Raw genomic sequence first — 144,179 nt, forward strand, 5'->3', positions numbered from 1 at the left:
ACCAACCTCCTAAAAGTGGTGCGATCAATACCGCTTACCACCTCCACTAAACAACAAAGTGTCCCATCGGTTAGTTGACACCAACTATCGTTTTCCCATTCACCCACCAAAAGTCATTGACTTTGTGCATAAAACAAAAGTATTCATTTTTTTCCCTTTTTTACCGAGAAAATAAACATCTACCTTGCATGCACGCACAAAGTACGTCTAGACCAGCAACTTACTCCCAACCGCCAACCACCATCAGTCGTTGAACTCCAGGCTACTACAAACTACTGTGCACACCCAACAAAGCATTCACCACAGCCATTTGTCCCTTCAGTCAACCATAACTAGGTATTTACTGTATTTCCCTCTCAGAAACCTTGTTTTTGTACTGAAACCTCCACCAAATTACTCTAAACTCAAGTAATCCAGTACAATTAAGCTGTTTCTTAGCTCCGAGGTTTTCCCAAGCACCTTTTTATCTAAAAATCCTTGAAAACCCCAACTTTCTTCCTTGAATAGACAAGAACCAAGGATGGAAGCTCTAGTCACCCTAAATGTCACACCAATCACTACTCCCCGCAGGGATTTGGACCACCTACCCTTGGCCAATAAATATTTTCAAATCAAGGACCTTACTTTTGATGAAACCCCCTTGAAGCTACACTGTAAGTATTGAGACAATTATCTGAACAATGTTGATAAAATAGGTCTTTTTGAGTCAAACCTACATAAATATCAGTTCCCCACTATCCATATTTTCCCAGACATTGTTCACCAATGCCATGCAAACTACAACCCCAATATGAGAGTTGTAATGTCCCCTGACTAGAAAATCCTTTTCACCATTACAACTGAGTCTATAAATGAAATGTTACAATTACAGCTTGGCCAAGACCTTACTCCCCTTTCCATTGTCGATTTACTTGAGAAATATTCAAGGCTGTCCAGTTCCGAAATCAACCAAGTATATCAGACTTTCATGGAAGAAAAGTACAGGCCAAAAGAACCCCCTCCTTATATGTCAAGCTTCTTTACAAGTCTGGGCAAAGATATCATCATCATGATTGCTTGCATTTTGGGTTTTACTACTAGTGAGTATGTAGATGAGATGACCTGAGCCTACATGTCTATTTTCACCCCTGGTCAACCTCCTGCATCCAAAGTTGACTATGCTACATTCATTACTGATAAAATGCATGACCAATTCATGAGATTAGAGAATGAGAGAGTATTTAAATATTCTTCAGTCTTGTATCATCTTTTCCTATACTACCAAACTAATAGATTCCCTTTCTCTGTGAAAAAGCTTGACACTAGAGGGAAACCCAGGTCAGTCATCTTCTGGACTTCCATTTTTACGATTCGCCTTCTTCTTCCTATCCTTATACAGATTTTATTGATAAATTTTTGCATCCAGTAACTACCATGTTGATAGGATGTCCCCCTCCTAGAATCAGTGATGATATTAAGAGAATTCTTCAGTTATGAAAACAATACAAGGTTTGGAACTGGTACTTGTACTATAACCATACCAAGATAAGAATTTATGGATGTGAACTGCCTCCCTTTAGATTGCCCAAATACCTTCCCATGCGATTATTTGCCCTGGAGTACTATAGGCAAATGATCAATTTTGATGAAATACACTTTATGAAGGCTAAGAAGAAATCTCAACTAAGGATAAAGGATCACCTAGGCCCATTTATTTGCAACAACAGAAAAGCAGGGAAAGAGGCAGAGGAAATTCTTGAGAGATTTAGATTGAAAAAGAGTTTCATTTGGCCTTATGATCCTCATAGCTTCACCTGTGACAGAAGGCGAAATCATAAGCTATCCCCCTACATCCATAATAGAATTCCAGAGATAGAATAGTATGAAAATCAAAATGAATGGGTGGAGGGAACAATTATAGAACAAGATAGTACACAAGTTGAAGTAGAAAATGTTTTGAAAGATTTGGAAAGAAGACTTGATCTGGATCCCTTTGTACATGTGCCTGAAGAATCTTCACAGAGACCAACATAGGAGCATAGTGCATAAACAACAGGACAACCAGAGACTTCAGGATAGGAAAAAGATTCAGGGTCACAAAGTATTTCTGAGGAGTTGACCCAGACTGATACAAACATGGGAAACCCTCCAGTATTGCAGACCCCTCTTAGTGAGAAGCAAATTCAAATAAGAAGTTGGAATGAGGCTAACCCTATACAGTGCCATTGGACGAAGTATATGTAAAGAGGCAGGGATTAAATCCTCTGTCCGAATAGGAATATGAAGAGACAAGAAGTGACACAATGCAGACAACACTAGCAGGGGAGAGACCATCTACCTCTCAAACACAGGCACTAAGCAGGAAGCAAAGTGTATAAGTGTCATCACTAAGGACAGCTTCAGTGCAGAGCTAGGATTTGAAAGAAAAGTACAAAGAGATTAAATCTAGGAATGAGAAGCTCAAAGCTCAAACTTATGCCCAATATCTAAAAATGGATCCTACAAATCAGACAAGGTTGATGTAAGCCTTTGACATCAAAGAGGGAAAGATGCAGATGAGATTTTTTAAGCCAACATTATAACAACCAAAGTCCATGGCTAATTATTTAAAAACAAATTTTGGAGTTCTTACTAGAGACATCCACCCAATTGATTAGATTGAGTTCCATAAACAAACAGGTGAGATGGTCTATTCCACATTAACCAATAAAGCCCTCACTACACATTAGTTGCAGAATTTTCTGAGTAATACTACAACACAGTTACAGTTGGAAAAAACCTCTTCTTAGGCTAAGGACACAAAGATAAAAACATTAGAAGACCTAGTAATTGAGTTGGGACATGATCCCAAAGATGTTAAAGTAGCTGAAAGATTGATAAAGAAAAAGAATGATGACATTGTTGCACTTAGGAAACAACTCAAACTCCCTCCCCTCCTACATCCACAAACTACAGAACTAATTGAGAAACAAAACGAGAAAGAACTTATGGACTTTATCCTTAAGTTGAATGAGCAGTTGAAAGAAATAGAGCAAGAACTAGAAAAAGCTTTGCAGTCCAAACAAGGTGAGCCGACCATTGTTCCTCAGACTGTAATACCCATAGTTTCTACAGCAGTGCCATCTACTATTGCAACATCTTTGGCACCCAACATTCCCCTAGCAACAACTCTGCCAGTAACAACAACAACAGGTACATCAGAAGTAGCAATAACTTCAACAAAGCAAACAAAGGACTTAATAAAGTCCATGGAGGGAATGAAAATCCAAGGAACTAAAATAAAGAAACTAAAAGAGATGGTTACCAGCTTGGAAAAAAATTATGAGCTATCATAGATTAATTACACTAAAGAAGAGAGAAAAATAGAAGGATGACTGAAAGAATCAGAGCATTAGAAAATGACTTAACATTGGAAAAGCCTTTAAGAGATATTAGAGAGATTTTATGGACCAATATCATTGATTCTATCAATGATATTTGGTCTTATATCTAGATCATTTTTTAACAGACTGGGTTAGTTAAATTAGCTACAGAGGCTATACAAGAGACTAGGGAAGAATTGGGAGAGAAACCTGAAGAGGTAACCCAACTGATCAACTTCTTGAATAGAAAAGCAAGAACCAACTTGAATAATGGGATATCGAGGATAGAACTGCCACCATCCTGGAAATTAAGAAAGTTCTTACTAAAAAAAACTTGATGCTTAATTTTGAAAAAAGATATCAAAGTATTCAGGAGGACATAGATGCTTTTATGTTAAAATATGGCATTCTAAGAGACAAAGGCCTACCAAGCCCAATGGTCATATATGATAGGTTGATGACTCGGGATGATTACATTGAGAAACTGTACAAACAAGCTAGAAGTCAAGCCAGCTCTGCTACAGCAAAAGCACTACCTACAGGAAAGGTGCTTTATGATGGTTTAGAAAGTATTTTTTATATTGAACATGAAGTGAAACACCTATTCATGGTCCAGCCCAACTTTGCAAAGTACACTGAAGCTGACGAAGTGTACAGAAAATTGATCAGAATGAAAATATCGAATGATGAATGGTGGACTGATATAACACAGATACTATAAGTTGCTGTAGGAAATTTGTAAAGTATAAAATATTTACTACAGTAAGGTCTGGTAACACAGGTAAAGAGTATCAAAAAACAGGTAAAGAGTATCAGAATGCAGGTAAAGAGTGTCATCAGATGAAATTAAAAGGAAGATCTAGCACACAATTACTAAAGTAACAGCAAGAGGCAAATCTGAGTTTCAACCTCCAGCTCATTCATAAATAAAGGGACAGTAGCAATCAATTTTCCATTTGTCTCTATCTTTTTGTAAAAGATATTTTGTATTCCCTATAATAAATCTCATGTGGTTATGAGATATTTTCATGTAATTTTTGTATAAATACTTCTCCATTCGAAGTATTGTGGGTGGATTCTATAACATCTCTGTAAATCTATGCTATCAAGCTAAGAAAGCTTTTGTACTCAAATTTGGATTTTTGCTGGAAAAGGAATGAAAGTTGAGGACATTTCATTAGATTCCCGTGCAGTATAATTACAAATAAGTATTATATCCTTGTGATTTTATCTTCTTTTTATATGTTTCAATGTTTCATGCATCTTAAATGTAAATGGTAAAATAGTCAAAGTATATTAGAATTAGCTTTATTGCTCTCAGCTATCAATAGTATACCATTTCTATGTTTTCTTCTAAACTATCTCAATAAAGGAAATCTTAACTGCTCCTCTATCCCTGTAGTTTTTCTCTAATAATTCCCTGGTATAGGATTCTTAATTTCCCTCTGCTAGTTGACCTATATTCCTTTCCTCTTTCTAATCCTAACTTGAGGATTCTTGATTGCCCTCTAGTTTTGAGCAGAACTATCATCTATTCAAGCTCCAAAGTTTGTTTTTATTCTGCTATCCTTCCTGTTGAACTCATACCTCAACAATTTGACTTAATCCAGTGAATTATCCCTGATTGACTCCATAGCCCAATGGCCTAAAAGCCTAGTTTGCCCATTTGTTTCAGAACTCCACCACTCTCAAACAAAACAACCTCACTGAACATTAATATCAGCCTAAAATCCTTTCAAACATAGCTAAATCATAAAGAGAGAACCCTCTCTGGACTTAGGTGGACTAGAATCCGAGTCTAAAAGTTTGTTTGTAGTTACCTTGGATCCTTTCCTTCTTTTAATAACTTCTAAGGAAAATCTGAGTGATAACATACCTTTCTAGTTGCCTTCTTTCTCAAACTGATCTTCTCACACCCAGAGTTTGTGACTCTTCATCTTCTGATTCCTCCTCTGCTGTAGAGTCTGATTCTTCCTCCTTTAGCTCAAACTCTATCTTCTCAAGTTCCTTTGGTTGGACTTCATGTTTAATAACATCTTTCACCTATGTGAACACCACATATCAACTGTACACAACCTTGTTACTGGTTTCCAAAGCTTATAACCCTTTAAACCATCTTATACCCAATAAAGATGCACTTTTCAGATTTACTATCCAACTTGGTTCGTTTCTCCTTTGGAACATGTACATATGCATGACATCCAAATACACTCAGATGTGAAAGAGAGGGTTTCTTACCAGTCCATACCTCTTGTGGAGTCTTATCCTCCAACGCTGATGAAGGTGATTTTTTAACCAGGTAACATGCTGTCTCCACCACCTCTGCCCAGAATTCTTGTCCTAACCTGGCACCACTGAGCATAATTCCTACCCTTTCCATCAACGTCTTGTTCATTCTTTCTGCAACTCCATTTTGCTGAGGTGTATATGGAGTAGTCTTCTGCCGTGCTATACCACACTTCTTATAGAATTCTTCAAATTCCTTACTGCAAAACTCTCCACTGTTATCTGTCCTCAGCACCTTTATCTTCTTCTTTGTCTGATTTTCCACCAGAGCCTTAAATTCTTTAAACCTGTCAAAGACTTCAGATTTCTTCTTAAGGAAATATATCCATGTATTCCTTGAGAAGTCATCTATAAATGATACATAGTACATAGACTTACCCAGTGATGGAACCTTCACAGGTCCAAACACATCACTGTGCACAAGCTCTAATATCTGTTTCGCCCTCTTACCACCAAAGGGGAAACTCACCTGATTCTGCTCCCCATATACATAGTTTTCACAAAAATCAAAATCCAGAGAACTATTACTCATACCTTCTACCATACCTTTACCATGAAGTATTCAAAGGCCCTTCTCTCCAATATGTCCAAGCCTTTGATGCCACAACATGGTCTTCTCTCCAGAGACCACTAGACTTTCTACTCCATTTTCAGGAACCATAAAACTGTTGCACCCATCAACAATTGTGCTACCTTGCATCTTGTATAGAGTTCCAATCTGAACTCCCCACATCAATACCAGTGCTACCCGAACCATCTTGCAGGTATCCTTATCGAACACTGTTTTTACACCTGCATCATCAAACTTGCTTACATAATTCATATTTCTGGCCAATGTGGGAATATGTAGAACACTCGGAAGTGTTCTAACCCTTCCACCTTGCAACTTCAACTTTACTTTTCCACGACCAACGATTCTAGCCTTCCTATCATCCCCTAAGAAGACATCACCACCATCGTATTTCTCATACTCGCAAAACCACTCTCTATGGGGAGTGAAGTGAAAGGATGTACCTGAGTCAATCAACCATGCCTCATGATCTACATGTGTACTTGAAGAAGCCAAGTACACATCCCCACCATCATCTGAGCTGGCTTTTGCCTCTGCAGAAGGAGCATCATCAGATCCCTTTCCTTTGTCAGGAGATTTAGATTTACAGTCCCTTTTGTAGTGCCCTTCCTTTCTACATTTCCAACACACCACCTTTACAGGTTTTCCTGGAGATTTAGATCTCCCACTCAATGACTTATTTTTGTTTCTGTTCTGGGACCATCCTCGTATAGACAAGGCATCACCATTCTGACTCTCCATATTTTTCTGTCTCATCTCCTTTGTCAGCAAGGATGAGACTATTTCATCAAACTGCAAGGCAGTTGCATTGCTACCTATTGCAATAACTAGACTATACTATGAATCTGGTAGAGAACACAACAAACAAATGCACTTATCTTCATCTAAAATTTTGATATCAACAGATGATAACTGACTTAACACAGTATTAAATGCATTTAGATGTCTATCACCAAGTCTCCATCTTTCATCCTTAGGTTATACATCTTTTTCCGTAGGAACAGTTTATTCACTAGAGACTTAGATTGGTACAAAGTCCTTAACTTTTCCCACAAAGCCTTCACTATAGCTTCCCCTGATACATTCAACAATATTGAATCTGAGACACAAAATCATATGTGCTCTTTGCCTTCTGATCCAACTTCTTCCATTCTTCATCGGACACTCTCGTTGGTTTAGTACCCAGATCTACTGCAACCCACTGATCTTTATCCAAAAATAGATCCTCCATCTTGAGTTTCCACAACTCAAAACTCTGACCATTAAATTTCTCAATCTCTATATTTCCACCGCTTTCCGTCTTCTTTCACCATCAAAATCGATCTCGCAGATCTCCCACTGAACAGGGTCTACCACAGGCCCGAGTGAAACCCCTCAACAACAAAGGCATCCCCTTGAAGCCAAAATAGTTCTGATACCAAATGTAGTTTTTGACCCCATACAGAAATTACTTGCATACGAATTCTAAAACATAGAAAATAAACAATGCGAGAGCATAACACATAAAACACATATGCACAAAGATTTTCCCCTGGATCCCAAAACCGGGACTACCAGCTTAATTTTTCATTATGTTCCTTCCAATGTTACAATACATATTTATACATGCCGAAGCATCCAATACCATGGACTGAAAACCATCGCATCCAAAACCATGGACCGAAAACCATCGCATCCAAAACCATGTGCAAAAATCATGCACAAAACCATAGGTGGGTCTGCCCAATCTAACCAAAATTTTCTGAGGCGCTGCCCCAGACCCCATAGAGTGGGGTTACCTGCACCCCTCAAACCCCCTGTGACCCCCCCACTAGACAATCAGCACAACGAGGGGGGGGGGCTTCGCCCCCCTTCTAACCCCCCGGTTAACTACGTGGACTAGTCGTGGAAAGAGTATAACACAACCCAACATCCGGTTGTCATGCTAGAAACCCAATGCACCGAAGGAGTTCAGTTCAATTAGGTAGACTATCTCCACGGTGAGTTCCTTGCAAACTGCCACAAAGCACAGGAGCTCAGCAAGACATTCCAATACATGTGGCTCTTGCTATTGATTGTGCTGGTAGCATGGGAGCTACCAGAGGACAATCAATTCCATTCGATCGCACCAGACCTACCAAAAGTAGTGAAGTATGCTTCACTATGGGCAACCAAGGATGCACATCGCATCAAGGACAACAATATCTTCTGGATCTTCATGGAGATGAACATCTGCATGGCCATCAATTGCAAACCATGGTTGTCACCTATGGTGTTTGCTAACCTACAGGGCTACGCAAAGTTTAAAGTAGATTTTCACCATGTGTCCATCAAGGTGTGGAAGGACCCTACGTAGAAAAGGTATGACTTGCCTTACCTGGCAACAGATGATTCCATTGATGCAGTACTTGATCGATGGCCGGCAGAATGGCGCCCCACAACAGACTTGGTGGTGGGAGGAAGCAAGTCCACCGCACAGAAGAAGAAGGAGGAGGCCAAGCTCAAGATGACGTAGTTGGCCGAAAAGAGAAAGAAGGAGGTCATTGACAAGGCACAGGTGGAGCATGATGCCACTCAGTAGGCAGAGAAGCAAACCAGTGGAATAGAGCGAGGCTCTGATAAAGGTGTGAGGTCACCTTCACCTGAGATAGAGGAAGAGACGGATGAGCAGACAGAATAGCAGGGGGTGGACCCACGGGCAACATCCACCTACATCAAATGTCTAAGGGAGAAAGAGAAAGGAGGGTCCAGAGGAAATCGAAGGCTAATAAGACATCACTGGACCTAATCACCCTCACAGAGGGTGATTTTCATGACATCGGTGACACGGTGCGGGATGTTGCTACGGAGGCCCTACAACATTTTGAGCAGCAGCAACAAATAATCTTGGGGGCTATCTAGATAGATTTACAAGAGCTACAGACCCACGCATCACAGCCTAGCACATTGTCCACCAACCTTGCTATCGACATGTCAGAAGCTACCGAGATGCTGCGTGCGAAGGCCTCCAGTGCGATAGTGCTACCTAATGGAGCAATGAACACGGACAATGAAGCTGACAAGCCCACTGTCAGTTCCCTCAAGGGGGTAGGGTTGAATATGGTAGCACTCCCTGGTGAGGTGATCCACCTATTGTAGGATGGAGTGATTGCGGAGTTGGGGGTTCGAGAGCACCGCACCCTATAGGTGATTAGTGAGCTGCAGATTAACAATGAGTAGATGGCACTATAGTGAAACTCTTCCATCGCCGCTGTGACTGAGGCAACCAACCAAAAAAAGTGTATAATGCAGGTCATCAAGGAGGCATGCCAAATGATCCTAGAGTTGGCCCTTCCTGGGGAAGAACTAGTCAAGGTCTGCGTCTGCAAACTAGCTACAGGGATGCGCGATGTTCATACAGAAATGGCAAGGGTTCAGTTGGATTTGAACCTACAGATCACCAAGTTACAGTTGAAGGTTGAACCTTCAACTTCTCTAGAAGTAAGGGAACAACATGCAAACGCTTTCACAGAGGCAATAGCAGTGGTTGACAGTGCAGTAGCAAACTGCACACAACTTTTCGAGCAGTCGTTCGAGGTCCTAACAAGCTTGCAGGAGACCCTAATGTATAATGGTTGGAGACAGAAGCACACAAGCTACAAAAGCGCTATGATGAGGTCAAAGGCATAGCATGAACCATCGTGCTCACACAGAGGTTGGCGAAGCTGTAGGAGGCTAAGCAGTTGAAGGAACAGGTGGATGTAGCACTGCACAAGGAAGCAGTGCTAAAGACACGACTGAAGCCTTGGCTCAATGAGGCTTATATGGTCACAACTTCTATTGAAGGAAAGCTTTCAACTCTGCAAGCAACTCAACAAAAGCTTCAGGCTGATAGTTCAGGAGTAGTGATCGAGAAAATGGTGGAAGACGTGAAGCAAGCGGCCACACAGTGCATTGTTGAGGTTGCGGTCATAAGGGTCGAGCTGGGAGGTATTCATGCTAAGATCTCTGTGCCTGCCGAGTGACTCAAGGGTGAGTCACGATGTTTGTGTTGGGGGCCTGTTGGGAACAAGATCTCCCAAGGACAGTTTTGGGGCTAAAAGCCCATGTTTTGGGTCGAATTTTGCAATAAAGTTGTAAAGTCTCTGCATTTTATGATCATAGAGCGCGAAGGTGTCTTGAGTCATAAAAGCTCGTCTACCCTTATTTTGTAAAGTAAAGTCGGCCATAAAGATCTACCCATGGTTCGCGGACCATGGGATTGTATAAAAAGAACTAAGTAAGTAAGCTCTAAGTAATAATAAGAAGTTTGGTAGAAGTAAGAAGCCTTGAGTGATAAGGAGAGAAGTCTAAGTTTCAGGTCTTAGCGTAGGTAGATGCTTTGTAGCTGAGTGCGCAGAGGCCTAGGGTAGGAGTCTGCAACTAAGTGTGCAGACCCCTGTAGCTATGTGCACAGGGCGGATAGAGTCTGTAATCATCTGAAGATATCAATAAAGAGAAGTATTTTACAAATTCTATGTCTTTGTTTCCTGTTAATGCATCTTTTCATATTGTGTATGAATTTCATTTATAGTGCTTAGATGATGCGCGAATGTATGTAATTACATTGGATAATTGAACGCAAGTAAGGATATCTATTTATGCGGTGCTAACTGTGACTATTTAATAAGATAAATAAGATACTTAAGCTAGTTTAGGAATCTGCGTGATACGCGCCCTAGTAGTGCGAAAGCACATGAACCATAGGTCAGGGCTACGCAAAGGCCGATTGTACCCCTTCACGGAGGTACTGAAGGGCGGAGTAAGGGGTTAGATAAAAAAAGCCCTAGAACTTAACGACCTGCATGAAAGCTGGAATAGAAGGAATAAAATGACATCACGACCATCTCAGGGAGTGGAAACTTGGTTCCGGCATCCCCCCATACTGTTTCAGGTGAGACTTTCGTTCGTGGCATGTCCCCACCAGGGTCAGAGATAGTCCTGTAAGGTCGTTCTCGGGCAATGAAAACCAGAAGGTAGGATCGGGCAGCGCTCCTTGGGATGATGCCAAAAAGGCTAGTAGTGTAGAGATTTGTTTGGCTAACTAACGTTGAACCTAGGTCATGCCCCTCCAAGCCAACATAACTTCCTCTTCAAATATTAGAAGTTATTCATCATCATAGTCCATAGGGAGGTGCTTTGATTTCTTGAATGCAATATTTTCGTCAAATATAAAATTTCAGCTAACTTCTATTAAATGTCCTTATTTTATGTAGATCATATAAGCCTTAGAAGAATTACTATAACCAACAAATATTCCCTTCATGCCTGATGGATCCAACTTCTTTCTCTTGACCTTTGGTATATGAATATAGACAGGACAATAAAAAATTCGCAGATGATCCACACTTGGTTTCTTCCCAGTGAATTCTTCTTTAGGAGTCATGTTATCTAGTGACTTATGGGGACTTTGATTTTGTATGTATACAATTGTCGTCATAGCTTCACCCCACAAAAAATTCAAAAAATACTGATCATGTAGCATATATTTACACTTTCTTCAATGGACCTATTCTTTCGTTCTACAACTCCATTTTTCTCAGGATTATATGGGAATATTAGCTCCCTCTTAATCCCAGACTCCTTACAAAAGGCCATAATTTCCTTAGATGTATATTCTCCTCCATTATCAAACCTTAATATCTTGATTTTGCTTTCTATAAGGTTCTCTACTTAAACTTTGTATTCTTGAAATTCAATAAATAATTCATCCTTGGATTTCATTAAGTAAACCCAAGTTTTCCTTGAATGGTCATCTACGAATGTGACAAAATATAGATGACCTCCAAGTGACTTTGGATTCATAGAACCACATACATCACAATGAATAAGATCCAATATTTCTTTTGACCTTGAAGTAATTCTTCCAAATGGTCTCTTGGTGTTCTTACCAAATGCACATCCTTTTCATACTCCTTCATGATATTCTTTTAGTTTGGGGATGACATTCACTATTCAATTTAGGGTTGGTAAGGTTTTTTAGTGAAGATGAACAAATATTCTATGCCAAAGTTCACATGGGATAACATCAATGTGAACCAAATATTGAGCGAGGGGGGATAAAAATATGTAAATTATTCCTTCACAGATCCCAACATTCTTGCATTTTCTATGCTTTAGTTTTTACCCCATATTACAACCTTTCCATCAATGAAAGCAACTTTATCACCCTTGTCTTCTAGACATGAAATGGAAAGTAAATTATTGTGAAAACCTGGAACAAATAAGATATTGTTGAGATGAATGTTTCCTCCATTTTCTAGCTCAAGTGAAGCTGATCCAATTCCTCTCACAAGATAGCTTTTATTGTCACCAAGATCTAAGAAGTAAGAGGACTTTCCTTTTGATAATGTCTTTAATTTCTTACGTTGACTAGTCATATGTCCTGATGCTCCATTGTCGATCACCCAAATATTCTCATCTTGAAATGTGCTAGTGAGTACTAAGAATAGTCCTTCATCCTTTGTAGATGTCTTGGTCACTTCCTTCTTAGAAAAAAATAAGAGATACCATACTTCTTTGATGTCCTTCTTGAGTTGACTTGCCACCTTCATACACTTTTTTAGGAACTTCTTTAGTGTAGTAGAGACCTTCATTATGCCATTAGCCAACCTTAGGTCTAATACCATGTTGAGAAATCTATAGGGAAATAGTTAGGATGATTTCTCTTTGTATATTAACTACTTGTGATATATTTTTACTTTTTCTTACTTATTAACTTCTTCTCTTATTATTATGGTTGTTTATCATCAAAAAACTACCAATAATAAGAAGAACAATAGTAGACAAGTACACAAGATATAGGTTCAAATCCAAGGCCAAAACCTCTCCACTTGAGAGAAAAACTTGTAAATATCTTCTCTTCTTATATATTCTTCAATTGATGAATTCCAAGACCTCTAAACCAAGATACCCTTCAAAGACCAAGTCCAACCTATCCTAATGATGTGTTTCCTTTGTCCATGTATGATCTAGACTTATGCAGGAACAAAACAAAATACAAATATACACATGAACACAGAGATGCAGTAGAAATAAAACTTCATTTCATTAACATGAAAGAACTGAAATATGTTTACATATAGAAATGCAAATAAACTAGCTTGGGCGATGGTAGCTTATCTCTGAGAAGAGATGTGGCGGCTACATGCCTCTAAATATGTTAAATGAGGCTCAAGGGTCTTTTTATTATTGAATAACAAGGGAAAACCCTAAACAACCAAAACCCTAACCTGCGGAGACGGAACGCCAAGAGTTTGTGGGCCTTGTTGGGGTTAGTTGCACAGGAAACTTCTCGGGGTCGTAACTTGGTCATATTATCTCTGTTTGATGCGTATGATTCCTTGTTGTAAATATCTCTTCGAGTAATACATTATTTTCCACAGGCAACTTCCTACATGTAAGATCTTGCTATGGACCTCAAAAAATGTTGTTTAGGGAAACTGCTCTAGAAGTTCAGGACCCGAAAAACTGTTAAAAATAGTAAATGCTGCTATAAACAAGGAAACCAATTAAATCAATTGGAAGTATAGGTGGAATAGGTGGGTGGCCACCAATATCCACTTGGATCAGTCCTCCCTCCTTAGGAAGAAATGGTCCCCATTACATGAAGAGCCTCCATGAGGTGAGGAAATTTCTTTTGAACCTGGTCCCTGGAGAACCACATTCCCTGGTGAAGGAATTGACCTGCTTTGACAACTCGATATAGATGGATCCTCTGTTGGTGAGTGTTATTTATATATGTGTCCATGATCCGATAAGTTGTGTTCTATTCCATGCAGTCTGGGTTTAACTCCATTGATGTGAGTTGTTCTACAATGTTAGATGTGTCCAACAATGGTGGAGAGTATGGGTGAAGGTGGTCCACATTGAATACTGGGTACAGACCAAGGAATGGTAGAAATCTATGCTTGAGGGAATTTTCCCCTACAACCTTGGTTATGGTGTATGACCCATATCGTAGTGAGTGAAGCTTGTGGTGGGGTCAAGCGAAGCATTCCTTCTCCAGATGTAGTCATCCTTTGTGTCCCACCTTGAAATTGTGTGGCACTCAATGTTGATCATGTCGCTAATTGTAGTTAGAATTGGCTTTATCAAATATGTCATGGAACTTCTGATGGATGTGCTAAATGTGCTCAATGAAGTTGTTAGCCCTGTCATCTTTGGACTAGACATGAGCTAAATATTCTTGAGTGGATGCAAATGGTATGGCCACATCAATGGGACATAGTGGTTGGAATCCTAATCCCACTTGAAAGGGGTTGTGGCCAGTTGAGATATGGATAGCTCTCTTGTATTTGTGTTGGACATAAGCAAGTCTTTCATCTAATGTGCATGGATGTTTCAAGTTATACATGCATAAAATGTGTACGATCATCGATACAACCATTCTATAGGTCTCGTCCTTCTTTTTTCCCAACACGATCGGGTTCCCACAGGGTGATGAACTTGGCCTGATGTTCCCTTTCTGTAACAGCTACTTGACATGTGGGGCATATTTGAGGAGTGAAAAAGCAACCTTTTCATAATTGGAAAAGTCATGAAATGGAAAAATCCTTCCAACATAGTTAACCATCTATCTACGGTGTCTAAAACTATCTAGCCTTCAAATATGAGAATGTAAAAGATAACTTGTGCTTTAAAAGGAGTTGTGCCTCCAGAGTGGCTGCTGGATGAAGATGGGTCACCTGGGTAGTTGCCGAAGGATCTAGGAAATGTTATCCATCATCATGTTCCTTTATCACTTGAGGGATTCCTCGAACAATATTTTAAAAGGATCTCCTGCCCCCTCATCTTTCTTTTCTTCCTCCATGGGAGGTCATCGAAGTTTGTGAGGTTGGCCTTGCAAAGGTTCAACAAATTTGAGCCCTAACTCATTATACCCTGACCTCGATGGGGACATGAAAAGAAAAATAGAGAAAGAGAATACCGCTCAGATACCATTCATATGGACTTATGCATGAACACAAAAAAATATAGATATACACATAAACATAGAGATACAGTAGAAATAAAACTTCATTTCATTAATATCAAAAAACTAAAATATGTTTACATACATAAATAGAAATAAACTAGCTTGGACGATGGTAGCTTATATCTGAGAAGAGATGTGGAAGTTACACGTCTATGAACTATGTTACAATGAGGCTCAAGGGCAATTTTATTATTGAATAAAAATGGAAAACCCTAAACAACCAAAAACCTAACCCCAGAAGATGGAACGCCAAGAGTTTGTGAGCCCCATTGGGGTTAGTTGGGCAACCAACTTCCTGGGGTCGTAACTTGGTCATATTATCTTCGTTTGGCATGGAAAATATCTCGTTGGAAATATCTCTCTGAGTACTACAAGATCTACAATAGGCCCCTGCCTATGAAAGTAGGCATGTTGCGGACCTCAAAAAAACATCGTTTAGAGGGTCAAAACTTCTCCGAAACTTCAGGGCCTAAAAAAATGCTAGCAATAGTAAATGTTGCTATAAACAAGGAAATTGATGAAACATACTGGAGGTCCAACTGGAATAGTTAGTTTGCCACCAATATCCACCTGGATCAAAGTCAAACCCATTCAAATCTATTCCATCTGCATAACTTCGAACCCCAACTTCAAATTTTTGGCCTCTACTGTAGGTTTGAAATTTCTGGCCCCCAGCAACTACAACTGCATCAATATGTATGAACACAATTTATCATTTTAAGGCCTCCCAAAAACTTCACTTTCTTTGCTTCCTTGTCTAGGGATATAAGATGACCTAGTAGGCCCTTCTTCAACAACTTTGATCCTCTTTTAGCAAATAGATAATTTTGACCTTGAAGCAGCAAATCCTAGCCTTCCTTCTTTGTGTGTGTGACATAGAATTAGCCCATAAAATTCTTCTTTCATCCTCTTCCTTCCTCACTAGATTTTTTCTACTCCTCCTTCGCTTCAATGTGATGTGAAGTGAGTGTGTCTCAAGGAGGTCAAGTTCCCTCCTTTATATAGGCTTCTTAAGGTGTACATGGATCCTCAAAATAGGCCAACTTCTCAACTTCCAGGTCGAATTTTTCTTGAAGGGAATTTTAACACTTTTAATTACAAAAATAATTTTCTTTACAAGTTATAATGTGCCCTATGGTTCTTCAATGTATGACAATGAATCTTTTGACTTTTTCACCTTGGAAAAACCCTAGAAGCACTCAATGGATTCTTGATCTCTAAAATAAAATACCTTAAGCATGAAACCCATGATCCAAAAATAACAATAATAATTTTTATTTCATTTTACAAAATAAAAGAATCAAAAGTACATTTCATATTTACGAAGACTGAACCTAGTTACACATTTTTCAATGCGCATATAATTATATATCAGTAATATGTTCACACATTTTCATTCGATTCATATAGAGTTTCCTTTCCATACTTACAACATAGCTTAGGACTCTCAAAACCATCAACATACTCATGTTGATAAATATATGGCTTACATAAAATAAATAGCTTTCATACATTATAATAAAATATAATTAGGTTTCAATGCTTGAATTTAATTAAGGCCATTGGGGCCATTTTTCTATGTGCATAGTCAATATTGAAAACACATTGTTAGTATGAAAATTCTTAGTATGTGTATCGAAAATGCTTTACTTAAGTCACTGGTCACAAGTTACCCTAACAACAAGATATGGTTATTTAAGCTTTAGATCTACAATGATAAAATAAGAAAACCATGCAGTAAAAAGATCATATGCAATCCAAAACATAGAACAACAAGAAATAACCAATGTAATAACCCAATAGAAGCTTTGAATTAATAATATTTAATTATAAAAGACCTAGTGAAGAGGATTTACAGCATGGGTCCACAAAATCCACCTGCGTGGGATGGGTCCTTTGATTTCCTTGTGATTCAACGATCTGTTCCTCTCTCTCAATATGCACAAATACCCAAAAGCAAGATGGAACTCAAGTGGGAGCTCAAATGTGGGAAGACGATAGTGGTGCTAATGATAATGATCATGGTGAAGAATGAATGGAAAACCCTCTTATTTATAACAAAGTATTGAGCTAAATTAGGAATCGGAAAATAATAAAATATTATTGACCAAATCAAAATCTAACTGTTAGGAATACTTTATTATATTTTTTGGAGAGGGAAAATATATTCCAAATGGTCAAATATATTTATTTAGAAAATGGTTGAAGTAATTAACAAATAAAATAATTTATTAATCACTTTGTGAGGATTAAGAAAAGTGTGAATTTGAACTAATTATTAAATAATGGTTTAACAATTATTCCAAAAATAAGAATAAGGAATATTAAACAAAAATGATTTATTTAATTATTCAAAGGTGATTTAGTCAAATGTGTTGAGAAGTAATTATCAAATAATTATTTCTAGAGAAAATTAAATAAACAATTATTTATTCAATTATTCTCATGGGTTTTTTTTTTAATTTTAATCAATAATAATTTAATAAAAATGGTTTACTAAATTATTTCCTATGGTGAAAGTGATTTTACTATGGTAAAATTAATCAATTTTTTTAATTAATAATAATTTAATAAAAATGGTTTACTAAATTATTTCCTATAGTGAAAGTGATTTTACTATGGTAAAATTAATCATACATGGTGTATTTTGATCCACTTACTTAGAAATGACCAGGTGATCTATTTTTAGGTGATAACAGATTTCCCTCCAACATACAAACATCAAGAGTAAATCGTATGACCGAAATACATTGTAGGTTACACTTCCATGAGACACTGAAGGGGATTCAGAGAGAGAGAAAGAAAGTCAGCTGAAGTAATGCAAGGAAGGACGAAGGAATGGAGGGGGAAAGACCTACTAAGCTTATATAAGTCTCCTTTTATTTTGAAGTACATGATCTCAAATGAGGCGGGGGAGGAATATCCATACCCGCCAAGATAAATGAGTACAAATAATAATGGTGTGCCCATCAATGTGGGACTGAGCTACAAAGTACATGATATATGGTACATGATATGTTGTCATCAATGGGCTAAAATGTGATACAATAATACAATAACTCCCATATACATAATGTGTCTAGAAAACAAAGGCCAAGACTAAATAGAATCACATCTGAGTACATTATATAGCATGCCCTTCAAGTTGACTTGGTGAGGGAGGATCACGACCAAAGAAGCCCCGCTTCATAAGAAAGGGCTTTGATGATCTAAATGGATCATCTAAATAAGACATGCATGTTGTGGGCACTACAAGCAGTGGGAACCGAGCTATCCAAATCTACGAAATCACATATGAGGTTGGATCATAATCAGCTGACATCTAGGCATGTGGAGGGCTACCTAAAGGGCCACCCCCTAATGAGGTCCAGAACATCTCACACACACATGCGAAATACTGGTACAATATTTTGGATCACCGAACCATCAAGTTTACGATTCTCGATTATGCGATAATGAGTTGGATTCGATCATGCGAGAAGTAATCAAGTTAAAGGGAAATGATGATTCCCTTTTCTTGATTCGAGGCACTGAGAAATGATGAAGGATGGAACTAAGGTACACTGCCCTCTATACCACTCTCTTGGAATAAATGTGTTGAAGTCGACAGAAGAGGGCCCGCTAGAGGTGAGGCAATGAGGATTCCTAAACAAAGGTATGAGGGTTATAGCAATATTACTAATGAACTGAGACCAGGGGTTATGATGGAAGGAGACAAGATGAGAGGTGAACTGATGACTTCCCTTGTCAGATCATGATAGGCATGGTTGACCTGGAAACAACTGACTCGATTCCAGAGGGGATGGTCAATGACTCAGATGGTGGCATTTAAAATATAGAGTAGTATAGATGGAGGTAAAATATGAGCATAATGGGATGAATGCGACATAAATATGGATGAAAATATGTAACTGGACTCAAGGGGAATCAAAACAAACTCCATAGATGAAAGGGGCACTCACCTCTGATGCTCTAAATAAGGGTGACTTGATGACAATGCCATAATGGGGGGAGGCCCTTAGGGGACCATAAAAACATGAGTAAAAAATGACTACTCATGGAAAAGATCGACACGTGAGTTAACCAGTGCAAAGGTAAAGTGGTACCAAATTACAGGTGGCTCATATGAAGAAATTTGATTCTCATAGGCAGAAAGTGATACCTTGTGGAAAAAGTGGCTTCCTAGTGAAGTGTCAAATTACCAAAAACAAAGAGAGACCCATTATAGAACTCAGTGAGATATTTCTAATGGTGCTAATGGTTTGTCAAACTAAGTTATGGTTTGGTCACAATGGGTGACAAAAAAACTAGGGTTTTTCCTATAAAAGGGATTATTCCCCAAAATCAAATTCATTTTCATAGTGAGTTGTTGGAAATTTTCAATAGGGGGAGAAGGCCCTAGAACTTGAGGAGATTGTAGCGGAAAAACTGACCATCAAAATTCAGATCTACGACTTTCAGGTAAGTGACCTTACTTTTCTAAGGATGCCCTTAATGCTTCTTGGAAGGATGGTTCTTTGTGAAGAATCAAGGTAATAAAGGAATACAAGAATGAACTACTAGAGATGGTCTAAGATCATCCCTGCCCACCAAGTCAAACATGGGGAATGGGTGGTAAGTGTTGTATCACATAGAGTAGAATGCTTTAATATATGGTATGAAACATCTACAATATGAAATGTGTATATGGCTCGCTAGAGAGGCTGGTAGGACAAACATTCCAAGGAATGAAAGGATAATTGACCATATCTAGATTGTTAGGGTCTAGGCTGAGACTTATGGTGATCAAGTGAGAAGGTAACCAAGAGCCATCATGCCCCTAAGCATGAGATACTACCCATCAGCATATGTGGTGGAGGGAAACTGATTGGGTGTGAAAAAGGTGGGAATGATGCCCTCGACTTGAGGAGTTTGTGGAGTGCAATTGTGTTCCAAGTGCTTAAATGAGGGCTTCGAGCATCTGGTCCAACAGGCATGAGATACTCAATAGGACGGTGAGGAGATGTAGAGGCATAGAGTTTTGTATATATGGTTATAGCATGCTATGGACATGCAAAATATATTTAGAATGGTGGAATCTACTCACATTTTGATGATGTGGTTCTGTTGGGCAGCGGATCCCCCCATAGCATGTTTTTGGGGCTTGAAGCCCGAATTTTGGTCAAGTGTAATGTAAAGACCCCACAAAATGTAGGTGCGGAGTGCAAGAGTATAGGGTTTTCCACCCTAAGATAATGTATTTTAATGTAAAGTGTGTCGGCCTACACATGGTCCACCGACCATGGGATTGTATAAATAAAGCGAGGCCCTAAGTGTAAAAGGAGTCTTAGTTTTTGAGAAGTAATAGAGAGATGTGAAGGGATGATTAGAATCTAGAAATAGATCTGAAAGTATTGGGTCGTAGTGATAGGTAGAGGCTCTGTAGCTGAGTGCACGGAGGCCTAGTAAAGTTTGCAACTGAGTGTGTAGACCCTTATAGCTGAGTGCGTAGGGCAGAGTTGGGATTGTACTTGGACAGAGAATTAATAAAAGATAAGTTGATTATGAATTATTGTGTGTCCGTGATTCTGTTACATTTATGCATCTCTTTACAGTTTTATGATTGCACGCACTTGTTATGAATGTTGAATGATTAATGAGAATATTGGGCCCACACAATTAAGTTAAGATCTATAATAATAACACATTAAGGATAAAGGATGTAGACAGCACCTCTTAGCGCTCTTTACAGAGTTGTGCGGAAGAAATTGCATAGTTTGTGAAGGACAAACGGCTGTGCGGAGCAGCGCAGGCATGCAGGTTTAGTTCACGAACATCATAGATTTCATCAAGAAATCCCTAGTGTGTGGAAACCTAGTTCTAGCACCCTCCCATACTACCTTGGGTGAGACCTCAGTCCGCGCACTGTGAGCTATTGCCGAAAGGGCTGGTAGTTTCAAGATTTGTTTGGCTAAATCACTTCTAAACCTGGGTTAGGCCCCAACAAGCCAACAAATGGTTTCGTTGCCAGGACCAGGATCTGCCAAAGGGATGTCTGATGTCGTGCCACTGGAACCCAACAAAGAAGGAAATTGAAGAGTGGTTAGACAAGAAGATTCATGAGTTCACGACATAGGAAAATGGAACCCCGCAGGTATTCGAGAAAAGGTGGCTGGATCGCTACATGTATACAGAAATCCATGAGATCTTCTTTGCATCCTTTCCTTCTGAACTGTATGAGTGGATTGCGAGGCTAGCCGATAGCCAAGGAAGGTGTAAACTCAACTGAATGATAATTTGGGCTCCGGAATTAGTTCGCAGACTAGAGGCATTAGAAGATAAGATCACGCGAGTTGTGGACCATTGGCTTGACCAGATAATAGGGGGATTTATCACTGATTTTGTGGTAGACATGACCATAAGCTATAATGAAGTAGAATGAAGTTTTCTCAAGGGACCGTGAGGTAAGTAAATCAAATCTATGAATACCTGGATTAAGAGGTTGTTATGTGAAAAGCGGGTTATGCAAATACATTAATTTTTGGAACGTCGCGGAGCGGAAAGATCTACAAAAGTAGCGGGGAATTAGGAAACCGTCCCTTAATTTCACCATCGCGAGAGAGTGAGGAGGAGTTTGCTCGGGGCTCTCCAAGAAGTGCAGTCAGTTTGATAAGACAACACATTCCATAGTTACCACCTCCACCCATGCCACCACCCGCTTCACCTCCTTCACCTTCATCTCCATCCACTCCACCTCTACCAAACCCGCAGTTCAACATGGCAAGCGCGATCAAGCTACCCATATTCAGAGGAGTAGGGAGTGAGGATCTGGACCAATTCTAGTTCATGGTAAGAGCAGTGTGGGAAGTGCAAGGGGTCACAGACGACAACATTAAGAAGGATACATTGGTGAGCGCGGTGCAGGATCACGCGTTGACATGATATATCAAGCACTCTAATGACCACACAAATGCAGGGATAACAGAGATCCAGAATGCATTGAACAAAGAATTTAGCCGGCCAAAATTAGAGACATAGCCAATCATTGGGTTTAAAGAGATCACAACGCTTCCAGGCGAGACTCCTTGGGATCTGGATCAGCGACTGAATAGTACGATCCGCGAGGCTAGTATGATGCTCACAGATGCACAACATCGCACATGGTTTGTGGCATCTCTGACACCGCACCTGAGGATGACGCTATCACAACAAAAACTTTCTACCCAGGCTGAAGCATTGGAAATGGCGATGAGGTTGCATGAGACACCGATACAGGATCCAAGGCTGGGAGTTCAACAAATCCACACATAACTACAAAATCTCTACCTGGAAATGCAAAGCTTGAAGTAGGATAGGGCACCGCAGCCAGAGGCACGCGAGGAAGTGTGGTGCATAAAATGCAAAGGCCAGGGCCATGACAAGGACCACTGTCCAGTATTCGTGAACTACTTGGTAGGAGGGGGGCCAATGCCATTAAGACTAGAAGCATAGGCAGGGTCGAGTGCAACACCCACATTATGGTGCACAATCTGTCAGATAGGAGGAAAACACACGATGGATAATTGTCATTTGTTGTAGAAGTATACACAGACTCCCCAATAGTTGTTTTGTAATTTTTGTAGATCAGTAGGCCATGACGAGTGTACTTGTCGTAGCTACGAGTTAATGATGGATCAGACCCAGCCTATAGAATGCAGACAAAAACATGAGGTCTCAACCCAGCTGTGGGGATAGCACGCGCTGGATTTCAGGGGCGAGGTCGAGGACGAGGAATGGGACCAGGAAGGGGCTGCAGATATTTAATTTGTTACAATTGCAGAGGACCAGGGCACTACACCCATGATTGTACCAACCTGATGAGAATATCCTGTTCATACTATGCTCAGTTTGATCATGAAGCAGTAGATTTTCCTATGTTGATCGCACAGATGCACGAGAAAGGGGTACTCCAGCCTCCTCCGACTCAGAATATCCAAATGATGAGGTCTGAACCGCATGAAGAAGACCCAAATGTGAACATGATGCTTAGAAGCGGTGCAATCACAGGGGAGGATAAGGGGAAGCAACCCTAGGAAGATACATTGGTTCACAAGGCTCCTACAAAGGAACCTGAGTTTGACATAGAATGCACAAAGGAGACATTCATGGAAGCTAAGAAGAGCTTCGCGGAGGCCTCTACTTCAGGTAGTAAGGATCAACTAGAGTTAGGGATGGATCCTTCTATGCTTACTACCTTTCTGGAGACATGCATGAAGCTATTGTGCAACAATAAGGCAGTTAAGGGACTACAAGAATTGATCACCAGGTGCGCAGGGTCAGGAGAACTGAACGTAGTCTGGAAATTGGGGAAGCATACATTGCACACTGGAAGGGAGATGAGGTTGACTACATAGATTGGTGAGTATGAAATGGATTAGGTCATCCTAGATCTAGGATCAGACATGAATGTGTTACCTAAGAAAACATGGGAATGCATGGGCAGGCCCGCATTGCAGTGGTCCCCTATTTAATTACGAATGGCGAACCAACATAAGATTTTACCCATGGGGAGGTTGCAAGGGGTAGCAGTTTATATCGAAGGCGCAAGCACACAGACGAACTTTGAAGTAATAGAAATTGTCGATGACAACAATCCTTATCCCACGTTGCTAGGAATAGACTGGGCCACTGATCTGAATGGAGTCATCAACCTGAAAAAGCAGAATACGATATCCGAGAAAAATTCCTTACGTGTAGTAGTCCCACTAGACCTGGCCGAAGGAGCGTGCTACACCAAACCATTACGTGACGATGAGCTGGATTGTATTTACTAGATAACCGCATGAGACTAAGAGTAGGTGAACCTGACTGCACATGGGAGAATATTGTGGCAGCACAATAGCTCTTGCACTTCAGATTCAGACGAAGAAGTAAAATGCTCACAAAACCAGTTGCACAAAGTGACAACGCTAAATTGCAACATGATGATTAGATCACTGTGGTACGTGAAAACAGAGGCAAGGGAGCTACCAAACTATGAGGGGGTGATGGCGGTGGATGAATTCCTAGACAAATTTGAAAGCGCAGTACCGAAATAGCAGCGGTACGGTGCGTTGGAATGGGCATTGCGTGCAACACCCTCACGATGGTGGAGTACACATTAGAAGACCATTATAAACTAGCATGAATGTAGAAGATGGATGCGCTTACAATTTGGAAGCCCCCAGTGTCGAACGGGAGCTAGGCAGCCAAGATGAAGCAGCTTGCATGCCCACCTCTGTTGATGGGTGCATACATATGCTGTGCAAGCACATCCCAGACTAAGGATTGAAAATTAGAACCAGATGTGGCAATAGGAAAAGTGACGCACACCAAAAATATTCCACATCGAAGCATTCAAAAAGCTATGCAGAATCATGAACAAAGTTCACCAGGCGAGACAAACTGATTAGGACCTACGCGTACCAACGGTGCGATGGGCCTATAGGGCCATAAGCGAAAATCGGAGTGCGGAAGTGATCCCAACATGGACGAGAAGAGACGAAACCATAAGAACAGAGACAAATCCCCCTAAAATAGCTCCCACAGTTGGGACAGTATGCGAGGACCCAAGTAAAGGAATTATGTAGTTGCCAGAAGCCATTCAGCAAGGGAACTTGAAACTTCGTAAACTCGAAGATGATTGGGTACGGCTGAGAAAGAAAAGCGTGATATTGGATGAAGGAATCAACAAACTGAAAACCAAAGTCACGCAAGTTTTTTGTACCAAGAGACTGAGCATGATGGAACAAGGTATAGCCAGCCATACTACTGTGTTACAAGAAATTGTGGCCCTACTACCATGGCTACAATCGCACATTACTAGACAAAGTAAACAGGGGAGCACACCACAAAAGGATGGACGTGAGGCATTGGCTGGCACGAGGGTAACTAAGGAAGGCGAATTGAAGCCTCACACCAGTGGTGCGACCACCTGACTAGCTGAAGGGAGCATAGTCTCAGCGGTCCATGCAGTTGAAAGAGAGTGCGGGACTATAAAATGGTCTGTGTGGGAGCTACATGACAAGGAGGTTGCACGTAGGATCAATACGACACATGGGTCATGTCCACGCATAGGGGGCTGCACTGCCACTTGAGTAGCTTGGGAAGTGACTGTTGGTGTCATTGTTCCTGAAGAGAGATCCAATTTAAGGCAAAAAGGAGTGGGCAGTGGGCAATCAAGACACAAATTAAGAACGATATTTTGGACAATATGCTGCCAAGAAGGCATTAATGATGCAAAAGTGGGGGGAAGGGTCGAATTCAAATTCAAATGACACTATAAAACCCCCAGGGCCAGCTCCAAGGCAACACTTGGTTGTTTGAGAATTGAGCAAGTACAGAGCATTGAGCATTGCATATGTTGAGAATGCAACAAGATGATGGAGCTTAGTGGAAAGGAGTCGCCTTCACTAAGTGGGCCTGCATGCAAATTATGGCGCAAAGTCTATTTTTAGACTATGTCTATTTTTAGACATATGGATCATGGTCTATGAGTTGCAGGATGCTGTTTGTGGATGATTGGTCATGTTGGGAAAAATAGATGGACTTCTATTTTTGGTTCACAGCGGAGTGATCAGAGTCTATTTTTAGACTGCCAGGCTAAAAATAGAAAAGTCAAATATTATCGTCTCATAATAATATTTAGACTATAAACTTTATCTTATTCTCTTGGAGCACTTCAGTTTGAGCTACAGATGTGGCACATGCAGCTGTCAGAAGGAAATACGCTTTTCTTATGAGTCATTTGAGCTATTGCATGCATGACATCAGTTAGAACTCATGCATGTGAGTTCTATGGAGTTGGATGTGGAGTTGATGGAGTTGTGTTTAGTTTGACTTTGTTAAAGTAGTTGTAATTAGTCTAACTACAAATATACTAGTGATGAGTGATGTGAATTAATTGATTAAATCAATTCACTAATTATTAACTCATAAAGCAACTGAAGAATACATCAGTTAACTTAGTGCATGTACAGTTCAGTGGAGACAGGTGTTAAAGGTTGAGATTGCTATCAGTTGTGACTATAGTTGTGCATGAGATCTTTCACAATCAAAGGATTGAGTTTGCCCATGACAATTGCACAGTATATGCCCAGTGAAATAGCCTGTGCTCATGTGATTTCTAGTGTGAGTGATTTTCACATTGTATTGTGTACAATAGAGGCAGGCAAAGTAGTGGAGAAGATTTGAACCTGTGACTTGTTCGGATCTGAGCTAGTTTTGGGTGTAACAGGTGGAGATAGTGCTGGATACTTGAGAGGAGTATTGTACTATGTAATGTTACATGTTCTCAATCATTAATATACAGATAGTGTGGGGTTTTTAGCTGTAAGCTTTCCCCGAGTTACACACTGTGTTAATGTGTGCAGGCTATTGATGTTTCATTGTTTTTAATGCTGCTAAATTGATGATCAACGTAGAGGAGATTATGTATTGTGCATGTATTCCGCAATAGTGTATAATCGAGATAATCTCTGTTGAATAAGTGTCATATTATTCAAAATTTCTACATGGTATCAGAGCTGTTGATCATCAGATCTACTATTCAGGAAGTGTTTACATTCTATTTCTTCAGGCAGAGTCTGTAATCGGGCCAGGTAGCCTCTGGATTCATCCTTCCTTTGGAAGGTGAGATATCCAGTAAAATCCCATACAGTCAATCTCTGTACGAGAAATACTTTGTTCTCACGAATTCTAGATCGGAGGCGATTGAGTTTGGAGCTGGTGGAACTCGAATTTGCAGCAGTGTTTTCTTGGTATCAACGTGGCAATGTCTTTCAACAGATTGCAATTGGAGTATGCTCTTGAGGGCAGCTTGAACTATATTGCATGGAAGGACAGGATGGAGGTAGTGTTGGATGATAATGGGCTGAAGGATTTCATAAAGGCTGATGTCCCAAAGCCTACTGATGCTGCGTAGGTTGATGCTTGGCAAAAGAAGACAACAAAGTATCGAAGGATTCTGCTGGAGGGCGTGAAGGATCACATTGTGTCCAGCCTGGATGGAAAGGTTTCTCCATACTTGATGTGGAAAGTGTTAACAAATCTATTCCAAAGCAAGAGTGATCAGAAGAAGCTGGCGCTCAAGGATAAACTCAGAAACATCAAATGTGAGAAGGGAGATAGTATGCCCAAGTATCTCACGAAGTTCACTCAGTGCAGAGATGAATTGGGAAGTGTGGGGGTGACTGTCGATGATGATGACTTGGTGAGCTTGGCTCTCCTTGGTATTCTAAAGAGTTGGAATTCCTATCAGGACTCTATCAATGGTCAGGAGAAACTACCAGGATGGGAGAGACTTTGGTCAGATCTTGTGCAGGAGGAGATCAGGCGGAATACCAAGGACAGGTCTTCATCAAAGGGAACTGATGAAGAAAATTGCGCTTTGGCTGCCAAAGCAAAGAAGGGGAAGAGCAAGAAAGCTTCTCGGTCTGGTGCGAAAGGAAAGAAGTAGGACATATCCAAGGGGAAGTGCTTTCACTGTCACCAGCACGGACACTATGCCACTAATTGTCCGCGGAAGAAGAAGAACAAGCAAGTTGCTGGATCTGCAGCAGCAGAGGCTCTAGCCTCGCAGTTTGAGCTTGATTTTTCATTGATCGCATGCTTGGTTTCAAGTGTGATGGGATCGATGTGGTTCTTGGACAGTGGTGCGTCTTTTCACATGACAGGATATCGAGATTTGTTTTCTGATCTGGAGGATAAAGATCTTGGAGTGCACATCGAGATGGGTGATAATGGTAGATATAGTGTGACCGGTATCAGTACCATTTACTTTGAGAGGGAGTCTGGTAAACCCTTCGTATTGAAGGAAGTGATGCATGTTCCAGGATTGAAGAAGAATCTTATCTCTGTGGCGATCTTAGAAGACAAGGGATATGATGTTTTTTTCAGTGAGGGAAAGGCTTTCCTGTGTAGCAAGACAACTGGAGAAACCCGGAAGATAGGGGTTCGAGTGAGGAACCTTTATCAGTTACATGTAGATGGATGCGCAGCAATGGCATGCAAGGCAGAAGGATTGGTGAGCTGGGATGATGGCGAGCTGTGGCACAGGAGATTGGGTCACCTTCACCATGGAGCCTTGAAGATACTACAGCAGATCACTATAGGGCTTCCTAAAGGCACTCTTGCACAGTCAAATCAGTGCAAGGGGTGTACTTTCAGAAAGTTTGTGAAAGCCAACTTTCACAAGAAGGATAGTTGTGCCACGACGATCCTTGAGAGAATTCACACAGACGTGTGTGGACCTTTCTCAGTAGCTTCGACATCAAAACACAGGTATTATGTGATCTTTGTTGATGATTTCTCTCGTAAGTGATGGATCTTCTTCATGCAGAAGAAGAGCGAGACATACTCAAAGTTATGTGAGTTCAAAGAACTGGTCGAGAAGGAGTTGGGGAAGAAGGTGAAGGCTCTTAGGAGTGATAATGGTGGTGAATACATCTCTGGCAAGTTCAAGGATTTCTGCAAGGCATAAGGGATTCGAAGAGAGCTCATAGCTCCCCATAACCCACAGCAGAACGGGGTTGCCGAGCAGAAGAACAGAACGATCGTGGGTGCTGCACAGGCGATGTTACATGATCAGGGCCTACCCCTTCACTTGTTGGTGGAAGCATGCAATACAACAGTTTATGTGTAGAACCATTGTCCTCACAGGATACTTGGCATGAGAACACCCGAGGAGGCTTATTCTGGTAAGAAGCCTGATCTTTCTCATTTGTGGATTTTTGGTGCTAACATTTACATGCATGTGACGAAGGATGCCAGGAAGAAGTTGGAGCCGACCACAGAGGTTGGGACATTTGTGGGCTACACTGATACGCCCCACAACTATCGTGTGTATTTTCCAGACAGTGGTAAGATTGTTGTGTGATGGGATATAAAATTTCAGGAGGAGAAAGCCATGAAGTGTTCGCTTGAGAGGGAGCTACACTTACATGCAGATGAGGAGCTATTAGTTCCTAAGGATGAGCTTCAGGACATGGATCAGCCACAGGATGAAGTTCATGGAGTGGAAGAGACCACTCATGCAGTGCCAACCATCAGAGGGAAAAAGCGCTTAACAGAAGCTGAGCGACTGGCTCAAGATGCAGAGAAAGTTGTAGGACCACCTACAGCGCAACGCAGGTAGAGACATTCACCTGATCGGTACACTGGATACATGGCTCTTATGAGAAAATGTGTTGTGACTAAGCCATCCTCTTTCAAGGAAGCTGTAGAGGATCCCGCATGGGTAGATGCCATGATGGAAGAGTATGATTCGATTGTCAGAAACAGTGCATGGGAGATTGTCCCAAGGTTGGAAGGGAAATTAGTGGTGGGCTTGAGATGGATCTACAAAGTTAAGCAGGCAGCTAACAGGAGTGTGGAGAAGTACAAGGCAAGATTTGTTGTCCGAGGCTTTTCACAAATAAAGGGGATCGATTATGAGGAGACCTTTGCACCTGTCACAAGGTATTCTTCCATACGGACGATTCTTGCTCTCTCAGCGCAGATGGGATGGCACATTCATCAGATGGATGTGAAGACTACATTCCTCGATGGATTCATTGAGGAGGAGGTGTACATTGAGCAGCCCGAAGGTTTTGAGATCTTCAGCAGCGAGTCGCATGTGTGCAAGCTCAAGAGAGCACTGTATGGGTTGAAACAAGCACCACATGCTTGGTACACATGGATAGACAGTTATTTCACTGGACTTGGATTCTCCAAGAGTGAGGCGGATCCTAACCTATACCAAATTGTGGTGGAGGATAAGTTGCTTATCATTGTGCTTTATGTAGATGATTTGATTCTAACGGGTGATGAGTTGTTGATACTTTCATGCAAGGATGATCTTGCTAAGGAGTTTGAGATGAAGGACTTCGGCCTCATTCATTATTTCCCGGGATTGGAAATTTGGCAGCGCAGTGATGGACTATTTGTTTTTCAGGGTAAGTATGCTTGGGAGATACTGGAGAATTTCAACATGCATGGTTGCAAGCCTGTTGATACTCCCCTTCCTGGAGGTTGGAGGAAGGAGGATGCCACTTCGGTAGAATAAGTGGATGCCATTGTTTATCGACAGTTGGTGGGGTCGCTTATGTATCTGGTCAATACACGACCCGATATATGCTATGCTATTAACCAGATTTCACAAGCTATGGTTAAGCCAACCAAGCTCTTCTGGAAGGCGGAAAATCATGTATTGCGTTATTTGAGAGGCACGTCGGGATATGGATTGTGGTACAAACAGGAGGATGAGGTGAAGCTATGTGGCTTCACGGATGTAGATTGGGTAGGGAGCGCAACAGACAGAAAGAGAACATCAGGAGGGGTCTTCAGTATCGGGTCGACAGCAGTTTCTTGGTACAGCAGGAAGCAGAGATCCGTGGCACTCAGTTCAGCAGAGGCCGAGTATATGGCAGCAAGTTTGGCTGCATGCGAGGCTATATGGATGAGGAAGATTCTCATTGGTTTGTTCAGTTCTCACTTGGAGCCTACTATGATTTACTATGATAACCAGAGTTACATTAAACTCTCGGCTAATCCTATATTTCATGATAGATCTAAGCACATTGACATCAGGTACCATCATATCAGAGATTGTGTGCAGCGGAGAATCATGTTACTTTCATACGTTCCAATGGAGGATCAGGATGCTGATATCTTGACGAAGGTGCTCACCAGGAGCAAATTCGAATACCACCGAGGCAGGATAAGCGTTGCTGATAATCCATATCTTGTTGAGAGGGAGTGTTGAGAATGCAACAAGATGATGGAGCTTAGTGGAAAGGAGTCGCCTTCACTAAGTGGGCCTGCAGGCAAATTATGGCGCAAAGTCTATTTTTAGACATATGGATCATGGTCTATGAGTTGCAGGATGATGTTTGTGGATGATTGGTCATGTTGGGAAAAATAGATGGACTTCTATTTTTGGTTCACAGCAGAGTGATCAGAGTCTATTTTTAGATTTCCAGGCTAAAAATAGAAAAGTCAAATATTATTGTCTCATAATAATATTTAGACTATAAACTTTATCTTATTCTCTTGGAGCACTTCAGTTTAAGCTACAGATGTGGCACATGCAGTTGTCAGAAGGAAATACGTTGTTCTTATGAGTCAGTTGAGCTATTGCATGCATGACATCAGTTAGAACTCATGCATGTGAGTTCTGTGGAGTTGGATGTGGAGTTGATGGAGTTGTGTTCAGTTTGACTTTGTTAAAGTAGTTGTAATTAGTCTAACTGCAAATAGACTAGTGATGAGTGATGTGAATTAATTGATTAAATTAATTCACTAATTATTAACTCATAAAGCAACTGAAGAATACATCAGTTAACTCAGTGCATGTATAGTTCAGTGGAGACAGGTGTTAAAGGTTGAGATTGCTATCAGTTGTGACTATAGTTGTGCATGAGATCTTGCACAATCAAAGGATTGAGTATGCCCATGGGAATTTCATAGTATATGCCCATTGAAATAGCCTGTGCTCACGTGATTTCCAGTGTGAGTTATTTTCACATCGTATTGTGTGCAATAGAGGCAGGCAAAGCAGTGGAGAAGATTTGAACCTGTGACTTGTTCAGATCTGAGCTAGTTTTGTGTGTAACAGGTGGAGATAGTGCTGGATACTTGAGAGGAGTATTGTACTATGTAATGTTACATGTTCTTAATCATTAATATACAGATAGTGTGGGGTTTTCAGCTATAATCTTTCCCCGGGTTACATACTGTGTTAATGTGTGCATGCTATTGATGTTTCACTATTTTTAATGCTGCGAAATTGATGATCAACATAGAGGAGATTATGTATTGTGCATGTATTCCGTAATAGTGTATAATTGGGATAATATCTGTTGAATAAGTGTCATATTATTCAAAATTTCTACAGCGTACTCTTACCATCCTCAAGGGTAGACACAATGATAACTGCTAGAACAAGAGTGCAATCCGCCGAAGTTACCATGGAGCTCAGTATGGCCCATGAGGAGCCTGGAGAGGCGGAAACTACGCCCTAAGTTTCAAAATCATCATGAATGCTATGGCCATAGAAAAATAAGAAAACGATGGGGCTAGTCCGTGTATCCCAAAGAAACCCATGGTTTGGGAAATTTTCAATAGCAGAGAAGGGAAAAGTCATCAACATTGAAATAGAGGAGGAGGAGGAAGACTTGCAAGTCTTCATTACCCAAATTGAGGTGCAAGATTATGAGGCAGAGGATTCCTCCCAAAAGCATTCCGCGACAAAGTTACCTCCTTACATCTCCCCATGGAAGGGGAAAGCCAAGGTACGAAAGGACCTGGAGGCCACGAAGAGTGTGCTCCAGACCCCGCTCCTCCCCGATGATATAAGGTTTGAAGGTCCACCATTGGGATGAGTACCTACTATGAAGTTCAAAGATTGCTGTGCATGGTGCAAGATGGGTATCTCTAGATGGAGGAGTAGATTCCCATCAGAGGTTATCTGATTCACTGAATTTCTCGACTGCCAGTCAAAGGAAATGACCCCGCAGCCATAGCAAGAAAAAGAAGCGACTTGGCCCTCGCAGAAGATATGAAGGCCAAGCGGGGGTACACAATAGCAAGTACTAAATACCAAGGGGTGCGTGTAGCCACCCAGCTTCTGGCTAACAAGCTAATGAGGAAATGTCGTGCCAATGAAGTACTAGCATCTGTGATTTCATTGGCAAAGAAATGCACAAAGGGGGTCCAATTCAATTGGGCGCAGTTCCTCTATGATGAGTTCTTGACAAACTACAAGGAGGCCCAGGGCAGGCTAAGACCTTCCACTATGCGTGGTTTCTCTTATCCATCCTATTGGTTGCAAGGGAGCTACCGGCGGACAGCCAATTTCCCACTATTGAGGGTGACTTGCCCGAAGCTACGAGGTACACCTCGCTCTGGGCTACGAAAGACGTGTATAGGATTCACAAGATAAAGGTGTTCTAGGTGTTTGTAGAGGCAAGCATTTGAACATGGATTAACCGTAGGCCACGCTTGTCCCTTACCATTCATAACAGCTTGCAAAGCGCGGTGGAATTCAAGGCAGATATGCATAACCTATATATCAGGGCGCACAAGGATCTAGTACGAAAATGGGTGAAGCTTCCATTCATTGCCACGAATGATGCAATCTTTGTAGTGATGGAGTCATGGCCTCCGCAGTGGCATGCCCCAAACTTGGCAGAAATGGAGAAGGTCGCCGCTCAACAACGAAGGAAGGACACCAAGCTGCACCTCGTGTAGTTAGTTGATAGGAAGTTCCAGGAACAAGAAGTAGCCACACAGTAGAAGGTGGCTGATGTAGCAGTAGCAACACAGATGACAGAGACCACAACCATGACAACTAGAGAGGTTGAGGAAGGCCAGGAGATGTCCTCAGGGTAGCAGACCAGGGAATTGGATAGGGAGGAGGACTGCACAGACCCCAGTACGACATCAACACAACTGAAGTGACTGCGTGACCCAGAGAAAACCATCCCCAGGAAGAAAGGGAAAGCCACAAAGATGCCCGACGACCCAATCACGCTCATAGAAGGTGATGTATTGAGTATCAGTAAAATGATTTGAGAAGTCATGGAGGGTGGACTCCAAGGATTGCGAATGGAGAAGAACACTGTGTTGGGGGTGCTCAGTGCGCAGCTACAAGGTTTATAGGTACAACACCCCCAAATAAGCACGATGTCCTAGTATGTTGCAGCAAGAACTCCTGAGGCTGAATTGTTGTTGTGTGCCCGTATGGGTAACACCTTCATCTTGCCCGAAGGTGTGTTATCAATAGCAAACGAGGATGACCATGCTGCGATGAGTAGCATGAAAGGCATCAACTTGAACTTGGCCGCCCTACCACGTGAAATATTGTATCAGCTGTAGGATGGGGTCATCACCGAATTCTGCCCCTAGGAAGGCCAAGCGATCCAGGTCCTGCATGAGCAGAAAATCAACATGGACCAGCTCAGCATCCAGAGGGATACGTTGGTTGTGTAGGCTAGTGAGTTGGAGTAGGCCATAGAGGATGCATGCAGGAGCATTCCAGAGTTGGTCGTGCTAACAAAGCTACCAGCAGTAGAGCGGTTCCATAGATTGGCTACTAGAATTCGCCAGGCCAAAGAGGAAATGAAAAAGGTTCAGTTGGAGTTGAACCTGCAAATCACCGAGCTACGATTGAATGCGCAGCCTTCCACACCCATAGAAGTCATAGAGAAACATGCTCGAACTATTCAGATGGGGTTGGAACAAATTGGCCCGGTGACATAGGGGTGCACTGGGATGTTGGAGCAATCACTAACCATACTTACGCACCTGTAAGAAGACCTGAACCTACAGCGCCTAGAGATAGAGGTGCGCGAGCTACAGTAGGAGTATGACAGTATCTGGGGCACCGTATAGATGGTTGTCGTTACTCAACAAATCGCCAGTCTACAATAGGCAAGGGAACTGAAGGATCGATTAGATGCCACACACCAGAAGGAAGCCCTACTTAAAGCACGCATCCAGCCATGGATCGATGAAGCATTCACAATCATAGCTACCATTGAAGGGAAGCTGGCACAGATGTAGGAATTGTATACGGTTGGACATGAATGTTACCCTACTCATGAAATTAGAGATACGCGTGCAACAAGTACAATATGCAGCAGAACAGTGTGCTGCGGACACCCAAGTTGTGCACGACCTGCTGCATGGACTTCGCACAAAGATCGTTGCACCAGCAGAGTGACTCAGGATGAGTCACGATGATTGTATTGGGGGCCTGTTGGGCAGCGGATCCCCCCATAGCATTTTTTTGGGGCTTGAAGCCCGAATTTTGGTCAAGTGTAATGTAAAGACCCCGCGAAATGCAAGCACAGAGTGCAAGAGTCTAGGGTTGTCTGCCCTAAGATAATGTAATTTAATGTAAAATGTGTCGGCCTACCCATGGTCTATGGACCATGGGATTGTATAAATAGAGTGAGGCCCTAAGTGTAAAAGGAGTCTTAGTTTTTGAGAAGTAATAGAGAGATGCGAAGGCATGATTAGAAGCTAGAAGTATATTTGAAGATATTGGGTTGTAGTGATAGGTAGAGCCTCCATAGATGAGTGTGCAGAGGCCTATTAGAGTCCAGCTGAGTTTGCAGACCCTTGCAGCTAAGTGCGCAAGGCAGAATTGGGATTTTACTTGGACAAAGAATTAATAAAAGATAAGTTGATTCTGAAATGTTGTGTATCTATGCTTCTATTACATTTATGCATCTCTTTACAGTTTTATGATTGTGCGCACTTGTTATGAATGTTGAATGATTAATGAGAATATTGGGCCCACACAATTAAGTTAAGATCTATAATAATAGCACAGTAAGGATAAAGGATCTAGACAACACCTCTTAGTGCTCTTTACATAGCTGCGCGGAAGCAGTTGCACAAGTTGTGAAGGATAGACGGCTACACAGAGCAGCGCAAGCGTGCAAGTTCGGTTCGCAAACTTTGTAAATTTCATCAAGACATCCTTAGGGTGTGGAAACCTGGTTCCAGCACCCTCCCATACTACCTCGGGTGAGACCTTAGTCTGTGCACTATGGACTGTTGCCGAAAGGGCCGATAGTTTCGAGATTTGTTTGGCTAAATCACTTATGAACCTGGGTCAGGCCCCAATAAGCCAACAAGTTCACCACTTGTTTGTTTTATGGATGTCTTCTTATGGGAATAACTATTGGATGTAGTAGGAGAAATGAAATGGTGGATTACCAGTTGTTGGGTAGTGAAGGCCCTGCATAACGGTTTTGGGGCTTAAAGCCTAGAAGTTTGGGAAATAACACTGTAAATCTCTGAAATGTGCAGAGCACGAAATGTAATAGGTCAAGTCATGGGATTGTCTGTCCAAAAATAATATAGAACAATAGGAAGTAGGTCGGTCTACTCATGGTCCGCGGACTAGGGGAATGTATAAATGGAGCGAGGCTCTAAGGGTAGAAGTCAGTTTTTGGCTGGAGAACAGTGTTATGGGTTTTTGAAAGTAAATATGCTCTGATTCTGTACGTCCGGGTCGTAAAGTGTTAGTAGGTGGATAGAGGCTCCGCAGCTGTGTGCGTGGAGGCCTGAAAGAGTCGACTATTGTGTGCGTGGAACCCTGCAGCTATGTGCGTAGGGCAGGAAGTGAATTGTACTAAATCCATAATATTAATAAAGATAAGTTGGTTCTGAAATACTGTGTGAACTCTGAAACGTTGTGGTTTTGGTTAATTTCTAGTTTATATATCTGTGTCAATCTGTGTGCTATGCTTATGTTCTGAATTTATGAAAATCCATAACATTTCCGGGCATGCGTAGTGGTTATCTCTATTAAACAGTTGCTTGAAGACTGAAAGGAGTAGATTTGATCTATAACCAACTCATAAATAATAACTATTAAGGAAGTGCCTTGTTCTAGACCTACATGGAAGCATAGTAGCGCGAGGCCACAAAACAATTTGCAACCCCTCCAGACCACATCAAGACATCCCAAGGGTGTGGAAACCTAGTTCTAGCACCCTCCCCTGCTACCTCGAGTGAGACCTCAGTCCGTGCTCTGTGGGCTGTTGCCGAAAGGGCCGGTAGCTGCGGGATTTGTTTGGCTAATAACTCTTCCGAACCTGGGTCAAGACCCAATAAGCCAACACCAATCTCGCTTGTGTTATAGACATATTTGGGCACTTCAACCCCAATCCTATATGTCGATAAACTAGGGCTCTTTAACCCCTAAAAGTGTTGTTTCATACCCTAAAAGATCATGGTCAACTAATTACATCATTCCCCAAAAGTTCCACCTGAAAAACCATCCAAAACTGGCCTAAACTGGACCATACTGACTGCTCCACTGTTAGGGTGTGATGCATATTGAATTCTACACTAGCTAGGTGTGATGCATATTGATGAGGCCTTCTGTAGGGTGCGATGAGCAAGGATGGAAAAAGTTTTGAGATAATTTGCTAAGTGGATGCTCATGGAATTTTCTAGAAACTTCTCCTATGACACTTGCCTCTCTGAATTCACCGAGGGATGAGTAAGAGATCCAAGAAATCTCCAAGTGAAACCAAATGTAACAAGTGGAATGACACTAATCAAAACCCAAAGATGACTCACTCCCTTGCACACATCTATAAATGGATCCATCGTCTAAGAGATCCAAGAGGCTATAATTTTGTAATTTGTAAGGAAGCGTTGATAGTTTGTGTCTAAGAAAGAGTATTGTATTGTTGGGTGATCTTGCTTTTCATGAGGTGAAGAGGGCTTTGATGCTGGGAGGATGATGCTGGATCAGACAACTGGGTTGTAATTCTCCCTTTTATTTAATAAAGTTCTTTGAGTTTTCCTCCATACAATTGTGTATTTGTGAATGTTGTTATTTGTGAATGCCATTGTATGTTCATTGTATTTCTGATTCTGCAATGCTTATGATATAATAGATCAAGATGCTTTGATGGTGTTTTGTTACTTTGTTTCTACAGGTATTCTCTAAGTGGGATAAGTAGGAGAGAAGGTGCAAGCTCTATCAAGGGGGAGAGAGATCAAGCAAGGAGTTAAGCGGAAGATCCAGGTTGGTTCCTTTGCCTCTCTCTTATCTATCATACATATAGGAAATAGCAAATTGCTTTAAACTGTTTGTTTCTAGGGTAGCTTCCAATCCTAGAGGGCTAGTCGATCAAAAAGACACTAGTTTTCCCAAAAACACTTGGGACTGCATATATGACTCAAATGGGATGAATTTATTGTTTTGCATACATGGTGTCACTATACCAAAGAGTGGCTTCGGATATAATGAACTGATGCTCACCAAGACGAAATGATGGTTGAACAATAACAATGTCTAAGGGATTGGGTTGTTGAAGGAAGAAGGAGGAATGATTAAGTGGATCACCCATAGAGTGATATAAAGTGATATGAGGCTCCATAGGTTCTTCTAAATGGGGAAGAGTAATGGTACTAGAGTTGACACTACCAGATGCACTATGAGGGTTAGGGATAATTTCTTTTCTTGGACTCTCGAGAATGGATGCCCCCTTACCCAAAAATTGTGTTGCATTGTAATGGACACAAGGTGGATGTGGTTCGAATTCATGGGTTTGAAGTAAGGGGTTACTAAATAAACCAACCTCACCATAGATGAAGTCTTTAGACTCCACAACATATTGATCATGGGTTTGCTACGGAAGGAAGTATTTACTATGGTGCATATCATCCCAAAGATAATTAGTGGTGGTCATGGCTTCCATGACGTCTTCATCAGAATTAAATATGGGAGGAGGGTAGGAAGAGAGACCACATGATGAATAACGGCTACCTGAGGCATATTCATGAGAGACAAGGTTCACATTCGCATCATCAAAAAGACAAAATAGATGACTAGTAGATGTAACATCTATCGATGTTGAGACCGAAGTGTTCTCTGAACAAGGTTCAAGAAAATCACAATAGGAAACATCAAGAGAGTACCAATAGATTAATCCCATGGATGAGGAAAGGTATAGAATAGGGTCAGAACTATCATTCATCTCGATATCAGGAGGGGGAATCACCATGGTGGGATGGGAAACCTCTTGTTCTCACACAATAGTGGGACCAGGACTCATTGGTAGAGGGGAAGTGGAAACACTATGAGAAACATATAACTCGCGAAGTACTTGAAGTGTATAACAAAAGTATTCGAGATGGGGATAGTGATGGGAATAATGGCCATATTTGTCACACAAAGCACAAGGGTGATTCATGCATAAGGATATGTTATTTTTAGTTGACTCGGGTAAGGTAACATGGACCTTAGGAATGTTAGAGTTAAGAAAGGTATCAGAGACCACATTCTTGATATGAGGGAGCTCAGGAAAATTATTAGTGGCATGCCCAACAACATCACACAAAGTGCATGGAGGATTGAGCTTTAGTGGTTTGGGAGGAGCTAGAGTTTCTTGGGGTGTCTTGTCTTTGGGTCCCTTTTTTTAGGTTTTTCCCCCCTTACCAGATGCTTTCAAAATAGGATTGGCTTCTTATTGAGGTTTTTGAAGAATTGAAGCAAAGGAAGGGGTAGGAACAACAGGTTGAGCTGCGGTCAAACCCTAGTTTCTTGCTACAATTTGACAATTTTCAAGGCTAAGCCCGTGTTATTCCCTTTTGGACCCCTTCCCCTGACTCAATGTTTGAAATTCCACTTTTCCCTATTTCCTAACATCCCTCCCTACTTCCAAAAATTTTCTTAAGAATTTAGAAGCCCCTTATCCCCTTCATTTCACTTCATTTCGACAAATCCCTTGTTCCACACATCGGGATAGGTTTTACTCAAATGATGTTTCTGAGCAAGGAAAAATGAATTTGGAAAACGTGAGAGAGGTTTTTGTCCAAAATAGGCCAAGGAAGAAAACCCTCCTTCATGTTTTACACAAGTGTCATTATTTTAGAGAAATGTCAAAAATAAAGTTGCCTCAGGAGGGTTGCTGCACCTTTGGAGTGACCTTGGTAAAATCAAGATTTCTCCTAGCCTGGTTAGCCAAATGATTTTCTTGATGAGTGAAATGATAACTAGATACAAAGAGATTTCCCATGAGCTATCATGAACTCAATTTGGAGTTGAGTAAGACCTTAAAAATTTGACTGCAACAACACTCTGCATTTAGGCAACCTCATTTTGCACATTTTGACCAGTCTTCGGAGATTTGACTTTTGACAGGGCAAATGACCTCCAAATTGGAAAATTCAAGATGTTCTGGAAAGTAGACTCGATAATATTTCTAACGAGCTATCACACGCCCAACTTGGACATCGGGAAGGCCTCCAAAGCTGGTTTGCAAAATGCACTGCACATAGAAAAGGAACTGCACACCTGTGACAGGTTTCCACTGTAAAATTACACTGGCGATGCGCATAGAAAAGGCACTACTCACCTGTGTGAGGGTGCTGCGCACCTATTAGACACACTCAAATTTCTCCAAATCACTTAAATCTCCTCCAATTTTCAATATTTCTCTCGTACATGTAAGTATTGTTGTTGCTCATTGCCATAAGACTTTTGTACTTAGAGTTAATGTTTGAAATGGCTAAGCCGTAGTAGCCAATTTTTTCCATAAAGTCATTGTTTACATGGCTATACCCATTCATACATTCCCATTCCCATTCCCTCACATGAAACTTCTCTAGAAACCTACTTCCCATTCCCATTCCCTCATATACACTTCCCTAAAACACTACCTACATACATAACCCTATACCCTAAACCTATACCCTTAATTCTCAAAACCCTGATCATCCCCTTCATACCCTATTCTCTAAAAGCCCTACATTACATCAAATATCACTCATATCCCTGTCTCATCCCATTCATTCCCTTTCTTTTGAAAATCTCTTCATACTCATCATTCACCCACACTACCTTTCTTTCCTCACTGGCATTTACAGTCAATCAAGCCAATGGAAAGTGATTATGGAGATTTTGTCTTTGTGGACCATGAGGTGGAAAAATAGGTGAGCATCATGGACTTGGATGCTCAAAAGCAAAGGAGTGTCAAAGATTTGATCATTAAGGAAGAATATTTGTAATGCAAGGACAAAGAGGTTAAAGGCCAAGCTAAGATGAGTTTTGAGGAACAAGGAAGAGTAAGACAAACTCAAGAACTTGGCTAAAGCATCATTGGCCTAGAAAAGCACCTAACAAGGATCACTCATGCCAAATTTCAAGGAATTTGGAGCATTTTTTGTCATTTTTGAAATTTTTAATGCAAAAAACAGGTTTTTTCAGCAGGTGTGTAGTGCCACTGGCGCTACGCTTTTGTTGGGGGCATCCATTTGCAAAAAGGTTTGCATTTTTGGAATCAGCATGAAAAAATATGCATGCTTAGGAATGGCTGAGATTTTTGGACAAGTTCTGGGTCTCCAAAAGGGCAAAAAACACTCAAAAAGTGCCCTCTCTGCCACTTTTTTGCCACACAGGAAGCAGTCTTGGGAGATTCAATTTTTGGAGGGGCAAATGAACTCCAAATCCAAAAGTTCAAGTTGTTACAGAAAATAAACTCACCAAGCTTTCCAACGAGCTATCCAACACCTGATTTGGACTTCAGGAAGCCTTCCAAAAGTGGCCTGGAAAAATCGTTATGCATAGGATCAGTGGTGTTGCGCATAGGAGAAATTTTGCCAGTTTTGCCTGTTTGTTAAAAATTTCGCCCAGTTTAGCTGTTAGTTGACTTTTTCTTCTCTCTTTGGTAAATTAATGATGTAATATGATGTGATATGATGTAATATGATGTAAAATATGATGAAAACTGACTTGAGGGGGTAGATACATCAGTTAGAATTGGTTAGAGGGTGAATGAATCAGTGTCCATAATTTTAGAGGCAAGTTGTTCCACTGCCTATTTTGTAGTTCCTAGTTTAGATGTTGTTGAAACAACTCCTTGACTCGTGGATTCGACCACTGATGGCTAGCATAGGTGATTTGATGCCTATATCTTGTACTTTCTTAGTCATTTGTCAAGGTTGGACTCTTGTGGATGCCTTGAGCACTATTGTAAATCACTTCTGCAATTTGGCAAGGAAATGAACTAGGGTTTTGCAGCATTTTGTGGGATTCTTGTGGTAATGTGTCTTGGCATTGTTTTTTCTTCTGTAATTTAGTTGTATGTGTTCCAGAATCTATTTCTTTCTTCATAACTAAATGAATCAAGAGAATTAGGTAGAATCTATTGATATTAAGTGCTCTGCCTAGAGAATACATTTAGTTTTTAATGTTTTCTGCTGGTTGAAGAGGACTCATGAACCTTGCATGCCCTCTCCAACTCCTCACCAATGTTTAGACTCACCATCACATTCATTTCAAAGTGATAAAACACTTGCCTACCTCGCCCCATAGAAACCTCTGCAAATCTGAGTTGATTTCCTGGACCCAAAGTTGCCTTCCTCATTTGATCCAGAAACCAACCATTAAAATCAATCAAAATCCTCTGAGCAAATATACCTAGCCTAAAATCAGCATTTACTTTCAGTCATGTCAAGCCTTATTTTCCATATTCTAATTGAGTTTGACAATAAGAGAGCCCTCTCCCGACCTGGTAGGGCTACCTACTAGGTTAAGCATGGTTTGATGTTACCCTAGACCCGCCTTTCTTCAACCTGAGGTAGATCCAGGCATTAACATAGTGGTGACCATACTAGGGAACATAGTTTTATGTTCCTCAGCAAAATGTAATCAAGTTCAGATCTGATTATTGATGGTGAACAACAATCAGAAATAGCAAGGTTGAAATCATTCACCTGACGACTCCAAATCAGTTTCGAGATTAGATCCAAGAACTCCACCGGTGGATGAACCTAACCAGCAGAAAAATAAAAGGACAATATGGAAAGATCAGGTATTCAAGTTGGAATTTCATCCAAGACATTATGTTCTTTGTTATAAATTATTTCTTCTCTTTTCCCGAGAATGTCAAGAAGGCTTTGCAAAGTATATTGTATTTGAGAAAAGATCCTCGGCTTGCATTTGATTCTTTCCCTTTGAAGATTGTGAATACCAAAGATTTGCATGCCTTTAAGCTTGATCAAGACCCTTTTTCTAAAGCTTGTGATGACCATCTTCAAATTGATGAGCCTCAAGAGACCAAGACTGATTCTACACCTTTTGTACATACCCCTATACCTTGTAAAATTCCAGATCGATACAAGCCTCTGATTTTACCTCCTATATCCCATGCTTTCCCTAAAAATCATGACCTATATCTACCAAGATTTGATGGTGAATGTGACAACATCACTGCTGAGAGACATGTACTAAATTTTGAGTCTTTTCTTGACCTTTTTGAAGTTGATGAAGAGGATGTCAGTATTAGGCCTTTTGCTCTTTCTTTGCAAGGCAAAGTCAAGAGTTGGTTCAAAACCCTACCTAATGCAAGCATCTCAGATTTCCAGTAGTTCGTCAAAGCTTTCCTCGACAGGTGGGTGGTCAGGCATAACCCTTTCTGGATTATAGAAGAGTATAACCAGCTGAAAAGACAACCAGGGGAGACAGTACAACAATTTTCAGCCAGATTTAACCAAGTCTATTTTTCAATGCCGGTTAATATAAGACCTCCTCCTAGATCCACTCTCTTGCACTACTCGGAAGCCTTTGATCCTGAAATGGAGTTTTAGCTGAGAGAAAGGAACCTTGCAATACTTGAAGAGATGAAGAATAGTGCAGTAGATGTAGAGGCTAATTTGCTAATCATAAGGACAAAGTTGAAGGAAGAAGAGGTGAAGAACATAGACCCAGAGGAATCGACATCTTTAGAGGTAAAGCTCAACATTTTGGTAAGTGCAGTGGAAGAGATGATGCAAAAGATCACTACAAGGAACGAGTATTATGTTCAAGACCATGGCTCGCTGATTGAAGAAGAACAAATGGCTACTCCAAAACATTTTCTTTCTTATCCCAGTTGTCGTAGATCAGATAATGATAGTTTTATAGATCATCTTGGAGAAGAGAGATATGTTGATATGACATGTGTGCTTGATGATGTGTTTTATATTGATGATTTGCCTCAGTTTGATCAGTACGATGATGATTATGTTCTCCAAACAGAAGCTAGTCTTGCAGACAAATCAGTAGCTGGTTTGTGGAAGGAGGAAGTTCATTTTCAGCAACTTGTATACAGTGATAAACCGTTGCATATTAGCCATGGAAGTGAGGAGGAAAGTGCAACAAATGTTGAAGTAAGTGAAGGATCTTTGTCTTTTTGTTTGTCTTCATTTCAGTTCATCAGAGACAACTTTCACGCAATCAGAAATCAACTGTCGACAAGTCTTGATCTAAACCATTTTGAGGGCAATGAAATCCTTATTCAAGACTTCTCATATCCAGATTTGTAGCCCCCGAATGCCATTGATTTTCAAGTTGCAGATGAAGACTTGGAAGCTGGCACATATGATCAAATGATGCAAGATGATTCTATAACATTCTGTTTTGAATCATTTCAGTTTATGAAGGAAAATTTGCATAGTATATCTTCAAATGAGAAACTTGTATAAAATCATGAAATCTCATTAGAACCAATAGAAATTAGGTTGCAACATTCTTTTCAAGTTTTTCATGATCCAATAGATGATGTGTTGGGTGATGTCTGTAGTCGAAGTCCTTCTCCATTAGCTAACTATGAGCTTGAAAAAAGTATTGATACAAACTTGATCCAACAACCGATTTTTTTGTCATTTTCAGTAGGAGTCTCGTCACAAAGCTCAGATGAAAGTTTTCATTCATGGTATGAGGAGAAGAAAAGTAATCCATTGGAGAAGCTAAGTCCCAGTGTGCATGAATTTCAAGATCCTTATGCAGTGTTTTTGGAGGTGGATAGAGAATCCATATTATTCAATAGATCTGTTTACAAGTTTTCATGAGAGTTTTCTTTCAGTAGTTCTCTCTTGTTGTTCACAAGCAATCACTTGTGGAGAATGCAAACAACAGCCAGAAAATTTACTTGGTTGCATTGGTTATTTCACTTCACTTGATCAGGTGATGAATGGAAAAGTTAGATTAGGCTTTATTGAATAAGCTCCATTTCGATCATATTTTCCAGTTTTTCAGTTGTATTTTAGTATTGAGTCAGTTTCAAGTCAGTTTGTGTCATCAAGTTGTCAGTTTTCAATCATGCATTTCAGTTTGAGTTTTTGACCCCATGCCCAATGGATAAGGCACTAGTCTGCTCTCCCAAAGATATGCAGTTCTTGGCACCTCAAAGGAGCTATCATCCCCATTGGAGCCAATTTTAGTGTCAGTCTTTGAAGCCTCCCTCTAGTGATCAAACATGCTCTTACAAAATGATTTTAAGGTGTCAAAGTCAAATTTTATCATCTCAGAGAATCTTTAAGTAAAATTTGGTCACTAGGTATTAGGTCTAGGATTTGTTTCACTCCTTTCAAAGTTGTCCAAATGTCGGTCCATGTCACCATTCATATGAATGTATCATCATTTAGAGAGTTTTCATTGTCATTTTCGGTTCCAATGGGTCATTTTACACCTTGTTCGTGTTTCAGTTGTGCTTGGGTAAGACTCATTTCCCTCTCCTAGGGTTTTGAAGATAATTACTCTTGTATGGTCAAATAATCAACAAAACTTTCATCCTGATGCTCATACACCTTCCCCTATCCTTGATGTACCTATTTAAACATTTCCCATCACTGATACCCCTCAAATTCCTGATTTTCCCACAAACCCTAGTTTCTTGCTGCAATTTGACAATTTTCTAGGCCAAGCCTGTGTTTTTCCCTTTTGGACCCCTTCCCCTGACTCAATATTTGAAATTACACTTTTCCCTATTTCCTAACATCCCTCCCTACTTCCAAAAATTTTCTTAAGAATTTATAAGCCCCTTATCCCCTTCATTTCACTTCATTTTGACAAATCCCTTGTTCCACACATCGGGATAGGTTTTACTCAAATGATGTTTCCAAGCAAGGAAAAATGAATTTGGAAAATGTGAGAGAGTTTTTTGTCCAAAATAGGCCAAGGAAGAAAAACCTCCTTCATTTTTTACACAGGTATCATGTTTTTAGAGAAATGTCAAAAATAAAGTTGCCTCAAGAGTGTTGCTAAACCTCTGGAGTGACCTTGGTAAAATCAAGATTTCTCCTAGCCTGGTTGGCCAAATGACTTTATTGATGAGTCAAATGATAACTAGACACAAATATATTTCCCATTATCTATCATGAGCTCAATTTGGAGTTGAGGAAGACCTTAAAACGTTGATTGCAACAACACTCTTCATTTAGGCAACCTCATTTTGCACCTTTTGACCAGTCTTGGTAGATTTGACTTTTGATAGAACAAATAACCTCCAAATTGGAAAATTCAATATTTTCTGGAAATATACTTGATAATATTTCCAACGAGCTATCACACACCCAATTTGGACACCAAGAAGGCCTCCAAAGGTGGTATGCAAAAAAGCGCTACGCACCTGGCAATCAGCGTTGTGCACCTGTGGTAGGGTTCTAGTGTAAAATTACACTGGCGCTGCGCACCCGTGTGAGGGTGCTGCACACCTATTAGACACACTCAAATTGCTCTAAATCACTTAAATCTCCTCCAATTTGCAATATTTCTCTCGTACATGTAAGTATTGTTGCTGCTCATTGCCATAAGACTTTTGTGCTTAGAGTTAATGTTTGAAAAGGCTAAACCCTAGTAGCCAAGTTTTTCCATAAAGTCATTGTTTACATGGTTATACCCCTTCACACATTCCCATTCCCATTCCCATTCCCTCACATGAAACTTCTCTAAAAACCTACTTCCGATTCTGATTCCCTCATATACACTTCCCTAAAACTCTACCTACATACATAACCCTATACCCTAAACCTATACCCTCAATTCTCAAAACCCTAATCATCCCCTTCATACCCTATTCTCTAAAAACCATACATTACATCAAATCTCACTCATATCCCTGTCTCATCCAATTCATTCCCTTTCTTTTGAAAATCTCTTCATACTCATCATTCACCCGCACTACCTTTCTTTCCTCACTAGCATTTACAGTCAATCAAGCCAATGGACAATGATTATGGAGATTTTGTCTTTGTGGACCATGAGGTGGCACAAGAGGTGAGTGTCATGGACTTGGATGCTCAAAATCCAAGGAGTGTCAAAGATTTGATCATCAAGGAAAAAAATTTGTAATGCAAGGACAAAGAGGCTAAAGGCCAAGCTAAGACGAGTTTTGAGGAACAAGGAAGAGAAATACAAACTCAAGATATTGGTTGAAGCATCATTGGCCCAGCAAAGCACCCAACAAGGATCACTCATGCCAAATTTCAAGGTATTTGGAGCATTTTTTGTCATTTTTGAAAATTTTAATGCAAAAAACAGGTTTTTTCAGCAGGTGCGTAGCACCACCGGTGCTATGCTTTTGTTGGGGCCATCATTTTTCAAAAAGGTTTGCATTTTTGGAATCAGCATGAAAAAATATGCATGCTCAAGAATGTATGAGATTTTTGGACAAGTTCTAGGTCTCCAAAAGGGCAAGAAACACTCAAAAAGTGCCTTCTCTGCCACTTTTTTTCCATACAGGAAGAAGTCTTGGGAGATTCCATTTTTGGAGGGGAAAATGAACTCCAAATCCCAAAATTCAAGCTTTTGTAGAAAGTTGACTCATCAAGCTTTCCAATAAGTTATCTTGCACCTGATTTGGACTTTGTAAATCCTTCCAAAAGTGGCCTGGAAAAAGAGCTACGCATAGGATCAGTGGCACTGCGCAAGGAGAAATTTTCCCAGTTTTGCCTATTTGTTCAGAATTTCACCCAGTTTAGCTGCGAGATGACTTTTTCTTCTCTCTTTGGTAAATTAATGATGTAATATGATGTGATATGATGTACTATGATGTAAATATGATGAAAAAATTACTTGAGGGGGTAGATACATTAGTTAGAATTGGTTAGAGGATGAATGAATCAGTTTCCATAATTTTAGAGGCAAGTTGTTCCACTGCCTATTTTGTAGTTCCTAGTTTAGATGTTGTTGAAACAGCTCCTTGACTCATGGATTCGACCTCTGATGGCTAGCATAGGTGGTTTGATTCCTATATCTTGTAAATCACTTCTGCGGTTTGGCAAGGAAATGAACTAGGGTTTTGCAGTATTTTGTGGGATTCTTGTGGTAATGTGTCTTGGCATTGTTTTCTCTTCTGTAATTTAGTTTATCTTATGTGTATGTGTTCCAGAATCTATTTATTTCTTCATAACTAAATGAATCAAGAGAATTAGGTAGAATCCATTGATATTCAGTGCTCTGCCTAGAGGATACATTTAGTTTTTAATGTTTTTTACTGATTGAAGAGGACTCATTGTAGTGTCCTATCTAGGGTGCTAGATTAAGCTATATTTATTATCGACCAGGATGCATAGACTTAGAGGCATGCGTCTACAATATATAGACATAAAGGATTATTAGCTAAGTGGTTATGATGGTAGGTTACAGGACTTCTTTACAGAAGATTGAGGTGTGTTACCTATCACCCAAACACTTAGGTCACTCAGTTCATCTACCTAATTAAAACACTGTCATTCAATTCATCTACCAAATTAAAACACTGTGTATCACTTTAAACCAAGATTTCAATCTCCTTACGGAGACACTGTGCATAAAACCCCTGTTCAACAAATACTCAGCATTCAACTAATATTCATGAAAGATAAAGACATACTGAAATCATAAGCATACTTTAAAATGATAACAGAGTTCATGACATTGCTTTAAAAGACAACAAAGGATCGAATCCCTTACAGGATACGATTCACGATCTCAGTGATGAACTGTTCAAGCACTATCATAAACATCACTCATACGCATTCTAGTGAAATCAAAAAAACCAATTCTAATTGCTGTGCATATCATTTAATACCCTAAGTTGCGAATAAAAAGAAATGACAGTATACCAGTTCAACGCAGGGCCCGTCCGCGTTTTCAAAGGTATACTGGACTGTGATCAACCAATTATAGAATCAATATGAAATCGTGACTGCAACTGAGTTTTTCGTATTACGTTTCAACCAAAGCTCTGTTTCGATAACGATACAATGATAATCACTAACTGACCACACAGAACTGTGTTTACATATGTCTTGCTAAAAACTAACACCGCATACATTTGGAATGTACATTCATTAAGCGGCTGTTGCCGCTTTTATCATGTCATGACTTTTTAAAATGTTTCTATTCTGAACTGATTTCAAAAAGGAACAAAACTAAATCAGTTTAGAATGCTATGCTGTTGCTGCCTTTGTCGCCAACATGTTGTGCTTTGACCATCGTTGACCGCGCATGCAGGAGGGTCGGTTCTGCTGTAGGATAGGTATTCGTCCATGCTTGGACATTCTACTTTTCATCCCTACCCTTCGCTCTAGCCTAGCTATCATTCCATATGTCAAACAATAAACCAATTACAGGATGTTGTAACTTCCTGTAGTCATTTTATCAAAAATTCCTAATTCTTTAACATAAAACTCCTAAATCAATTTTAATGCATTTTAATAACTATAGTACTATTAACTAATCAATTTCAAGGGATCTAAGAGATGTATGATGGAAATAGGTAAGCAAATGATATGTTTTAGGAGGAAAAAGGAGGTCATGGGATGGTACCAACATCTCTCCCCGACTTAATGAATTAGCATGACCTCATGCTAACCCCGAAGTGCCTCCCTTGAACTCTGTCCCTGCCTGTACCTCTACTGCCTTCAGCAATGTATCCACATTCTTTTTCACCTGGGCATCTTTCTGACCATGGAGCTCCTGCTTTAATCTTTTGTATTTTTCTTTGAGGGTCTTCTTATGGTTGTACCACTTAGTGGCCCATTTACAAATATATGTTTGCTCAGCCTCAAGTTCATTGATTCGCTCCCTTAACTTTTCATTCTTCTGTTGAGTCTCTTTACTCTGTGCTCGGAGCATTTCATTTTCTTTCTTGATAACTTTTTCCAGCATATTGGCCTCCATGAGTTCTTCCTTTAATTTCTCAATTTGTTTCTCCAGTTTCTTCTGTTTCTTAATGGGAGGTGGTGAACCTTTTTCTTGCCTGTTATTGCTTTCAACCTCTATATCAGCTCCTGGTCCTAGTTGTGAGTGGGCTCTACTCTCAATCTCCATCGGTATAGGTGCATTGGATTCAAGCTGGTCTTCTTGTAATTGGGCTTTTGATTCTCTCCTCGTTCTTCTTGAATAGGTGGTGAAGATTTTATCTTGCTCTGCTTTCTGAGCATCCTCTTTTCTCATTTTCCTAGTCCTTATGCTGCTCACAGGTGGAGGTACCTTGCTTGCTTTGGATACTGGGATCTCTTCATCGATATCCTTCATGAATCCTGAGTTCTCCTACAGTTATTCTTTGTCTTCTTCATCTTTAATTTGGTTGGCGGCCAAGAATTTCTTCCACGTTTTCCCTCTTCTCTGTAACTCATGCTCAACAAGAATTTTAACTAGCCCAAAGTGATATAAGCTCTTGTCTTCATTTCCCTTCTGCTTTTGGATGGTCTTCGACATCTTGGTTAGGCTTTGCAATAGGAAGTATGGTAGACTGATAACACACTGCCTTTTCAAGTGTAGCAGTAGTTTAATATGGTACAGATAAACAATACTGTAACGGCCTTCACAAGTTACGAATTTTTGGAGGATATAGACCATCTCGTCCCAGGGATGCACCAGCCAACTCCTTGGGACGCCTTTCTTCCAATTAACTGATGAGACTCTGGATCTGGACATAAATTGAGTCCATGACTTCTCTTTAAATTGCTTTGTCTTGAAGTACTTCTCCCCTTCTGGGCTGACCCCTATTGACTGGGCTATGGTGTCTTTCGAAACCCTGAATGAAAAATTACCTATCAGGGCTTTCTCTCCATTGAATGTAAAAGCGAATTGTTTGGTAACCTCTTCATTACTTCCACGAAATTTCTCTAAAAAGGGCAGCCACTATATCTCTTTGAGAATTGAAATGCAATCTTCGTGATACTGGGAACTGTCGAACATGCTCGGCTCGACCCTATTGGTCATTTTGGCAGAGAGTTGTGCTCTAACTCTTCTCTATTTATGTTTTGCAATTTAAACAAAGAAGTTTCAATTTGTTACCTTTTTGTCTTCCGCCCCAACACTGATGACCTGGTGGTGTCGCTCCCTTAGTAACCCATATGATGCTCGGTTGACTGTCTTGTGATTATGGTGGAAGTCGAACCCGAATGGCTATATTTCCCTTTTGTGGCGCTCACTGCTTTCAATCCTTACTGTGGAAGTCACTGGAGTCGAATGCCAACGTGAAATAACTGAGAATGATTGTGAAATAACCAACTACACTTACTTCATAGCGTATTCATCTTTTGGAATAGAGGAATGGCTGTACTGCTTGTATGGATGCCATCATAGAAGCGCTGGAAGCGTATATGCAGTACTGGGTATGATTTCAGGGAGTCCTCTGTATCATTTGGCTACGTCGGGTGGTGGAATCATAATTCGGTCGTGTGGGATACAATGAATAAGCCCGTTTAACGTATGTTTCTTTCTTTTTTAAAGAACAATTCACCACGTGTCCTGCTTCTATTGGTACTCGGCCAAATGGAAGATGTTGGTATGGCTGTAAGATCCGATTGACATAACAAAGTTGATATGAAAAGGGGGTAACGAATTTAGAGGTATGAAATAGGTTGGAGTATGAAAGATGATAAGAATTAACAGTAAGATAAGGGATGATGGAAAATGTAGTGTCTTTGAAATTGATCATAACAGTCACAGTTATTAAATTCAACATTAAAAATTAATCTAAGAAATTAAATGTTAAGAATAAGGAATACATTACACTTTTGTTGGTTGTTCAAGCGTTGCATTGGCATGCTGAGTAGGACTAGTCTCTTTTGACTATTCTTTGCTGTTCATAACAGGTTCCCTGAGATAGATTCGAATGCAACAGGTCTCTCTGAGATCTTGAAGATGTTCATGCAGCTCCTTTGAAATCCGGAGAAAGAATTATATGTATACAGGTTCCTTGATCTTTGGTATTTGATGAAGTCTTGGTGCCCAGCAACCTGTGGATCCTTGTAGAAACTTGATGAAGCTTTGTTGAAGTAATCCTGAAGTAACAGTCTCTTAATAGGTCCCTTTTATGTGTCTTAAACAGGTCCCATTACTGCTGGTGTTGGTAACATGGTCTTCTGGACAGAACAAGTCCCCCTGCATAATGTTTATAACCAGGTCCCTCTGAGATAAAACAATGACAAAACAACTTCTTTATTGAAATCTGGAATGCTGAAACAAACTGCTTTGGAAATTTACAGTGAGGAGATGAGATAAGAAATCTTTAAGAATTTACAATGGAGAGATAAAAGAACAAAATGCTGATGCTTCTCTCCCCCACTAAAGTTTTGACTTGTCCTCAAGTCATTATTCAATTGATAAATCAAACAGGGAACAAAAGAAAAGGAATTCTTACCCGCCAACGAATTGGTTTTCAAGTAAGAATTCGGGGTTAGAGTGTGCCAGAGTCTGGTTTTCACATCTAACCCATTGTTATTATTATTTTTTATTTTTTTTTTGTGTTTGTTTTTTAGATTTTGTTTTGTTTTTGTTTTGTTTTTTTTTTTTTTAATTTCTTTTTGAATTTCTAAATTGAAATGAAATGAACTAAGGCAGGGATACTGCAGCTGAAGGCTGCAGTATCTCAACCTCTCTTTGTTGAGATACTGTTTGGAGAAAATTTTTCTTGCTGATGGGCTTAGTGTATAGTTTCAGGCGATGACCGTTGACAGTAAAGGAATGACCTTCTCCATCAATAGTTTTGAGCTTGACTGAACCATTGTCGTAAGCCTGAATAATTTGGTATGGGCCCATCCAATGGGTGGTAAACTTGGCTTTATGATCTCTGAATTTAGAGTCAAAAGGTAAAGCCCAGTCACCTTCCTTGAACTGCTTCTTCTTGATATGTGCATCATGCCACTGCTTCCTTTATTTTTTCATGAGGATTTTGGTTTCCTCTGCCTGCTGCCTCATTTCATCCAGCTGGTTCAACTGCTGAATTCTTTCTTGTTGTGCTTGGTCCAGGTCAATTTGCAAATCTGCAGCCAGTTTAAAAGTATGTATTTGAAACTCAATAGGAAGCATTACCTCTTTGCCATACACCAATTGATATGGTGTAAATCCTCTAGTATTCTTCCACGTAATTCTGTAAGCCCAGAGTGCATCTTTGAGCTTCTCTTCCCAATTCTTCCTGTTCATTGCCACAGTTTTAGTAATGATCCCTTCCAAAGTTTTGTTTATGGATTCCACCTACCCATTGGTCTATGGATGGTAAGGTGTACTTCTTCTGTGCTTAATTTGGTATTTGTCTGTGATTTCCTTCACTAACTTTGAAGTGAATTGAGTACCTTGATCAGTCACTATCTCCCTTGGTACTCCATACCTTACAAAAATCTCTTCAAAAAGGAAATTTACCACTGTTTGTTCGGTGGCTCTAACCAGTGCTTTTGCTTCAGCCCATTTTGTTACGTAATCAGTACATACTAAGATGTACTTCTTACCATTGGAGGTTGGGTTAATGGTTCATATAAAGTCTAGAGCCCATTTTTCAAATGGCTCTAGGTGAACTTGGGGCTGAAGTGGCATCTCGTCTGTAGCTGTTGGCCTGCCCATTCTTTGGCAGCTGTCACAACTCTTGACATACTTCTTGGAATCCTTAAAAATGGATGGCCAGTAGTATCCAAGACTAAGAACTTTGAATGTTGTTCTCTTAGCTGCAAAATGCCCACCACACGGTTCATCATGGCAAGATTTTAGAATATCAATTATCTCATCATTTCTTACACATCTTCTAATAATCATATCATAACCAGTGTAAAATAAATCGCCATTAAGCCATGAATATCTAGCACTTTGTTTGACTAGTCTCTTCTTTTCCTTTGCAGTAAAGTGTGGAGGTGTCCTTCCTGTAGACAAATAATTGGCCAAATCAGCATACCAAGGATTCACTATGGAAATTGCAAATAAATTTTCATCTGGAAAAGAATCGTCAACCGGAACAACATCACCTGGATTTTGCAGTCTAGAAAGAAAATCTGCCACTTGATTCTCTTTACCTGGTCTATCTAACACTGTGATGTTAAATTCCTGTAACAATAATAACCATCTGGTAACTCTGTCACTAGTTATTGGTTTATTCATTAAATGTCTAATGGCAGAATGATCAGTATGTACAAAGACTTCATAACCAGTTATATAATGTTGGAATTTATTCACAGCATATATGATGGCAAGTGTTTCCTTTTTTGTGACTGTGTAGTTTGACTCTGCAGGTGTTAGATTTTTGCTAATGAAATAAATGGCATAATTACAAGATTCCTCTTTTTGGCCTAATGAGGCACCCACTGCAGTGTCAGATGCATCTGTAAAGATATGAAATGGTAGGCTCCAATTAGGCCCGCTTAAGACTGGTGCGGTTGATAACTTCTTTTTGAGTGCTTCAAATGCTTGCTGCTAGTTCTCATTCCAGTTGAAAAGTACATCTTTTGTTAGAAGTTTAAACAAAGGTAAAGCTATTTTACTAAAATGTTCAATAAATATTTTGTAATAGCTTGCATACCCAAGGAAACTTCTTACCTCTCTTTGATTCTTTGGAATTGGCAAATCAACAATGATCTGGATTTTTGCTGGGTCAACTTTGATGCCTTGAAAAGAAATATAGTGGCCTAATACTATCCCTTCGTTTAACATCATAAAGCACTTTTCATTTCTCAGGGATAGATTAGCTTCAATACATCTTTTCAAAACTTTTTCAAGGTTCTCTAATGCATGTTCAAATGAATTGCCGTATACTGAAAAATCATCCATGTAAACTTCAACACAATCATGAACTAAATCAGCGAAAATAGCTAATACAGCTCTCTGAAATGTAGCTGGAGCATTGCAAAGTCCCAATGGCAAAACATTATAAGCATAAGTGCCCCAAGGACAGGTGAAAGTGGTTTTGTCCTGGTCTTCTGAGGCTATCCTGATCTGGTTGTAGCCACTGAAACCATCAAGGAAAGAAAATGATGATTTCCCAGCTAATGTTTCTAACACTTGGTCAATAAATGGTAGTGGGAAATAATATTTGAGCGTTGCTTTGTTCAACTGTCTGTAATCAACACAAATGCGCCACTTACCATTTTTCTTGGGCACTATAACCAATGGGGATACCCACTGACTGTCAGAAATAGGATATATAAAATTAACTCTCAACAATTTTTGCAATTCTTCTCTGACAATATCCTGGAGCATGGGGTTCATTCTTCTCTGCGGTTGCCTCACTGGTTTGATAGTACTATCTGTATAAATATGGTCAGTGCATGTGTCGGGGTGAATCCCATGCATATCGGTGTAGTCCCAAGCAAATGGTTTCTGGTATTTTCTCAATAGTCGAATCAATTTCTCTTGCTGAGATGAGTCTAGGTGATTGCCTATGTTCAGAGTTTTCCCTGGACTAATCTCTATGATCTGACTTTGTGTGTTTGTGATGGATTGAACTGGAAAAATATCGTGAAATGTGGTTTGCAAAGATTGAATGGTGCATGTTTCCTGAAAATTTTGGGCTAAAAGTACATCTGCAGCATGATATTGGTCGTTTCTCAAATTTTCGGAAATATCAAGTTGAGAAAGGAACAATTCTACCAAATCATTATTATTTTGTTCTTGGAAATCATAGATTTGATGAATGCTAAAAACAGATTGTACTTATTCTTTATCATTGTATTTATCATCAAGCCACAAATTGTGTGTTACTGCTGGTGATTGTGCCGATGGATAAAGAGTGAGTTGTTTTCTTTCGGTCCCTCTTGAAATGATCATGTTGCCCGATCGACATCCTATGAATGCATCAGCAGTCGCTAACCATGGTCTACCAAGGATGATAGGGTGCCCTCCTAAATTGGATTTGGGTTGAAGAACTAAGAAGTCCACTGGGTACTCCCAAGAGTCTAGTGAAACAATTATGTCCTCCAAAATCCCTTCAGGAATCACTTTAGACCTATCAGCTAGTTCTAGAACAATCGTTGTGTGTTGTAAATTTATGAGCTGGAGTGTTCTCATGGTTTCAAGAGTCATGAAATTTATTGCAGCCCCAAGATCTATTAAAGTGTTTGGAATCTGTATGTTGTTAATGATTGTAGTAACTCTGGGGATACCAGGATCAACATACTTTTCCATCGAGATGGTATTTGTCATAAGGCCAGCTAAATGTCCTATAACATGAATGGTTTGAGGATCAATCCTTTTCCTAGTAGGCTTCTTGAGGCACATGTCTTTGATGGCTTTAGTATATATGGGAATGTCTTTTATAGCTTGCAGCAGCGGAATTTTTATATAGACATTCTTGAGTTCATCTAAAACATCAAACTGTGGTATAGACATTGGTAGTTTCATCTGGACCAATCTGTCTGGAAAAGGTGGATGCAATGGTTGCATTTGCTTATCTTTGGTACCATTGTCTAGTTTTCTTTGATTTTTCATTTCATTTTCATTTTCTGTGTTTTCTTCTTGTTTATCTGTTATTGGAGAATCTTTGTGGAGTACCCTACCAGACCTCAAGTTGATATTTTGCAAGGGTAGTGTGGGATATGAGGTTCCCTCTTCTACATTGTAGGTTGGCCTCTCTGCTCTGTTATTTGGATTTGGGACAGTTTGAGCAGGAATTTGAGTAGGTCTGGAAGGTTGTGAGTTAGATGGAAATTGTAGTTGTGGTGGATTTATTGGTGGAGGAGCAGGCAGTGCTTGTTGAGTAGGTTGAGGTTGGTAAACAACTTGCTGTTGAGGATACTACTGATATGGTTGAGGATGTGATGAGTATGGCTGATGATATTGTTGATATGGCTGTGAATATGGTTGGTATGATTGAGGATATGTATGATAGGATTGAGAGTATTGTTGAGATGGTCTCCATTGTTGCTGTGGGTGATTTTGGTGCTGCCATGGCATGGGTACATTCCATGAATTCTGAGCATACATTTGATCATTTACAGGAAATTGCAAATTTTGATTTGGAAACATACCTTGAGGTGCTGGCCTTGGCTGCCATGGTCTCTTTGTGCCCATGTAATACACATTTTCCATCTCTGCATTAGCTGCCATATTACAGTTTTGCAAAACCTTAACTTTAGGACAATTAAATATATCATGATGTTCAGTACAGAAAGCACAAACTTGGATGTTTTCTAATGGGCAGTCTTTTAAGGCATGTTTCTTCCGGCATTTTGGGCAGAAGATAGCCATTATCTGATCTTCATCTTCTTGTTTCTTCTTAGCTTTTAGAGTGTCAATTTGGTTCCCTAGGGTGCTTAACAGATCTGTTTTAAATTCTTCTAACAGATTCCCTATTTCAGCCCTTGTGACACTTGCTGAAGCAGATTTTGTGACTTTGGATGACAGGGTTCTTTTTCCAATTTTAGCTTTGCTCCTTGAATACTTTTCGCATAACTCAGCGATTTCTTCAAAGGGTAAGGCAGAAATGTCACCTTTGCCCATCAAGTTAAGATCATCCATGTATTCCTCTCGGATGCCTTTCAAGAATATTGTGCGGATAAAATCAAGAGGCATAGTTCGGTGTTTGGATTTTTGTAAATTGTAGACAAACCGTTCTAAGTATTCCTCCAAGGTTTCATCCTCTTGTTGGCTCATTCTAAAGATATCGTCTTTGGAATCTTTGGATCTACAATAAGGTTGATATTTCCTTAGGAATATTCTTCTCATGCCATCCCAATCAACTATCGCATGCTCACCAAGCCTCATGAACCATCTTAAGGCTGATGCCTTTAATGTCGCTGGGAAAAGTCTAAGCCTATGGGCATCATCTGTGTAACCATATGTTCAACATACAATGTCAAAATCGAACAAGAATGAGTCTGGATCTTCCGAAGCCATACCATAAAAGTTTGGTAGCACGGATGGAGGTATGTTTTTCATTTTGATCTCATCATCTTCTTGTGGTTCATGTATAGGAAACTTAAAAGTTGACTCTTCTTCATCTCTCTGTCCTTGATTTGGTACTGATCCATCTCCTTCCTCAGCCATTCTAATAGGTTTCTCTATGTCAGTGTCACTTGTCTTAAAGAGGAGATTAAAGAAATATTGTTCGGTCACTGTGCTACTTTCTCCTTGTGTGGAGGATCTAGGAAAGTGTTTCTTTTGCGATTTATGTGCTAATAAAGTTTGCCTTTCGATGAGAGTAAGTCTTTGTCCTGACTTTTGTTTATCCTCTAATGCTTGTATGGTGACTTCCTCAGCTGGTGTTGTATTTCCTAAAGAGTCTGCTCCTGATGATGGGTTAGTTTTTGGATGGGGGGTTCTTATGAATCTACCTTGATTGTCTCTAAATCTAGGCATAAATTAACATGATTTCTAAATCTATGTTTTTGCTCGTTTTTGTTTATTGAATTTTTTTTTTTTTTTTTTTTTAATCCTTTAAGTATGCCTCCCTGGCAACGGCGCCAAAATGTAAATGTAGTGTCCTATCTAGGGTGCTAGATTAAGCTATATTTATTATCGACCAGGATGCGTAGACTTAGAGGCATGCGTCTACAATATATAGACATAAAGGATTATTAGCTAAGTGGTTATGATGGTAGGTTACAGGACTTCTTTACAGAAGATTGAGGTGTGTTACCTATCACCCAAACACTTAGGTCACTCAGTTCATATACCTAATTAAAACACTGTCATTCAATTCATCTACCAAATTAAAACAATGTGTATCACTTTAAACCAAGATTTCAATCTCCTTACGGAGACACTGTGCATAAAACCCCTGTTCAGCAAATACTCAGCATTCAACTAATATTCATGAAAGATAAAGACATACTGAAATCATAAGCATACTTTAAAACGATAACAGAGTTCATGACATTGCTTTAAAAGACAAAAAAGGATCGAATCCCTTACAGGATATGATTCACGATCTCAGTGATGAACTGTTTAAGCACTATCATAAACATCACTCATACGCATTCTAGTGAAATCAAAAAAACCAATTCTAATTGCTGTGCATATCATTTAATACCCTAAGTTGCGAATAAAAAGAAATGACAGTATACCAGTTCAACGCAGGGCCCGTCCGCGTTTTCAAAGGTATACTGGAGTGTGATCAACCAATTATAGAATCAATATGAAATCGTGACTGCAACTGAGTTTTTCGTATTACGTTTCAACCAAAGCTCTGTTTCGATAATGATACAATGATAATCCCCTAACTGACCACACAGAACTGTGTTTACATATGTCTTGCTAAAAACTAACACCGCATACATTTGGAATGTACATTCATTAAGCGGCTGTTGCCGCTTTTATCATGTCATGACTTTTTAAAATGTTTCTATTCTGAACTGATTTCAAAAAGGAACAAAACTAAATCAGTTTAGAATGCTGTGCTGTTGCTACCTTTGTCGCCAACATGTTGTGCTTTGACCATCGTTGACCGTGCATGCAGGAGGGTCAGTTCTGCTGTAGGATAGGTATTCGTCCATGCTTGGACATTCTACTTTTCATCCCTACCCTTCGCTCTAGCCTAACTGTCATGCCATATGTCAAACAATAAACCAATTACAGGATGTTGTAACTTCCTGTAGTCATTTTATCAAAAATTCCTAATTCTTTAACATAAAACTCCTAAATCAATTTTAATGCATTTTAATAACTATAGTACTATCAACTAATCAATTTCAAGGGATCTAAGAGATGTATGACGGAAAGAGGTAAGCAAATGATATGTTTTAGGAGGAAAAAGGAGGTCATGGGATGGTACCAACACTCATGAACCTTGCATGCCCTCTCCAACTCCTCACCAGTCTTTAGACTCACCATCACATTCATTTCAAAGTGCTAAAACACTTGCTTTCCTCGCCCCACAGAAACCTCTGCAAATCTGAGTTGATTTCCCAGACCCAAAGATACCTTCCTCATCTAATCCAGCAACCAACCATTAAAATCAATCAAAATCCTCTTAGAAAATATACCTAGTCTAAAATCAGCATTTACTTTCAGTCATCTTAAGCCTCAGTTGCCATATTCTAATTGAGATTGACAAGGAGAGAGCTCTCTCTTGACCTGGTAGGGCTAGCTACCAGGTTAAGCATGGTTTGATGTTATTGTAGACCTACCTTTCTTCAGCCTGAGGTAGATCCAAGCACTAACACAACACATGCTCCTCCTTCTATGACATTCTTGAACATGGTTAGGTAAGCGGGTGGTAGAATTTTGATAGAGAGAGGTCAAGAGTTTGGTATCAGTGTCGTATCAGAGGGGTAACTAGAAGTATGACATAAAATATATTGCCAGAGTTGCAAAGGTGGAATGGGAGGCATGTGGTTGGTTCACATACCCCTTGGCAACAACTCCAGTAAGGGTAAGTTGGAACAAACAAAGGCAAAAGTAGTCTCCAATGATGGAATTACATGGACACCACATATGAAATGAGCAAACTTGATTTGTGGAACCTTCTCTAGGATTACCTTCAAACTTGGGAATGTTAGAAGGAAGCTTGGTAGGCATAACAGGCCCACTAGGGTCATGGAGAAGGGGATCGTTGATGAGCTGGCTAAAATTAGGGAGGTTCAAACCAGCCATATAGGGAAGTAATGGACGTTAATGACCATACTGGTAGAGGTTCTGCTTGTGGGGTTACCTTAGTTACCACCTTGGTTTCTCGCACTATTGGCTTGAGGGGATCAAACCCAAGTTTAGAGTTAGCTACGCTAACCAACAAAACCATATATTACCGGCCCTTTTGGCAATGACCCACGTAGCACAAACTATAGTCTCACCCGAGGCAATATTGGGGGATGCTAGAACTAGGTTTTTTCATCCAAACAAACTATGTAGTGTGGCTATAGGGTTTTTCTTAGTTTAGGGCTTAATCCGGCCTTCACGAACCATTAACCTTACTATTACAGTCGTAGAGAATTTTCCTTCTTAACAGACTTCCGAGCTGCACCTAACTAGTCTAACATGCATTATTCATCATATAAAACAATATTTGAACCTTCAAGATGCGGTTGCAGAAGACATATACAAAAGAGAATTCTAATTATGCAGAAATACAGATGCTACGTGAACATATAAAAATACACGGATCTATTCCAAATTCTTCTTTATTATCTCAAATTTTCACACATACAATATTTTTACCCTGTGCATCTAGCTGTAGGGGCTTGTGCACACAACTGCATACTTACCAAGGTCTCCATGTACACAGTTGTAGGAGTCTTTCCCTTCACTCGAATGTAGAAAGATGTCACAATTATAGACTCAAATCATATCATAACATCATGAATTAAGTGATTGATTCTTTTGACTCACTAAGACATCCCTTTATATATCTTACCCTTACAATACCATGGGTAGAGCTCAAAATAGATGAATTTATCCCATCCCTTTACAAAATAAGGGGTTTTGACCCACCATAAATCCCCTTTGACTCCTGTAACTCTGTGTGAATCATGCTCTGCTCCTTAAAATGCATAGACCTAACATGACATAGACAAAACTTGGACCTAGGGGACCCCTACCCAACAAGCCCCTAACATAAAGCCGTGACTTGTCTTTGAGTCACTTAGCCAATATGTCCTAAACCTTTCCTTTGAGGCCACTGTATGCAAACTTCAATGGATGAATTGTCTTTGTACATTGAATTACGACCTGTCAAACTTCCTCTATGATCTTCTATGTCATCATCCCATCTATCACTAGACCGATTGTTCTCTATGTATGTTGCATTCTCTTTAAATTTCACTACACTGTCTATGAGAGCTGACTGGCCTCCTCTGCCCAAGATTGCATCTGTGCTAAGATTATTTGTGCCTTCTCTTGCACCTCATCAATTTTTCCCTACAGAGGTGTTCCTTGCTGAAGACGAGAAAACTATTGCACCAGTGCTAAGGTCCACATCATTGCTTTGAGCTCATCGAATTGTAGTTGTTTATCTCAAATTTCTCTAATCTTTTGCACATGTGGACCCTCCTCCAGTGAAGCCCATATCTCCATTGTATCCTCAAAAATCTGACCACAGTCCTTGATTATAGTGGATATTGTTTCCATGATGGCTTTTATTGCAAATTTGCACTGCTCTCGAACTTTAGGTGGTGTGGTAGGCTGCAACTTCATTTGGAGTTCTGTAATATGAATCTGTAGCTCAAATTTGACTTTTTCCACCTCTACCTTTTATTATTTGACTATTGTTGAAAGCTTCTAAAGCTTCTCCTCTAAGACTACCTTTGCATGGATTTGGAGCTCTAGAAGCTCACTGCAAGCTTTAGTAATAGCCTTTTCCATCTATTTTTTGCGCGCATCTGCGTCATCATGATCCTACTTTTCTTTAGTCTTCTCGTTGAACATATGTTAGTTTTTTATTTTCATTTGTGATGCCCTGATGTAATTCATGCAATGTCTGAAGGGCAAATGCTGAAATATTGAGACTTAGATTCTTTAAGTTCTGTGCATTCTCCCACTCTTCTACACTCTCGAAATGTAGGGATTCTACTATATCTCATACTTCATCAGATATTCAAGACTTTCTGAGTCCTTTGCTTACTGAAATTCTCCTCCTTTTATAGTCTTAGGCCTTACTCAATACCATGGTCCAAAACCACTTAGAACCAATACCTTGGACTAAATACCTGGGGTCAATTCGTCGGACATGATACCTTGGACCAATACCATGGATCACAATACCATGGTCCAAATACCATGGACCAAAACCCATTGTATGCGCTTTCCCTTGCATCTCTATTGTGATTAATGTTTGTGCACTGACTAAAATTGAAGATAATACACTCGCTTGACTCATGCTTACTTGAACCACACTTGCTTGGGACACACTCGCTTGAACCTGTAAATTTTTGAGGCCCAGTTGGACCTCTATCAATACTCCCTTATATTGATCTTCAATGTTTCCCCAAATATCCATTGCCATAGCTCTGACGGTGTCTTTGATTTCATCAAAGTCCCCCTTGTTGAAATTTTGTGACCTTGGATCTAGGTTAGAGTCTTAATTCACTAACGCTACCAAACCAAGAGTCTCAACCATAAACTACTTTGCACAGCGGAAAATCTAAAATGGTAAATCATACGATGCACAATAAACATAGTTTAAAAAAACTTGTACAATGATGTACAATCACCAATCTTTGTTATATTAATCCAAACTGATAAACAAAATAGTCTATGGTTACAACATACAATGACAAACTTGGCTGCAACAATTCTTGTCATATCTTGTCCTGTCGGTCTGTCGCACCCATTCTGCTCAACTTTAGGAGGGATGCCCTCTAACACTGTTGCACATTCTTATGCACTGTTATCTTGGGCTAATCCAATTTGCTCCTCTGGGTTGGCCAATACCTGAGCCCGAATTTTCCAGGCTAGAAGCAACTTTCATCCATCAAAGTGTTGCACTCTGGCACCATCCTTTAGCCAACCTTCAACTTCTCTTTGTCCTTCAAGGTAGCTTGTCAAGGGATCCTTTGGGTGGTCAATCACGCTACCCTCCACCAGCTCTATGAATCCAAATCTACCACTTTTGGACTTGGACCTGAGAGAATAATTGTACCCCACAATATGTCTTCTACTTGGCTCCAATATTCACCAAAAAATCTGATCCAATTCTGGTCAATACTTTGACCCAATACCTCTCCATAAAATATTTTTGTCCTCCACTATTTACTTGTTACCTCTGCAAATATAGTTAGGGCACAATGTGCAACCCTTAACCCTCCACACTGACAAAAAATAAACCCTTTTGGGGCTGTGAAGTACCTAGGTTAGCTCCTTCACTTGCCACACTGTCTTTATATGGATCTGTCCACCCTTGACAACCTTCAATGCAAGCTTGACTGTGTGTTATGGACTGTGGCCTAGCACAAACCTTTTCCAGAGTGAGCTACTTCCAAATGTCACCAAAAAACCCTTCAAACAGTCCCTAAGAGCCAGCGTTTTGTCCCTCTACACTTTGGCCTTTATTCCCTGCAACAGCACCCAAGAACAACACCAAACAACAACCCAAGTAGCCTAGATTCCCACACTGTCACCTACAGCTATCCTAAAATTCTCACATTGTTCCTTGGGCTTCTCCACATTGTTCTTTAGGCAACTACACATGCACCTATTCTTGCTGCTATGGGGTAAAATGCACGAGATGAAAACTACCCTCAAAGGCCTTCCCGGGACCTTCGACAGACCGTAAGATTATCTGCAAAAGCTACCAAGTTACACACATGTTCATCTATCAAACATAAATTCACAGGGTATGGAAAGAGGATCACCTTCATTAGCTTGACTCATTGAACTTCTCTTAGGTTCATTAACGCTCCCCCTGGTCTAACAACTTGAGTTAGCAGGGTGACTAGCGCTCCTCTATGCTTGGTGACAAGCCTTATAAAGTAGGTTAGCAGTGTAAAGCCAGCGTTAGTGTGGATTCAAGGCCTGCAATTGTGGTCTTTGCTTCATTCATGTTGTCTTTCACCTCTGAGTTGATAAGGAGGTCATTTTTTCCTATAACAGATGCCCCCTAAAGTATGAGATCAGTGGCAGAGATGATGGTTGAAATACTTTAGAAAAAACTGTAATTTTCTGTCAAAATTTGTGTAGAGAGAGAGAGAGAAGTTTCAGGCAGCAAGGAAAGCCTGATACAACACATACATATATAGAAACTGCTAAAATCATGTCCTGAGTCAGGCATTCCCATGCTCAGTAGCTATGTCAGAGTAATTTTCTCTTCTGAGATATAATAATGCTGACCGCCAATAAGCACAGAACAGATCTAGTGTCATAATAGATCATCCTGAAATAGATGCTCCAAAGAATAATATCCACATCTTGGGAGAGGAAAGAAGGCTAAATGATGTAAGCCTCTACCCATGGTCTTGATTTCCGCTTCAGCGAATAGCATAGATCGGTACATGTGATAAGATGTGTTGACGTCAAACATGCACAAAATCATCTGATTACCAGTCAATAATGGAGACCATTAATAGATGCGAGGAAGGCCACCGATAATGGTGATGGTCTCCAAGATGCACAGTGCAAACTAGCGAGTGTGAAAAATTTCTTTGTCGTCAAACACTCGTAGAATCGCTTAACCAGGAGCCAATAATGAAAACCCATGATCAAACACAAGGTAACCTGCCACTAATGTCTGCAAGTACCAAGGCACTGAATGTGTTTCTGGGTTATCTTCCTAGATAGAGTGTTGAAGTCGATAGGAAGAAACTTGTCGAAAGGTAGGCAATGACGTGTCCTACATCAGTCGACATGAAACCAGACAAGAATGATTTTGTTTTTTGAGGAATCTTTTGAGCATTTGAGTCTAAACAACGGAGGGCATGATGAAAGGATACATATGATCGATTGATAGAGGAAACAAATGGGGACCCTTGAACAATAGAAGGCACGACAATAGTTTTAACCAAACAGCACTAGACTCATGAACACTACAGAGTGTTTAAGATAAGAAGATGAAATTACATCAGGGTATATAGGGTAAAACTCATAGGTTGGTAGGGTTCATACTGAGAGGCCATCAAAATGAAGGTTTATCTGAGGGAGTGCCATGTTCAAGGGAACGATTGCTGCCAAACCATGCTTTCAAATACAGAATACATTTGTATTGTCCACTTTCCCCGTCTGATTTTTTAATGAGTCTAGACGGGTAAACTCGTCGATCTTTTCATGTTTAAAGAGTCTGAAAACGATCGCAAAAGAGAACGACTCTTTGCCCTATCTGATTAGTTTAATGAGTCCAGAGAGGCAAACTCGTCGATTTTTTCATGTTTTAAGAGTCTGAAAAGTATCATAAAAGGAATGACTCTATATCTTGTCTGTGTATTTTAAAGAGTCCAGACTAGACAAATCAGTGGTGTTTTCATGTTTAGAGAGTCTGAAAAGATCGTAAAGAGAGACTCCATGGTGGTCCCTTTGCCATAGTTGTTAACCAGGTGTGACAAAAGGTTAATAGTATACCTAGATCGGTTACTTTTCCGTATTTTAAACTATTGAACCTGGATAAAGAGAAACATTTTTCCAATAGATGTCGACCTCATTTTGTTATGAGTACGAGGCGATGGACTAAACTCGTGTTTTTTCATGAATTTTTAATGAGACTAGTAACAAAAACTCATGATTTTTTAGTTTTAACGAGCGAGAAAAGTACCTAAAAGAATGCTTGGGTCATCTTTAGCAAGTTTAACGAGCAGCAAGACATAGCTTGGGATTTTTTCAATTCAAAGAGCGAGAAAAAAGCACCTAAAAAGAATGCTCCTTTGGTCTTTTTTAGTTTATGAGCTGGAAAAAGATCAAAAAATAGTTGCTCAGAGCATCATTACATGTATTTAACAAGCGTAATGATGAAAACTCAGAGATGTTTATTATTTTTTAAAGAGCAATAAAATATCACAAAAAGTGCTCTGACCATCGTCGCAAATATTTAACGAGCTTAACGATGAAAAATCAGAGATGTTTATATTTTTTAAAGAGCAATAAAATATCCCTAAAAGTGCTCTATTGATCGTGGTATATGTTTAATGAGACCTACGACAAAAAAATCAGAGATGTTTATATATTTTAAAGAGCAATAAAATATCTCCAAAAGTTCTCTAATGAGAATTGCATGCAGCTTTTACTGCTTTTCATTCCTGAAAGTACTTTCATCAAAAGTAGAAAAAAGTATAAAAAAGCAACAATTCCTATTATGTGGGTTCATGCATGATAAAAAATCATGGAGAATGGACTACTTCCTCTTTAATGATTTTCAAAAATCATATCTCTCAAATTTATATAAGGAGATGCTTTGAGCTTTCACATGCATCATTTTCACTATTTTGAAGTTTGTGAGAGCTTGCTGGAGCTAAAGAGGAGCAGATTTTCCACGGACCATTGTAGGAGATCCGGGCAACCATTCGACATGCTGTCAGTCCCAGGTGAGAGCTAAAACCTTGCTCTATGCCTTACTAAACCTTTCTTAACAATTTTATGGGTGGAATTTTGCAGATCTGAGGTGCCCTAGAGCCTTATTTGTGCACTAACGCCCTCCAGATGGCCAGTAGGGAGCGTTAAACGCTCTGTACGAGCCACTGGAGGGTGTTAATCCTCCCTATGCAGCACTGGGGGTAGCGTTAGGGCTGTAGGGCGCAGTTAAAACCCTCATGCATGGATTCCTTAAGTGATTTTGCCCCATTTTAATTGTTTTTAGGGTTATTTTGTGTAGGTTTCAGGTTGAAATGACTCACCTGTGGAGATAACGGGCCCATGACAATGAGGAATTGTTGATGTGAAATGATCTAGCATGCATACTTGCATTGTGCTGCTGTGGTTTGTTGAAGTATGCAAAGCTAGAGCTGATGAAAGGATAGGAGGATTTACTGAGATGGATCATACAGCGCTGGGATGAACATGAGCAAGTGTTTAGGATTGGAGATTAGGTGCTAGTGATTGACCGGGATGACATTTAATTTTTGATTGGTTTGTCGTGCTGTGGGGCACAAGAAAACCTCACTGGTGGTAGGTCAGATCCACAATCTACTTCATAGTTGGTACAGATCTACTGCATCCCTGAGAGTGGACTAGTCAGCAACAAAGTCCCTATAGAGAGGATTCGATCTCGGTCTATGAGGGTAGTTTTATGGTTGATTGTATGGTTGGCGGGGTAAAAAATTCCCCACGTAGTGATAAAGGCCCAACTATTGCTTGTGATTGACTGTGTTCAGCCACAGATGTTCAACTAGTGTGAAGTAGTGCTTCACCAGTTGAAGGTAGAATTAATAGCATACAAGACCCATACCCAACACAGTTTTGGGTACGGTACTCTCATAGTCTCATTTTTCCTTTAGAGGGTACCTGTCATGCACCCACAGATGAGCTTGGGTCGCTGGTCATCACTCGATCCTCGCACTGGAGGAGGACCGCTCCGGTACTTCTTGATGAAGACTTCTTCCAATGGCTTCGTAGCCAGATTGTGATTGTTGATGACTATGCCTATGAAGGCATGGACTTTACCGGTGACCTAGACTTGATGCTACAACCCGGGACCAACTAGGGTCCTCAAGGTGAGAATAATTTTGACAGTACTTAAGTATTTTTACGCTTTTGAATGTATATGTAATGTTTTTAAAGGTGAAATAAGAACTGACATGAGACTTTTATGCTTAACATAGATGTGGCGCCAGTACAACCTGTAGGCGAACCTCGCTATGTGCGATGAGGCAGCCAACTACTTGCTGGAGGGGGCGATGCCAAAAGTCTCCGCGAGGTTCTGAGAAACCTAGATGGTTTAACTATGGGTGTCCCCCCCCCCCTTCCTATGAGGGAGATTCCCACTCATATGCAGCGACACACCGTTGGTGTTCCTAAGTGGTTTTTGGTTCCTCTTCGGATGGTAGCTAGAGCTGTTTTAGCTTTTCTAGAGCAATAGGCTCATTTTAGTAGGTATTCTGGCATAGCCATATGAGTGCTTGTAGCTAGGATTTGAGCCATTTTGTACTTAAATCATCCAAGTTTTGGAATATTTTGATGTAAAAAACTGGATTTCGATCTATATGTATATACAATTTTTTTTGGTATTTTGGTGGTGTAAATGTTTTTTAAATGTTTTTTGAAAAAAAAATTAACTTTACTAAATGTTTTACTTCTCATGCATGCTGCTATAAAGAATGAGACAAGTTCCAATCTAATACATAGTTAGCTAACGAATTAGCGACTGTATTTAATTCTCGAGGAACATGCTCATATGTGATTATTTCAAGACGTTCCAAGAGTCACACCCTTAGATAGTTACATAACAAGGTTGGATTACGAATGTGATAATGGTTTATCAATTACATAACAACTAGCGGGAGTCTAACTTGACCACTAGATTGGAGATGCCCCTTGATGACGCTTCTGTGAGAAGTGAAATGATAGATATGTACTCGACAATATTGTTGGTGGCAGTACCAAGAAAGACCCCCCTGGAGAAAAATAGTTCCGACTCGGGTGTGTAGATGACCCAAGCAGCTGATCTAATGTGCCATGTGTGACAACTAGCACCATCCGCGTATCCTACGTATGCTAAGGGAAACGACGACATCTGCATTGTGAGAAGAATGTATGAGACAAGTACTCCACTAAATAACAAAACAATCCAATCACATCAAAAAAGGTAAGAAAAACTTATGAATACATAAAATTACAAAGCACATGCCTAGTGCAATACTAGGCACAATACTTTTTTAGATAGAGCCCATATTTGGGCTCCTTGAGTGGGATTCTGTCCCAGTCCTATAGTTCATATGCCCCCATGGGGAGGACTTTCGTTATGACATAGGGACCTAGCCAAATGGGTCGAAGCATGCATGCCTCCAAGAGGTTATCTTTTGGATGATAGAGCGATACGAAGTCACCCGCTTGGAAAGAACAAAACCTAACCTCTTTTGCAAATTGGGTTTGTACCCACTCCTTGTGAGCTGCGAGTGCCAAATCAACATCTCGACGGGTTTTATCTAGCTATTTAAGGTATAGTAGGTGTTCTTCTTCGGCAGTAGGGCCGAGCATGGGTTCAACGGCTATTTCTAGGGAAGGGATTGGCCACCCATTTCATTTTGCCTCGTCGTAAAGTTGGATCTCATGTGTGAAAAATGACGGATTAAAGTTAGGCATTTCCTCATGAGACCAAACAAATTCATCATGGAATTCTTCATGTAGGTAGGTGGAGCTTACAATTTCCTCAGGACTACAATCTGCTCGCATCTGGGTGTCTTCCATGATGCCTGTCATGACTGAAATATCTATGGGCAATGACATGGAAGTGTCGCCCATATTTCCTTCCGCCCCAAAAGTTTGGATGCTTGTATAGGGTGGGGAAATGATTTCATTTATGTCAGAGATAGGATTTGAAGAGGCATCATGTCTGAATTAGATGTCGGAACCAAAAGATGCCAATCCTCCCAATGTTGCTCTCCAAAACTCATGATTTCTCGAATAGCTTCATCCGTAGATGGGAGTTGATCGAGAAGATCTAAAGGAGGAGTGGTTATGGGAAGGGCGGTGGTACCGTCAGTGATAGCCAACATGACCAGAGATGTGGAAGTGGATTGAATGCCTTGGTAGGCCGATTCAACTGGTGACAACAGCATTTGGTCTCTGAATGTGTCAAGGTCTGAAGGTGCCATTAGGATCCAGGGATCGGTTAGTTCATGAGGCATTGATGAAAGAATATTGACCAATTGTGAAAGCTAGGGTGGCTAAAGAGGAAAACAACCCATAAGGGAAGAAGCCTTCAATAGACAGGTACCGATACTGACATAACTGTCAGTTCCACCTCCTACTAGGGGTACAAAGCCACTTGGTAATGGTGAATAATCAGGGGTGCAGAAAGACAACTGATCCACTGTAATGACATTTCCATCCACTGGAAATAGGATGATACGAAAGACAGTGGATATGACAGCCATCATGGCATATGTCCAATTGCGACCCAGTAATAGATTATAGTTGAGTTTCTTGTCCATGACTTCTACATCCACCGTTATTGTTTTCCCATACAATGTGATGGGAAAACTGGCTAGGTATCCTTTTGGGATAAATGCGTGGCCGTCGAAAGCTTTAATGGAGTTCGACGACAGGGATAGGGTTGGGGAACAAAGGGCGAGCCAACATGAAGCCAACATGATGCAGGTTGAAGCACCTTCGTCGATGACAGTTCGGTGTATACCTTTACCTTTCGAAGTGATATGCACTTGAAATGCAAGATGGTGAGAAAGGGGAGGTTTACACTTCTCCATGTCGAAAATAGCAAGCATGGAATTTGTAGGGTTAATACCTCTAATAGCCGAAAGAAAAGCTTTCCATTGGTTGGGGCATGTTTGTAATACTTCGAGTGCTGACATAGCCGATGACGCTTGTGCCAAATCCTCTACGATGTTGTAGTGTTGGGCGGCATGTGCAGATGTATTGTGCGTTGTGCGTTGAAGTGCCCCCTTGGGGGGTCGAATTACAAAGTCCTCAACTGGCCTTTCGATATGTAGATCATTGGGCGGCGATGGGTTTTGACCTGAGGATGGTTCTGCTGCCGGAGCGACAGGAGCTCCATAATATTTGGCTCTTATGGCGAGTTCTACCATTTCAAATGTGTAAACGGTAGAAATTCCTTCACCAACTGAAGGATGTTGCGAACCATCGTTGCCCCCTAGCGTGGGTTGCTGTTGGTTGGCAACGAGATTTTGCTGCTGTTGAGTAGGAAAAAGATTTCTAAGGACAGCAGGTGCCTTACCAGCATCTCTTTTGGCAAGGTAATCTGTGCATTCTTGAAGACGTGGACAATGCTAGGTTACGTGGTCTTCAAGACATAGTTTTCATGGATATCTAGTGCCTTTATCCTTTTCCTCATCAATAGGCGTAGTGGCCTTCTATTTTGGGTTGAGCTGCTTGGATGATTACTCTTCAGAAGGAGCGGTCTTGTTCTTATTCTTCTTGTTCTTGCCACCAGATTTTTTTGTAGACTGCACAAAGTTCATCGCAGTGGCAGGAAGAGTAGTTGCTTTGGTAGAGGGATCCACTACCAGCTTGGTAATGGAACCACTGAGTTGTTATATAGTGACCCAAGAGGTTGCGTCGACAATCCCGTTGGCATGCACTCTAGGGTGCTAAGTGGTGGGAGGATTGGGGTTACTGGGAGCATGGGGGATTATGTCGTAGAGAGTGCCAAACTGTGAATAAATCAAATCTAAGTGCTGGGCACGACGTCTGGATTGGTCTTTCGTGACCGCACCACCTAGAGTGACATCTCTAGTGATTTGTGGGAGTAAGGGCTTACAGAACCAGTCCATTAAGAGAAAATCAGGGATGGGTGCTTTGACCAACCTCTGCGTACGTCTCCATTCGTGAATGTGATCGGAGATGTGGGTGGCAGTATCCTGATGAAATGAAGTAAGGAGCTCTGTCCCTGTCTCATAGCGGATAGGTAACTGAAAGTGATTTAGGAACTCCATTGCTAAAGCATCAAAGGTATTTACTGACATGCGTGGTAACTCAATATATCATTTCATGGCATTGCTAGTGAGGGTGTAGGGAAAAAGACGTAACCGGACACTATCATCCACCATAGAGTTTGAAACACACCAGAGATGGTAGGTGGTGATATGGGTGCCCGGATCCTCCCCTTGTTTTCCGTTGAACTTTGGAATGTCTGTCAGTATTTTATGCAGGATCGGCGACCATTGTAAGTTGTGGTAGAAGGGGTTGTTTGTCAATTTGCATAAGTTGAGAATATCCAATGTTACCAAAAAAGACAGAGAGTTGGGTGCTCCTGACTCGGACTGTGGTGATGACGGATGACCTAAGGAGCTCTATGCTCCTCCCATCATTTGGTTCCCCATAGTGTACATGGGTTGCATGGTGTAGCAGTTTCTTTGTGGTACGGTGTTGTAGAGTGGATTTCCATGAGGATTTTGATACTGGGGTATGAAATTGCCCCTAATATAAGCGGCACCCCCTTGACTCATTTGAGTCTATGAGTAGGGTGCCCCCATGGATTGGTTGGGGATCCCTTGTGGATTCCCAACCAACACAGAACTAACCATATGGCTTTGATTGACAGAGGGAACACTCATGTCAATCAGTGACTGTCCATGCATGTCTGAGAATAGAGGGGGAACTATGACATTCCCCACCGACATGTGCATATTGTGAACCCCCCCAGATATCTAAATCTAGGAGTTGGAATTATACATTAGTAGTCGACCTTGTTGTTGGTAAACTGGTACCATGACCATAGTGCTACATTGAGTGTTATATGGAGCACTATATGTGGCACTTGTCGAAGGCATGCATTGTGGCACCATAGGAGTGGAACCTGGCATCTGCTGGGTTCCACTTATAGAGGGTGTTATGTGAGTTGCCATACCTAGGACAAATGGGATAGTGGGATTCCACATTACTGGTGTTGTGATGACTGTCGACTGGGGAAGTGGTAGAGGACCAACAGTGTCTCTAAAATTCCACAACCCTTGAGGCATCGACTGGATAGATGGGAAAGTTCCACCTACTGAAGAAGGAAGTATAGGTACCATGGGAGCAATGATAGGATCTGACGGATTTGTAAGTGGAGTGTTAAAGTGAGGAAGAAATCCTTTCGTGAAGAAATCCTCTAACAAACTGGAATCTTCGATCATACACACAGATCCTGTGTGCGATTTGGGAGACTGATTCCTCAAAGATGAGGAATCTGAGTCAGTGGAACTCCGCGGATCCTCCATAATGAGTGGGGGAAGTCCTAGCAATCGTCTGGAGTGACAACGAGGGCCAGATGTAGCCATGATGACCATTAAGTTTTATCAAATAGATTTTAATGTGATATTCTTTAAAGTCTCAAAAAATGATAGCACTCAGGTACCTAAAAATAAAAAATACACTAAATACATCAATCAGCAAACAAAGGGAAATTACCTCATCTAATAAACATCGATTATTGGAGATGAAACCCAGTCTCTCAATGAATAATAGAGAAGGATGGCCAAATGTACAGTTATGGTTACTTTAGAGCTTCACCCGAACCTTAGATTAAGGGACCAAGTACTCTCCTGAAGACGAGCACCCTCCCAAAAAATGAAGACAAAGTAGATCCATCCGTTTTAGGTGCCGAGACAGCCTGTCCCAGTCACCTTGTGTAAGTACCTAGAATTTTTGGCCACTAGAGATACCCCAATTCATAGAAATTACCACGGCGGACATAGTCATAGACAACACGCTATGTGGGCAGGATCCCTGAGTCCCCGACTCAGTTCTGAAATCCCCGAAGGGACCCCCAATACACAGAATACCCAAAGGATTTGTAAGAGAAGGCGAGCTACCTTCAATTACAGTCCAATTTTGTCTCGTATTTCACTCTGTTGTTAGTGGAGTTTTCCTGGTAATATGAGTGCAAAAGGATTTTTCACTCGTTAATGACACTAGTTTTGGTTTTCAACCTTGGGCAGTTCACTCACATGCTTATCCCAAGGTCCTAATCTAGCTAATGTTGGTTTGATCAAACGATTAACTGATTTATTTTAATGTAAAATTTAGTGTACCTGATTATTTGTCTTCGGTAGGGGTGTTGATGTATGAATATGGTGAGACTCTCGACTCAATAAACCATGCAGAACAATGCTTTGAATTTTTTTTTCAATTTCTTATGCAAACAAGTCTTATTCTACATATTCATCTTTTCTCATATTCATGGATTCATTTATGCATCTAAAGCCATTCAACACTTGCATAACCAAAAGATTATTTTCCCAATATTTCCTAACAACTACTGAAAACCAAAATGAAGCAGATTACAACTATTCCAATAGAAGGATGAATACAATTTATCGGTCTTTCTTTCAAAAAAAATTGTATTTTAAGAGAGAAAAACTAAAACATTTTCTTAAAAATAAATTTTCAATACACCAAATTTGTTAACATAATACTGTTGCAGATCTTACTTTAGCCCCTGAGACAAGTTTCTCCCCCTTTTGGTCCACAGAATCTTCTGGAAAACATGAAAATGGGAGACTAACACTCTGTTTCAGTGTAAATAGAGAGTTAGTTGGGCCACTAACGCTCCCTATACATAGGCACAGAGCTTTATAAAGCTCTGTTTAGCTTGGAAACCTGCGTTAGTGAGGGAAATAGCTCAAACAAAAGGCCTTTAGGATCAGTTTCTGAGGAGAATGAAAACTAGTAGGATGTAACAAGATAATTGGTGGATTAGAAAAGGATTTGAAGTAGGAAGCTCTTAGAAGAAAGAGAAGAACTAAGAGGAGTCTAGGTAGACCAGGAACTAGATGTATAGTCCCTAGCGGAGTCACCAATTCTGCTATGGGGTAAAATGCACAGGATGAAAACTACCCTCAAAGGCCTTCTCGGGACCTTCAAGAGACTGTAAGATTATCTGCAAAATCTACCAAGTTACACACATGTTCATATATAAAACATAAATTGACAGGGTATGGAAAGAGGATCACCTTTAGCTCCTTCTAGATTTGCTTTGGGATCTCTATGCGGCTAGAAGAACTCCTTCAAGGCTAGCTCCAAGAAAATTCCTGCACAAAGCACAAGGCAAACAAATCACAACATACACTTCTGAAAACTAATGTAAGAATGCACAATAAACATGTATTAGTGTATAACTTAACTACTCATCTTGACAAGCATCAGAATGAACAAATAAATGAACAACATTACCGACACTATGGAGTAGGGAACAAAACTGCAGTTCTATATTTATAATGGAAGAGTGATTACAACCATCCATTGTATCAGCCTTCCTTTGATCCTTCTTCCTCTCTCTCTCTCTCTCCTTTAGCTCACTTCTTCAAGTATATGACAGCTCAATGGGCTATCCTTCCAAATGCTCTGACCCTTTTCACAATGGCCCTCTCATTGCTTATGTAGCAATTGAATTAGGGCTGACAAGCTTCTCCTAGAGTTTATTAGGGAAAAAGTCATGAACCTATCCTGTTTACAAGCTTTTTCCCATTTGCCTTCATTCTCAGATTGGAATTTCTCCAAATAACTTGATTTTTGGAGTTTCCTTGCTTTTCTTGAGAAAATTTAGGGATAAATATCTAGCTGTTTATGAGCAGATTCATTGGCTTGACTCATTGAACTTCTCTTAGGTTCACTAACACTCCCCCTGGTCTAACAAATTGAGTTAGAAGGGTGACTAACGCTCCTCTATGCTTGGTGACAAGCTTTATAAAGTAGGTTAGCAGTGTAAAGCCAGCGTTAGTGTGGATTCAAGGCCTGCAATTGTGGTCTTTGCTTCAGTCATGCTGTCTTTCACCTTTGAATTGATGAGGAGGTCATTTTATCCTATAACACTTGCTCCTCTAGAACGTGGACCTACCCCTGCTTCTTTATATGAACCTCAGGTTTTCGTGTCAACCTATATATACCATTCTCCCTAACTCCAAGCGCAATCCCATCGGGCTTAGAGCCTCTAGTCTTTAGTCTTGCCTTCCCATATTGGAACACGACATCAAAACCCTTCCTCTCCATCATCGGGATGGAGAGCACATTATACCTGAATCCTAGTACAAATAGTACATCATGGACCCTCAACATACATCCTGTCTCCAACATGAATGGCACCACACCCTATCCTTGGATCTCCAACTGACTCTTGTCACCCAACACCATGTTCAACTTCGAGTCCCATTTAGCTAGAGTCTCAAAAACATCCCATGATCTTGTCATATGCTTCATCACACCACTATCCATGTACCATCCATCCTCTTTGATAATACTTTCTGAGAAATGAAAAATTACTGAAAGTTCATCCTCTTCTTCTTCCATATTTTCTTGATGGGAAATAAGGGAGGTCTGCTTCCCTTTTTCTTCTCATCATCTCCTTTCCTCTTCAGAAATTTTGATGCATAATGACCCATCTTGCCAAAGTGAAAACACTTGATTTTAGTCAAGTCCTTCTGCTTACCCTTCATTTTTTTTGGAAGTGCCACATCCTCATCTACCTTCTTGGAAGGATGAAGATCCTCATCTCGCAACTCTTCCTGAATGAAGTCATCCCATAGTATATTCGAGTCTGGCATCTTCCCCTTGACAACGATTCCTTTGATGAAGGGTTTCCATTCCTCGGTGAACCCTTTCAAGGAAATCCTTAGCATCTCTGCATTTGAAACTTTGACCCCAATGGTAGCAAGCTCATCTCAAACTTAACATATCCTTGTTAGATACAAATTCATTCCTTTGCCCTTTATCATCTTGGTGGATTTCAACTTATCCTCCAATACCAACACCCAGTTCTCGTTCTTGTTCTGGAACAAATTCTAAAGAGCCATCCACATCTCGTGTGCATTGTTCTTCCTGGATACATGACGTATCAAGGGATCCTTCACACCATCAAGGATGATCAACCTCACTTTTGTATCCAAGAATTCCCATATTTCTAGCTCCTTAGGGTCAAATGGCTTCTTGATCTCTTTCTCGGTAAAATCCCAGATCCTCTTGACCTGCAAGACCAACTTGATCCTCTCTTTCCAAGTAGTATAGTTGGACAACCCTTCTAACCTGCCTTCATATCGGAGACCAACCTACAACTTCAACATTTTAGTGACTCCTTCACTCACAGTGTGACCAAAATCCCTCTCATGCTGTACTTTGTTGTGTAATCTCTGATTTACTAGATTTCAACATAGCTCAGATATGATCTGATACCATGTTGAAATTCTGTGACCTTGGATCTAGGTTAGAGTCTTAAATCGCTGACACTACCAAACCAAGAGTCTCAACCATAAACTACTTTTCATAGCGGAAAACCTAAAACAGTAAATCATATAATGCACAATGAACATAGTTTTAAACAAAATTGTACAATGATGTACAATCACCAATCTTCGCTATATTAATAAAAATTGATAAATACAACATTCTATGGTTACAAGATACAATGACAAATTTGGCTGTAACACTTCTTGTCGTATCTTGTCATGTTGGTTCGTCACACCCATTCTGTTCAACTTCAAGAGGGTTTCCCTCTAACACTGTTTCACGTCCTTCTGCATGGTGTACCTGGGCTAATCCAATCTACTCCTCTGGGTTGGCCAATACTCGAGCTCCAATCTGCGAGGCTAGCAGCGACTTTCTTCCATCAAAATGATACACTTTGGCACTGTCCTTTACCCAACCTTCAACTGCTCTTTGTCCTTCAAGATAGCTTGTCAAGGGCTCCTTTGGGTGGTCAATCACATTGCCCTCCACCAGCTTTATGACTCCCGATATACCACTATTGGATTTGTAAATAAGAGGATAATTGCACCCCACAATATGTATTCTACTTGGATCCAACAGTCACCAACAAATCTAATCCAATTATGGTCAATACTTTGACCCAATACCTCTCCACAAAATACTGTTGCCCTCCATTGTTTACTTGTTACTTCTACAAATCTAGTTAGGGCATAATATGCAGCCATTAACCCTCCATGCTGACAGAAAATAAACCCTTCTAGGGCTATGGAGTACCTAGGTTAGCTCCCTCTCTTGCCACGTTTTCTTTATATGGAGTTGTCCACCCTTAACAACCTTCAATGCAAGTTGAACTGTGTGCTATGGCCTGCGGCCTAGCACAATAGTCTTCTTGAGTGAGCTACCTCCAAATGTCACCACAGAACCCTTCAAACAGCCCCTAACGGCTAGCTTTTTTTCCCTTTGCACTTTATCCTTTCTACCCTGCAAGAGCACCCAAGAACAACACCAAACAACAACCCAAGCAGCCCTAGATTCCCACATTGTCACCTACAGCTATCCTGAAATCCTCACAGTGCTCCCAGGGCTTCTCCACGATGTTCTTTAGGCTCCTTTTCTCCACCAAAAATTAAGAAATCACTTGGAGATATGTTTCTCACAATTGGATGCCTAAATGTCTTCAATATGCTTCATATTTACACACATATGAAGGCTCAACGTCACATTTGAAGTGACACTTATCAAGTCGGCCTACTTGACAATTAATTAATTATGTCAACTTCAAAAGTTCATATCTCTCTAACAAAAACTTGGATTCAGATGATTTTTGATTCGTTTGAATCATCTTTCCAAGAACTATCATCCTCATCCATCACATGTTATGAAACCATCATGGTTCTACCCCAAAAACATGAATGGTGCCAAAACCCCTTTCTTGGGTTCCAAGCCCAAAAGTTTCCCTTGTGGCACTTTGTCCTCTAACCCCTGAACCCCTGGGGCTTGGAGTACCTCCCAAGCTATAAAAGTAAACACCCCTCAGTGAGGACCATCGGCTTTGTGCTTGTGGATTTGTTTGATTTCTACTTCTTTCGCGTGCCTCTAGCACTTTGCATCTTCCCCTTTTTTACTACAAATGAGGAATCAAAGTTCTTTGTATCCAGAAAATGGTCTTCACCACCCAGATCACCCTCATCGGTAGTTGGCTCCTCCTGTTCAACTTCACGCTCTGTTTCCTATCCAATATTCTTCTCTAGGTCAGTTGTGACCTTCTGAGGTGCCATCTAAGTTTATCCTTTTGTATTGTTGGCTTTTTGATCTTTTCACCTTTAGTGGCATGCTTTATCTTATTTGTGTCTACCTGCTTTGCTGCTTCTTCAGTTGGGGTGAGCCAATTACTAGAACACTTTCTTGTTATTAGCAAGATGTCCTCCTCAATAAATAATAATGGCAGGTCATACCATACCTCCTCAAAATCTTTTTTCACGCAGATATATACATGGTAAAAATCTTCTTTAAAGTTGGAAATGCTTCGATATTCTTGGAACAAAACTAGTGATAGCCATAACTTCTGGCTGATCACTGGGCATAGATCCATCTCAAATAAGACCTAGAAAAATTTGTTCTCTATAACCCAAGTCAGTTCCTTAGGAACTTTGTTGATGGTGTTGGACCCACCAACATGTCAAGGGGATCTCCCTGGTAAGAAGTCCCAATTAGATCTCAAACTATTCTGGTGTAGGAGTCCCAGCAGTGGGTCATAAGGTAATGCATTGACTATGATGTCGCATAGAGGCAAGTAAGATAGCTTTGTCAGTAGTAAGGGTGGGAATGATACAATGAGTCAAGGAAGGTGTATGAGAGGTTCCAACACTTTGAAGGGAGAGGAAGGTGAAGGTGAGTTCCAAGTTGAAAGGGATCAGTCCCAACTCGGCTAGGAACACACCACACAAAGGACATGCACAGCTTCCAGTGGAGTAGTCCACTCAGATGCGGCAGTCACATCATACAAGGTAAGATAACACAAACAACACTCACGGATTAGCCCGAGACGAGTGTGACGGTTGTTATAGCAAGGTTCATGTGAAAGGTTTGTCTGATGTTCGGCTGAGCAGTCGACACGGACATGACAACATTAACAACATATGTAACACATTAACAAAAATTTTCATATAATTGCATGTGAACCAATTCATACACAAGTATGTAAGTTAAACAACACATATCATTAAAGCAATCGTAGCAGTCCAACTACAATAACAACATATGGATGAAAACGTGCTGGCTCTTATTATATAAAGAAGTGTAAGTCACAATCATACAATACATCCATGTATCCCTGTTATCCCCAATAGTGGAATGTTACAACCAAATTTTCTTCCTCTTCCAAAGAGATGTACTAGCTTCGTGCAGTGGAGAAGCCAAGGTGCATTATAATACTGTCCAAGCCTTCTTCAAAATACTCTTAGTAGAATCTTGGCTTACCAAAAGCCTGTACAATGATTTATGAGGGACTATTTATAGCAAAGGGTGGGGTGACCCTTGACATTACTCTTTGTGATAGTTCAACTACCCTCATGACTCTTCACCTACTCTATGATTGTTACATCCAACCATTGACACATGACTTACACTTGACATGACTCAACATTACAATGCACATGTACTCATGTGAGACAACATGGCTTGAGAAAGCCTTGCAAGACATCACCGACACTCAATATGCTATGATGAAACCAACTCTTTGGCATGCTTGTGATGGTGAAGGTGATGAGTTGATGTCAAGCTTTGTTGCCTGTGGTGGTGTGCATGCACCTCATGGTGACATCTTCCTGAAGCAAACTCTTGCCTTCGTTGCAACCAATGCATTGGTTCAGCCCCCTTCACCAAACTCGTATGCTAACATGTACATGGTCTTCTTGGGTATGGTTGAACCAAAAACACACTAATGCATAGTGTACATGTTGATCTTCAAGTGTGTGCTGGTGGTCATGTCCATCAACTTTCCGAAGTACATGTTCAGCCCCAATTGGACTTGCTTCTTGTCTTTGCCTTGGTGAGTGTGTTGAATGGGTTGGATTGCATGCGTGCGCTCAATGACATGCATGCTATTGAATCACTTAGATGTAATCAATAACACTACTCACCATGTATGCTTTGTGTCAGTTGCTGGGATGTATCATTAACTTGTGTTGGCGCAGTTTCATCCGTGAGTGCATGTTGTGCCCACTGCTATTCCTATTCCTGTTGCAACTCATTCGTTTATCTGTGTAGCTTCATGTTGCTTGAGTTGCTGCTTCACCACATGCAACTCCTTCTTTGTTCCATCTTTTTCCTTCGCGTGATCTTCATGCCACGTCGTCACTTCATAGCTGGAGTCTCCAAAGTTTCTTTCATCATCAATGGACCTGCTTGAGCTTACAACCTTGTTTCGCCTTCGTGTTGTCAACAACCCTCCTCTTTCATTCGTTGCATTTGGCATGATGTCTTTAGCTGTTGTTCATGATGTTGCTTGGTGTGATGCTACTGCTATCATATCTTGATGTCCTCTTCTTGAACAATTTGATGTCCTCATGGGTAGGCAAGTCCATTGACACTTGATTGATGGCATCCCCAAGTGTGCTCTGAATGGTGTCTTCGTCTCTACTCTCTTAGAAACCATTGTACATGTATTGATGAGAGGCAGATGAATGCTTGGGATACTTGGAGACATGGAAACACTCATGGGAAGAAATCTGTTAGTCAAAAACCAAAATGAACATGAGAACTGACTTGCAACATACCTGGGTGGATGATCATGAAGGTTGTGCAATTTCAGCCGGGAGGTCGGGAGACCGACTACCAAGACTGCACAAGGCGCAATGTAAGCTGTTGGGAGATTGGATGACTGTTGGAACAGTACAATGCATAGTCCAGTCTGGTTGCTAATTGCTGGGATTGCACAATGCATAATTCCAGCTGGGAAGGACTGTTGGCCTAGCGACAGATTTGTACAATTTCTTGGGCCAAGTAGCCACAGTCCTCCAAAAATGTGGAAAACAGTCTTGGAGGCTAGTGTTGTTCAGGAATGCACAAATTTGGAGAGGAAGGTGAGCCTTCTTCCCCAGATTGCGCAATGCGGCCTTGATGAAGGCAAAGTTCGGACCAAGGTTGGCCTGACTCACCGATGGGCAACAGAAAGCAACTAAGACAGTAAATTCATGGTGACACTAAGTGATAGAAGAAGTGATTGAAAGTGCATGCAAAACATGAATGAAATATTCAAAAAACAGGTCAACATGCATGTGGGTGGGTAGTTCGCCGGTTGGGCAAACGTCCTTGCAAAATAGTTTCATGCATGTGATAGCAGTGAGATAGCAACAAAAACTGAAACAGAGCTAGGACAAGCTAGTATATATGTAAAGGACAACAAGTGTTCAAAGAAATCAGGCAAAAAATACTCCCACAAGTGAAAACACAAAAGTGACAGAAATACAACACAAGGCATGGGAAGCGGGCTTACCCCAAAAAAGCTGAGCTGAATGTGCCGACTACTCCTAGATGTGATGTGGGATGTTAGATCTGCAAGGTTGATGTGAGGAATGAGCTCTGCAACATCCGGTTTATGATTTTATATAACATCGAGGTTGTGATGTGCATGCCACAAATATAGGGGAAGCGACACTTGGTGGGAGGTTTCAGAATTACTCCTTGCATGTAACCTCCAACTGCTAAAAATAGATCCCTAAAACAAGGGATGCCTTTGCATGCTACCTTGGGAGAAGGATCCCATGCATGCAATTTTGTTTTGCTTAGGCCCAGAGGGAACCGATCAACTCAGCTACACATGTAAGAGACTGCTCGACTGCTGGAGAAAAAATGCGCATTTTTGGCTGGGAGCTGGGCTAGCTGCCCAGGAGATTTGCGCAATTTCTAGGTAGATCAACTAACTGTTGCCTAGATTTGCGCAAATTTTGGGCTGAGCAGCCTTGTTGGGGAAATTTGCACAAATCCTGCTGGGAGTGTTGGAAGGTAGGATTGTGAAATCCTAGAGCCCAGCAGGCTGCCAGAGAGGATTGTACAATTTCTGGAGGGAAGGCTGGTTGCCCTCCATAAATGCACAACTTTTAAGGGGAAGGTGCTCAGCTTGTAGCTAGACCAAGTACGGGTGAATAGCCTGTGAGGGGAATGGATCAAGCTGTGATGGACAGGCTGCCTTTGTGCAAAAAGACACTAAAGCTTGTGAAATTGATGAAGCAAGGCAAGCTGTTGTGAAGGTTAGAAGGGAGGCTCCAAAATTAGGCTAAGGAAAAATTTTGGAGGGTGTTTGTAGCCGCTACAACACACCCACAGCAATGCATACTTCACAGCCTCACACACATCAAGGTCCACATTTGAGAACTATGACTTGTCTAAAATTCTCCATGTTGTCAGTGTGATTAGGAGCAATAACCACACATAGTGGAATTGTTTCCCATATTCTTGCACTTCTCGATAGTCATCCAAAAATTCCTAACATAAATACCCTGTGCCAGTTAAACTAGATCTCCTTGCTGCATTGCGCAACCAAAGATACAACTAGGGCTGGAACTTCGCCTACCTAACACTTTCTCATTATCTTACAATCCAAATGTGCATGGAAAAACACACAACTAGCTCACTAATAGAGCTAATGGCATATCCCCAGGATTTCTTGACCAGATCGAAGTTGTTCTTCATTTCATCAGCCAACATTTTCTCCTGAGACTTCCCAACAAATGGGTCGGCAGGGTTCTTTCCTTGGTAACGAAGTGAAATGATGCTTTTAATTAACATATCATAAATGGGGATCTTTTTCCTAAGCCATAGACACCCATCATGCACTAATCAACAGCTCGCACACACAAATTGTATTTATGTTACTACGACCAAAGTGTGGAATATATAGCATATTTAGCAACCCAACTTGTTGAATTCTTACTGCCCATGGTAGTGGTTCGACCCTTGTGACTCCAACTTTCTCATAGTAAATGGATTTGAGATACTTGGTGGGCTTGAATGGGGGATACTTTCTTCAATCATTTAGATCCCATTCCTTCATGCACAGTTGTGGCACCCTTGCCAGCAAGTCTCCCTCAATTGGTACCTCCTTTGGTAATAGGGGTGTAAAGACCTTAAATTTTATAGCATCTAGGTTCCTCGTCACCTTTGAGGTTGGCTTCTGTGGCGACATATAGGGTGGCAACCTGGAGATTGGTTCCACCTCGTCTATGCTGATATCCCCTATTCCACCGACCACTTCTTCCTCATCCTAATCATGGGGCTCCATCAGTTGTTTCAGCTTATCCATTCACTCCTTATTTTGTTGTTCCATGGGGATTTTCCTTGGTGATTTCCTAATTGGAGGCTTTTGTGGCTTCTTTTACTTCTTGGTTGCTACTGCTCTGATAGTAGGTTGTTTCCTCGATGATATTAGTGGAGTGGTATGCATTGGCAGTCTAGCAATCATAATGGATCCTAGCCCTTTTCTAAGAAATTCTTTATTAATCTCCTCTCAATTCGAACCAGACATGCAACAGAACGCTCGGCTCACAGTTAGGAAAAAGTCACACTTCGAATTCTTAATAAGAAAAGTGTCTGAATGTGTTTTTCATCAAAGATCTGGAATTTGAATTGTCCCAGAAATAATTTTAACCTCTGATCTAGATACTAGGTAGTCTTATTGATTTCTTTCTTAATTTTTTTTATTTTTTTAATTCATTGTGACTGTGACTTGGGCTTCTTGAACTCCGCGTTTAGTGCGTTCTTTGTTACATCTAGTGAAGCAACTGGGTTTGTCGTATTGTACTTGATATACCATGAAAATTCTTTGTCTTTCAATGTCGTGAAAAGCTATGCTTTCTTCATATCGTCGTCATTGATATGTTGTGATTTCCACACATCTTCTGTGACAAACCAAAATTGATCAGGATCCTCTAATCCCTGACCCTTAAAAATAGGCATCTTCACTACATTAGCCATGTTAAATGGTGGAGGTGGAGGTGAAGGTGTAGGTGTATGAGGTGGAGTGGGTGGATGGGGAATCCCATAAGTGCCATGATTATTTGACTGCGATGCACCTCTAGGTGTACTAGGGTTACTCCTTTCTTCTTCGCTTTTTGATTCACCCAATAATGGACTATACTCACCCTCAATGAATTTATCATGGTCTATTCTAAACCTTTTTCCACTTCGCATAGATTCATTCTTGATTCTTCTAAACATCAATTCATAGGCAGTACACCCTTTTCACATAACATCATCTTAATCTAGAGCTTTAAAGAATTTAGATACTTACCTCGTGGACCTTTGAAAAATTGGCGCTCAGCTTCACTATAGGATATTGATGTGTCAATCACAAATTCAGTAATAAAGCCTTCAAAAATACTATCAATCCAGTAGTCAACAGCTCTTGCGACCTTATTTCCAGTCTACTTAAGTCAATTAATCAACTTTGGGGTCCACATAGTAGGATCATCATGTTTCCAATAGGGTTCGTTTATGGCTAGTTTTGAAAGCCACTCATGCAACTCGTTAGAAAATAATATAAAAAATATCTCGTGTTGTTTTGTATAGATATACCTCTACAACCACCTTTATGTCAACTGGAATGAATTTCTATTTTTTGTGCTGCAAATTCACGCAACTTCAGATCTACCCAATCTTGGATCTCTTTTCTAGTCGGTCACCACATTACACATCCCTCAGATATATCTCGGTCCCGACAACATAACCATTTGTTGGCTTGAGGGGCTCAAACCAAGGTTCAGAGTTAGATGTGCTAACCAACAAAACCCTATATTACTGATCCTTTCGGCAATGACCCACGTAGCAGAGACCGCAGTCTCACCCAAGGAAATATTGGGGGATGCTAGAACCAGGTTTCTACATATAGAGGGACTATGCAGTGTGGTTGTAGGGTTTTGTTTTTTTTAGTTTAGGTATTATTCTGACCTTCGCAAACCATTAACCTTACTATTACAGTTGTAGAGTGTTTTCCTTCTTAATAGACTTGCAAGTTGTGCCTGACTAGTCTAACATGCATTATTCATCATATAAAACATAATTTGAACCTTCATGATGCAGTTGTAGAAGAAATATATAAAAGCAAACCCTAATTATGTAGAGATACAGAAGCTACACAAACACATAAAAATACACAAATCTATTCGAAATTATTCTTTATTATCTCAAATCTTCACAGATACAATCTTTATGACCTTGCGCACGCATCTGTAGGGGCCTGCACACACAACTGTAGACTTACGAAGGTCTCCACACACACAGCTGTAGGAGCCTTCCCTTCACTCGAATATAGAAAGATATTACAATTACAGACTCAGATCATATCATAACATCATGAATTAATTTATTAATTCTTTTGACTTGCTAAGTAATCCCTTTATATACATTTTACCCTTACAATACCATGGTTCGCAAACCATGTGTGGAGCTCAAAATAACTGAATTTATCACATCCATTTACAAAATAAGGGGCTTTGACCTGCCCTAAAGTCTCTTTGACTCCTAGAAATCTACACTAATCACACTCCGCTGCTCAAAATGCAGAGATTTTACATGACTTAGACAAAACATTGACCTAGGGGACCCCTACCCAACACGCACCCATGTTGGTGCCTGACATAGTGGAAATATAGGGTTGGGAAAATTTGGAATCAAAGGAATAACTAGAAGAATCAACAAAACTAGAGTGAGATAGAGGACTCTTATGGAGGGCTAGGAGGATGAACTCTAACTCAGCGTGGAGGAGTAATATATCCTAAAGTAAACTGGGGATGAAGGCCACAAAGTCTCCATAAAAAATGCCTGGGGGGGAAATGATGTTAAGACATAAATGGCTCAATAGACTAAAAAGGAATGATAGGAGAAACAAAACAACAAACAACAAGAAAAACAGTAGTGTAGTGGTGCCAAGTGTAAACTAACTACATTAATATGATACTCTAATTAAATTAAACATGTCCTATCAAAGAAAAATGACCTTTAGCCTATAGGTGATCTAAATCCTCAAACAAGTCCTAAATCTACTATTTCATATGGCCTTCAAAAAGACTTCTTACTTGATAGAATATGATCCCTGCAAGTAGAGTTGTCCAGAGAAAGGTGGGGTAGAGAAGTAACTACTGCCCATAGCCACTCCTATAGGGTTTTTACCTATGATTGGTCATTATGGTTACCTTTGTCCTACCGGAGTGGTCGAGTCTTGAGCTTATTGGTGATCATCCATCGCACGAGATTCCCTGCAATGTGTTAGGTAGCCCTTAGAATAGTCACTCGCACGATGACCTAGCCTAACCCCCTTTGAATTGGGTTTTTGACGCACTCTGACTTTGGACCGTGGGATGGTGAAGGATTTTAATCTCCCTAATATTTCAACTTCTATGTCTCAATATAAATGATCAATGGGTATATTGGAAGCCTACCCACCGACCCTACACCTAACTACATAGATTGTTTGGCCCTGGTGCCCAAGTGGGCTTAATCTATGTGTATTTAATTATTAAGGTGTAGTGTTTCAAGTATTGGCTTGGCGGTGTTAACTAAGCTCACATTCGCTTAGGGTGTTTGTGCGTGAAAATTATATGTCAAGTGGATGATTTAATTGAGCATTTTTTATGATGCCATGTGTTGTTGAAAATAAAGTACTAAAAAACTGTAAATAATGTTGAAAATGGATAGTAAAATGAACAACAAATCTAAACACACAAACCCCCACCCAAGAAGGAAAAAAAGTAGCTAAAAGAGAGGTGGAAAAAAAGATATTCAAAGACACATAAATTGCCAAAAGGTCTAATTTCCAAGGGACTTTGATATAAAGGAACTAATCTACTATAAATGGTGCAGACAAACAACAAAAATCAGAGGTGAAAAATGTTGCAAAAAATAGGCAAGAAGCTCCAAAAACCTAGGACATAGAAGGGGATCCTAAGGGGGAAGGAAACACCAAACTCTAAAGGAAATAAAATGATGAAGAATCCTATCCAAGAGGACTGTAAAATAGTGGAAAAAACACTAGAAATCAGTGGCTGAAAGTGTTGTACTCTAGGCTCCTCAACTCAACAAATCTCTTCCTAAATGATGGAGGTTTACTATAAACCCTAGGGGGCTATTTCCTTAATGAAAAATTACTAAGAGAATATAGGCCTAACAGTGGCATAGGAAATAATAAAAACCTTTTTCCAGTACACACGCAACATAGTCAACAAATCTAAAAAATTCTGAAAATTTTCTTAAAAATGACAAAATGAAGATTCTGACCTAAAAAGTGTGTTGGAATGTAGAAAATGGCCAAAAAGTGTGTTTTTATCTCGCAACTCTTGCTCAATAGCTTTCACCCATATTTTTTCATCTCCTACTTGACTGGTACTTGTGACTTGTGGAAAGATGCAGAAAACCAAGAGCAACTAAAAACATTTCCAGAAAACAAAGTGGATCTAAAAATAGAAATTGGGAGACTAAAAATAGCTGGAAAAACACTGAAGAACACTGAAACGACAGTCACCAAGGATTTGAATTAATACATCAGTGGATTCATCATTTGTTAGTATGAAAATTATTAGTATGTGTACCAAAAATGCTTCACTTAAGTCACTAGTGACAAGTGGCCCTAACAATAATATATGGTTGTTTACACTTCAGATCTGTAATCACAATATAAGAAAACCCTGCGGTAAAAAGATCATATGCAGCCCAAAACATAGAACATAAAGAAATAACCAATGTAATAACCTAATAGAATCTTTTAGTGAATAATATTTTATTAGAAAACACCTGGTGAAGAGGATTTACAACATGGGTCTGCAAAACCCCCCTTTGTGGGATGGATCCTTTGATGTCCTTGTGCTTCAATGATTTGTTTCTCTCTCAATATGAAGAAAAACCCAAAATCAAGATGGAACTCAAATGGGAGCTTAAATATGGGAATATGATAGTGGTGACAATGATAATAATCATGGTGGGGAATGAGTAGAAGACCCTCTTATTTATAACAAAGTATTAAGCTAAATTAGGAATTGGAAAATAATAAAATATTATTGACCAAATCAAAATATGATTGTTAGGAATAATTTATTATATTTTTTGGAGAGGGAAAAGATATTTAAAATGGTCAAATATCTTTATTTAGAAAATAGTTGAATTAATTAACAAATAAATTTATTTATTAATCACTTTGTGAGGATTAACAAAAATGTGAATTTTAAATAATTATTAATAATGGTTTAACAATTATTCCAAAAATAATAATAAGGAATAATAAATAAATAATGATTTATTAATTATTCCAAGGTGATTTAGTCAAATGGGTTAAGAAATAATTATCAAATAATTATTTCTAGAGAAAATCAAATAAATAATGATTTATTCAATTATTCTCATGGGTTTTTTTTTAATTGGGAATAATTTTAAAAAAATGGACTACTAAATTATTTCCCATCTTTGAAAGTGATTTTACCATGGTGAAATTAATCCTACATGGTGTATTTAAATCCACATAGTTAGAAATGGCTAGGTGATCAATTTTTAGATGATTACACACATTTGTAAATATATTTGAATCTTATTAACCTCAAATCAAAATGTTTTTTTTTTTTTTTTTTTTTTTTTTTTTTTTTTGCTTGTTAAGACTAATCTAAGTACCCACGGGGATTTGAACCGGTGACCTATCGCAAGGAATGCCTTAATAGCGCACCCATTCACCATCAATCCAAAGCCCTATGGGCAACCTCAAATCAAAATGTTATGCAACTAGCTTACAACAAAATAGATCAAAGATTTAAAAAGTATCCTATGTGAGGGGGGAACCTCGTTTACATTACATAAATGAACAATTCTTGGATGATACAAATGATAAGACCTCCTTAGTATATCTAGGATTCTAAGGCATCACAATATAATTAAATCCTACATAACAATAATAATGTAAGGACACAAAAATAATAATAGTGAGATTCTATGGGGAAAAATAATAACAACATGGGGGATACATGGACACAACAACAACAATATGGATCTACACTAATAATAAAAATAAGAGGAATACACTAATATTTAGGGACCTAACATGCCCCTCTCCTTCAAAAAAGTGTTGTCATCAACGCTTGAGTAGTTCTGGATGGTTCTGTATAAAATTATCATCCTCCCATGTTGAATCTTTAGTTTGTAAATTCTTCCACTTAACGATTCAGTCTCAAATATGATTTTTCCTTATTTCTCAAGTTCTAGTAACATTGTTTGAACTGGAATCTTGTCACTGATAACCTTCTTTAAGCATGAAACATGGAAAATTGGGTGTACTCTAGAAGATGCAGGCATCTCCAGTTTGTATGCCATAGTACTAATCTTTTGCAACACCTTGTAAGGACCATAGTACTTGGGTGATAATTTATTATCCTTATTAGTTTTCTTGAGGGACATTTGTTTGTATGGTTGTAGCCGTAAAAATGCCCAGTCAACTACATCAAAAGTTAGTTCACTGCGATGTTGATTTTCCTGTTGTTTCATTCGATTCTGTGCCAAAGTGAGGTTATCCTTTAAGAGTTGGAGAACCTGTTTTTGATGCTCGTTGTGATATTCCACTGTTGGAACCTTAGAATCTTCTCTTAAAGCTGATGTGATGGATGGTGGATGATATCCATAATGTTCCATAAATGGGGTCGTTTTTGTTGTAGTATGGAGGTAACTACTCAACCCATTCAACTAGAGGTAACCACTTTACCCATTGTGTTTGTTTATCAGATACAAAGAAATGAAGATATACTTCCAAACATTTTTTCACTATCTCAATTTTCTCGTCATATTAAGGATGATAAGATGAGCTATGAGCTAGTTGAGTACGAAGAAAAGAAAATATTTTTGTCCAAACATTTCTAGTGAAAATAGGATCTCTATCACTTACAATAATCTTTGGGTTTCCATGTAGTTTTTGAATTATTTCCATAAATGAAGTAGCAACTGTACTGGATTTAAAAGGATGAGATAATGCACAAAAGTGTGCATACTTGGTAAGTCTGTCAATTACCACCATGATGACACTCTTTCCTTTAGACTTTGGTAAACCTGTGATAAAATCCATTGACACCTCCTCCTAATGCTGACTTGGAATGGGTAAAAGTTTTAACAGACCCGGGGTCTTAATTGTCTCAACTTTATTTTGTTGGTAAATCAAACCTTCTGCCACAAACTTCTGAATATCAGATTTAATGTCATCCCAAAAAAAATTCCTTCTTGACACTATGGTAAGTTTTTAAAAATCCTGAGTTCCCTCCTAAGGGGGAGGTGTGCGATTCCAAAAGAATATTTTGCTTGATTTGGGAATTCTTACAAATATATAAGTGATCTTTTTACCATAATGAATCATTTTTTCAGCTAAATGTACCAAATGTACTAGGATCTTGCTAAAACTTTTGGATGAGTGTCCACACCTCTTCATTATTATTCCATTCATCCCTTGCTTCAGTTATTCAATCAAGTTGGATAACAGAAATGAAACAAATAAATTCTTCCACATCCTCATCCTTTCTTGAGAGTGCATCTGCAACAAAAATTTTCTTCCCTTGTTTGTAGATTATTTCAAAGTCATAACCCAACATCTTTGTAACCCCATTTTTCTGCTCTTATGAAGATAATCTCTTTTCAAAAAAGTATTTAAGACTATCATCATCTATTCTTACATTTAAGTGTCTTCCCATTAGGTAAGGTCATGATTGCTTTAGTGCATGTAGTATTGCCAACATTTCCTTCTCATAATTAGGTTTGTGTAAATACTTTCCCTTGATTGGACGAATTTCAAAATCAATGGTTCTTCCTTCTTGCATTAAAACAACGCCAATTCATTTTCCTAAGACATCACATTCCACAATAAGGGTTTTTGTGCAGTCTGGTGTATCTAAGACCAGTGCTTGACACATTGCCTCTTTAATATATTCAAAGGTCTTAGTTGCTTCTAAAATTCAAGGAAATGCATCTTTCTTTAGTAATGTTGTTAGAGGTGATGATATTCTCCCACAATTATTAACAAACTTACGATATTACCCTATCAACCCAAGAAAGTCTCGAATATGCTTTATGGTTGTGTGAATTTTCCATTCCTTAATGGATTTAATTTTGTTAGGGTCTACCTTAAAACCCTCATGAGAAACAATATAACCCAAAAAATTACACCTCCTCTACTCCAAAGAAACATTTGGAGGTTTTTGCATATAATTGTTTCTCCACCAATAGTTTGAGCCCCTTGTCAACATGTTGAACATGATATTTCCAAGACTTGTTGTAGATTAGTATATCATAAAAAATACTAACACAAATTTTCTAAGGAAGCGTTTGAAAATGGAATTCGTCAAACCTTGAAAAGTGGAAGGTACATTAGTAAGTCCAAAAGGCATGACCAAAAATTTGTAATGACCCTCATGAGTTCTAAATTCTATTTTTGGAATGTCTTCAATCTTCATTCTAGTTTGATGATATCCTGAATGAAGATCTATCTTGTTGAAGTAAATTGCTCCATGTAATTCATTCAAAAACCCATCAATGCTCAGAATGGGAAATTTATCTATAATAGTGATCTTGTTGAGCTCCCTATAATCCAAACACATATGCCATGATCCATCCTTTGTTATGAAGCCAACTCCCAAAAAGATAGGAAAGATAGATCAATGCCTTAGAATTCAGCCTCTTCAAGGGGGCATCCTCCTTTACAAACAAAAATGAACAATTCTTGGATGATAAAAATGACAAAACATCCTTTCTATATATATAGGAGTCTAAGGGGTCACAATATAACCAAGCTGACCTAACAATAATAATATGAAGGCACAAAAATAACAATAGACGGATTCTATGGGGCACAATAATAACAATAAGGGATACAATGACAATAGTAATGGGGGAATCACTAGTATTATAGGGACCTAACATGCCCCTCTCCTTCAAAAATGTGTTGTCCTCAATGCTTGAGTAGTTCTGGATGCTTCTATATAAAATTCTCATCCTTCCATGTGGAATCCTCAACGGGTAAGTTCTTCCACTTGATGAGATACTTTGAAATTGATCGATTTTGTACCTGTCGAGTTCTTGTTTCTTTGACTGCTTCAAGTTCCAATATGATTTTTCCTTCCTCATCAAATTTTGGAAATATTGTTTGAACTGGAAGCCTATCACCTATAACCTTCTTTAACCATGAAACATGGAAAATTGGGTGCAATCGGGAAGCTGCAAGAAGCTCCAATTTGTATTTCATAGTCCCTATCTTTTGCATCACCTTGTACAGACCATAATACTTTGGTGATAATTTATTATACTTCTTACCTTTCTTGAGGGAAATTTGTTTATATGGTTGTAGCCGTAGGAATACCCAATCGCCTACATCAAAACTTCTTTTTTTGCAATGTTGATCTGCCTGCTGTTTCATTCTATTCTACGCCAAGGTGAGGTTATCCTTTAAGAGTTGGAGAACTTGTTGCTAATGCTCGATGTGATATTCCACTGCTTGAACCTTAAAATTTTCTCTTAAATATGATGTGATGGATGGTGGATGATATCCATTAAGTGTCATAAATGGGGTCATTTTTGTTGTAGTATGGAAGGAAGTGTTATACCACCATTCAGCTAGAGGCAACCATTTGACCCATTGTGTCTGTTTATCAGATACAAAGCAATGAAGATATCCTTCCAAACATTTGTTTACTATCTCAATTTTCCCATCAAATCGAGGATGATAAGATGAGCTATGAGCTAACTGAGTACCAAGACAAGAAAATAATTATGTCCCAAAATTTCCAGTGAAAATGGGATCTTTGTTGCTTACAATAATCTTTGGGTTTCCATGTAGCTTTTGAATTGTTTCCATAAATGTAGTATAAACTGTACTCGCTTTAAATGGATGATATAATGCACAAAAGTGTTCATACTTGGTATGTCTGTCAACTACCACCATGATAACACTCTTTCCTTTGGACTTGGGTAAACCTATGATAAAATCCATTGAAACCTCCTCCCAGCATTGGCATGGAATCGATAAAGGTTGTAATAGCCTTGGGGTCTTAATTGTTTCAACTTTATTTTGTTGGCAAACCAAACATTCCGCCACAAACTTTTCAATATCTGATTTAAGGCCATCCTGAAAAAAATCCTTCTTAACCCTGTGGTAGGTATTTAGAAATCCTGAGTGCCCTCCTAAGGGAGAGGTGTGCAGTTCCCTGAGAATCTTTTGTTTGAGATGGGAATTCTTGCATAGGCATAACTGATCCTTGTACCATAACGAATCATTTTTCCAGCTAAATGTATCAGATGTACTGGGATCTTGTTGTATCTTTTGAATGAGTGCCCACACTTCCTCACCATCCTTCCATTCATCCCTTACTTCATTTATCCATTCTGGTTGGATAATAGAAATGACACAAAGAAATGCTTCCACATCCTCATCCTTTCTTGAGAGTGCATCAGCCACAACATTTTGCTTCCCTATTTTGTAGATGATTTCAAAGCCATAGTGCAACATCTTTGTGACCCATTTTTGCTGCTCTTCTGAAGATAATATTTGTTATAAAAGGTATTTAAGACTATCATGATCTATTTTTACCTTGAAGTGTCTTCCCATTAGGTAGGGATGCCATTTTTTAAATGCATGTAGTATTGCCAACATTTCCTTCTCATAAATAGCTTTGTGTAAATACTTTCCTTTGGTTGGACGAATTTCAAAAGCAATGGGTCTTTCTTCTTGCATTAAAACAACACCAATTCTATTTCCTCAGGCATCACATTCCACAATAAAGGCTTTTGTGAAGTCCAGTGTAGCTAAGACTAGTGCTTGGCACATTGCCTCTTTAACATGTTTAAAGGCCTTTGTTGCTTTTGGAGTCCATGAGAATGCATCTTTCTTCAATAATGTTGTTAGAGGTGCTGCTATTCTCCCATAATTCTTAAAAAACTTGTGATAATACCCTATCAACCCGAGAAATCCTCATAGATGCTTTATGGATTTGGGGATTTTCCATTCCTTAATGGTTTTAATTTTGCTAGGGTATACCTTAACACCTTCATGATATACAATATGACCCAGATATTCCACCTCTTGTACTCCAAAGAAACATTTGGAGATTTTTGCATATAATTGTTTCTCCTCCAATAGTTTGAGCACCATGTCACTATGTTGGACATGATCCTTCCAAGACTTGCTGTAGATTAGTATATCATCAAAAAATACTAATACAAATTTTCTAAGGAAGGTTTTGAAAATGGAATTCATCAAACCTTGAAATGTAGAAGGTGCATTAGTAAGGCCAAAAGGCATGTCCAAAAATTCATAATGACCCTCATGAGTTCTAAATGTTGTTTTTGGAATGTCTTCAGTCTTAATTTTGATTTGATGATATCCTGAATGAAGATCCAACTTGGTGAAGTAAATTTATCCATGCAATTCATCCAATAATTCATCAATGACAGGAATGGGAAATTTATCTTTAATAGTGAGCTTGGTGAGCTCCCTATAATCTGGACACATGCACCATGATCCATCCTTCTTATGAACCAATACTACTGGAGCAGAGAAAGAACTTTGACTAGGTTGAATTGTACCAGCCTCTAACATTTCTGCAACCATATGTTCGATTTCACTCTTTTAGACATAGGGATATCTCTAAGGTCTGATGTTTGGAGGAACACTTCATGGAATCAAATTGATAGCATGATCATGATCACGAATAGGTGGGAGGCCTTTGGGAGTCTCAAATACCTTGGAATGATTGTCCAAGACTTTTTTAAGATCTGGAGAAATGGATGATTTCAATGTGGGAACCTCTAGTGAACATAATTGTGTAATTATGCCTCGTTGTTCTTTCTTTAGAAGCTTTGTCATTCCGTTAGAGCTGATTATCTTTCCTGGTTTCCCTGCGATACCCCTTAATTCAACTTCCTTTCCTTCTACAGAGAATTTCATGAAAATTTCTTGAAAATTAAAATCTATTGTACCCAAGGATTGTAGCCATTAGACTCCTAGTACAACATCAGCACCACCCATTGGAATGGAAAGCATTGGGTTATTCAATACATATTCTCCCATGGATAGCTTGATATTATGGAACTTTCTTGAGAAATTTATGGTTCCTCCACTTGCAGCCATCACTTGACACTTTGGTGTTGGATATAGGATGCAATTCAATTCCTTGGCTATCTTACAATGAATAAAATTATGCGTACTTCCCGAATCAATCAACACTATTACCTTTCTCTTCTTGATATGCCCTTCTATATTGATAGTTTGAGGAGTGGTAATTCCAACCAATGCATTACAAGATATGGTCGGATTCATTTCTTCTTTTTCTAGGGTTTGTTCCTGGTGTATATCCCCTTCTTTTGACGTTTCTTATTCCTTTTCTTCCTCTTCTTCATAATCTATGTAAAATAATTTCTTCTCAGCACACTTATGACCTTTAATGTATTTTCTATCACAATTGTAACAAAGCCCTTTTTCTCTTTTTTCTTCCAATTGTTGTGGTGTCAACCTTGTAGGTTGTGGATGGCTAGGGGTAGCAACACTTTCATCTTTATGATTGTGAGTGGTAGGCTTCCTTGTTGCCATAATTTTGCTTTCCATTTTTCTTGCCAACTTGAATGCCTTCTCCAGTGAATCTGGTTACCAAAGACGAACCTCATGTTGGATGTTATCTTTTAAAGTCCCTATGAACACATCAATCCTATGCTCCTCTAGAATATATTTTACCCTTGTATTCAATTTTTGGAAGTCCTCAATGTGCTCCATCATTGAACCCTTTTGTTTGAGATTTATCAATTAGCTAAAAAAAGTATTGCTTTTTGTATCCTCATAATGTGCAAACATTTCGTCCATAAAAATAGCCCAAGTGACAATTTGTTTACAAGAGCAAAGCCATCGATACCATACAAGCTGATTTGGTTCCAAATATAAAGTTGCAATGCCTACCTTTTGTGTGTTTTGCACATTATGGAGGTCGAAAAATTGCTCCATCTATAGTATCCATGTTCCAGGATCCTTGTCATCAAACTTCCTCATATCGATCTTTGGAACATGGTGCTTCTTCGATCCAATGTTAGAGTCTATGAAATCATGATTAACATTTATTTTGTAAGCATTTCTTGTAGAAACTTTGTTAATCTGTCTTCAAATCTTCCATGCTTGTCTTAAAATCTGTCTTAAAATCATCCATCTTAGCTTCCACACCATCCATCTTAGCTTCCACATCATTCATCTTAGCTTCTATGCCTTTCTTTAAACCATCAGCTTCCACACCTTTCTTTGAACCATCCATCTTAGCTTCCACGCCATACATATTAGCTTCTATGTCTTTCTTTAAACCATCAATATTAGATTATGTTACTTTTTGTGTGAGTGACATTTGTTGCACTTGGTCTCGTAATTTTGATATATCATGTTGTATTTCTTCCTCTTCTTCATGAGTCATGCTAGCTTTCAGGTTGCTTACTAGGTGTTTCCATTTTATTTCTTCGGGGCATCAATTACTAATAATAATGCTTCACTATGCCCTTTGAATTCCTTCAAACTAATTTTTCAAACCAAGCTTATGAATTTAAAAAAAAAAAACTATACACCTTTTTTTTCTCTTTGTAGGAGCTTGATATTGAATCTGATGTATTTCTGTAATTTTGGATCTCCAAGGTTTGAAATTCCTTCCTGCGGTAACCCTCTAAGTAATATTTCTAACTTTTCAAGTCTGATCAAGATTGGATTCTCCAATGAAGAGTTATGCCAAATATCCCACGATGACCTGAGTATAGACTTTTTCAGTAGAGAAAACTTGTACGACATGCCGTGAGTCACTGTTTCAACCTTAGGTTCTGAAAATGGTACTAGAAAACTACAGTCCATCCTATTTCTACAACTTCTTATGAAAATTCAATATGATGCTCAGAGAGAAAGTTATGATGATTTTCCCAAGGTGACCTGTTTCGAATGTAATTCGGGGTTTTGCAAAAACCCTAACTTCCTCAGATTATATCTCTGAAAATATGGCAATACAGGATCTAAAATTCAAAGCTGAGGTTTCGACCGATTTTTTCTCAAATGAGTTTTGTTTTTAGCTTCCGAAACTTCATAGAGAAAGCGTTATAGCGAACATTCCATGATGACCTGTTTTAGATGAAATTCTGGAGCTTGCAAAAACCCTAACTTCCTCAAATCATATCTATGAAAATAGAGTGAGACAAGATATGAAATTTGGACCCGATGTTCAACAAGATCTCATCTCAAATGGGTGTTTTTTTTCGCTTCTGAAATGCTTCAAAAAAAAGTTATAGCGAAAATTCCACGATGACCTATTTGGAGTAGTGAAACCTTAGAATCCAAAGCTCTGATACCAAATTTTATGAAACCAGATCATAAAAATATAGAAAAGATAGATCAACGCCTTAAAATTCAGCCTTTTCGAAGGGTCAACCTCCTTTACAAACACAAATGAACAATTCTTGGATGATACAAATGACAAAACCTCCTTTCTATATATAGGAGTCTAAGGGGTCACAATATAACCAAGCCGACCTAACAATAATAATATAAAGGCACAAAAATAACAATAGTGGGATTCCATGGGACACAATAATAACAATAAGTGATACAAGGACAATAGTAATGGGGGAATCACTAATATTATAGGGACCTGACATCCTTCTTGTGCACCAATACTACTAGAGCAAAAAAATAACTTTGACTAGGTTGTATTATACCAGCCTCTAGCATTTATGAAACCATACATTCAATTTCACTCTTTTGAGCATAGGGATATATGTAAGATATGATGTTTAGAGGAACACTTCCTGGAATCAAATGAATAACATGATCATGATCACGAATAGGTGGGAGGCATTTGGTAGTCTCAAATACCTTGGAATTATTGTCCAAGACTTTTTGGAGATATGGAGAAATAGATGATTTCGATGTTTGAACCTGTAGTGAGCATATTTGTGAAATTACGCCCCATTTTTATTTCTTTAGAAGCTTTGTCATGCCACTAGATCTGACTATCTTTCCTAGTTTCCCTGTGATACCCCTTAATTCAACTTCCATTCCTTCCCAAAATTATTTCAATAAAATTTCTTGAAAATTAAAAGTTGTCGTCCCCAAAGATTGTAACCATTGCACTCCCAGTACAAAATTAACACCACCCATTGGAATGGAAAGCATTATAATATTCAATACGTATTCCCCATCATTAGCTTGATATTATGGCACTTTCCAGAGAATTTTATAGTTCCTCCATTTACAACCATCACTTGACACTCTGGTGTTGTATATAGGAATCAATTCAATTCCTTGGCTATCTTAAAATGAATAAAATTATGGGTACTACCTAAATCAATCAACACTATTAAGGTCTTTTTTGTCTTGATATATCCTTTTATCTTGAGAGTTTGAGGAATGTCAATTCCTGCCAATGCATTACAAGATATGGTTGGATTCATTTCTTCTTTATATGGGGTTGGTTTCTGGTGTATATCCTCCTGTTTTGATGTTTATTGTTCCTTTTATTCGTATTTTCTATCACAACTATAACAAAGCCCTTTTACTCTTCTTTCCTCCAATTTTTGTGGTGTCAACCTTGTAGGTTGTGGAAGGCTAGGAGAAACTAAACTTCTATCTTTATATTTGTGAGTGGTAGACTTCCTTGTTGCCATAATTTTGCTTTCAATGTTTCTTTCCACCTTGAATGCCTTCTCCAATGAATTAGGTTCCTAAAGGTGAACCTCATGTTGGATGTTATCCTTTAAAGTCCTTATGAAGACATCAATTCTATGCTCCTCTGGAATATCATTTACCCTGATATCAAATTTTTAGAAGTCCTCAATGTGCTCCACCATTGAACCCTTTTGTTTGAGATTTATCAATTGGATAAAGAAGTTGTTGCTCTTTCTATCCTCATAATGTGCTATCATTTCCTCCGTAAAAAATGACTAAATGATAAGTGGTATACGAGAACAAATCCATTGATACCATACAAACTTATTGGATTCTAAATATAAATATGCAATGCGTCCCTTCTGTGTGTGTTTCACATTATGGAGATCAAAATATTGCTTCGTTTTTAGTATCCATGTTACCAAATCTTTTCAATCAAACTTCTCATATCAATATTTGGAATATCATGGGTCTTAGATTCAAATTTAGAGTCACTGGAATCATGATTAACATTCATTTTGTTCTCATTATTAGTTTCATCGAATACCTTTTCTCCATTAGGAATCATTCCTTGTAGACACTTTGTCAAACCTTCCTTCAAACCTTCCATGTCTACTTTTAATCCATCCTTCAAGCATTCCATGTCTAATTTTAAACCCTCCATGACCCCTTTTAAGCCATCCGTGTCCCCTTTTACTTCATATTTGGTTCCTCTTTGTGTGAGTGAAATTTGTTGCAATTGGTCCCATAATTTTGATATATCATATTTCAATTCTTCATCTTCATGCGTCATAGTAGAGCTTTCTTAGGGCTTTATGGGTGTAGATTTATTTTGTTTGGGAGGGATATTGGAACCAAATATTGATATCTATGCTTCAATATGCCATTGGAATCACTTCAAACTTATTTTTCAAACAAAATTTATGTAAAATTCAAAAACAATAAACACCTTTTTCTTGCCTTTTAGGAGCTCGATATTGAAGTTGTTGTATCTCTGTAATTTTGGATCTTCAAATTCTAAAATTTAATTTTGTATTATCCCTCTGAGTATTCTTTCCAACCCCACAATTCATACTAAGAATGGATTTTGCAAGAAAGAGTTATTCCTCATCTACCATGATGTCTTGATTATGGACTGGTTCAGTAGAGTGAATTTGTATAGATTTCCATGTATCACAGTTTCAACCTTCAGCCCTAAAAACGATATACAAGAAACTAGAGTCCGTGAAAAATCATTCACCTTTTGCAAAATTCAAATATGATGCTCAAAGAGAATGTTATGACAATTTTCCCTAGGTCAGTTGTTTGAGATTCAATTCTGGAGCCTGCAAAAACCATAACTTCCTCAAATCATATCTCCTAAAATATAGTGAAAAAATACTTGAAATATTTTACACAATGTTCACCAAGTTTTTGGCTCCCAATGGTTGAAATTTCCGCTTCAGACACTTCGTAGAAAAATATTTATAGATAAAATACCAAGATGACCTGTTTGACACATGGAAACCTTAAATCCAAAGCTTTGATACTAAATGTTATGCAACCAACTCAAAGAAAAAATATATCAACAACCTAAAAATTATTCTCTTTGAGGGGGAAACCTCCTGTACATTACATAAATGAAAAATTCTTGGATGATACAAATGATAAGACCTCCTTGGTATATATATAGGAGTCTAAGGAGTCACAATACAATTAAAACCTACATAACAATAATAATGTAAGGGCACAACAATAACAATACTAGGCTTCTATGGGGAACAACAATAACAACATGGGGGATACATGGATGCAAAAATAACAATATGGGGATAAAATAACAATAAAAATAAGGGGGATACACTATTATTATAGGGAACTAACACAAAATAGATTCCATCTCTCTAAACACTATAGTTATCCCTATAAAGGTATTTACAATAAATAATAATTAACATGGCTTAGATACCTTCATTTCAATACTTCAAACCATTCCCACTAGTTCATGGTTTAATTAGATAATACTGGAACAAACTAACTCTAATTTTCTTTAAAGTATATTCTTATCTAGTCTTTATCGTAAAAGCTTAGAATATTTCTCTTGGAATCTGAATTTTGAATCCATACGAATGTGTTAACTTTGAGCAGCATTTCCAAAACTTCTTTGCATGGATGGTTCAAGCCTATTCTTCATATTTCACACTCACTGGGAGTTTTCCACTTCAATCCAACCATTCATATTGTTTAAGTATTTGAGTGGCATAGTTCATTTTCCCTTCTACCCATGAATTTCTTATGATGGAGGATTGTGATAGGCATATCTTAAAGGTACCATTCGGTTCAAATTCATTATAATAATTTAAACATATGATTGTGTCATCAAGATATCAAGGATTCATAATTTATATGAGACCTATGTTCATAATGGCCATTAAATCTATGCACACAATCATAACTATTCATCACAAGGATCCAATTTCAATTTCATTTCAAAACCACTGAATATTACATATAACTATAACAAGAATATGTGATCATGCTATTCTTTCCATACTATAAAATAAAACATAAGACACTTATTTTGTTAAATTTACAAGATTCTTGCAACTAATTAAGGGTGAGCCATTTTCCACCCAACAATATGCTTAGTCACATGTTGATTTCTCTTATAAATCGACACCCTCTAGCTATACCATGATGTCATAAAGGGGAATTTCTTTTAGAAAACAAAAAGAGGAATAATAAATGCCACTCTCCTTCATAATAAAAAAAATCCTTAAGCTTCCCCTTCAACCCATTGAGAAAAGGGACTACTTAATACCACAAGGATCATGTCAGTTAACTTTTCCATCACAAGGGCATCCATTTAATATCCTATTATCTCCTCCACACTCTCCCATTTTAGTTCCTTTGTGCTTGCTCAACTAGACACAAAACACTATTTCTCATCTATGGTTAGGAACACTTTTCCCTTATTTAATTAGTCCACAAATGGATCTAAATAACCCTGACAATTATTCCCTTAACCAAGATTTCTTTTGGCACCAATTTTCATTCATATTTGGCCCTTGAACCCATTTGCATGCATCACACACTCTATGTAGATAAATTTCCTTCATTCTCTGCCTTCCAACATGGGTCAACTCAAAAATTTCTAGATGGGTACTTGACCATATTTTTTTTTGTTTTTAACCCTGTATAATTAGTTCTTGCAAAGAGATTTAAAAACAAATGGTGCAACGAGGCGCAGACACATTTAACACAATAATTTTACCTTAGACACCAAAAATGAGAAAACCAAAAAAATATTGTGCCATATATTTATCTTTATAGTGCTACAACAAAATATGTATATCTTGTGGAATCCATAAAGTCTCAATCCATTAGCCATGGATCATAATAAAATCATACTTAACCAAAATTACAAAACCAATGAACGCTACCATCACACACCACAAAATTACATTAAGCAAAAATTGTGTGCCAAAATGTTCTAAAAATATATGTGAAAAACCACCCAATTTTTTTTTCTCTGGGGGATCTGGACCCCTTACAACCCCCTTTCGACAAGGGGGGCCTACCACCGTCGCCCAATGCATATGAATCATGCATGTGGATAGTATTGTAAATAATAGAACACATACCCAACACCTTTAAGGGATAGTTGTTTTCTTCTACAAGTCAAAACCACCAATCATAATTATGGGGACTTGGTCACTCAACTACCACTTATTTCATATAAAAATTTATTTAGAGGTGAAAGTAAATAGGTTTATAATTTTTATTCAATAAAATAATTCTTGGCACAGGTTATTTCAATAGGAAAATATTTTCACCATTTCCACTTACTAGTTTCCTAATGGCATCATAATCAATATAGGTGATCTGCATATTCAAGCAAGTGCTTGACAATTTTCATTAACAATAAGCATAATTGCATAATTATGGTTTAGAAAAATATATATGCCAACATCTCTTTTACTAGTGTATTCCTTAATGATATTGAAAATTACATATTCATAAATAGAGTGTTACAAGATGTAAGAACTCTACTTGTGTCATGTGGCACATATATGATAGCTAAGATATAATGACTTGATAGGTGCTACATGGGAAATATTCATATATTATTTTGGGATATATTCAATGGTTGCACATGTGTCATGTGGCATAGAACCAATGGATTTATAGTTTCCAAATGACATAGATTTGATATGTTGACATGTGCCACATGTCATATATCCAATGGATTGACAAGTGCTACATGGCATAAAGACAACAACCATATAGTTTCCACATTGCATATATATAATGATTTGGTTAGATACACATGGCATATATTTTATGCCCATCATTTTTTAACTATGATGGCTTAGTAGGCACCAAATGGCATAGATCTAGTAGCTTGACAAAGGCCATATGGCATAAATTTGATAGTTCTCATGGCTCAAATCTGATGGGTGGACAAGATCCACATGGTCATGTTGTAGATCCAACAACTTGAAAAAAGTCCACATGGAATATATTCAACAGCTCCCATGTCACAAATGAAATGGGTTTCATGGGCCATGTTTCATCGATTCAATGGCACAAATCCAATGGTTCATATGACATATCTATGATTGTTTGATAGGTCGCGCATAGCACAATGATTTTGAATTAGTAGTAATAATTGTATTCCATTACTGTAAGAAGTATTATTATGAAATTATTTTAAAGGTCAAGTAGTTGTGGAATGTAATGTCAACGTTGCAATGGTATTAGATAAGAATGTTGGTAATTCTTTGAGCTCATGTTTACAAAAAGCATGATAAAAGTACTAAGTATGATGGAACTTCTTCTAGTCAATGCATATGTGTGTGTATGTGTGTTTGAATAATAATCAATTTTTACATACGTTTTATTTATTTTTAATGATGCAAAGATTATATTTTAATAAAGGATATTTCAATTTATAGATAAGGTATGTGAGGAAGCTATAAGGATATAGTAGTGATTATTGAAAAAGGATAATAATTATTGTATGGAAAGGAATGTGGACTTTATTTTTTGTTTTTTACTCTGTTTGTATCATTCATTTTGGCTTAGTTATTGTTGGTTAATAGTTGAAATGTGTTTTTTAACAAGGAAAATGTAATTTATAATATCACTTAGAAATAAAATGGTTTATTGAGGATGTAAAAAATCATGACTTAGTATTTCACTATTGGTAATAAGTGATTGTAATACAAAACCTACACTTTAGATAGTTATGAATGTATATTATCAATTAATTTTTGGTTGAATGTGTGTAGTAATACTTTATTTTCTATAAAGTCTTACAACCCTTGTTATATATTAAATCATTTTCATTTATTGAAAAAAATTCTAAACAAATTTGAGAAGCATACAAAATAAATAAGCTCAAAATAAGTGAAAAAATATGATATGATGGAAACAATCTTGGAAAAGTTACCAATTTAGATATTAAGAACCCAATAGAAATAGTAGTGATGAGGTCAAAGTATAAATACAATAGAAATAGTATTGATGAAGTCAAAGTATAAATACCATTGATGTGAGGGATAAATATATAATAAGGATACCAAGTTGTTGAAAGAGACACATATATTTCATTTTAAAGTATCACACATATATGTGACTACATTATAGGTAATTATTTTTATATAAATGAGTGATTTATTTCATTTAATTAAGGAAAATAAATTTAAATGTAATTTTTGTTGAAGAATATGTAATTTAAAGAAAGATGTCAGAGTTGCATTCATTTTGGAAGACATGATCACTTTTCCAATATTTGTTGGTACAAAGATATTAATAATATCAATAGAAAGTATGGTTTGTCGAATTCAAGTATAAGAATGAAGAAATCAAACAAGGGAAAGTGATAAAGTTTTGTATTTGAAAAAAGAAACTAGTGAAACATATAATTAAACCTAGTTATATTTTATGAGTTTTAAGGATTGGTATAAAATTCTAATTTAGCTTATTTTTATGATCATGCATACTTTTATTTGATCTAGAAGTGTGTTTGTTGAATACTTGTTGGTGAGTTTTGATACTTATTATAGATGGTGTTTATGGTGTCCATTATAATTGATGGTTGGTTGGTTACTCCATTAAGTGATGCTTCTTGGAGGTGTTGATGGTTGTCGTCCCTGTATTATGTGGAAAATAAATGAAATTGTTATGCTATGTAAATATGTTTATAGGTTTTGGAGTAGATTCTTGAACGTGATTTGTAATACAAGTTTTAAAGCCCAAAAAGGTTGATTTGAAGGCCAAATATAGGTAATTTATTATAATAATGAGTGGTACGAAGACCTTTAAAATGTGTAAAAATGAAAAACACCAATTACTATATAAAATAATACATGTTTTTGAAATGATCATAGGGACAATTTCATATTCTTATGGGTATTTATATTTAGTCTATAAATTATTGAAGTTCCCTAGATAAACATTCATGGGTGATGTTAGAAAATCATAATGCTTATTTTTGTTATTGTGGTTGATGTGTGTCCAAGTGATAGTCTCATATTGGCACAAACATATAAATTATGAATAACCTAAATAGTATAAATATGTATGGTGTAAATACATCATTGAATCATTTAAGTATCTTATAAGTGAACCATTAGAAAGTGCAAATCACTTTGGTTCAAGACGCCTTTTTATTTGTTATTGTTTATTATCATTTTCTATGTTTTCTTAAATATTTATAAAATGATTTTTAAAATAAAATAAAAACACATAAAATAAGAAAAACATACACCAAGAGAAGAGCCCAAAATATGTTGATTAGAATTTCACTACATCACATTCTTTGATGATTCAATAATATATTTATATCACTTAGGATATCTATAATTTATAAATTTGTTTTAATATGTAAGCACAATTTTGCCACATGTTAGCCACAATAATATAAGTAAACATTATGATTTTATAGCATCCCCTCTTAATGTTTATTTATGGAACACCAATAGTTTATAAACTCACATAAATTGACATTCCAAGGACTCCCTCTTAATAATAACATCTTTGAGACATAAAATGTCCTTGATCTTGAAATATTTGGTCATTCATCTTCTACCACCAAATTGTTTTAAAATTTTGATACCATTCATTATGGATCATAGACTATCCATCACGGGCCTACATGTCACCAATTTCTAGCTTCATATATGTATAAAATAACCTATTCAATTAACTACTCCAAAACCTATATGTTTGTTTACATAGCATCACCATTTCCTTTCATGTTCACGTGATGTGAAGACAATAATCATTCACATATAGAATAAGGATATCCTAATAAACTAAACATTCAAAACTCATTGATAAACAATATTATAAAAATGGTCTATAGTTGAAAAAATAAAAATTAACATGTACTTCACAAAAACCATTCTAGATTACATATTAGGATTGGTTATCATAATTAACTTCTTTGTAAGCTTCATCAAATCTTCTTTTGGAATCTAAACCTTCTCTAACTTCCTATGCTTTTGTTACCTAGTCTTTACACTTGAATTGGGCCAATCATCCTTTCTATAAATCTTATTTGTATCTGTGTTCAATGAATTTTTAGAATAACGATTCAGTCTTCCACAATGCATAAGGATACCAATTCTAACATTTTTTTTATTTCAATTGGCAATGTATTCCATAAGACCACATTAAATATTTCCATCCTTACCCATATTTGAAGTGAGATGTGTCACACATTTGTATCAAACATACAATTGTAATACTATCATTTGTACCTATCAAACATTCACATGAAATATAAGTGTTATCACCTAAAAAATGATCACCTAGCCATTTCTAACTAAGTGGATCTAAGTACACCATGTAGGATTAATTTTACCAGAGTAAAATCACTTTCACCATAGGAAATAATTTAGTAAACCATTTTTATTAAATTATTTATAATTAAAATTTTAAAAACCCATGAGAATAATTGAATAAATCATTATTTATTTAATTTTCTCTATGATGAATTATTAAATCATTATTTGATAACTATTCCTTGTCGCATTTAACTAAATCACCTTCAAATAATTAAATAAATCACTATTTATTTATTATTCCTTATTCTTATTTTTGGAATAATTGTTAAATCATATTTAATACTTATTTCCAATTCATACTTTTCTTAATTCTCATAAAAGTAATTAATAAATCATTTTATTTGTTAATTACTTCAACCATTTTCTAAATAAAGATATTTGATCATTTTGAATATCTTTTCCCTATCCAAACAATATAATAAACTATTCCTAATGGTTAGATTTAATTTGGTCAATAATATTTTATTATTTTTTAGTTCCTAATTTATCTCAATACTTTGTTATAAATAAGAAGGCTTTTTAATCATTATTCACCATGATCATTATCATCATCACCATTATCATATGAAAACATTCGAGCTCCCACTTGAGTTCCACTTGCCTTTTGGTTTTCTGCACATTTGAGAGACAAGAACTAAATCACTGAAGCGCAAGGACATCAAAAGGACCCATCTCATGGATGGTGATTTACAGACCCATGTTGTAGATATTTTTCATCAGGTGTTTCAGTAATATTATTTTTCATTTGCAGTCTTTCTATTGGGTTATTACACTTCTTTTTCTTCTATATGTTTTGGGCTTACATCATATATCTTCTTGCAGGGTTTTGTCACTTTTCTTACAAATCTAAAGCATAATAAGCGGCCACATCTTGTTGTTGGGGTCACTTATCACCAATGACTTAAGTGAAATATTTTTGGTACAATTTTCCGAAATATTTACACTAAAAATAAGCTTATCATTTCAAAAACGTGGTATCTATATTTTATCCAATACCTTCAAACTTTGACTTCATTATTTCTATTAGTTATTAATACTTTGGCCATATTTTCTTATAACTTTTTCATCATACCCTAATTTTTTAAGTAATTTTGAGCCACTTACTTTGTGTTGAACCCCTAACAAACCCAATAAAATCCATGTGATTCATTTTTCTTCAATTTCATGGGTATCATGTTTGTTGTATTTTGTTTAATTTCCAAATTAACTAGTAACCTTATAATGTTCATATATTTTGTTTCATAGTTTTGTTTGTCCCAACTCTAGGCACTATGAGGTGCAAGTAGCATGGGCCATATATTTTCTCTTACATTTAAAATATCTACTCCACTAATCATCCATCTGTGAACCTGTTGATGGCCATAATTGTACTCATCAAAATTTAGGAGACCACCCAGTCATAGCCCCAAGTTAGACCCTTTTTCATTTGGATTAGTGGTTCTGATTGGTTTTGAATTGGGTCGAATTATTCGTACATATATTTCTCCAATGGATGGAGAATTGGGAATGGTGAGAAGTATAAAGAAGGAGTGGTAATGGATTGGTAATATATAATAAAGATAAGAAATGAAAATATAAATTAAATTATGATATATACTAACAACTACTTAATAGCCCGAGTTGATACTTTATATGTGAAAAAGAGATGTAACTGGTAACTAAAAATATAGATATTTAGGATATTTCATTAATTAAAGCAACAATAAGATATATTAGTTCAATTAAATAGTTAATTGAATTAATTTTATAAAGAATTCACATGTGATTGGTGTTTATCTTATACTTATAATCAACAAATAGAAATATATCAATAGTGATAATATTTCAATCAATTAATCATAAGTGTGAGAAAAAAACATATGATAAGTTTCTAATTATAAATCAAAAGAAAACAAAGATGATAAAAGTACCAATTATTCTTATCTTTTCATAGATATGGAATCTACAAGTGGTTCAACTTATATCAAATAAAAAGGTAGAGTGCAATAGTTTAACAAAGCAATTCTTGCAAAATTTTAGAAACCATAAGCCTGAGGTCGAGAGGCTCTTAAATAGTTTTTCAAAACAATAGAGAGAATAATCAACATTATTCTATTTTCTAAACTAAAGAAAAATGACCTAAAATAAAATAGATATTATTTATAATTTGAATCAAAACAATCAATTCTGATGAATTGCTATAAATGTGTATCTAGTGGAAATTTTCTATTGTTGATGAACTTCTAGAAGCGATGCCAGCTTAGGAGGAGAATGAGGCTTAATGTTCATTTGAAAATTGAAGACATGAGATTGCAAAGGTAGCAGTACTTGGTTTTCCTATTCAATAATAACCCTGGTTACTTGAAGGTAATCATGTGGTTTGATTAAAAACTCCCAAGTTAATTCAAAATCTAGCTTTGATAGTTGTTTAATCCCTTTACTACATTATGTCTTGTTACTTAGCCACTTCTATTGTAATGCATATGTGTTTGGGAATCCCTTGTTTTCATCACTTAGAATCAAATTGTTTTCCTTAAGTGATTCAGTAATATATTGAAAAACTGAATTTGAAAGCCTCCCTATGAGGCATTAACTCCAGAATCTCTATAGGAAACACATCTCGAAACTACTACAAAACATGATACCTCTTCAAGACTTCATCATCCTCAACATCTTTCCTTTTATCATTAGAAATATGCACTACAAATAATAAACATACTTTCTTGTGGTTTTTCTTTGTTTGCATAGCAGTAACCATTCTCAGTGATGTAGGATTCTTCTTTCCCTGCAATACTCTCTTTTATCCATCATCATCTAGGCACTCAACAATGTTGTCATAGAAATCCACTCTATTCATATGAATGAACAACCAGTCTATGCCAAAAAACATACTATATGAACCCAAAGGAAGCACATTTAGATGTACTAATGTAGGCATACCATTCAACTCAAATGCACAAGATCTCACCTAATGATGAACTCTTCTCTTGGTCCCTATAGCCAAATGTACCAATCAATAGTATGCACATGCACTTCTTTATTCAAGCAACACTTATCAACTAGGTCATGACCGAAAATGGAAATAACTTGATCATGAATCTTACATTCCATATGCCTAATGATCTTCCTACTTGTTAAGCAATTCTCCATAAATCTCAAGAATACTCTGACCAAAATTTCCAACTTGCAGTGCCTCTTGAGCACTGTAAATCTGAGGCCTTCCACCATGTTTTAATGGGCACTCACTCTTGTGATTATCTCCACCACAAGTCCAACACCTCAAATTCTTTATGCCACCACCCTTATTTTTCTCCTCAGGTTGAGACCCATGTCCTCTCTCAACTGCATTGAACTTCTTATAAGGCACTACATTCTCCTTGTCACCTGCATCTTGATGTATTCCTTTCTTTTGCGTACACTTCACTTTATTATTCTCATTACCTTTCTAATCCTTCTTAGGCTCAGACTTGCACTTTTACTGCTCATAACAATGCTTTAACTTTCTAACGGCTTCCTCCAGTGACTAAAGTTCATCAAACTCAACCTAATCTTTGAATTCTACTAGAAACCCATTGATGAACCTTTGAATATTTTCTTTCTCATCCTTAAGATAAGGCACATACCTCAACAACTCCAAGAATCCACTAGCGTACTCATCATATATCATAGAACCCATCTCCAACTCATATAATTCCTTATCCTATCATCATAATATCATTCATAAAAGTACTACTTCTTAAAGAGTCTCTCAAACTCATCCCAAATCAACTCTTTATCTCTAATGCTTCTAACAGTCTTCACATATTCCCACCAGATATTTTATTTACCTTTCATACTAAAGGTAGTTATCTTGGCTTTCATGTTCTATGAGTTCTCATGCAATCTGAACAACTTCTTCATCCCACAAAAGCATGCTTTTGTATCTTATAATTGATTCATGTCTCCATCAAATGTAGGAGGCTTAGATTTCCTGAAATGTTCTGGAAAATATCTCATCTCCCTCCTCATATAAGGATGATAGCGGTGATGGAAATGATGTCTCTCAAAAATGAAACTAGAATGAAATCTGTAAGTGAGGTGTATCCAAATATCTTCCACCTCTGATTGTATCATCTCTTTCCAACCTTTGTCCCCTAAGAGACATCCTGCCATATACCCCATTAGTCTTCTCCTCCTATCCATAATTGACCACTATCTATCCCTGATTTTGCAAATCATAAAGACTCTAAAGGATGAATGCATTAAATTTTGTTTGTTTTTCCTTTGCTCTGAAAAGCCTTTACTATGCCTTAATCAACCTATTATTGTCTTCCTTGCAACTTGTGATCTCTACCCTCAGACTCCTCAGTGTATCTGCTAGATTAGGAGAATATTCCTCTCCTTGTTGCCCAATTAACCTTTCATATTCCATGGAATTCACATCACGCCTATAAAGGGATTCATGTAATTGTAGTCTACCATTATTCTCTTCATATCTGGTATTTTATTTTCTACAAACATACCATGTCAGATAAACCAAATAGAATACATAATAAAATCATACCTCAGTGTATCTCATGGGAGGATATACATCTGGACAAGTAAATTCAAATTAGCATGATATATATAATGACATCAGGGTAAAGGCATGTTAATGTGTCTCATTATATGGCAAAAGCAAAAAAGTACTCAAATGAAAAAAGATAAAAAAAAATAATAATATAAAAATATCAATTAAATGAGTTGAGTTTCATACTTGTTAATTATAAAAAATAAATGCTAAATTTGTAACAAAGCTAACTCACAATAAATTTTGGTAAAAGCCATAGTGAACCTATTTAATGGGTTTAGAAAATATAAATAATGTTATAAAAAGTAAATACTAAATTTGAAAATAAGTCAGCTGATAGTAAATATTGGTAAATACTATGGCTAATCACTCACAAAATATAAATAACTTTATGTAAAGTTAAATGAAATGCTAAAACTCTTTAAAAATATATATAAAAATAGAAGTAGAATTTCTAAACAAATAATTTTATATATTATATTTTGAATAATATAAAATACGTTATTATAATCATAATTAAAAATTTTATTATAAAAAGTATAAAATATATTTTAAAATTTTCAAAAAATAATTTTAACATTTTGTTATATGTTATTTTCAAATTTATATTAAAAAAAATCAATTTTATAAACTTGAAAGGGTAGTTTCTTGGGTCGCGGTTTTATATATACGAAAATATGAACATTTTTACTAGTATTTTAATAATAATTAAAAAATATGCTTACTTTTTATTTTTAAATTTGTTTAGCAATCTTTAGAATGTTTACAACACATCTCTTAAAGAAATTGGAATTAAAAAACATAAATCAATAGAGAAATGGGGGGTCGCGGTTTTGTCACTACTTAAAAATTTATGTAAAATATTAATGATATCTTTTAAAGAAAATGAATAAATTAGATAAAAATTATATATTAAATTTTAGAAAAAATATGACATGAAATTGAATTTAAATTGACATGTTTTGTCTTCTTTTGCCACCACCTAATTTTTTATGATTTTGTAAATTTAAGAGTAAACATTCCAACTCCATTTATTTTTATAAAACTTCTTTGCCACAAAAAGGGAAAAAGTGATACACATTAACATGCTTTTACCCATCAACATATCAACATCATGCATGATAACAAAAAACTGCAACAATAACCACATGCATTATAACCTTAACCATAACAATGCACACATAACAATATGCATTTTATCCCATCTAATCTAAGTGTTTGAATCAAGCTTCGATACCACCCTGTAACTCTTCCTCTCACATTTTCACACTTTTACAAGCTATGTAGGGTAAACATGAGCTGAGTTTCACTAGGATATGACTTGACCTCCAAGTTCCAATTATGGAAGTGGGGCCTACGAACTAGAAAACATACTGACATCCGTCAAAGACTACATACCGCTTACGAGCTTGATAGGCACCCCAGGTGGTTAATCCCTAAGATGGAACACATTTTCTCTAGATTAAATCCACAACTGCACCCATAAAACAACATCCATGTGGTTGGGAGGCTATAATCAAACCCACAAGCCTATCTCCATGCGGTGGCAATATCTATGCCACATTTTCAAGATAGCCTCCATTTCATTGCCCAAAACTTCCTATGAATTTCTAGAAACATAACTAAGATGAAAAAAATTCCAACCATTTAAAACTTGGGCAAGATCTTGACCTAGGCATGCCCAGTACATGACAAACATTATTCAAACATATAATAAACATAGAAGCTACAAGTCATGAGTACACATCTAATCATTAACTTTTGAACTTCATCTAAGAATCACCAAAAGGGATCTATGCCATCTTAAACTAACTACAAAAACACTTGTTATCCCATGCATTCATCAATCATTAAATAAATTATTAAATAATGAACGAGATTCATAGTAAGAACTCATCATATAATTAGGCATATAACTAGAATAGAAACCATGACAAATCATCCATAAGATCACCATAATAATTAATACAAATGTTCACAAATCACAATATAAAAATAGCTCATATTAACATATGAAAATTCCAACCAAGTTAGGGACTTCCACGTACCACCCAACCATATATTGGGTTGAACCAAATCTCTCTTTCATCCAATCACCCCCACACCATATTCCAAGCATGAATGTTGGATCATAATCATTAAACCCAAATAGAACCAACTAGGGTTTCTAAAGTCCAAACCACCTCAACCCTCAACCACAGTGATTTCATCTAAATGGTCTAGAAATCACTAACATCCACCAGATTGGTCTCTTCCCAAGTTTTCTAGGGATCTATGGATTCCATCTCAACCCACAAACTCTAGGGACCTAAGTTGTTATAGGGCTACAGAGAACTACCATATCAACCCACAACCTCGAGGGACCCAAGTTGTTCCAGGGCTCCAAAGTTCCTATCCCTACCCATAGCCATATGAAACATTAGAGCCAATCAGAAACCAAATGGGGAACCCACTACACCATGGCTATCTAGGAAATGGCAAGGCAAGGCTAAAACCACATTCACTTCAATAAAATCTCCATGCCAATGACAAAAAATGACCAAGGAACTACATGCATGTACCATGCATCCAAAAACCAAGAAGGAAATTACACATGCAACCTACTACCTACAAAGTATCCTTGTTGTAGAATTTGATCCAACCTTCTCTTCTGCTACCCACCAATTCCTTTGTTGTCCTTTTCTTTCTTTCTCCAAGTCCAAGTGAATGCTAGAATTCTCCAAGAATTCTCTAAGTGTGGAAGAGTGCAAGAGAGAAAAGTTAAAACTGACAAAAAGATATCAATTGTTTTTCTGATTCCTTTTTACGATTGATGTCCCTTTTTTCTTTCATTTTCCTTAATATTCCCTCTAATTTACCTTTCATGCAAATTTGTGTCTCTTCGCCTTCCTTTTCTTCTATTTTCCTTTATTTTCATAATTAAATGCCATTTGTTGCCTCTTTTCCTTCACCGATTTCCATAGTCATTAATAAACCACAAGTGATTCGAACTATAATGTTTTCCCACCATTAAACTTGGAATACGTGTCCCATGACCTTGTTTTTATTTTGTTTAGATGGAAAATCGATCAAGGGTTGTGACACTTTCCAGTTGCTTGCATAATAGAAGCAATCTCTTTTTGAGGTTGTTGTGGAACTGAAGTAATAAAATATGCCATTGAAATAGGTTGGAAAATAGTTAAATTTGTATATGCCTTTAGGTGGTTAGGAGGGGTTGGAGATGAAGGATCTAGGTATGAAACTAGAATCCCTAACACAATATTTGGAAAAATAAACATAGCCATAATGGGGATACTAACCACTCATGGAGGTAGGAATAAGAAAGGAATTCGACTAAATAGATGGTGACTAGGAGGAACACTACTATTTACATGGCTTGAATTTGTATTCATGTTGTGAAGGAGTTGGTTCCTGCAAAGAGGACCCACGTTATTAAGAAGCTTGAGACCTAGACACCATGTAGACTTGAGAGGTGCTAGGTAGTGATTATAGGTTGTGGACCATAATATGCCCCAATCAATGAGGAGTCTTTGTAGACCCCATGGTTTATATCAATCAAAGAAATCATAGTGTGGTTTCCAGCCATTGAGGAAATGACATTATCTAGGTGAACCTAAAGATTTAGATCATAATTTTTTAGTTGTTCATTAATGATAATCTTGCCATTATGTGAGAATCTCATGGTACAATAGAAGGAATAAAAATATTCCTTCATGGAATACATGAAATTATGTCCTAATAGAATATTTTCGTCTAAAGGGGTGTCAATAACCTTAACATAATCAATATTTGCTTGTTGGCTAAATCTACATGGTAGTTTTGATACAAGAAATTTGGATGAAAGCGGTGACCATCATATACTCATAAGGTGATTGTAGAGGTTAAGAGTTTAGGTGATCCAAAATTGCACTATACCTGGGTGGATATCACTCATGGAGATGCCCCTTCATCAATGATGCACCATTGGATTACAACATTCTTGATGGACACTAGGACTTGGAAAGCAATATATTGGTGGAGATGAGGATAGTCTGCCTTATCGATGTCACCGATAATAATATGATTTTATAAGGGAAAAAAATACCAAAAGTAGATATGAGAGCCTTACATTGTGAAGGACATGTCTATAGGACTTCCACTGAATTAGTGGTAAGTGACTATGCAAAGTTATTCAATATGCTATAGTTGTGAGAATATTAGGTAAATGCATTTGTACCATTTTGATTTAACATGAACTTGGTGATCTTAGGTGGTACCTCAACCATTAGCTAAGGGATTTGTAGGGTGTCATTTTTTATGACATGGGCTCTTTGGCAGGTGTCACGTTTTTGTTAGGTGGATGGTCATATTGATGTGACTAAGTAGAGAGGTTGGCATCAACAAAATACTTCTTTAAGTTAGGATTATATATGTTCCATTACCATGTTGGTTGGGATGTGGAAGGGGGGAAGAAGTGTGGCCATCATGAGTGGACATGTACCATTGTCTAGGGAATGGGTTCCAAAGCACAATCAGATGTGAAGGGTGAAGAGAAGTTGGCTATGAAGGGGGAGTGGCTAGTTAACCCTTTTATCTGTACCTTGGTTTTATTATAACCTACACATATTAGGGAGGAGATAAGACTCATGTGTGCAATGACCTTAACTAAACTAACATGTAGAAGGATTATTTGTCTAAATAGTCTTTTTATGCTTTGATTCATCTCCATATTCTTAGTTTGTGGTATCCAAGTTTTCTCTTGGGTTGGTATTTGGTTGTTGGCCCTCATTGCCTAGGTTTCCATAATTTTTGGATTTCTTTTTCTCTTCCCCTTATTATATTTCTTTTGGTTATGGAGGTTAGTAAAATTTTGTTGGGCATACACCTGACCTTGCATAGAAGGTGCATGGTAAGGCATGGAAGCTTGATACATTGGTTTCATAGGGGTTGAAGCACTAGGTTGTGGGAATGGGTAATAAGGGTTCATTGTTACATTCTACAAGGTGGGTGGAGTACAATTTTTCCCAAGTAAGGCTAATGTGGAGGGGCATAGGCATAAGAGGTGTTAATACCCCCTTGTGACATAATGCAAGAAGTATTAGGGGGAGGATAAGTTTAATAGGTATTGGTCCCCCTGGGGCTAGCCATATCCCATTATTCTTGGTGGACATGACGAATTTTGGTTATATCTTATTAATCACAACATAAGCAATATGAGATTTTCCTGGTGTTAAATTGTCACCTAGGCAGGAGCATCGTGCATCAAGGATGAAATTGTTTAAATGTCCTAGTTAGACATAAATCATATTATCTAGCATGGACTTCTTAGTGGAATCTTCCTTAGTTATACAGAATGTTGACATGGCATCCTTGGAAATGTGAGGAAGGGGATATTTCACAAACTAGTCCATAAAGAATCAATGGTTAAGTTCTAGAAATTTTCACAATCTCTATTGTCTATGCCAATCTTGAATGTGGTTGGTTATATAGGTGGTGATGGTCTAGTGATGGGAGGTTAATACGTTGATCATGACACCATGGTTGATAGGTAATTGAAAATAGCAAAGGAATTCGTTCATGATGGTGGTGAACACACAATGAGTATCATGTGTTTGATCTATGAACCGTTTCACCACAACACTCATCAATGTTCATTGAAATAGATGAAGGAGAATTGAATCTTCGGTGATGGAGTTGAAGGAACACTACATATGAAATGATTGGTTATGATTAATAAGGTCTTATTCTAGGTTCCTTTAAAACTTGGGGATATATATAGGGGAATTTTAGTTAGCATTGGAGGCCATGTCATATTGTGGACAAGTGGGTCATTAATGAGTTCGCTTAAATCGAGTAGATTCAAGTTGACCATGGGTGGCAGAAATGGTTGAGTTAGATTCATTATGGTAGGGGCACTTACATTTGTTCAGGAATTGGGAGCCACATTAGTATTGAAATTAGCACCGTCATTTCCTTCAATGGTGGCACCCACAGTGGGATAAAAAAATTTGCTGAGGTTAGCACTTGGCATGGTAATGGGTTGAGGTTGGGTGGATTTATAAGAAGAGGAACTATTGGCAGGAAACCTTAAGCACTACTAAGAGGAGGCATGAATTAGTAGTGTGTCCAATTAACAATTTTCACCGATTTAAACTTCTCTACTAAATCACATATACTAACTAACAACACATTTATCATCACATGAAGATAGGCAATGCAAGTAGCTAAATCAAACAACCATAAAAGAAACAATATACAACAAAATAATGAAACACATAAGAGACACAAGATTTTGGTGGAAACCCTTTCGAGAGAAAAACCACCCTTATTGTTGCTATGCTGATCTAAATCTATATTATGTCAAGCAATGGTATTTTACATAAATTTGTTGGCTCCCATCATCTAAGAGACTCAACTACATATGAAATCACTTGAACCCCATCATCCAAGGGACTCAATTCTACTGATAATCTCAGAAGACTATGTTCTCACACATATTTATGGACTACCGTTCTCTAAAGGCCACCACGATCAATGATCCTCGCCCAAATCTAATTGGACTATCAAACTTCCATTAGACAGAGAAATTGTTCCTTTTTCCAATGCTAAAAAATCACTGCTCCACTCTCACAAAGTCACTTCTCATCTATTATATGTGTACCTCGTTTCATATATTTTCATACTGGATCCAAACTCTCTGCTCAACTCAATTAATCTCTATGATACAATCTCAACAACAAGACACCATCAACAAATCAAACAAAAACACTGAAAAAATATGTTCTCCACTCAAGAAAAATAGTGCCCCCAATGGACCCATCAAGTATGCCACCACATAATCATCAAGCAACATAAACATATCTCACATTTTTCCATAACATCTAACCCTCACTCCAAAATTTAATTTTTACATAATGCAATCAAGAACATAAAACATAAATTTTATCTTCCAAATCCACTAGCAACCCCGGAAAAATAAATGTGTGAGTCAGAAACTTGGAGCTATACCAAGATCTCCATCTCTACCAACAAATTCTTCTACAACTCTCTACATATATGATATGCAATCTGAATTTATGCATCAATACTATGCTTTAGCAATTAGATCTGGTCATTCTACTACCATTAACACTCATACAGAGTGCATCTAAACTCTCCACTAGTTCTAAAGAGTTCTTCTACTCATTTTCACATTCTCTCTCACATACTCACTTGATCAATCATCACCCAACTCTAGAAAGAGGAATATAAAACATTAGGGATGAAATCCACTTTTGGCCTGGGATCAAGAGTGCACAAAGTTGACAAAATCCAACCACTATCACCACCACTTGCGTACTTAGGGAATTAACACGTATAGGAGGACCTTTTGAACCAATTCTGACATTTTACAATTAATTTAAAACCTTCTAGGAAATTCCATGTCGAAATACTTCAGATGTGTGCAAGGAATGCAGATGAAATTTTGGTTTAGGCCTCAACTGCATCCAATGAACTAGCATCTTTTGGTTGTAGACACACTCCCAAGTTTGTCAAAATTTAGTGGGAGCCTTCCAACGGCATGCATGAAGCTGTCTCCCAGCGGTTGGGGAAGAGCATAAGGAAAAACACAAAAACCTTTTCTCAAAAACTTTGCCACCTGAATGGTCACCTTCTGCAGCTCCTGTACATGCCTCCAAACCACTACTAAGTCCTTTGACACCACTAAAAATAGATCAAAAAAGTCTCCCAATTGTCATTTCCAAGTTGACCTAAGGACGAACAAGTAAGGGTTGACTTGATTGCAAACAAGTCCTTTACTCTCCATTAACACCTGCACAAGTTGCAACACATCTAAGTAACCCTGAAGAACATTTTCATGATCTCCATAACCATCATAAGGCTAGAACACCATTGTAACAAGTCATTCTCCATTTCATGCACTAGGTCATGAACAAAAACATAAAAACCACTATCACATGAGGAACCATCAACATGAAGCACATCTCCATCACCTACAACAACATATCCAATGCCTCAAATCAATGCATAACAAGGCATCATAATGTTGACATTGATGCACTATGAAGCCAACATAAGGTTGACATCAATGCCAACATAACCATCTCAATGTCAACACAACTAGCTACAACCATACTACAAGGTGGGCATCAATACATCAACTTTACTACATAGGGTTTACATTAATGCCAACACAAGCTAGCTGCCGTCATGAAACCAATGCCAACATTATCTAGTTCCATGCATAAACACCATAATACCAATAATCTCCCCCTTTGGCATTGATGGAAACCACAAAAAATCACCAGACCAATCTCTTCTTCTATCAATCCCCCTTTGACATCAATGGAAAAAGGTCAACTCCAACTGATAAGGCAACAAGAATACAAGTATAATGCTAAAGCATATAACCTCCATATGGCTGAGAAATAATGCACATCAACAATTATCCATGCTTCTCACATCAACAACAACCAAAAAATAGACCAATCATTATTCAGAGAAGCATATCTAATCAAACAACCTCTAGTAGCAACAACAATATGCACATAACACAACCATACAAGCATCAATGAGAATCAACACATAATGTGGATATGAAGCATGAACAAACAGGCTCCATAGAAATAACATCAAAGGACAACATCTCCTCTTTGCTCATATAATGAGGTCAAGAACCCCAACATTCAAAGTATAGCATGAGGTACAAATATTAACTCCTCCCAGTGACCATAATTCCAACAATGAAGGCTGAAGTAAACAAGAGAAAATAGATTCTCCCCATGAACACATGTCATCCCCATGTTGTAGTCACTGGTTCCACTGAAAATTTTTCTACCTTACACAAGATAAAATAACAAGGTGCACCAAGACTCCACATGACAATGAATAAATGAAATATACATTGTACATTATATGGATGTAGCATAAGAGACCTCATACATGACCATTACATTACCTCATGACTCATGACAAATACAATACAAATACATAGCATCATGAGAATTTTACATGGAAAATAATATTGCTGCTATCATCATCTCCTATGAACCAATAACTAAAATACATGACATATCATGAATTTTATATCAACATTAGCCCATACTTATGGTTGCAATATTAAACTCATGATACTCCTATATAGCATCCCTATCATCAAGTCAAACCACTAATGACTGGACTCTCAACCAGCATAACATAATGAAACAATAACAAGTACATGGTTGTAATAATAATCATATAATAACACTAACATGTTTGGTCCAAGTCTCAAATCATATTTGCATATGGCCAAAGCAATGATCTCATTCTATTCATGGTTGTACAAATTTTCAACCCACTATCAATGAAGACTAAAGGCATATATATGGCTAAAAAATGTACCCATTTCACTTACAAACAAACATATAAATCTGCCACAATTTTCTGAGTGAAAAACAACAAAGAGAATGTCAAATATCACATGTAAATATCATACCATGCACATCTCTTCCTGAGTTCAATATACCTCCAAAAGAGAAGATGATTCTGTGGGCCTGAAATGTGCATGATATTGAAAATGAGATCATCATATGTTGCTACCAAATTCCCCCCTTGAGTTTATGCACCTCTCATGAACTTTGTAGTACTTTATGGATATGCATGATATAACCAAGGACAACAAGAGGGGGTGTTATTCACTACTTGAATAACTACCTCTCCTTCTTTCTCCATATGATTTTTGGTTGCTTATTTTCTTCCTTCTCTATATTTCTGCTACCTCTACTCTGTTTTTCTTTCTCTTGCTGAATTTTCTTTGAATAAATAGGTAACATGTAATCTCTCGCCATATGGACAAAATTATGGCATGTATAGAACTCCACATGGCTAAGATATGAAGAAATAGGATTAGATCTCCTACTAGTTATGTTAGATCTAGAGCTCACATGAAATGTGCTTCTCCCCCATTGGTTAGATCTATAATCAATTTTCTTTTGGAAAAACAAGTTACAAGAGAAACAATAACCATAAAAAGCATGATTATACCAATTGGCAAACTTCCTTGGTTATTCCTATTGTTGCAAGCTCTACTGATTAGATCTACATGTTTTCTCCTGTATTTAGTTGCAACATTCCCAAATTTTTTAAAATTATAACATTCTACCTTATGCATGAAGGGAACAAAAGGACTTTGGTTCCTTTGAAATTTTACAAATCTACCACGATCCTCTCTTGGAGCAAAGGATCTTCTAAAATTAGGTGTTCCTTTAGGTTTTCTTTTATGCTGTTGTTGGTTATGTGGGTTGATCTATTGTTGGTTTCTTTCTTTGCTACTCTTTCTGCTGGCATTGTTTGCTACAAGTTATTTTGGTTCTCTTTTGGTTTTTTTACATGCATTCAAACCAGACTCGCCCTTTTGAAATCTAAGACTGGATCTATCAATCAAATTATATAAGGCCACAATGCTCTTCTCCATCTTTCACTACTTTCTCAAAGACATCACTTCAGATTATAATCACTTACACTGATCTTCCTCCTCTTTGTGCCGCTTCCTCATGCCTTCCTCAATGCTTTATATTTTTGTCAATTTAATCTTTAAGCTGATAATCTCTTCCTTGACCTTGGTCCCCTTATCATCATAGATATGCACACTATTTCTTGATCCTTGCATGCAATTGTTAGTCTAGAAATATAGCTCTAAGAACCCTAATATCATTTCAACATTATCAAAATATGAATCCTAAAAATTATAACTCAAAATAAAATCATTAGCATCTATAACTTTTGATTCATTTTTCTACAATGACCTTGCTTCTTGATTTTCTGATTTTTGCACATTATTAGATGAACCACTTGCAATAGGAAGATGAGACTCTTTTAGATGAGCTTCTTGATTTTGAAGGCCCTTCTTCTTGTTCTTGCTTTTGTTGCTATCCTTCTAATTCTCCTTATAATTTTTATTGGTACCATCTCCAAATTTGGATTCTATCTTGTCCCCCACTTCTTTGGCATATTTCAAACCTACTAGCTTCTTCAAATCATCGTCATGATTATTCTAGTAGATTATACATCTTGCTACAAAATTTTAGGTGCAAGTGGATCCTTGCCACAACCTTCACATACCAATCTCCAAATATTAGGTCCACTAGAAAATAATTGAGATTTAACATTTTTATGCCATACCTTGAAATTTGCAGTGATGAGGATGCACACTCCTTTAGAAAGGTAACATGAAAAAACGAAATTCAAATTTCATCAACAAACCCCAAATATACTCTCCAACAATCAAGCTACAACCGATAACCATGATATGATACCAATTGTTATAAACTTTGAGCACTACTTGGGGGGAGGGGGTGAATCAATAATGTGTCTTATTAACATTTTTCACCAATTCAAATTTCTCCACTGAATCACATATATTAACCATCAAAAAATTTATCATCACATGAACAAACCAATGTAAGCACCTAAATAAAACAACCAAAAGAACAAAAATAAACAAAAAAACCATAAAACACATAAGAGACACAAGATTTCTAGTTGAAACCCTTCCGAGAGAAAAACCACCCTTGTTGTTGTTGCATTGCTCTCAATCCCTATTATGTTAAGCATGGTATTTTACATATATTTGATTACTCCCCTTAGCTAGGAGACTTGGCCTCATATACAATCACTTGACCCCCATCACCCATGAGACTTGATTCTACTAATCATCTCGAAATACTATTTTCTCACATAGAACTACAGACTACCATCCTCTGAAGACCACTGAGATCAATGATCCTCACCCAACTCGGATTGGACTACCCAACTACCATTGGATGGAGAAATTGTTCCTTTCACCAATGTTATGGAATCACCACTCCAGTCTTATGAAGTCACTACTCCTCTACTCTACGTGGACCTCATTTTATATATTTTAACACTAGATCCCAAGACTCTCTGCTCAACTCAATTCAGCTCTACAATACAATCTCATTAGCAAGACACCATCAACAATTCAAACAAAAACACCACAAACATATGCTCTCCACTCAAGGAATATAGTGGCCATAATGAAACCATCAAATCTACAACAACACAATCATCCAATAGGACAATCATATCTCACACTCAACTATAACATCAAACCTTCACTCCAAAATATATTTTCTTCATAATGCAATTTATAGCAGAAAACATAATGGATATCTGCCAAATGCACCAACAACAGATGAAAAACAAATGTGAGAGTCACAAACTTGGAGCTATACCAAGATATCTATCTCTACCAACAAACTCTACTACAACTCTCTACATCTTTGATCTTCAATTTGAATTTCTACATCAATACTCTGCTTCAACATTTAGATCTTCTCATTCTACTTCCACTAGCACTCATACACAATGTATCTAAACTCTCCACTACGTCTGAAGCCTTATTCTACTTCTATGCACCTTCTCTCTCACATACTCACTCGATCAATCATCACCCACCTCCAAAATGAAGAATATAAAACATTAGGAGTGAAATCCACTTTTGGCCTAGGATCAAGAGTGCACAAAGTTGATGAAATCTAACCATTTTCATCACTACTTATCACCACTACTTGTGCACTTAAGGCATTCACACACATAGGAGTAATTTTCCAACTAATTCCAACCTTTTACAATTAGTTTAGAAACTTCAAGGAAAATCCATGTTGAAATACTTAGGATGTGCACAAGGAATGTAGAGGAAATTGCATTTATGGCTCAACCGCATCCATAGAACTAGAAAAAAAAAATTGTAGCTGCACTCACAAGCTTGCCAAATTTCAATTGGAGCCTTCCAGCCACATGAATGAGCCTATCTGCCAAAAGTTGGGGAAAAGCATAACAGAAAACACAAAAACCTCTTCTTATAAACTTGTCCACCAGAGTGGTCACATTACATATCTCTTGTACATGCTTCCAAACCATTGTTAAGTCCTTTGACACCTTTGCAAATGGATGAGACATGTCTACCAAGTTTCATTTCCAATTTTACCAAAGGACCAACAAACAAGGGTTGACTCCTCTACTCTCCACTAACACGTGCATAAGTTGCAACACATATGATCAACCCTAAAGCTTATTTCCATCATCTTTATCATCATCATAATGCAAACACGTTTCTGCAACAAGTAATCTTCCAATTCCCGTACTAGGTCATGAACAAGAACATAAACACCACTAGCACATGAGGAACCATCAACATGAAGCACATCTCCATCACCTGTAGCAACATCTCCAATGCCTCCAATCAATGCATAACAAGGCATCACAAAGTTGACATCAATGCACTATGAAGCCAACACAAGGTTGACATGAATGCCAACACAACTAGTTGCAACCATACTAATAGGCTGTCATCAATACATTAGCTAGACTACATAGGGTTGACATCAATGCCAACACGATCTAGTTTCTATTATGAAACTAATGCCAACATTATCTACATGCACACACGAACACCATAATTCAAACAGTACTAGAGGACTCAGAAGAGTTAGATCTTAAAGATGGGATAGGGCTAGACTCCTGACTCATTGAGAAGTTGTAACGGGTTGTCCATGATGAAACTGGGGGAGGATATCTCTTAATATATGTTAGGTTCCTATACCAATAGGAGTCATAATTTTGAATGTCTAAGATTAAACCTATAATATGTACATACCTTTGCTTTCTACAAATGTTTTCCATATTCAAAAAATTAAAAAATGTAAAGAGGGTATGTCCTAAAATAATAATCAAAGGACAAAAATAACAAAAAGGTCAAAAAAAGATGAAAAATAAGAACCCCAAGAAAAGAAAAAAGACTATGAAAGTGAGCAAGCCAAAATGCCACTACTATTTACCTTTTATGCTTAATAAATGATTGTGTGCAGTTTGTAATATTTGCCACAATCCATGATAGTCAAAACCTTTAAACTTGGCTATTTCATGTTTCAATTTCATGTTTATAGTTAGAGAATAAAATATGGCCAAACTGTTTAATCTTGGCAGATAATTGGATAGGTAGAGTAAATAAAAGGAGTTCAACTATTTAATCTGAGCCCTTGGATGTAATAAGGTTAGATTTAGTTAGTTTACTATTGTAAATAAAAAGAAAAATGTTTGATAAGGGTTTGTTATCTCAAATGCACCCTAATAAAGAGATGTAAAGAATGGTAGGATGAGTAGATGTGGTAAGTAGAAGAAAGGTTGCAGAAGTATGATGATTGATTAGACAAAAGAATATTTATTATTCTCATCATAAACTTTCCAAATGTGAATGGGAAATCAAGCATGCAGATGGATATCAAAGAATTAATTAACTTCCCTCATTCATTTCACCTTTTACTTAACTAATTTTCCACAATAAAGTTCAAAGTACTCAAGTCAATGAGACTCAGAGCATTTCTTTGACTTTTGGACAGACCAAACCCTCGGCTCAACGACTTATAGGCAATAAGTACTAAAACCCCCTTATAAAAATTCATCCCCCCCTTTAGTTCATTCATTTTCCCTAATAATACTCTTTTCATAAGGTTAAATTACTTTTACCTAGGAAAAGTATGTATTCCCCCACATAAATCATTTTCATATTAAAAACCCATGAAAACACTATATCCTAAGTTTTTATGTTATTATCAGAAAAGCATTAAAATATGAAATATCATATACTTAGGGTATTGTGCCCCTTTCCGCTCATTTTATTAATTACTAATTTTATTTATTTAAATTCCAAACAAAAAACCTTTTCCTGTATATATTTAACTCCCACAATATTAACTAGCCCTATACCCTAGTTTAAAATATAAACTATGATTTTTTACCCAAACCCACTAACTAATTAATCCATGATTAAGTTAGTTAAAAACCAAATTAAACCCTCCACTAGTGACCCCAATGCCTTAACCCTGCCTTAATCCCTCGTTAACTATAAACTGCCGCATTTAATCGCCCACCAGGCCCCCCCACTACCCTCCGTCCAACTCCACTGCCCGATCACCGCATGATTTCCCCCCTCCACATTTGATGGCCCTCATCCATTTCGGACAAGCCCAATGTCTAAACAATACCCACCCAAAAAGAGTTGTTTTCCGCCAGGCCCCCGATGCTAAGTGTCACTCAATGTATGAAATCGGGCGGCCTCCCCCCAATACCACTGAACGCCCAAAAGTGGTGCGATGGAAACCACTTACTGCTCACCTGCTATACGCCAAAATAGTTATTGTTCACCCAGCTACATGACAAGCAACCACTGTTCACCTGTACCTGCCAAAATTGACTTTCGCACATAAAGCCAAAAAGCCCCAAATCATTCGTTTTTATCGCTTTTTCAACTGTAAGACTTCATGCACGCACTTGCGAATGTTGAAGCTGTCAACCTATGTCTAATTTCACCCTAAAGACACCACAGAGCACCCAGTTCACCTTCCAGCCTACACAGAGTCTTTTCGACCGTTCGCAGTTGCCAACCAACCTGTTCAGAGCTAGTTTTCCTTAATTCCAGGTATTTAAGCCATAATTCATTGGAAAACCTCTCAATTTCAGAACTAGTTGCTGAGCTTTATTAGTTAAAGTGAAAAATTAATTAAAGAAACTCAAGTGACTTAAGCTTACTCTACCTGAACCACCATTGCCCTAAAAAACTAAAAATCGCCTCCGTCGTTCTCAAATCCACAAGAACTGAGAATGGCTGCCCAATTGCCATGGATGTGAGACCTATTTCCATTCCTCATCTAGACCTAGACCAACTCCCCCTGGCAGACAAGGATTTCCAGATAAAGGACACCTCTGTCCATGAATCCCCTCTCAAACTATACTGCCGATACAGAGACCAATAATTGAACCATGCTAATAAAATTGGTTTTTCCAAGTCCAATTTGCCCAAGTACCAATTCCCTGAAGTTCACATTTTCCCAGAAATTGTCCATTACTGCCATGCAAGCTATATCCCCAGTCAAAGAGCAGTGATGTCCCCTAACCAAACCATACTTTTCACCATCACTGCTAAATCTATTAATGAGATGTTGCAACTTCAACCAAGGCAAAACTTGACTCCTCTCTCCGTTGGAGACCTGTTGGACTCATTTCCCAAGCTTAGCCCTGTAAGATTGGCCCAAATAATCCAAACCTTCATTGTGGAAGAGAAGTATACCCCCAAAGAACCCCCTCCATATGTGTATACCATATTTTCCCCATTTGGCCAAGACATTGTAGCAATGATATCTAGTGTCATAGGTTATACCACCAGTGAGTATATAGATGAGATCATTTAGGCTTTCATGTCCATATACACTCCAGGACAGCCTCCTGCTATTATTTATGATTATGCCAAGTTTATAGCTGATAGGATGCATGACCAGTTCCTTAGGATGAGTAATGAGCGAGTCTTCAAGTACTCCTCTGTTTTGTATCACCTTTTCCTATACTACCAAGCAGATAAGTTCCCATTTACTCTCTAGAAGCTTGATAAAAAAGGTCACCCTAGATCAGTGATTTTCTGGATTCCATTGATCCATAAATATGACTCCCCAAATTCATATACATACTTCATAGACCTATTTGTACATCCCATTGTGACAATGTTGATAAGCAGCCCTCCTCCAAGAATCAATTCAGATATAAGGAGGATCCTGCAACTCTCAAAACAATCCAAAGTGGGGGATTGGTAAAACACGCTGAGATTAGAATTTATGGTTGTGATCTGGCCCCATACAAACTACCTAAATACCTCCCAATGAGGTTATTTGCTCTGGAGTACTATAGGCAGATAATCAATTTAGATGAGGTACACTTTCTTAAAGCCAAAAAGAAGGCCTAGCTCAAGATCAAAGACCAATTAGGTCCCTTTATTTGTAATAGTCGAGAAGCTGGAAAGGAGGGAGATCAAATCCTTCAAAGATTAAATCGAAAACAGAGCTTCATATGGAGATACAATCCCTTGGATTTCATCAGAAACAAAAGGTAGAAAAACAAGATGTCTCCCTACATTCATCACCACATCCCTGAAATAGAAAAGTATGCCAACCAATTGGAATGGGTGGAAAACACTTTAGAGGACAGGGATAGTACTCAAGTTGTTGTGGAAAACACATTAATTGATCTAGAGAAACAACTTGATGAGGGTTCTTTCCTGCAAGTGCTAAGAGAATCACAGGTCCAGGAAGAATCACAAGTACTAGAAGAATTAGAAGCACCAGACCTATCAGAGGTACCAGAGAAATCAGACATACCAGAGCAATTAGAGAAAACAGATAGACCAGAGGCCACCATGAGTACCCCCCCAGTCTTATAGACTCCTCTAAATGAGGGGAAAAGCCTTAAGATAAACAGGGAAGGGGCCACTCCTTCAAAAAGAACAACATCTCAAGCCTATGCAAAAACAAGCCAGGCAAAGAGGCAAAGAGTGAATCCTGTCTCTAAACAGGAATATACAGAGGAGACAGTTGAGGTCACTAGCACAAAAAGAGATGGGAGCAGGCATGCCACTTCATCTGGAGGCATCCTATAACCTTCCACATCACACACTCAGATGTTGGAAAGACAACAAAGTGTTGAGCTATCCTCTTTCAAAATGACAGCAGATAAAGACCAAGACATCAAAGAGAGATACAAAGAAATAAAGGCTAGAAATGAGAGGCTGAAAGCCCAAACTTATGCACAGTATCTAAAAATGACCCCTACTAATGAAACAAGGCTTATGTCAGCCTATGATGTCAAAGAGGTGAAGATGCAAATAACCTTCATCAAGCCAACCACTCAACAGCCAAGGACAACAATAGATTTTAAAAGAGTGGATTTTGAAGTACTGGCAAGGTATATTCATCCCATTGACTAGATTGAGCTGCATAAGCAAACAGGTGAAATGATTTATTCTATATTGACAGGGAATGCCATAGGATCCCACCAATTGCAAAACTCTTTAAATAATATATCAGCTTAGTTTCAGTTTGAGAAGGACTCCTCACAGGCCAAAGATACAAGAATCCAGTCCTTAGAGGACTTAGTGATAGGATTGGGACATGATCCCAAGGATGTGAAAGCAACAGAGCAGTTAATTAAAAAGAAGAATGATGACATTTATACACTGAAGAAGCAGCTCAAAATCCCCCGATTACATCACCCTCAAACAATGTAAGTCATAGAAGCACAAAAGGGACATGAAGAGCTTATGGACTTAGTCCTAAAGCTAAATGATCAGCTTAAAAAAATAGAGAAGGAGTTGGACACTTTGATTCAGTCCAAGCAAAGTGACCTGGCCACAAATTCCATAACTGCCATCCCAATAGTAACAATAGCAATTCCTTCCACATTGGTAGCATCATTGGCACCTACAGCTCCACCTACCACAACACTGCCAATTACAACTAAGTCCACTACAACAGCAGGTACTTCAACTGAAAAAACAACAGAACTGGTAAAAGTTATGGAGGAGATGTCCATCCAAGCTACAGAGCTCAAAATATTAAAGGAGAAAGTGGAAAGCTTAGAAACTAACTGTAAACTTGCCCAAATTCAGCAAAGAGAGGAGACACAAAAGGCCCTAAGGATGGGTGAGAAAATCAAAGTCCTAGAGAAATATTTGACACTGCAGAAGCCACTAGGATAGACTAAAGAGATGCTCTGGGCCAATATCATTGACTCTGTCAATGATATTTGGCCATCAATTCAAGTTATATTTGAGCAAACTGAATTGGTGAAGGTAGCCACTGAGGCTATCCAGAAAGTAAGGGAAGAATTAGGAGACCAACCTGAGGATGCAAATTGACTCATCCACCTCCTGAATAGTAAGAACAGATATGAGCTCCATGAGCTTGGTGTAGAGGATAGGACTGAAGCCATCCTAGAGATTAAAAAGGTTCTTTCCAAAAGAAACCTCATGCTCAACTTAGAAGAAAAGTGCCACAATATGCAGGTAGCCATTCACAGTTTTATGGATAAATTTCAAACTTTGAGGGACAAAGGCCTTCCCAGTTCTATGGTCATCAATGACAAACTCATGACCCAGTTGGACTATAGTGATAGACTCAGGAGGTTGGCCAAGGAACAAACCAGCTCTTCAGGCATTAAAGCTTTGCTCACTGGCAAAGTATTATATGATACATTAGAAAACCTGTTTTTCCTAGAACATGAAGTGAAACATTTGTTTCTCACGAAGCCCAATTTTTCAAAATACACAGAGGCAGACGAAATTTATAGAAGAATGTTAAAGGTGAGATTTCTTGAGGTAGAATGGTGGGAAAAAATGACATATTTACTATGAAAATGTTTTACATCAGAAAGTTACCACAGTAAATCTGAAGGCAGTGAAGTGAAACAGGTAAAAGATAGATAAGCATGGTCAAAGAGTATCAGTGAAAGATCAAAGTAAAGAAGATTCCAGCATGAAAATACCACAACTATCAGCCAGCTTAAAGGGCTCAAAACTCAACAGAAACAGCCAACAACACACAATAAAAGGGACAACAATAAATAGTTTCACCTCTGTCTCTATCTTCATGCATGAAGATATTTTATTCCCTAGATTAAATCTCAAACTGTTATGAGATATTTTGTAATTATTTTATGTATAAATACTTCACATTTCGAAGTATGTAGGGTGGATTCCAAGACATTTCCATAGACTTTTTCTCTCAAATAAAAATTCTATTGTATTAATGACTAGATTGGCTTGCTAGATCAAGGAATAAAGATCATATATTTTACAGGATTCTTGTGTAAAGAAAAATACAAATAAGTATCCTCTCATGTTTATTTTTCTTTCTCTTGTGTTTCTTCATAATCTTGTTCTTTTCTCTAAAATCTAAATGTATAACAAGGAATGATATTTCAGAAATTGCTTGAATGCACTCTATCTTGACTATTTTACATTATGAATGTTTTCTCCTAAACTATCTTAGCTAGGGAATTCTCAATTGCTCCTTAGCTTCCATAGTTTCTCCCTTGGTCTATAAGAAATGATTCTTAATTGCCCTTTGTTCATGATCACCCTCACTTCTTCATTCTGATCTCGGTCCAAGGATTCTTAAGTGCCCTTTCACCCTGGTTAGAATCATTTCATCCACTAAACGTAAAGTTTTACCTTTTGCTTTGCTAGCTTGCCCTGTGAACATTCCCTTTAATGATCTGGTCCAGTTATGCTATCCATGGATTGACTCCATAGCCTAATGGCTTGAAGACCTAGCTCTATCCATATTTTCCAAGAACTCCACTACCCAACCTTCAATCCAAAGTCGAAACCCCATGAACACTAAGAACTAGCTTAAAATCTAATAAAAACAAAGCTAAATCACAAAGAGAGAGCCCTCTCTGGACTTAGGTTGGCTAGAGCCTAAGCTTAAAAGATTGGTTTGTGGTTACCTTGGATGATTCCCTCTTTTGATAACTTCTAGGGAAAATTTTTGAGTGATAACATAGTGGCGACCATACTGGGGACTCAAATCCTCAGTCTTAATAAACCTTTGAGAAAATTTCAAATTTTTATTTCAAGCCTCTTGAAGGGTTTATTAGAAGTTATTTACAAAATTTCACAAAAAGAAAGTAATTAGAAAAGCTCGAAACTCTGGCTTCGAAGAGAACTCACTATACTAGGGCTAATCTAGATCCAAACCCTGCCCTAGTAGTGGATAATCCCAACTTGATTTCGAGAAGATCCAAAAATCAAGAAAGCTCAGTAAGTCAAACACCTCCAATTAAAGCAAATTCATGCCTCGATGAGTGGTTGTTTCTAGAAGACCTCCCCTTTGATGAGTCATTTGAGCTTTCCTTATTTAGAACCAGGTCTGAAAGTGCACTTGATGACATAGTTTTGAATCCAAAGTTTTTGCAGACCTCGACGTCCAAAAGGAAAACCAGTCAATCAATGAGTATATTCTAAATTCCCCTTAGTCATCCCTTACTACTGCTAAGATCCCTGAGCTTCCTGAACCAGTTTCAACCACCCTTAGTTCACCATTATTCCCTTCCACCTCTGAAATTCATTCCTCACCTCCTTTTATACCTGCACTTCCCTACCAACCTATCATTACCAAAAAATCACCTATTACTCCCAGTTCTCCATCAACTACTATATCATCTCTTGGTACCCCACCCCACTTCTTAGCCCTGCCCATGTTAGAGCCATGGAAAATAGATATGCTCCTCTTGTGTTACCTACCCCACTTGGTGCCATGCCACAAGATTACGAAAACAAAATTGTCCAATTTGATGGCATAGGACCTTATACAGCACAACATCATGTAAACAAAATGACAGACTACTTTGAATTACATGAAATTGATGTCGGAGATGTTCAAATGAGACCTTTTGCTCAGACTCTAGTTAGTGATGTTAGAAAATGGTTTAGAGCTTTACCTGCTAATAGCATAGATAGTTTAGATATATTTTATCAGCAATTTTTAAATAGACGGGAAAAGAAAAAGAATCCTCTATAGGTCCTTTCAGAATACGAAAACATCAAAAGAGGACCAAATGAAACAGTCCAGGATTATTGTACTAGATTTAACAATATATACAATGCAATACCATTCAATCTTAGACCCCCACCTGACTTAGCTCTAATAAATTTTCCTGATGGGTGTGATACTGATATGGCATTCCAACTCAGAGAGAGAAATCCTCCAACTTTAGAAGACATGCAAAGTGTAGCAATTAGTGTAGAAGCCAACTTGCTAGCAAAAAGAGCTAGGGTTACGAATGAAAGGAGAGGATCTGCCAAAGATGAAGCCTCACCCTCTGACCTTAAAATAGATGTTCTAACTAAGCATATGGAAAAATTGATGGATAGGATAGAGATCATTGAGAGGAAGCCTCGATGGGATAATCAACAGGCACCTCCAGTGAGAAATCCAAACTTTAGAAGGAATCAGAATCAAAACACTGGGAAGAATGGACCTGATCAGAATATTAGGCCTCCCTTTCAAGAAAACTATGTTAAAACATCCCATTCAGATAACCCTGAAAAAGACACACAAATTAACTTGATGGGATTAGATGATGAGGAAACTGTCTTCTTGAGCCAAGATGAGCAGGAATTGCATATGCTGCAGCAATTGCAAACCTAATCCGGAGAATCATTTGATTATAAACAAGGGTATTATTCTATTATTTTTGAAGTACACAAACAATATGATTGAAGGAGTAAAAAGAATTCTGACACTCCTGACCAGACCAAGAAAATAGTGCCAAATCAAACTAAGAAAATCAAAACAACTCTAGTTACTAAGACTCTCCAAATCCTCCCTAGACCAAATCAAAACCCTTTTGGTCCCATCATTGTAGATATAACCCATGACCAAGCCCTTAATGATCAACCATCCACTTCGATCCCCTCCAAGGAGACAGTGGACAAATCTTCAAACACCATATTAGAAAATCCACAGAAAAGAACCTTAAATGAAGAAAAAGAAGAGAAACCTACTCCAAATCATGCTATGAAGATTCCAAGCACTCATACAGAAAAAGGCCCTTTTCCTTTCAATTTGGGGGAAGAGGTAGCTAAACTAAAAATCTCATTTCCCTTAATAGAGCTGATTAAAAATGAAACCTATAAGTCTCAAATAAACAAAACCTTAACCTCTGTTGAGAATGAAGACTCTGTAAACTTGTTTGATGATAAACCTGAACTTATATTCAGTCATGATGTTAATGGAAAACCACTAGAAGGAGGGATACCACCCTTTTATATTAGCCTTAGCATTCATGATAAAATCTTACACAACGCAATGTTAGATTCAAAGGCCTCACACAACTTAGTGCCTAAACGGTTATGGAAAAGTTAAACTTGGACATTACTAGACCTTACAAGGACTTATTTTCATTTGACTCAAGTCAACTAAATTGTCTAGGATTAATCAAAGACCTGTGTGTTTCCTTAGTATAGTATCTTGCTAAGACCATTCTCATAGATATAGTAATTTCTGACATCCCATTTAAATATGGCATGCTATTGTCTAGATCATGGGGAGCTAAACTCCAAGGGTCTTTCCAACTTGACATGTCATATGCCACAATCTCAGTATTTGGACAACCTAAAAAGTTATACAGAGAGACCCTAATGAAATATGTAGTGATTAGCCAGGATAGACCTTAAAACTTTCCTATCTACTCCATGTATTCTAACATTGATTCTTTTATTTTGTATAATGCTAAACAAACACAACAAACCAATTCAGACAATATTAATTCAAAACCAAAAGAAATTGTAGTTACAGCTAAAAAAGAAACTATCCAATCTCAAGAGATTTCCAATAAACAAGAAGATCAAAACACCTCAAACAAGGAAAATTTTCTTCCCCCTAACAGTGAAAATTATGAACGTGATACATTATGGCACCTTGAATTTGATGGATCAGTGAATAATTTAGGAGCAGAAGCAGGAGTGTGGATATATAATCTGGAGAATGATCACTCAGAGGGGCATGCTTACAGACTAAATTTTAAATGCACTAACAACATGGTTGAGTATGAAGCACTTCTTTTAGGTCTTAAAGTAGTTAGGAAGCTATTAGCTATAAGAGTTTATGTCATGGGAGACTCTGAATTAGTGATGAAACATATTAAAGCAGAATATATGAGCAAAGACCCTAGATTAAGTTGTTACATAGGAACTATTATAGAAATACTAAACACTTTCCCAGAAACCAAAGTTGTTGTAATTTCTAGGAAACATAATATGCAGGCTCATAGTTTAGCAATGTTTGCCAACATTTGTAAGTTACCATTTCAACCTAACCATCAGTACACTGCTGAGGTCAAGCATAGACTTGCTATCCCAAATAACTTGAAAAACTGGCAAGTGTTTGCTGATGAAAAACAGATAAACAATTTTTTAACCTTAGATGAAGACTTTGTAAATAGTAATATAGACACTGACATAACATTAGATCCTGATTTTAAAGATGAAATAGAAATTAATGAAATAGAAGATGAAAATATAGATAGATTCCACCCCACTAAATTTACAAAATTAGATGTAGAAAATCTAAAGCAAGTTGAAATTGATGAGATAATTAACGAAGACTCTGAAATCATTAATCTCAAAGACAACTTTCTACCCAAAGGATTAACCAATTTGGAAGACTTGTTTGATTCAAATGATGTCCCTAGAAAACCAAAGATGGTACCCTTAAAATCTGACATAGAGGAGTGTAATATAGGTACTAAGGAAAATCCAAAATTGATCAAACTTTCAAAGTCCTTACCTCCTACCGAAAAAGTGAAACACATTGAACTATTAAAGGAATTCCAAGATGTCTTTGCTTGGAGTTATGGGGACCTCAAGTACTATGAAACTAGCATCATACAACACATTATCCCCATAAAAGAAAACGAGAAACCTTTTAGGCATAAGCTTAGGAGGATCAATCCCATCCAATTGCCTTCTATTGAAAAGGAAATTCGGAGAATGTATGAGGCCAAGATAATAGCACCAATCAGTTTCTCTGATTGGGTTTCAAATTTGGTGCCACCAAGGAAGAAAACTGGTGAGATCAGACTTTGTGTTGATCTCAGGAACCTTAATAAAGTTTCACTCAAAGACAATTACCCTCTCCCTAAAATGGATCATATATTACAAAGGGTAGTAGTGTCAACCAGAATCTCATTATTTGATGGGTTTTCTAGTTACAATCAGATTTTAGTTCACCCAGATGACTAGGCTAAAACTTCGTTTACTACTCCTTGGGGCACATTCATATATGTGAAGATGCCTTTTGGATTAAAGAATGCAGGGGCCACTTTCCAAAGAGCCATGGACATAGCTTTTGCTAAGGAAATTCATGAGTTCCTAGTAATATACTTAGATGATATCACTGTATTCTAAAAATTTGATAAACAACACTTAGATCATCTAAGGCAGGTATTCATCAAATGTAGGAAGTATGGAATTTCTTTGAATCCCAAAAACTCTTTATTTGGGTTAGAAGAGGGAAAGTTACTAGGCCATATAATCTCTAAAGATGGTATCTGAATAGATCTTGCAAGAATTGAAGCCATATTACAGATACAACATCCTAGGAACATTAGGGAATTACATGCCTTTTTAGGGAAAATTAACTTTCTTAGGAGAGTTATTTCTAACTTAGCAGAATTAATTAGGTCATTAAACAATATGTTGAAAAAAGATTCGACCATAAAATGGATCATTGAGGCTAACAAATCCTTTGAAGATATTAAGCTAGCCTTAACAAAAACACCATTTTTTATCAGTCCAAAGTTTGATAGAGATTTCATTATATTTTCCTTTGCTTCAGAACACACAATTGTTGCAGTCCTACTGCAGAAGAATGATGAGGGTTACGAACAACCTATTGCCTTTTTTAGCAAAGCCCTGAGAGACGCCCCCTTAAAATACAATATAATGGAAAAGCAAGCCTTTGCTTTGGTCAAAGCTATCAAATATTTTAAAGTTTACATTTTATATTCTCATGTAATAGCCTATGTCCCCAATTCAGTAGTCAAGTATATCCTAACTCAGGATGGTCCAGATGGAAAGAGAGGGAAATGGATTGCTACTATATTAGAATATGACCTAGAAATAAAACCAACAAAGTTAATTGAAGGCCAAGGTTTAGCCAAGCTCATGGCTGACTCGAACTGTCAGGCCTCAGATATAAATTTTATTGCAGAAATGGATAATAGAGAGGAGATGGTGACTCCACCAATCAGCCAGGCCTTTATTGAATCACCATGGTATGCTAACATCATATATGTTTTATAAAATGTACAAGCTCCTCCTGAATTATCTAGGACCAAAAGAAGAGTTTTAAAAATGAAATCTTTAAAATTTTGCATAATTGACAATGCTTTATTTTGGAGGAATCATGAAGGTATCCTTCTTAACTGTTTATTGAAAGAATAATCTAACAAGGTGTTACAAGAGTTCCATGCAGGTGACTGTGGAGGACATCTTTATAGGAAAGCCACTGCTAACAACATTCTTAGAGTTGGTTTCTATTGGCCTACTTTGTTTCCTGATGTAAAGAAATTTGTAACCTCCTGTCATAAATGTCATATTTTTGAAGGAAAGAAAAAGATTTTACCGCTTCCCCTAAAACCAATCTCCGCTGAAGCACCTTTTCAACAATGGGGTCTTGACTTCATTGGTGAAATTTACCCACCTTCCTCTGCCCAACACAAATGGATCCTCACTGCTACAGATTATTTTACCAAATGATAGAATCCATACCATCAAGGAAAGCCACTGACACTGTTATAATAACCTTCCTCGAGTCCAACATCCTATCTAGATTTGGGTGCCCAACCAAGATCATCATTGATAATGTAGTAGCTTTCAAATCTAGAACAAGCATTGATTTCTGTAATAAGTATCATATAACCCTGGGCCACTACATAGCTTATTACCCTTAAGGAAATGGACTAGCAGAGTCCTCAAACAAAATCCTGGTAAATATCATCAAAAATTTGTTAGAGGATAACATGAAATCATGGAACAAAAAGCTAGTAAATGCCTTATGGGCAGACAAGCTAACCACAAAGAAATCCATTGGTACTAGTCCTTATCAATTAGTTTATGGAATGGAAGTTGTTTTCCCATCTTCCTTGGGAACACCAGTGATGAAGTTAATCTAAGAGTTGCATGTTGAACAAAATGACATCCAAAGAAGAATCAACCAAACAATTCACTTGTAGCAAACCAGGGAAGAAGTGTACATCAGATCTCAATTTTTGCAAGAAAGGATCAAGAAGATTTTTGATAAAAGGACTAAGGCTGAATATTTTTACCTAGGGGACAAAGTTCTAAAATGGGATTCAAGGAGAGAAGATAAAAGTAAACATGGGAAATTTGATTTCCTATGGAAAGGCCCAGATATCATTTATGCTTTTAGAGGTAATAATGCTTTCTTCCTCAGAGAAATGGATGGTACAGAAGTAGAAGGAGGACCAATGAATGGTCGAATGCTCAAACACTATATTGAACCTAGTTACTGATTTCACTGATCATTTGTACATACTTTACTTTCAAAAAGTCTAGAGTTGATAGGATGGTGATTTTTGAAGTTGAAGCCCGAAGAGAAGGCCCTAAACTTCAAAAAGGTTTACTGTCATAAATAACAATAATGCAAAAACATGAAAAGGAAAAGTTACAGGGTAACATCACAACAATTCAGAAGTCCATTGGTCTACAAAGTTCTTGACATTTCACCAAGAAATTTCATCCCCAAGTGGAGCCACTGTTAGGTTCCTATACCAATAGGAGTCATAATTTTGAATGTCTGAGATTAAACCCGTAATATGTACATACCTTTGCTTTCTACAAATTTTTTCCATATTCAAAAAATTAAAAAATGTAAAGATGGTATGTCCTAAAAGAATAATCAAAGGACAAAAAGAACAAAAAGGTCAAAAAAAGATGAAAAATATGAACCCCAAGAAAAGAAAAAAGACCAAGAAAGTGAGCAAGCCAAAATGCCACTGCTATTTACCTTTTATGCTTAATAAATGATTGTGTGCAGTTTGTAATCTTTGCCAAAATTGATGATAGTCAAAACGTTTAAACTTGACAATTTCATGTTTCAATTTCATGTCTATAGTTAGAGAATAAAATCTGACCAAACTGTTTACTCTTTGCAGATAATTAGATAGGTGGAGTAAATAAAAGGAGATCAACTGTTTAATCTGAGCCCTTGGATGTAATAAGGTTAGATTTAGTTAGTTTACTATTGTAAATAAAAAGAAAAATGTTTGATAAGGGTTTTCTAGCTCAAATGCACCCTAATAAAGAGAAGTAAAAAATGGTAGGATAAGTAGATGTGGTAAGTAGAAGAAAGGTTGTAGAAGTATGATGATTGATTAGACAAAAGCATATTTATTATTCTCATCATAAAGGTTCCAAATGTGAATGGGCAATCAAGCATGCATATGGATATCAAAGTCAATTAATTAACTTCCCTCATTCATTTCACCTTTTACTTAACTAATTTCCCACAATAAAGTTCAAAGTACTCAAGTCAATGAGGCTCAGAGCATTTCTCTAACTTCTAGAGGGACCAGACCCTCGGCTCAACCACTTATAGGCAATAAGTACTAAAACCCCCTTATAAAAAATCATCACCCCTTCAATTCATTCATTTTCCCTAATAATACTCCTTTCCTAAGGTTAGACTACTTTTACCTAGGAAAAGTATTTATTCCCCCACTTAAATCATTTTCATATTAAAAACCCACGAAAACACTATATCCTAAGTTTTTATGTTATTATCTAGAAAATCATTAAAATATGAAATATCATATACTTAGGGTATTGTGCCCCTTTCCGCTCATTTTATTAATTACTAATTTTATTTATATAAATCCTAAACAAAAACCATTTTCTTGTATATATTTAACTCCCGCTATATTATCTAGCCCTATACCCTAGTTTAAAATATAAACTATGATTTTAACCCAAACCCCAACAAACCCACTAACTAAATCTGGGATTAAGTTAGTCAATAACCCAATTAAACCCTCCGCTAATGACCCCAATGCCTTAACCTCGCCTTAATCCCTCATTAACTAAAAACTGCCGCATTTAATCACCCACTGGGCCCTCCCACTACCCTTCGTGCAACTCCACTTCCCGATCACTGCACGATTGCTCCCATCCACATCTGACGACCCTCATCCATCTTGCACAAGCTCGACATCTGAACAATACCCACCTGAAAAGAGTTGTTTTTTGTCGGGCCCTCGATGCTACATGTCGCTCAATGTATGGAATCGGGAGGCCTACCCCCAATACCATTGAATGCCCAAAAGCAATGTGCTGGAAAACACTTACCTCCATCCTGCTACATGCCAAAATAGCTACTATTCACCCTGCTACATGACAAGCAACCATTGTTCACCCATACCTGCCAAAATTGAATTTCGTGCATAAAGCCAAAAAGCCCCAAATCATTAGTTTTTATCGTTTTTTCAATTGTAAGACTTCATGCACGCACCTGCGAACGTCGAAGCTATCAACCTACGTCCAATTGCACCCTAAAGATGCCACAGAGTACCCAGTTCACCTTCCAGCCTACACAGAGTCATTTTGATCATTCACAGTTGCCAGCCAACCTGTTCATTGCTAGTTTTCCTTAATTCCAGGTATTTAAGCCATAATTCACTCGAAAACCTCTCAATTTCAGAACCAATTGCTTAGTTTTATTAGTTAAAGTGAAAAATTAATTAAAGAAACTCAAGTGACTTAAGCTTACTCTAACTGAACCACCGTTGCCCTAAAAAACGGAAAATCACCTCCCCGATTCTCAAATCCACAAGAACTGAGAATGGCTTTCCCAATTGCCATGGATGTGAGACTTATTTCCACTCCTCATCTAGACCTAGACCATCTCCCCTTGGCAGACAAGGATTTCCAAATAAAGGACACCTCTGTCCATGAATCCCCTCTCAAACTATACTACCAATATAGAGACCAATACCTGAACCATGCTAATAAAATTGGTTTTTGGGAGTCCAATTGGCCCAAGTACCAATAACCCAAAGTTCACATTTTCCTAGAAATTGTCCGTTACTGCCATGCAAACTATATCCCTAGTCAAAGAGCAGTGATGTCCCCTAACCAAACCATACTTTTCACTATCACTGCTGAATTCGTTAATGAGATGCTGCAACTTCAACCAGGGAAAAAATTGACTCCTCTCTCCATTGGAGACTTATTGGACTCATTTCCCAAGCTCATCTCTACTAGATTGGCCCAAATAATCCAAACCTTCATTGTGGAAGAGAAGTATACCCCCAAAGAACCTCCTCCATATGTGTATATCATATTTTCCCCATTTTGCCAAGACATTGTAGCAATGATATCCAATGTCCTAGGTTATACCACTAGTGAGTATATAGATGAAATCATCCTGGCTTTCATGTCCATATACACTCTAGGACAACCTCCTGCTATTATTTATGACTATGCCAAGTTTATAGCTGTCAATAGGATGCATGACTAGTTCCTTAGGATGAGTAATGAGTGAGTCTTCAAGTACTCCTCTATTTTGTATCACCTTTTCCTATACTACCAAGCAGATAAGTTCCCCTTTACTCTCTAGAAGCTTGATACAAAAGGTCACCCTAGATTAGTAATATTTTTGACTCCATTGATCCATAAATATGACTCCCCATATTCCTATACAGACTTCATAAACCTATTTTTACATCCCATTGTGACAATGCTGATAGGCAACCCTCCTCCAAGAATCAGTTCAGATATAAGGAGGATCCTGAAACTCTCAAAAGAATCCAAAGTGGGGGATTGGTACTTGTACCAAAACCACATTGAGATTAGAATTTATGGTTGTGAGCTGGCCCCATACAAACTACCTAAATACCTCCCAATGTGGTTATTTTCTCTGGATTACTACAGGCAGATAATCAATTCAGATGAGGTACACTTTGTCAAAGCCAAAAGGAAGGCCCAGCTCAGGATGAAAGACCAATTAGGTCCCTTTATTTGTAATAGCTGAGAAGTTGGAAAGGAGGCAGATCAAATCATTCAAATATTAAATCTAAAACAGAGCTTCATATGGAGATACGATCCCTTGGATTTCATCTGCAACAAAAGGTAGAAAAACAAGATGTCTCCCTACTTTCATCACCGCATCCCTAAAATAGAAAAATATGCCTACCAATTGGAATGGGTAGAAAACACTTTAAAGGACAGGGATAGTATTAAAGTTGTTGTGGAAAACACATTAATTGATCTAGAGAAACATCTTGATGAGGGTTCTTTCCTATAGGTTCCAGGAGAATCACAGGTCCAAGAAGAATCACAGGTACCAGAAGAATAAGAAGCACTAGACTTATCAGAGGTACCAGAGAAATCAGACATACCAGAGCAATCAGAGAAAACAGATAGACTAGAGGCCACCATGAGTACCCCCTAGTCTTACAGACTCCTCTAAATGAGGAGAAAACCTTAAGAGAAATAGGGAAGGGGCCACTCCTTCAGAAAGAACAACATCTCAAGCCTATGCAGAAACAAGCCAGGCAAATAGGCAAAGAGTGAATCCTGTCTCTGAACAGGAATATACAGAGGAGACAGCTGAGCTTACTAGCACATAAAGAGATGGGAGCAAGCATGCCACTCTATCTAGAGGCCTTTTAGAACCTTCCACATCACACACTCATATGTTGGAAAGACAACAAAGTGTTGAGGTATCCTCTATTAGAATGCCAACAGATAAAGACCAAGAGAGATACAAAGAAATAAAGGCTAGAAATGAGAGGCTGAAAGACCAAACTTATGCACAGTATCTAAAAATGGCCTCTACCAATCAAATAAGGGTTATGTCAGCTTATGATGTCAAAGAGGGGAAGATGCAAATGACCTTCATCAAGCCAACCACTCAGCAGCCAAGGACAACAACAAATTTTAAAAGAGTGGATTTTGAAGTACTGGCAAGGGATATTCATCCCATTGACCAGATTGAGCTCAATAAGCAAATAGGTGAAATGATTTATTCTACATTGACAAGGAAAGCCATAGCAGCCCAAAAATTGTAGAACTCTTTAAATAATATATCAGCTCAGTTTTAGTTGGAAAAGGCCTCCTCACAGGCCAAAGATACAAGAATCAAGTCCTTAGAGGACTTAGTGATAGGATTGGGACATGATCCCAAGGATGTGAAAGCAACAAAGAAGCTAATTAAAAAGAAGAATGATGATATTGCTCCACTCAAGAAGCAACTCAAAATCCCCCAACCGCATTTGTTGGCATTATGATACATGTGTTGTCCTTGATGGCAACTCACTCAGATGACAGTTCTCAGTGCAGTAGAAAGAATTACAGATCAGTCTACAGAGAATGAAGAAAGAGAGGTATACACAGGTTCACCTTGACAAAGGAGAGTATAACATACACACACTTTCATGGATGAAAAGCGCATCTATCTTGAAAACTAATCTTTGGTCCAAGGTATTTGGTCCATGGTATTTTGATCCAAGGTATTGGTCCATGGTATTTGGTCCGAGGTATTGACCCCAGGTATTAGGTCCAAGGTATTGGTCCTAAGTGGTTTTGGTCCATGATATTGAGAAAGGCCTAAAACTATATAAGGAGGAGAAGATCATTAGGCCAAGGTGTGCAAGGGGTGCAAGTATTGAATATCTGATGAAGTGTGAGATCCAGTATGTAGATTATGGGTTTGTGATGCTTTGCTTCATCTAAACGAAGGATGCACCTATGTGAATGATGATGGATGATGCATTGGGATCTTAAGGCTTGGAATGTATTATCATTATGCAGTTTGATCATGGATATACTAGATCTGAATACTGACCCATTTTTTATTCTGCAAATGCTATGATCTGGGTATGACTGAGTTCTGAAATAGTTGTGAATTTGTTAAGTTAGTATTTTTAGATCTGTACGCGCATTCGCTTTGGTAAAAGTGCATATACACGCTGGTTCAGTTCATCGAATTAGTGTATACATTATTAAATATGATATTTTAATTTGAAAATGGTTCTAGTAGTTGTTGCAGAGTTTTGGGTTCTGCTCCGTGTTCTGGTGACTGTGTGATTTAGTTGCGGGTGATTCAGAGATTGATGATAGAGTATTTAATGATTGGCTAATGCAATGGTTGTATTGCAGTGTTGATTGATTTTTAGCTTCAATGTTATTGATGGGTCCAGTATGAAAATTGGATGAAACATGGCCTTTAGATTGTGGTGTTTTATTACAGGTGTATCTAGTCTGAAAATCTATGAAACATGGTCCCTAGAGGAAGACAAAAGGTCGTAGGCTTCTATAGGCCAGTGCCTACGTACTGGTAAACATATTGGCTAGTACAAGAGCCAGGGGGTTGTAGCTCCCTTCCAGTAGC

The sequence above is a fragment of the Pinus tabuliformis genome, chromosome 1_2 (genome assembly GCF_031772625.1).
Source record: "Pinus tabuliformis cultivar Carrire ecotype Pingquan chromosome 1_2, CPIR1, whole genome shotgun sequence".
NCBI classification, from domain to species: Eukaryota; Viridiplantae; Streptophyta; class Pinopsida; order Pinales; family Pinaceae; genus Pinus; species Pinus tabuliformis.